Raw genomic sequence first — 144,179 nt, 5'->3', positions numbered from 1 at the left:
CAGCAGGGCACATGATGTCACATTACATGGCTGCTTATGGGAGCATTTCAAGTGCTCGCGTGTTGCATTCAGTTAGGAGGTTCATGTTTTAGCAGTTGCTGCTGCCGTTGCCGCTGCCGCTGCCGCTACCGCTGCCGCCGTATGGCATTTGACTAATTGCATTGGGGCTCGCAATTAAATGCAATTGCCACACCCCGCCTTACACACACACACACACGCACACAGATACATCGACCACAGCGCCTCAGCATGTTGCCACATTGCGTGTCTCGCAGCAAACCTCCAGAGAGATGACCCCTATGATAGAGTGGAGAGCTTTATAGACAGCGTTTGTCATTTGACTCAATTGCAAATTGAAATAATGACCAACTGCAGCTGGCGGCAAATGTGAAACTAAGCAAATTTGCTTAACCTAAGTGCCCAGCGTAATCCCAAGCGCTTAATATCCGATCCACATAACATTTGGGCATCAGTTACATTTTATACACCTTTTTTGTCTGAACTGTCTGATTGCTGCATGATCTGTGCATAGATGAAGCATGAAAGTAGTCAATGTATCATGAGGATAAGTCTTACAAATTTGAGCTGAGCTAACTTGATGCGATGATCTATGAAGAGATAAGACTAACGCACAAATTATAGTGAGTATAAATCCTACTCGCTTGTGCTGAACAAAGTTGTAATAAAATATGTAATGCGTCTTTTTTCTTGTTATTATTTTTAGCTAGACATAAGACTTTCATCAGCATTGTAATAAATTTATCATGCGGATAAATCTTATGCTTTATGTCACTTTATCTATTATATTGCTTAACATGCAGATAATAACTAATAAGCATGAGAATAAATTTAGCTAGGTTTAAGCAGAGTTATTATTATGCGACTTGCAATGTAGACAAATATATTTACCATGAGGATAAATTAGTGAGCTTCGCTATACTTGTCAGCTAAGACAAAAATAATTGCAGTAATGGCTTAGACGTTAAAGAATTAAGTAATTGCAGTAAATTTATCTTGAGGATACAAGCAATTAGTCTATTTCACAAGATCTAATGTTAAATTGTTGTTTGCTTTTCAGTCTAATTGCTTTCGCTAAGCAAAGAGTCTTTTGTGCTTTTGTACTCTTTCGCTGTTAAGTGCATGTTAATAATGGCTTAGTAATGCCAAATCTGTTAAATCGCTGTCGGACAAAGCACAATATGCACTTTTATTGAAGCAAAACTCTTCACTTTCAGCGCGCTTGACAAAGGACCCGCGCGCTCTAAGGCATTCAACTTGCAACACAAACTTGGAAAAGGTATATACTATAGTCTGTATATATATATATATATATAAGCTGGAGGGTCACTTCCTGCCCCAGTTCAGCGTGCAACTTGGGGGCTTCGTTGAAGCGCTCTTAAATGGTTTTTCAATTGCATTTGGCTGCAGTTGGCCGTTGGCAAGTTGTAAGAGCCGCAACTTGACATTCGGACACGAAACTTGATGGCAAATAAAGTGAAATAAGTATTACGCTTAAGGTGAGCAAAGCTAGAAGAAATCGGCGAGCAGCATATAGCCAACATCTATATAGACATAGGCATTTTCGTATTTTCGAATTTATGTTTCATTTATTGGCGTCTGGCAACGTGTTTCCAATAAATTTACGTTGCATGACAAAGAAAGGCCGTCGCCGTGAATACTTTTCAAATATACACACGCACACACACACACACACAAAACACACACACATATATTTATATATATATACGCTTTCATAATTTCAACATTTTCAATGGCAATCATAAATTCTATCAATAGATGCGACCGCCGCGATTCTCGTGCGTCATGGCTAGCCGTCAACTTGTTGCATGTCCCGAGAATTTTTTAATTAACTTGAGGCCGCTAATTTCTGTTAAACATATATACAACTAGCTAAATTCTTGATAGACACACATGTATATATACACATATATATATATATATATATTGAAGTTTATGGCTTTGGAAAAAGCAATTGACAAGCCAAATGCTCCGCCAATGAAAACACATCGAAAAACCACACACAGAAACACGCCAGTTGATAGATTTACGATCCATTTGTATTTCATTCGCCACTTACATATATACTCTTTCTTCTCACTCACAATTGAGCCAAACGAACATTTGGTAGTTTAAAAAGTAATAAACTCTCCAACGGCTTTACGACTATTTTTGAGTAAAAGGTTCGCACATAAAATTCACCTAATTTATGTGCGTGGAAGCTGAATCTTTGGCAAGAATTTGAATTGCTAGAGCAAAACGAAAAGAAGGAGTATGTACGAGTTTACGATACCCTCTCAACAGTTTGAGATATGAGAGTGCACGACTTCACCTTTGGCAGAACTTAGAATTACTCAAATAAAACAAAAGGAATGAGAGTAGAGAATATACGACTTTCAAAGTTCTGTCTGTCTTTGGGACGATTTTGAACTGTTAGAAAAGGAATATAGATATGGGTGTCTACGACTTGATGATACCCTGTAAACAGTTTTGCATATGTCTAACAAGACTTAACAATGATTTGAAGTACACTAGCCGACTAAGAGCTTCTTCTATATAGCACTCGAACAAGGCTAAATCGATCTATAATATATACCCCTGCTTGGGTCTGCCAGGCCACCTTCCGTCTGTTAGCCACTTTTTCTCACATTATAGCCTTAATTCCCATTTGCAATGGTTTCCGGCTATCAAAGTAGTTGGAAATGTTTTCTAGCTGCTAACTTTGCTAGTTCTTTGTGAAACTTTTGAATGTTTGCTTGATTTAGATTTACGCATTTAGTCAACTCGTAAGCATTTGAGACGCATTCAACGGGTTTGTCAGTCATCGGGCATTTAGCTTACCAGTTGACTCTGTGTTTGCTGCGTACGCCCCATGTGCTTAATAGCATTTGCTATTGTGGCAGAGAAATGCAATTAAAAAACATTTGCACCACAATTTGATTTAGGTTTTGGGCACAACAAACAAAAAGGACAATTAAAAATTCCATAGAATTTTCTCTGCTGCACAATTTGTGTTATCCTCTTGACATCCTTTGCAGCTGGTAGCTGGTAGCTGCTAGCCGTTAGCACCTTCAGCTGGCACATTGACTTGCTAATTGCTGCAGAGGCGAGTGCCGGATGCGGATGCAGGGGTCAGTTGAGTGAGACACAGCAGCAATTGTTGCTGTCGGGTGGCTTCAGTTCGAGTTCTGTGCAAATGAAATTGTTGTGTAAGCTGCCGAACAAGCTCAATTGTCAATAGCTAAATATATATATACGTATCATTTGTGTAGGCAACATTTGAATCAGAAATAAGCTTAACGAACAGAGCCTTGGGCGCTCATAAAATAGAAGACAGATTCAATATGCCCAAATCCGTAACGGGCTAAAGGAATGGGCAACGGCAATGGCAATGGCACTGGGAGTGGGAGTGGGATATTGATATTGCCTTGGCTTGAGCTTAACGTCAGGTCAGATCCTTATGAAATTTATCCAACTGTTGCGGCATAAATTGCCAAGGCAATGCGACGTCCTCTGTGTCGCTTTGTTATGTAAGCAAAAAAAGGAAAGCGCTGTCTATAGCTTCGGCGAGGACAATATATGTTCTAGGAACTCATCCATATACACATTCATTCATCCCCGCATTCATTGCGTATATATCTCTCGAAACTCAGCTACAAAAGCCCCGTGCACAAAGCCCGGCGCTTACACTGAACGAAATTAATGTGAATGAAAGTAAAGTTCAGAAATTATCTGACTGTGCCCACAACTTGAATCCCTCATTCAAAAACAACTTTTCCTTTAAAACTTTCTTTAAAAGTTCTTAAATTCCATAAGCAAAACTTTTTTCAGTGTATTCAAATAAATGTAAAGCAGTTGATTCTATTTAATATTCTTTTTATACTACTTCAGCGCGATTAGAAAGCTATTTGTGGCCCAGGCAATATAATAGATAATAGATAATAGATAATAGATAATAGATAATAGTATAGATATAGATGATAATATGAAATAGAATGTAGAATAGATAATAATCTGCTAATAGCTCTAGATAATAGATATAGATAGCTTCTATGCTAGATATCTTAGATATAGATACTAATAATAGATTAGATAATAGATAATAGATAATAGATAATAGATAATAGATAATAGATAATAGATAATAGATAATAGATAATAGATAATAGATAATAGATAATAGATAATAGATAATAGATAATAGATAATAGATAATAGATAATAGATAATAGATAATAGAATAGATAATAGATAATAGATAATAGATAATAGATAATAGATAATAGATAATAGATAATAGATAATAGATAATAGATAATAGATAATAGATAATCGATCCTGAATAATAGATCATAGATCTAGATCCTAGCTAAATAGCTTCGTCTCTCCTCGTCCTAGCTCCTCGCTCTCGCTCCTCTATCGCTCCTCGCTCTATCTCGATCTGTCCTCGATTCTTACTATCACGCTTCCTCTCTCCTGTCCTAGATCCTGCTATGTCCTCGCTCCTCGCTAATAGATCATCGCTCCTAATCTAGATATAGATAATAGATCATAGATAATAGATAATCCATAATGGATATTAGATAATGGATGAAGTCCTTCTTCAATGGGGACGAACCCTTTCACAAAGTTTCCCTCGATGTAATTGATTAATTCTATTGCGATAATTTTATTTGGCATTTTATTAGCCATGAGACGAGTGCATCGTCCCCTCTCTGCCGGTTGGCCACTATTCCCACCAGCTTATTGGCAATTAAATTAATGCCAATTTAGCTAACACACACCAGCTCACAGGAACAGCTAATTGACTGCATATGTGTGTGCGTAAAAGACACATGCGACAGCCATGGAAATATGCACCGCACAATGCTCAACGTAATTGGCTTCCTTGCTGCAGGTAAGTGAACAAAAGCTGTTTGTATTCACACCTGGCTTAGACAAATCCTACAAACTCTATAGTTATTCCTGGCTCCTGTTCATTTCTTGCTGGCTTCAAGCTAGCAAAATGAAATGATTCAACCAAAAACGTAAGATTGCTCATGTGGGGAGTGTCTGACTAGTAAATACCCTGAATAGAATTGTTGAATATCTTCGCATTTTGGACAAACTTTTTTGTACAAATTTTTGGTTCGTGTTATAAACAAAGTTTAGAGTTATCTCAAATCCGAAATATCCAATCTGCATATTTATCTCAGACATCTACACAGTGAATTTGAGAACTTCAACTTTTATAGTATGCACGGATTTGTCTAGATCGTACCAGTTCATCGTCGTGCTCTGCCAGGCCTTCATCTGCCTGTTACGTGCATTTGCAGGAAACCATTTTAAATGGGTTCATGAATTATTTCAGCTAAGTTAGATACACAAGCTTTTATCTATTTATCTACCTTTCTATCTGAAATATCAACAAAGTCTTTTCGTAAAGAATCAACTTGCAGACAGATTGGCATATCAGCTCAAGTCTTAATACTAATCAAGCATTTAGATATATATAGTATTCTGGGTAACCATATCTGCATCTAAACAGCTCAGGCCTTTTGATGTGCCCTTCAACGACAACAATAAACTCCTTAAATATGCAATTTCTTCTGAAATTGAAAACATTTTAAAATATCGTGGCTCACTTAATCACTTAAGTCACCTTGCCACACCCCTCGCCGCCCCTTGCTACGGCTGTTGAGTGCAAATATTTTTGGCTTCTGGTGAAACACTTATGGTTTTACACAATTTTGCGCTGGATTATATTAAATTGCTGTCGGCCTGGATACCTGAAGGCTCGTGTAGGCTGCCTTTAACTTTGATATCCGATCCATCTTTATTATCGCTCATTAGGCAGCGGGCAACGGGCAGCGGGCAGCGAGCGGGGGGTAAGGTCAGGCGATGTGACACTTCAAATGACGCACAAAGCTAAAAGCCAGTTGACAAAGGACTAAACCAAGATTCTTCACACACTTAAGTGTGCGTGTGTATGCCTTTTCATATAAGCAGTTATTTCTTACGCATTTGCCATTCACTCTTTGCTTTCCGCTTCATTTGCGTTACAAACACCTTGCCGCACTTTTGGCTCGACACGTTTTTGCTTTTGCTGCAAAACGTAGAGCTTCGCTGTGCCTTTTTTTTAGAACTCACCCACGGCCATGGCCAGAACGACGCCTACACACGGCTAAGAGATTTGAGCGCTTGCTCATGGTAAGTTGAGTTGGCGTCTAAATGAAATCGCCCGGCGGCTGCAGCTGTCGCCCATTTTCGGCACAATGACAACATTGAAATTTGGAAAAATCATTTTTCCCAGCGCTTGCTGGCTGTGAAGGATGCGCAGGAGCACGACAAGATGCCAGCACACCCACCCCCGCACACTTACACACACACAGACAGACACTTTTTTTACTTGGCACTCGAGGCGCCTGCTAAGCGCCTAATGACGCTTATTTGGCCACAGTTTCACCTGCCCACGGAAATATGAAAATATGGAGCTGCCACGCCCATCGCCAGCATCCACTTTAGGTATTAGTTTGTCAGTAACCAGCAAAAAAGAAATTGCTTGAAATTAATTTGCATGCTGGCGCACAGACGCCGGCATAAAAAGAGAAGACCTCATTAAATGCTCTGCCAAATTAGGGTAAGACGCATCTTGTCATTGGTTTAACACCTGTCTGAAATGACAGTCAACCGGAGCAAAGTCTGAACCGAAATCAGGTATCGAAATCTCGAACCACAAATCTGAAGCATCGAATGGACACACAGTAATAAAACTTTGATTCCATGTCTTGGCTTAAGCCCGGAAGCAGATCGTTAAAATCAGTCGGCTCAAAGCCTGAACTGAAATCTTACAGCACAATCTCGAACCAAAATGTGAAAACTGAAACATCGAATGGTAACTAAGCCTTATTCATTTGAACAGCGAATCAAAGCATTGATACAAAGAGTAGCAAAACCTGAACCTGAACCTGAAGCGCAATTCGATGACCTTGAGATAAACCCATTTTAACTTAAAAATTGATTTAGTGTCAGGCAGATTTAAGACTCAATCACAAGCCAAAACTTTGAGATTGAGATTGAGCAATAAATGCTTACCAAATACCTAAACAAATTCTTCTCAGTTAATAAGCCTAGAAAGAGCATTCGAATGTTGAGAGTGTTTTCATGTTTCTGGCGTTTTCAATTTCATATTTTAATTTATATTTTTGGAGCTTCCTTGGAAGCCAAATTATGCATAGCAACTAAAGCGAACAATGGCAAAATGCTTTAATCCTATTGACGTTTAATCAAGCCCGCGAAAGGAAAAGGTGGAAAAGCAGGAAAGCGGAAAAGTTGGAAAGCAGGAAAAGCGGGCAACCGGAAAACCGAGGCAGACAAAAGCCGCGCGTCGGCAATTACAAAACATTTTGCATTTTACTGTTGAATTTTCAATTGGCTCTGCTATGAATTTCCATTTTGTCGCCCGTTGCTTACCTGTAACCTGTAACCTGTAACCTGTTGCCCTACACAGCCGAGCGCCCGCTCTCTCTTCCTCTCTGTCTCGCACGGAAATGCCACAATAAGCAGCAGAAGTAAATCAAAGCAAAAACAGAGACAACAACTGACACTGCCACTGACAGAGAGAGAGAGAGAGAGAGAGAGAGAGAGAGAGAGAGAGAGAGAGGGAGGGAAAGGAAAGAAATTTGTGAGGAAAGGCATCAGGCAGGCGAAGCAGAATTATTTAAAGCGCTTAATAAATAATCACATTTGCATTTTCACTTGTTGATTTTGGCCAGGACCTGGGCCAAGTGCCACCGAGTTGTTTTTTGGCTTACTGATTTGCCAGCATTTTTGCTGACTTAGACAGCACACGCACACACACACGCACAACTGAATCCTTGAAATGTGCGCGCTCAGCAGAGGCTGGCACCAGACATCGACATCAACATCGAAATTAGCCTTAGAACTTTGCATCGCCCCTCGCAGACGGCCCGGCCCGACCATGCCAAATGCACTCAACGTTTTGTGCGTTGTCATTGAAAGCTAAATAAATTGAAATTAGACGTTGTCAGCACAAAAGCCAAAAGTGGCGAAAGCCAACCAAGTTGGCAACAGCAATGGGCATGGCCCTGGCCCTGGCCCTGGTCCTGGTCCTGGTTCTGGTTCTGGTCCTGGCCCTTTCTCTCTGTCTCTCTCTCTCTCTCGCACACTTTTGGCACGAAGCACTTGCAAACATTGCCGGCGCATCCAGCGTGGGCGTGGCATGTGCGTGGCTAACAACATGGCTTATACCCTGCAGCCTATTGATAAATGGACAAAACACAATGTTTTTCATTATAGTTGTTCAGTAATGAATCAAATCTCCTTTTAGAATCTTTGAAAGGCTATCGAAATTCATATTGAAACCCATAGCTACATCTCCTCTTCGCACTCATAATGCATTTGATCTAATGACGTTCGTCTATCTTTGTAGCTATCCATACGTCTGCTTATCCTTTTATCTATCTAGTTATCTATCAGGCTATCCGTCTAACTATCTTTCCGTCTGGATGGATCCATCAATAGTCAGTTCGATCTATAAACATTCGTTCATCTTTGTATCCTTTATATATCTATATAGCTATTCACCAATATCTGCATATAAAATATCCTTACCTTTCTATCTATTTAGCTATCTTTATATACATATCGATTGTTAGCTTGAGCTACAGAAGAACGACTATGCTCATATCTATCTAGATGCCTGTTTCTAGTCTAGTCATCTGTCTGTCTGTCTAACTGTCTGTTAGTCTATCCATCTACTCTTCTGTTAAGGTTTATCTCTTATTTATTTCTTCCATTAAAAACGACTGCTCAATGCTGCATAACAGCTCAAGTTATCGATATTTATCGATACGCACTTTTTAATAAACTACTAAACCACTTGTCGCTTTCTACAGGGTATCCGCTAGTAGTTCACTCCCGTCTAGATCCTACTTATTTGCGGTTCATGTGCATGTTGTTGTTGCTGTTGCTTTTGCTTTCGCTTTTGCTGTCACAGCAACTTGGCCTGCATGACTAGTTGGTCCAATAACTTTGTTATCCAAACTCGCCAGCGGCAACGAAACACTCACATTTCACGCTCTCAGTACGCGTGGGCGGGTGTGTGAGTGTAGAAGTTGAAACACTTCACCTGCATGCAGTTTCTGTGTTGCGCTCTTAACTGTCTGCACATTTTGTCAGATGCAAAATGGACGGCAGCATTAATTACACAACGGACACCGAACAGGAGCCAGACACAGCATGTTGAATGCAAAGAGCGCTCGATAGCACTTCGAATTGTAAATGTAAATGCGACAAACATGCGAAACTCCAAATAGAAATTGCGACTGCCAATAAATTGAATGAAATTCGAGAGCATTTGAATATGAATAGCCCAAAAAAAAACCAAGTGTTTGCCAAAACACTTACAGCTGAACATGTGTATGAGAAATGGGCAAACAGCATTTGCTTTAAGTGAGAATTCGATAGCAATAGAGCAAACTTCTGCTATACCAAGCACAGCAATCCGCTTATTTCAATTATTGAGAATCGAGCAGAAGTGCGTACATAATACAAATGTATTACAGCAAATGTTTATGTGTATATACATACATGCATATATAGATTTTCATACATTCATACATTCATACATTCATACATTCATACATTCATACATTCATACATTCATACATTCATACATTCATACATTCATACATTCATACATTCATACATTCATACATTCATACATTCATACATTCATACATTCATACATTCATACATATACATTCATACATTCATACATTCATACATTCATACATTCATACATTCATACATTCATACATTCATACATTCATACATTCATACATGCATACATTCATACATTCATACATTCATACATTCATACATTCATACATTCATACATTCATACATTCATACATTCATACATTCATACATCATACATTCCATTCATACATTCATACATTCATACATTCATACATTCATACATTCATACATTCATACATTCATACATTCATACATTCATACATTCATACATTCATACATTCATACATTCATACATTCATACATTCATACATTCATACATTCATACATTCATACATTCATACATTCATACATTCATACATTCATACATTCATACATTCATACATTCATACATTCATACATTCATACATTCATACATTCATACATTCATACATTCATACATTCATACATTCATACATTCATACATTCATACATTCATACATTCATACATTCATACATTCATACATTCATACATTCATACATTCATACATTCATACATTCATACATTCATACATTCATACATTCATACATTCATACATTCATACATTCATACATTCATACATTCATACATTCATACATTCATACATTCATACATTCATACATTCATACATTCATACATTCATACATTCATACATTCATACATTCATACATTCATACATTCATACATTCATACATTCATACATTCATACATTCATTCATTCATATATTTATACATATGGACCGCCATTAATTTGCTCAGTATCGATATTTATCGATTTTAAAATAAATTACTTTTAAGGATAAATCGAAAGTGATTAACACGCACGCATCTCATTTGCTTTCCAACTGACATGCTATATAAATGATGTTAATTAACAGCTGTTAAATAATACATCCCTGGCTGCTGTTAAAGACAGCTTAATTAGTGTGAAAGATGGCTGGGCTAATGTGAAAGCCATTAAAATATTATTAAGCCAAGTGTAAGTGAAAAGCTTTGCGCACAGATAAATAGATATCGATACTTGGACACATTTATACATAGATAGACGGCATGTAATCAATCAAAGTTTGGCAATCTAACTGTTGAGCCTGTTGGCAATTGCCTGACCCACAGCGCCAACCAATTAGCCAAGCCAAGTCGTGGCGAAAAACTTTTGCCAAAAGTAAAGGTAAAAGTTTGCTTTACACCCAAATAGTTAACAATAAACGTGAGCCATGGCCCAATTGTTGTCAGAGTACGGATGGTGTGTGTGCGTTGGTATACGATGATCACGCTGCAGAGTCTGCTAATTGATACGCATACGCCGTCTGTGACGCTGTCCACATACAGAGAATTCCAGTTGGCAACTGCTAGAATTAAGTTATATGGCCATAAGCGCATTAAATTGCGGCCAACAAGGAACGTTGGCTGCGTCGCCGCCAACAGCTGGGCGGCAACACCTGTAGCATAAATTTCACATCCTCCATTACACAACATCTGGCCCACTGTATCGTTGCCTCGCTCTCACTCTCACTGGCTCTCTACCTCTCTCCCTCCCACCCTCTCTCACGTGCTCTCCTGCTTTAACTGTCTCTGTTGCTCTTTCGCTCAGCTTATGCAAGTTTGTTTGTCCGTAGATTTATGCTGAATTTGCGCAGCAACATTTTTGGCACACCACACCATGCCACGTCATGCCACGCCAAGCCACGCCACGCCCCCCAGCGCCTCCTCATAACCAGCGTCATCAATTCGGCAAGCAAAAGCCAAACATTAAATCACTTTAAATGCCAGCCCAAGCCTGGACAAATAGCACCAAGCAGCGCCTTCTGGCCAACAACTGCGGTCTGCGTGGTGCTAAGAACTTCCCAAGCAACAACAAGTACCAGAAACACCCTGTGCTGGCGCCCTGTCTCCCTCTATATCTGTGTGTGTGTGTGTGTCCTACGCTTGGCTTGTGGGTCGTATACGCTACGTTTTCATAATAATAATCAGCTTCTGCAACTTCTGGACACGACTTTAATACCCTGTAACAATTGCAATGTGAAAATCTTTATTGAAAGCAACAACTTTTCTTTTTGCCTAACAACTTTGTCAAACAACTTTTTTTTGCTAACTACAACTTGACCCCTTATGGCACAATAGACTGCCATAAATAGGATATAATTTGAATAAACTTCGAGCGACTTAAAAGTCATAGAATAACTCTGAAAAGCTAATAAATATTGATCATATTTATGTACATATTCCATATATAATTATGTAATTGTATAAAAATTAAATATTGATCTCGTTTCACGAGCTCGATCTAAAGCTTGTATATACCTAACTCTCATGCGCCCTAAACCTTAACTTATACGAGTGGAAGTTTTAAACACGTGAAGCGAGCCAACATAGATCATATATGGTATTTATATATAAATATATAAGTTAACACATAACATTTAATATAGGGTATTTCATAAGTTTATAATCAACCCTCGCTATCGCGTGTTTCGTAAGTTAAGAAATAGCCCTCGCAATTGCGACACTGCATACTTTGTATCAGCGCGCTATAACTGCAATGGTCAGCGGCGGTAACCAGATACTTTTGTTTACTGCAAGAGTTTCCGTTATTGCCTAAGATTGCTGAGTCGGCTTGCCGACCATGACATTGTGGTGTGATGCGAGTTTTGGCTTAGCTTAAGTGAAATATTCTATGTAGCTAAAAATCAGTTTTGTATTGAGGTTTGAAGAATAAACCCGCACTACTCCGGCACACCGCCGTAATCAAATTGTTATATTTCTGATCATTGCTGAGCCACAAGGCCAGTTAATAGAAAAGGGGGTGAAGTCAAACCCTCCAACATAATCATCATAAGAAGATTATAATTACCCGATCAACGCTGGACCTGCCACCGACGCCTAGCTCATCGCTGGACCAGCAACTTATTGATTAAGACTATAAATACCCGATCAACGCTGGACCTACCACCGACGCCTAGTTCATCGCTGGACCAGCAACATATTAATTGGCGCCCAACGTAAAAAAAAAAAAAAAAAAAAAAAAAAAAAAAAAAAAAAAAAAAAAAAATTTTTTTTTTTTTGGAATTTAAATCATGTAAGTGGATACTCCAGCCAACATTTTTTTTCAAACACAAAATTTCTTAAATTTACTTTATAAAAAATTTGTTAGTACTAGTGAGTATTTCGTATTGCAACAGATTAGATTATAATAATCAGAACCAAGTTTCTGAAATACGTGAGAGTGGCTGCTCTGAGAATTTAGGCTGATAAAAATACTTAGTGTTACTTTCTATGTGTCTAATTCGACCCATCTTTTGACGGCCCGTTTAATTTTTCGCGGCCACTGGCCTGCGCATGCCACGGTTCAGCCAAACAAGGACAACCTAAGATGACTCTTGTTTTTTTTTATTTTTAAGCCACTAGGCAAACTTGTATAAGTTAGATATAGTTTTTCAATTTACTTTTAGCCACTTGGCATAGTTTTTATTAAACATTTTTTGTGGCGGGTACACCTGATGCCAGGGATTTAGAGCAGACTAGATTTACTGAAAGGCAGCTAGTAAATGCCAACAATAGACAGATAGAAATAAACACTAGAGTTCAAGACCAGCTTAACCAGTTGACATTCACTGTCAATAAGATTCTCAAGATAGCCAAAAACTCACAAGTTGACACTAGCCATTTATTCGAGACACTATTGTCTAGAAATAGAATGCTGGTAATGGAGTTGCAAAATTTAATGCTTGCTATTACTCTTGCAAAGGCTAACATTGTTAGCCCAAACATTTTGGACCACTCAGATTTGAAATCAATTTGGCTAGAGGAACCCACCAACACTCCCATAGGAGATCTTATGTCCGTTGCGTCCGTAAAAGTCCTTCAATCCATTAACACTATACATTTTATAATTAAATTCCCAAAGATTAAACAAGCTTGCAGAAAAATTACGATTTATCCTGTCATTCACAAGAATTTCATATTGCGATTGCCTGACAACGTCATAGCCGAATGCGATGGAAAAACCCACACACTGCAGAGTTGCACCGCTTCACCTGGAGCCACCTTTTGTCGTCTGGCATTAGAGAGTTCATGTGCCAAAGAGCTCCATGCAGGTGGCACGGCACACTGTGAAATCCAGCCGAGCAACCTGGAAATAATCACCCACGTAGATGATGGAATCATCATTCTTAACGACGGGTCCGCAAGGATCCAGGTGGATAACGGCACTGAAATCCAAGTACACGGCACGCATCTCATTACGTTCGGGGACCGAGTCGCGATCAACGGGACTCTGTTTTACAACCACAACAACGTACGCAATAGAGTCCCGGGCATTGCCAACTCTCCCTTGCTGAACATCACTGCCAGCCAAGATGTCCTCAGCCTCCCTTATCTTCATCGTTTAAATGAACGTAATTTGGAGGAGATACAGCAATTCAAGAAAGACGCCGGAACTGATCAAGCTTATCGTGTGGCATTCATCATTGGAGCTATATGCTGTGCTTTAATCTGCATTGGCTTCACCCTTTGGCGGTTCATCGACGCAAGGAAGTCTGCGAAGCAATTACGAGAAGTCGTCGCCGGAATTGGGTCGGCCGAGGGCGGCCTTACACTTGAAGGGGGAGTAGTTAACACATAACATTTAATATAGGGTATTTCATAAGTTTATAATCAACCCTCGCTATCGCGTGTTTCGTAAGTTAAGAAATAGCCCTCGCAATTGCGACACTGCATACTTTGTATCAGCGCGCTATAACTGCAATGGTCAGCGGCGGTAACCAGATACTTTTGTTTACTGCAAGAGTTTCCGTTATTGCCTAAGATTGCTGAGTCGGCTTGCCGACCATGACATTGTGGTGTGATGCGAGTTTTGGCTTAGCTTAAGTGAAATATTCTATGTAGCTAAAAATCAGTTTTGTATTGAGGTTTGAAGAATAAACCCGCACTACTCCGGCACACCGCCGTAATCAAATTGTTATATTTCTGATCATTGCTGAGCCACAAGGCCAGTTAATAGAAAAGGGGGTGAAGTCAAACCCTCCAACATAATCATCATAAGAAGATTATAATTACCCGATCAACGCTGGACCTGCCACCGACGCCTAGCTCATCGCTGGACCAGCAACTTATTGATTAAGACTATAAATACCCGATCAACGCTGGACCTACCACCGACGCCTAGTTCATCGCTGGACCAGCAACATATTAATTTATATACTATATAAGCTATTCTGTAAAGCCATACATTTTAGCAAAAATAAAATCAAATTATTGAATATGACTTTACTTTTTTTCTTGAGCTATTTCTATATGTTGTGTATTTATCATACTTTCTTAACTCACATATATCTTAAGACTTAACGACTTATAAGTTCTATAGATCACATATAGTATATATATTTGTATATGTTATTTCATCTACAAAGCCGTATAATATATACAAATTAAAGCAAGACTTTCATTCTCGACTTCCCAATCTATATACAAACATATAAGTTGCATATATCTTATAGCTATGTATCCAAGAAACAATCCTAAGCTTCGCCCAGAAGTCAGATCAGTTATATTTATGTATAAGTATATATGAGATTATATAGATTATATAAAGCTATACATGTATACATAAATATATATATATATATATATATATATATATATATAATGTCAACATCTCAACTTATTACACATTTCAACATTTTACAGGGTATTCAAAGCATTGGCACACTTGACTTTCGCGCTTTAAGTTCTTTGCATTTGAGGATGGGCAAAGCATTTTCAAAATTTTCACGCGTTCTTCGCACACACACACGCACACACGCACACACACTGTTGTCTCTGTCTTGCACGCTTGTATGCAAATAATTGCTGAGTGCTGCTCCATTCAGTCGGCTTATAATTGTTGTTGTTGTTGTTGTTGTTGGTTGTTGCTGCTGCTGCCTGTTGGCTGTTGATGTTTGTATAGGCTGTCCGGCGTTCTCAACGTAATAAGCCAAGACAGGCAACACTTGGGCAGCAGCGTGGATTGTGGCTGAGGTGGGTGCCTGAGGTTGGTGGGTGTGGCTGTGGCAGGGGCAGATAGAGCAGTACGCGCGTGCTTGTTTATGCTACCGAGTGGGGGGAGGCGGCGGTAATTTAAACAATGAACTGCCATGCCCATTAATATTACTTTAGGCCACTCGCAAACTTTGACTTTACGTTGTTGCCCCCGTTTTTGTTGTTGGTCTTTTGTCGCCGCACGAGACGTGCAGCACGTGTTAAAGCCCAGATTCTGAATACCTTATCACAATTTACAATTATCTGCTGCTGCTGCCAGAAGAATTCTGGCTGATGATTTGTTGTGCATTTTAATTAATAAGAATTCATTGAAGCCAGAAAAAAAAACATAAATCTTTTTGTCCAGGAATTTCGACTAAAATTACCAAAAACAATAAATTAAACTTTAATAAATTGTTTTCGCCTTCAATTTGCACACCATTTTATGCATCATTTGTTAAACAAATGAAGGTAAGATTTTCTAAGCAAAGTAATAGTAGTAACAATAATAATAATAATAATAATAACGCTCATTAGACCCTCCACTAAAGGGTTGGCCAAGACCTTAATCTCAATTCTGACAACTTGTTTTTCTCATTTTTATTTGTGATTTTTTTTTTTTGGCTGTGAAACGGAAAACCAGGCCAAGCAGCGAAGCCAAATAGTGCAAAGCAAATGTTTTATATTAGGTGGCAGCTGCTGCCGCTACTGGCTGGCAGGGGGCGCCACTAATGAGGCCCTTGGGGAACATATTAAACTTGAAGGGGCAACAGCAACAACTCGTAAACACAACAACAAACTAAATAAAACAGACAGAGCGTGGGAGAGAGAGAGAGAGAGAGGGAGGGGGATAGAGGGTGAGACAGAGACGAGCATAAGCGTAAAATCGAGTATTTCACAGATTTGCCAGCTCACATATGTTGTTGTCGTTGTTGTTGTTGCTATTGCTGTTGTTGTTGTCGTTAGCGTTTGTTGTCGCCCGCCTGGCATCTCTAATGCAAAACGGCAACTTTTCCGGTGCCAAACAACGCAACAACTTTTTAATTTAAGGCATAACAAGAAAGCAGGCAGCCAAAGAAAGAGGCAAAATAATGAAATAAAAGCGAGAAAAAAAGCAGAAGGAGAAGCAAGCATCGAGAGAGGACAAATCAGGGCGACCCCCAAAAACAAACTTTGCCACGCATTCAACTCAACTGACTCACGAAATTAAAGCAATAATAACTTTGTTGAAACAAAAAAAATGGAGCAAGAATCCAAGACGAGCATAAACGATGGCTTAATGCTCGTTCAGAGTGCAAGAGAAACCGGAAAGTGTTGAGGGAACAACTTATAGAGATTTAACGATCTCGGTATCGGTATGGCCACTCTTAACGTTCAAAACATAACGGTCTAATGCCCGTTCAGAGTGAAATGAAGACCTGAAGCTAGTTCAAGAAATTTTCATAGAGATTTATCGATTTATCGTTCTAAGATCTTTATAAATTTAAGCAACGTACGGTCACACTTGCTTTGAAAATATAAAAATTGGCTGCCTAATGCTCGTTTACAGTTAACAAATTGCCTTAAGCAAGTTAAGAGAACAGTTTATAGAGCCTCATCAAGTTATCGATCTATCGGCTTAAATACGGCACAAATACGGACACTGAATCGAAATATCTAAAAATAGTTTTATATACCATGAAGAGTATGAACCAATCCACTCGCTTTTACCTCAAGCGCAGTGTATTTAGAAAAAGTTAAGGAACATCTTTCTCTGCTTTTTGCTCTTCTCAGTTCTCATGAGTTTGCCTGCCAGCTGTAAGTTAAAACTTCTCTGTTTCCGAGCTATGTTCGTATGGAACAGTTACGAAATTCAAAAAAAAAAAATTAAAAGAAAAATGTGAAAAGCTCATAAATCGCAATGGAACAGGCTGAAACAAAAGTGTAAATCTAGCTAACATGCAAAGGAAGAAGTTGTTAATAGAGTAGGTAAGATTTGGGCTAAAGTTAAGGTGTATGTATGTACACACATACATACATACGTGTGTATGTACTTGATGATATTTCATAGAATTTAATAACAACTTTGAGTTTGCATTTTGCACCTCTCTTTAAGAGTTTGCTGTACTTCATGTTATTATTATAACAACAACAAAAACCGCAAGAACAGCTATTTTGATAGTTCCCATAATTAAGTTTTGTCTGAAGATATTCCATCTCAATTATAGTTAAGTACTTCTACGACTACAACTAGTTGCAATCAAATGTAATCAGAACAAATATTATTAGCTCAAAGAGGAGTAGCAGAAGAAGAAGTGGACGACATGCAGAAACGTGTTTGTCGTCAGGTAACGCAGTTGATTACAATTAATGGCGGCAATTTGTTGTTGCTGCGCTTTATATGCGATTGTTATTAGTGGGGAGGATAATATCTGTTGTATGGATAGCTTGTGGAGGTGTGGACCCTGTGTTACTGCTCAAGACAAAACTGCCGAACAACAACAACCACAACAACAACGACAAAATGCTTTTGGCGAAAGGCAACAAAGACGCAGAGCGGCATAAAAAAGGCAAAAGGAAAGCCAAACCAAGCCAAGCCGAAAGAACGAAAGTGGAAAGCAAAACGACAATGACTGGCAAAGGCATCGTAAAACGCGGCCATAAAGTAAGCGAAGGAAAAAAAACGAGAAAAAAAGTAAAGAAATGAAGAAGCGCACAGGAAAAGATGCCGGGCTGCTTATGTGTGTGATAGTGTGTATGTGTGTAAAAAAGTGGGTGGCTTGTAACCGGCCGAGCACGACTTTTAGCTTATTTGAGTAGTAGCGGAATTCTGCACAAAATGCGCTCCATTCAAAAGAAATTACTCAAACTTTGCGCTCAAGTTCTGAAGAGAGTGAAATAGTGGCAGAGGGAGAGAGTAAGTGCCGCTGAGTTACAGTTACAGCTGCTTGGGTTCACGTGCCAGCTGAGAGTCTAACTCAAGTAATAGCTGTATTTGCTCTACTCCCAACTTCCTGCCAAAACAGTGGTCTAAAACATCGAATCTTAAGCTACAAAATGTTCAAGTTTTTGTTAAATAATAATTATCAATCGTTTACAAGTCTTATATAACATAATTCCATAAAAAACATTTTCTTTAAATACCCAACTTATTACAGATGAGGCTTAGAAAATATTATGTCTTAAATTTAAAGTGTATATATTTGTGTCTAAATTGTTGCACGGTTTTCTATTTTTAAACACTTTTAACGATAAAATTTAATTTATATCCAATTTAATTATTTTTATCATGAATTTAGAAAAATATTCAAACAAAAAGAAAATGTTCTTGCATATTTGAATGTGGCTGTGGTTTGCTTTCATGAATATCGATCGTTTGCAATTAATGAAGTATTATGAGTTTTTCACCACTGTAACTGCTCCTTAGAGCAGTCAAAGACTTGACTCAACACTCTCTTGCACGAGCTCTCACAGGCTAAATTTCTGCCTCTCTCTCTCTGTACATAAATATATTTCTGCTCAACGCAGGCGCATTGCCTGCATTGTCAGGCAGCAGCAACAACAATAAAATTCAATAAAATGTTTGCCGACAGTTTTTTTTGTTACTGCGTTTGCTTGCTGGAAAGCGTATATAGATGTTGTTGTAGTTGTTGCTCAATGGGCAGCAGCAGCAGCTGCCGGCCCCTGTGCGTATGCAATGAAATTGTTGTTGTTTGCCGCTCTAGTGGCGAAAAAAGAAAGAAACAACAAAATAGAAGAGAAGTGTAGCAAAGAATGGCAGCTCGAAACCGTTAATAGCTGCCACGCTGCTGTTTTCGGCTTCGAGCTGCTGTTGTTTTTGGTATAATGGTGTAACGGTGTAATCGTGTAACGGTGTAACTGTGTATACAAGGAGGTCACTTACCTTTTGCTATTAGGAGCCGCTCTTAGCTTCTTCGTTGCTTGTTGATGTTGTTGCTGCACTGCTTCATTATCATTATCATTGTCATCAGCAGCAGCATCTGCTTCATTATGATCTTCAACAACAAATATTACTGTTGTCGTCGTTGTTGTTATTTTTGCGCTTCATAAATTTTTGCACACCGCTTTTTATTCAAATATATACGCTTTTTTATAAATTTTATTTTATTTTATTTTTTATTATTTTTTGAAATGTTAATAATTATTATTTGCAGCTTTTCGCATTTTGTATTTTATTAGCATTTCATAATTTCGCCCGCTCGTAATTTAAAACAGCGTTTTCTATTTTCTTTTTCTTTTCACACACTCGACAAAAACAAAAAAAAACAACAAATTTATGCAAAACACTGAAAAAAAAAATACAGCAACAACTGTCAGTTGCCCAGCATTTATATATGCTTAAATGCGTTTATTGTGGATATATTTAATTTTGATTTAAAATTTTTGCTGAATTTTTGTTTTTAAACTTTTTCTGCAGCCAAGGCAACAAAACAATGTTAGCCGCACATGGCCTAGGACGACGCTGCGGTTGCCTGCACTGATTTTCAGAGCGGATGCTTTGAAGCCGCTGCCGCTGTCGCTGTCGCAGCCGTTGTCTCTGCTGGTATTGGTGCTGGTGGTACTGCTGCTAGCGCTGTAAGACGTTTCGTTTTGTTGTTTATTTTGCCCGCCGCTGCTGCTGCTGTTCTGCTGCTGCTGCGTGCTGCTGTAACTGGAGCTGTAACTGTGTGAAGCGCTGTGGCTGCGGCTTTAACTGTTGTTTTCATTGTAGTTGTAGTTGTTGGTGCGCTCAATTTGTTCTCTTTGCGCTTTTGCCTGCTTGGCTTGGCTTGGCTTGACGGCAAGCGACGTCATCAACACACCGCTAACTGGCGCAGGCGCCGCAGCAAACACAACTCAAACTCAACCCAAATGGACTCAATTCCAGACGAACTCAACTCAAATCGTTGAGTTTAACTCAAAGCTTTAACTCACCTCGGCCGTTGTTTATCAGCTACCGTAACTGCTGCTGTTGCTGCTGCTGCTGCTGTTGCTGCGGCGGTTCCCGCTTTAACCGCTTATCGCATTGATTTCTGATAACTTTTTACGTTTATCTTCTTCTTCTTTTATTTTTTTAACCACGCACACAGTAAAAAAAAAGTAAAAAATGACAATATAAATATATGTATATTATATATTTTTTTCAATCAGCGTTCACTTAGCGTAATTTATGTGCTCTTATCAGCCACTGACTAGGCCACACACACCCACACACACATACACACACTATGTGTATCTATACACATAGACGCTAACAGTCGATAATTTGGCTGGAAATCGTTAATCGCAATCAAAATCAATTAGTGATCGCGCGCGTTTTTAATATTTCTATAGCTTGAAAATCTTTGGGAAGCGGGTATGCGAATGGGAGGGGTGTTGAGCTAGGGCAGGAGGCGCACTGAGCAAATGTAAGCTGCGATCGTTTGCTGAAGCAGCGCTGAAGCGTTACGCGACGGCAAATTGGTCTGAATTAGCCACTGGTGTGGTCTCTGGTCTGGTGTGGTCCGGCCCGCACGAATTGGAAACTGAATTGGAAATAGAAAACCCATTGAGACAACTGAATCAGAATCACAAGCAGACACAGCATATATACATATATATATATATATATATATATATATATATATATATATATATATATATACATATATATATGTATATATATGCGTGTGTGTGCATGAATGTGTTCTTTATATGAACATGTGCTGCGCGCACACACGGACGCGATTTTAATCACACACGCAAAATAATAAAATTGAAATGAAAAACAGAGCCGAACCGAACCGAACTGAACCGAACCAAACCGAGCCGAGCGCAATGCAATAGCGAAACACGCAGAGCCAAAAACGTCGAGCGTCGTCGCATCACACTGAAATGATCAACGGTTCGCTTGCGTTACAGAATTCAAATTCGAGTTCGGTTAGGTTAACAGCTGAATGCGCTGCAATCGAATTGTGTATGGACCAAAGATAGAATAATACATTTATAAAAAAGTCTATATAAATATTTATAGATTTTATTAAGAGTATTTATTTATTTCTTGTTGATATGAGAATCTGACTTGTTGAAGGCGAAGAATTAATGAGTGGAATCCCAGATATACTATATTATATAACGTAAAAAGAAAAAGTATTAAGTAAATCAACTCACAATAATCGTAATACTATTAAAACACATAATAAAAATAATAATAATAATAAAAAATATATGAAATCAGATTAATGTAATATTTTTAAATGTATAGCAACATTTTGGCACTATACTCAAAAACTAATATATTTTAACATTATATATATTAATATTGATTACAAACAAAAAAATATAGCTGCACTATGAAGCGCAGCGCATACACTTGCATATGAATTGTTTGATACAATTGAGATACCCTACTAAATTACATTCGCATAATGATGTTATTGGAGCTGCAAACTTGCTCTTCCATGCCCTCTTTCCCTCTCTCTGATTCGCTCTTTCTTCCACACTCTCTGCTCTTTCCACTATTTCACCCTTGTTGCTGGGCAGATGCCGCCGCGCTCAATTGCGATCAATCTGTTGCTCGCGTTGTTGTTGATCACGCTCCGATATTGAGTGCAATTATATGTCTCAGTGTATGCATGTGTGTATGTGTGTGTGTGTGCTGCCTTTTAGGCAGTGGCACGGAGCGATCATCAACATTCTTTTTGGAATAGGCAAAGCAAAATTGATCGATGCTCGCTAATGTCGTTGTTGCTGTTGCTATTTGTTATTATTATAATTACAATTAAAGTGAAGCGACTGCGACGTTGTCACAGCAACAACAACAATCACAGCTCTGACGTCGACAGTAATGGCACCAAAATCAAACAAAAACAAACAAACTAACCGCACGAACCGAACGAACCGTTTCGCCCGCTCGCCCGGTGGTCGATCCAATCGCAATGTGGAAGACAACTGCGTCGCCGTCGAAACTCAACTGCGAACTATAACTGCGATAACGACGTCGACATATGTAGCTGGTGCTGCTGCTGCTGCTGCGCTGCCATTACCTCTGCCGCTGCTATTGCCATCCCCGTTAACGATTTTCGCTCTGCGCGCATTTGGCGAAATGGACGCCAGCGTCCGCCTGTGTCGTCATTAGCGACAGCAACGTGAGCGTCGACGTCGCGACGCCGACTTCATTTGTTTGCTTGGCTTGTTCTTGTTGCTGTTGGCCGTTGTGGGCTGTCGGCATTTGTCGGTTTGTCTGGTTGGAGTCTTATCAGAGCGCAGCCAAACAACGCAAAGTTTTGCGGTTCTGATAACGTGATGGCCGTCCCCCCAGCTATTAGAACGAACAGCAATAAGACCTGTACGACTGCCCCAGTCGATCATGTTAACACAGCTATCGGTGATCGACTATCGATTGATGTGGCAATATGACCGAATGATAGGTCCCAGTACTCCATGCTGCTTATCGCTTATCGGCTAACGATTATTGACTATCGACTGCTGGCTGCTTACTTTGAAATGGCTATCGATTATCGATTATCGACTATACATCATTGACTAATTACTATAAACTATCGACTATTGGCTATTGAGTGTTAAGTTTAAGCTATCGACTATTGTCCTTTAACTATCAAGTAATCGACTGGCTATCAACTATGATCTAAGGACTATTGACCATCGAATATCGAATATTGACTATCGACTGTCAACTATTGACTTTTAATTATTCGCTATCGGAGTGAGAAAGACAGAGAGTGAGGGATATAAACAAATAGAATGAGAGAGAACGTGAGAGACAGAGTGGGAGAGCGAGAGAGAGAGAGAGACAGGGACAAAGAAAGAGAGCGAGAGAGAAAAAGAGCAAGAGAGAGAGATAGAGACAGAGTGAAAATGCAATAGAGAGAGTGCATGTGAGTAACAGAGAAAAAGACAGAAAGAATCGAATGTAGAAAAATAGAGCGACAGACAGAACATTAATATGAACATAATTACATTGTGATCTAATGCAAGAGCGAGACAGACAGCTAATGCGCTTCCCTTATGGGCGTAGCTCTCTTGTTGCAGTTTTATTTGATCTTTCGCAAATATGAAAAGTTTTCCTGAATGCGATTCTTTGATTTGCAATGGAATTTGTCGCTATAAACAGGTGAAGAGGGAGAGAGAGAGAGGGGGGAGGGGAGGCAGGGGCAGACACATGTGGGGCATATTTTTGTTGATATATGCACTCAATTTTCACTGGTTGTTGTTGTTGTGAGCTAAATGCGTCAATTAAATAAAAAATATACAGAAAGCGCGCAGCTAGAAAGCAGAGAGAAATGTTGACAGCCAAATACAGATGCAGAAACAGATACAGATAGAGATACATACATATGCACACCCACACCTGCGTGTCACTGTGTGCGTGTGTGTGTGTATAGAAATTATTAATAAATTATGATTTTGGATGACACTATAAATCGCACGAATCTACAGGCAAATAGCTAAGTGTGTGTGTGTGTTGGGGTTTGTGATGCTAATCAACAGCGCGTTGAGCGATTTAAAACAACAACAACAACAACAACAACAGCAACAAACACAAGTTAAGCCATTGAAACGATCTAACAAATTCAATATGAGGCACTCAAATCTATCTATGCATCTATAGAATCATTGCCATCTATGTATAGCCAATGTCCGTGTATGCACATACAAATGTGCGTGTGTGTGCGTGTGCGTGTGCTTGTGCGTGTGTTATAAGTAACCCATCTGTATAAAGCGCAAGTGTTGTGCGCTATTTTTGAAATCTTTAATTTAATTTATTCCTCTTTGTTTTTTTTTGTTTTGTTTTTTTTTTTTTTTTTAATTTTTATTAGCTTCTTTAATGACATTTCGCTGGTTTTGGCAGCCATTTGCCACACTGTGCCCCGCCACCCAAGCCCAATCGAAGCCAACGCAGCCAATATATATCCACCATCGAGCACTCTACAAAGTCCATCAGTGGCTGCTTGTCCGGCCTGTTACGTGGGCTCATTAAGAATTTTTAGTTTTTAATTGACAAACGAATGCGAGAAAATAAATTAATAAATAAATTGAAAGCAAAAACAACAACTTAAGAAATTGCCAGCGAATAGATTTGATATATATATATATATATTTATTTTCGATATTAGAATCTTTGAAATGCGCCAAAAAGATGTCAGGGGCTAGAAATTGGAATGCTAAAGCAATGTTGACAGCGAGTCCAACTATTAACGGATCCAAATCTGTGTGTGTGTGTGTGCGTGTGTGCCGTGCAAATTGTTGGCCAAGAAAATATCAAGGTGATACGATAGCTGAAAGCTCTACATGAAAGTTACATCAAGCGATATTAGCAGGCTCATCAGATAACTAAATATGCTCATAACTCATCACTCATTACTCATTATGCACTGCGAATGACGATTGGTCCACACAAATTGGAGCGTTGAAGTTGGGTTTACTTAGATACGCGTTATTACTGAGCATATTTATTACTCGTTGTTCATGACTCATTGCTCATTACTAATTACTCATTACTCATTGCTCATTACTCATTGCTCATTACTCATTACTCATTGCTCATAACTCATTACTCATTACTCATTACTCATTACTCATTACTCATTACTCATTACTTATTACTCATTACTCATTATTCATTACTCATTATTCCTCACTCATTTATCATTACTCATTATTATCATTTACAGAAAATATTTAGAACATAGACTTAAGTGTTATATTATTGGGTATACCCAGTGAAAAATGGAGTATAAGCATATATATTAAGTATACGTATTGGCATACCCAACATCAATAATCTATACTCAAGAAATATAAATGAAGTAAACTAGTTGAAGTATTCAATAGGAGTCACTCAATTTTTGTCAATTTTTAATAACTATAAAATTATGGAGTACATAATACCTATAGTACATAATACTTAATCCGCAAGGAGTTCGAGTTGTACTAGCGAGGCCATACTGTACCCATATCGAGTAAGCTACATTAGATGCCTTCCGGTTTTCGAAGAGTTTTCATATGTTTTTGAGGAAATATCAAGTCCCAACTCAACTGAAGTATTACATCCATTTTGATTAATCAAAGTTGTCAAATTTTGATGGGTTTATTAGATAATTACATATGTACGCAAGCCATGCAAATGAACTAAATAAACTAGCTGAAATAAAGTTATCTAGTTTTTGTGGCTCATTTTCCGGTCGCTCATAAACATGTTCAAGGGCAACTCGGGCCTCGTCACGGCACGATTTATAAGTCATCCGATCGTTAGCTTTATTTGTCGATTTAATTTAATTTAATTTATGCTTCCCACTTTGCTCAAATATTTTTTATAGATATATATATATATATATATATATATATATATATATATATATATATATATATATAGTATATTCTAAATATATATAAATATAATATATATACATCTAATTTTTTTTTTGACAACGTGCAGACTTTTATTAGCACCACGCTGTCAAATGAACGAATCTTGTTTATTTGCGCATGGAAAATAAATAATCAAAATATGCCAAGAACATATGAAGTCTTGGCTAACTGAGAACGGAAAGCCAAGAAAGCGAGAAAGAGCAGCTCGTTCAGTCGTGCGAGGCGCAACAGTTAGTCTATGCAGACCTGGTAGCTGCTAGCGACTGTCGCCCCGCCTACCTCCTGTTTCACTGACTAAGTCAAGGGCAACGTAAGCGGCCAAAGTCCAGCTGTGCTGCGGGTTAAAGGGTTTAAGCTGCTGCTGCCGCTGCTATTTCGCCGCTACAAACCACAAAAGCTTAACTCTCAATCTGCTCGGTTGGTGTGTGTGTGTGTGTGTGTGCTTGGAGCCTTGTTACCTACATTTGATTTGGCTAATATTTAATGGCTGTTGCTTGTTTTTATGCACATTACTTATTTGTAGTAGCGAACACACGCACGTTCAGTGGGCACGGGGCCACAACAATGCGGCGATAATATAACGGTAAACATGTAAACAGTACGACGCGTCACTTACAATACGAAACGAAATGGAAGTGGAACCGAAACCGTAACTGAAACCCAAACCGAGCAACGTACGCGCAGCAAGCGCTTAAATGTTTACCGTTGTCGCTGCTTCTGCTGCTGTTGCTGCTATTGCTGCTGACGACGCGCCATACGATTCGTCCTGCCCGACGACGTGCGTGCTAATAAAACGCCGACGTTGTCGAGGCGGTCAGGTTGCGGCTGCCAGCGCTGTCTGCTGCCGCGGCTGCTGCTCGCTTTTAAGCGAGCCCCTAGCAATTGAGTCAGATCTCAAGCGAATTGAGTCCACTCGATTTAGTTGAGTTAAGTTGAGTTGAGTTTTACTATGGCCATTGAGTTTCACTCGCTAACCGAGTGCCACTCAACAGCATGTTTATTGTGCTCTCTTCATGTACACGCACACAGGCACACGCACGCACATGCATTCGCATACTCGTACACACACATATACACGCAACCCTGGCTAGCGGTCAATTACAGTAGGTTTGCGGCTTATTCACTATTTGCATGGAATTGTTTTGTCGGTGGAGCTCTGCGACTTCGCCTCCTCAAAGAAGAGCTTGAGCATATCGGGCCTCAGCAGCTGATCGCCATCTAAACGCTCCGAGTTGTTCCAGCGCAAGAGCGCGGGTATAACGGTAAGATTGTAGGGCGACAAGCGAAATTTATTAGCTGGTGATTTATCCTTCCAGGCGGCTCGGTTGCCCACGTCAACCGTATAGATCAACGAATTTGGATGGGAATATTCGCGAAATGCCGTCTCCACCGCATCCTCAACTATAGAGACGAATTGTATTTAATTCGCGTGCAAATCTGTAAGATGTGAACACACTCACCCGCCACACAGTCAGGACACCAGCTACGACCCTTGCTGTCCTTCTCACCAAAGAAATACATATAGATGAGACAGTTGTTCTTGGCGTGCACTTTCAGTGCATCCTCCAGTTGCTCGTAGCCCGTTATTGGCACGTATTGTGGCATCCTATTGCTTGGTGCGGCTCCGCTCAATTGCTTGTTGGTTAACTTACTTACTGATTGTACGATAAGATTTCTTTGTTTCTGATAAGCTTTATACCTGGCTGCTTTTACAGCCACCAAATAGGTCTAATTTACCAGCGACAGCAACAACAAAAACAAAGGGGCACTTAGACTTGCCGGCAATTTATTATTTTCAGTTGTGCGGTCACACATACATACTAGCCTTATATTGGTATTTTTTGTTTTGGAGTTAACTGGTGCGTTATTGTGCATTTAATACTGTATATAAGCCTCTTCACAATAGTTGGCAATGTGCATTGTGCAAGGCATTGCGCGGCAATTTGAAAAAAAAATTTTTTGAAATTATTTTCGAAAATTTTTTGTGACACATATAAGCGAATGTGATAAGATAAGATTGGTTGTATATGTAAATATGTATATGTGTTTAAGTTTGAGCAGATGGTTGACTTTTTGTTTGTTTGCCTTTTCTTTTAAGTAGACGTTTTAGGCATAGTTTTATATAGTTATATATATATATATATTTAAGTACATATATATTCCATATACATAACGCGCAATTCTTTTTTTTATAGTATTAACTGTTCTTTTCAGTTCTGCAATTGATTTTGGTTTACTCGTTCGCCTTTCCATGCGCTTCTCTAGACCAATTCGAACGGTTTAAGCATGGCATTGCTTTACCGACAGCTAACTCTCGTTCAGTGTTTGTTTCTCTTTCGCACTGCCATAGCCAACGCCTTTCTATGCGCTTCTGTGTGACCTTGCGCTGCTTATAAGATTTCGTCTTCAATGAAAGCCGAAGCTTTTCTAGAGTTTCCAAGATTCTGGGTATTGTGCAACGCATAGCGAAACGCAGCTTTCGATCGCCCTGACCCAAAATCGCAGCTGCTAAACTTGAACTTCACAGAGCTCGAGCGCAAAAAGTGCAGACGTCGTCAACTCCATTCCCATAAAATGCGAGAGCCAACAATCAGCAGTAAACAGAACTCAACGGCGTTCCAAAGATGGGTGAGTACATCGCGCATGGAATGGATTTACCCAGTTTGCAGCTGACAAATTTCTTTTGCAGCGAGCAATCAGGGTTTGAGGTCGATGCTGCTGCTGGCGGCGCTGATGATTTTGGTGGCGCAGCAGCTGGTGGCAGCCAGCAAGATAGCCTACAAGAAGCCGTTGCATGGCAAGCTGAGCCACTTCAAGGATCGTCGCTTCAGGCCGCGCACGACGAGCAGCCCCGCGGTGAGCAGCACGGAGCCGGCCGATTGGCCAGCGCCCGTCGAGTTCATCATCAATAGCAGCACACCCAAGGCGTTGCCGAAAGAGGAACTGGTCGAGAGCAGCACCAGCAGCAGCTGCACCAGTACTCCCACTCTGGAGCAACAACGGCAGGAGGAACTGGAGGAGCTGCAGCTGGAGCCGGAAATGGGTGTGGAAGCGGACAGCAGCTCGACGACCACCACGCCCAGCAGCATGGACAACACGTTGGCTTCACCGCCCACGCCGGCTGTAGTGGAACAGCAGCAGCAGCCAGTGCCCTGCACCTGTGGCGTCTTTCTCACATCGCAAATCAAGAACGGATTGCCCGAGACGCCGCTCATACACAACGAAATGGATCGCATGTATCCATGCAATGCCATTGGACGCAAGCAATGTCAGACCAAATGCCTCGAGGCGGTGAGTTGCAACAACAAAGCATAGTCAAGCTATCGCCATCTCTCTCTCTCTCTCTCTTTCTATCTCACTCGCCGTGTAGATCGTGCAGCATTTGCCGAATTCGGCGAACATTGTTTGCGCCACACTAGGTCACAATTGCCACAAGGAGCGCGCCTATCTGTTCATCAAGAACTGCCAGAATGTGTGGGTCAACACGAATCTGCAGGCTGGTCGCGAATATTGTTGTAAAGAGGGGCTGCCCTATCGCTGTCCTTTGCTTGGCTAAGCTGACGCAGGCCACAAAATACTGTATTTAACCAATAATCTACCGCTGTGAACAATAAAGTCTTAAATAATGCAATCAAAAAACGCCAGTATGGCATTTTTAAAAAATACTTTTTATGATAGTTGATGGCACTTGGTATTTCAAGTTGTTGTCCATTTTTAGTGCATTGCTGTCAGTACTAAACGATATTCTGGTATATCAAATTGTCTGGCAATTTTTCGCTTCAAAACGTTTTAGTAGCATTTAATAATTTTTAATACCTTATTAACGTAAGATTATTCCATTAAAAATATGTGGCATAGTGCGAACGCAAAAAAAGCTCCGATAGATATTGTCGAAATTGCTATCGATAGATTTAAGCGTTTGGTTTTTATTTAAATTACAGTAGGCAAACTAAATTTAAACTTTTATAATTTTATCTTGTTTTCCAAAGTATGCTTGGAAAAAATGTTGTTGATTTTTCAGTTAAGTTTTTTTATAGCCAGTTCAGATTTAATTCTGGCAGTGAATACAACAAAAAAAATTCTTTCGAAAAGCACTGCTGTCCAATATTTTAATATATATAATTTATAATTTTTTTTTTTGTCTAAAATTCGTGTTATTTGCCAATTTGATACAAATGAGTTATAAATATATTCGAATATACTTTTGGATTGTTTTAATACTATCGCTAGTGCTCTTAGTGCGTAGTTTTATACTGTCATTATTCCGCCGAGGTGGTCACACTAAGCCAAACAGATTAGATTTTTGCTAAGGTGAGTTGCACTAAATGTTTTTCTAGTTAATTGTTGATTGTTTTTTTTTAGCAACTATTCGCAAGATGGTTTGCGTTCCATGCTTTATCATCCCATTGCTGTTATACATCTGGCACAAGTTCGTGCAGCCGATTCTACTGCGCTACTGGAATCCATGGGAGAAGAAGGATGCCGAGGGTAACGTAGTCAAGGCCGGGCCAGAGTTTCCGTTCGAGTGCAAAGGTGGAGTCTGCCCATTTGTGCCCGGCGGCAAGAAGGAGCTGCAGGCTGACGGGGATCGAGCTAGGGCTGGAGCCGCTGCAGCGGCTACTGCTGCTACTACTGCAACTGAACAATCATCGTCGAAACCCGAATCCGAATCCGAATCCAAGAAGATCATTTAAATTGTTTCATTTTTCTTTTGTCTTCCTGCTTTTTGCTTTGCTTGCTTTCGTGTGTGTGTGTGTGTGCGTGCGTACGCGCGCCCATTCAAAGCTAACATATGATTACACTGGTGGCACATATAGTAAGCACAGTGTGAATTCCAAATAATATACTTCAGACACTCGCACACAAAAGTAACTGTTCAAGATACACATTCACGTATATAAATATATATATATATATATATATATATATATGTAATAGACATATGCATGTATCTAATAAACACAAACTAAACCAAATAAGAAATGGAATAAGTAGATATAAAGATTGATTTGTTTAGGCTCTAAGCGTTTGGTATTTGACTATGCTTCGATAACATATATATTGCATATTTTAAGATATTTAGTTATATACTTTCTCATAAGCTAATGCACAGATTAAACAATAAAAGCAAATCGAATGATTGTCTGTTGAGCTCTACGAGTTAATATTTGGATCTGTATGCGAGGTACGTTGGAAGGCAGATGATCCAGTTCGAATGTGCACTCTGACCCAAATTATTGAAGATGGTATAAATTGCTAAGCTATTGCCAGACCAAGTTATATATATATATATATCTTTGTCAGATTTTCAGGTTCGATTGTTCTGTATCCACTTTTATTAAGCAACGATAGCAAGGCCCAACTGGATCTCATTTGAAGAACCTTCAGGCTTTATGATCAGAAGATTTTACACTTGCTCAGCTCTAACCAGTTGGGAATCCTAAGCTAACAACTTTAGATATCATTGGATGAGCACTTGGTTATCAAGTTGCTGTCAGCTTAGTCCGTGGGACGTGTTCAAACGTAAAGCTAAAATGGGTTTCAGAGAGCAGAGTCAACAACATATCATCTGCCCTGGCTGAGCTGTTGGGCCAAGCGTCACAGACTACAAGTAAAGTTAAGCATGAATAGATGTGCGTCTTCAGTGCTTTTATTTACTGCTCAAACGTAGCGATGCTTCCTGCTTTCATGGAGCTCTGAAGTCAGGGCTACTGCGTCACCACACTGCTTCGCAAATTTGATAGTCTCTTGAGTTCTCCTTTATGCGATACTTTTCGAACGCACCTCGTATGTTATGCTTAGCCGAAGCTCCTCCAACACTTCATATTTTCGAGTTATTAAAACAGTTTCTTGAATTTTGTTTTTAAAATAATTATTTTATATTTATTATGTCAAAAAAATTAGCATTTGCATTTCGGCAACGTGCATTTTGCGTGTTTCGTTCGCTGTTTTAAGTTAGGACAACAAAAAATTGTACAATTTACACATTAAGATTAAGAAAAAATAGCGCAGCAAAACTAAAAAAAAAAACAAAAAAAAAAAATACAAATAAAAATTAAGATGAAAATGTGATGAAAAAAAGACAAATTAATTGTTGCATATTTTTGGAAAATATTTGAATATTTCAATATTTCACGCGCTGCTCGCTAAAATTTTTATTCAATTTTATTTTCTTGCCTAAAGCCTAATTATATAAAAAAAAAACTTGGCGCATTTTATAGTTTATCATCATATATATATATGTATATATATTAGTGTATATATATATATATATATATATATAGTTATTGTAGGGGAAAAATCTTGTAATTTGTTGCGTCGTCAACTTAATTGAAACAATTATGAGAATCTTTTTACAATTTAAACTTAAGATTAGGATTTATATGTAGAGCTACATAGAAAATATGTGTGATTAAAAAAAAATAAAATATATATATATATATATATATATATATATATATATGTATATATATATATGCGTGTGTTATAGGCTTTCGTTCGATATAACTAACAATTTTGTTTATATAAGCACTTCAGTTGCGACAAAAGATTTTTGCCTTTGTTTTAAAACTTAATGATTAAACGTAGTCGAGGCTAAAAACTATTAAACTATTCATTATATTATGTCTTTTTTTTCGTTTTCATTTTGTTTTGTTGTTGTTGTTGTTGTTGCTGTTTGTCTCAATGCTTAAAAGCGTTGGCCGCTTATACAAATACAAATTACAAAATACAAAATACAAATTACAAATTACAAAATACAATTTAATAATGCATAAAAAATAATTTGCGCTAATTTAAATTGTTTACTGGAAGCAGCGACGTTTGCAAATAAATATTTCATATATATCAAAATATATATGAATATATATATATAAATATATATATGTATATTTATGATGTTAACTTCAATTCTATTTCGACATATCAAAAAAATGTTTATAAAACTTTTGCAAACTTTGCTTAGATGCTAAATTTCTAAATTATATATATACATATATATATATATGTATATGTGTAAATATAATTATATTTATATCTGTCACACATACATACATATATATATATATATTTATGCAATATATGATTTCAACGCGCACTGTACAACAAACATTAAAGTTAAACATTTAAATTACTACAATAATAATTATGTTTTTTTTTTTTTTGTTTTCTGTTTCATTTCTGTTTTAAATTAAAGCTTAGGTTCTAAGTTGAAAAAAAAATAAGGTGAGGAGCAGGTGCTGTGGTTGAGTTCTCGTTTCTTTTGCATTTGCTTTTGCTTTTGCTTTAGCTGGTTTGCGGAAGGAGTTGAAGAAGTCAATTGGGTCGCTCGCTGCGGCCCGGCGCCTGGCGCACTTTGAGTGGCCACACCTTCGTCCGTTCGCCTGCTAGCGGCGCTGGGGTCAAATGTAAATGGCCTCGGAGCCCTTGTTGGCCTGATGGCCGCCGGAGATGTAGAGATTGTTGGCCGCCGGCGACTGTACGCCTTCGGACCAATCCGAATTGCTGCGCGGCGACGACGACGACCAATGGCCGGGCGACTCGGGCGACGGTGTCGGATAGCTATCGAGCGTCTGCACCAGATGCTGCGGCGTATGTCCGCCCGAATGCTGGCTCGGCGGCGTTAGGTACTGATAGAAGGCCTGATTGTGCTGCGACGATGGCGACAACATGTTGGTCGACGGCGACGAGCCCGACATAGAACTTTGTATCGAAGGCGGATTCATTTGACCCGAGTGAAATGAGTCTGTGAAGTGAAAGTGTGAGTGCATGGATTCATGGCGAGCTGAGCTAGAGCTGCACTTACCCGGAGATCCACAAAATCCATTCAAGTCCAAACCGGCTGAACCGAACTCAAGGCCTCCAAGAGCTTGTTGCTGCTGCTGTTGCTGTTGCTGCTGCTGCTGCTGCTGTTGTTGCTGCTGCTGCTGTTGTTGCTGCTGCTGCTGCTGTTGCTGCTGCTGCTGTTGTTGTTGCTGCTGCTGCTGCTGTTGTTGCTGCTGTTGTTGTTGCTGCTGCTGTTGCTGCTGCTGCTGCATTTGCGGGGACAACGTTTGCATTATTGCACTGCTTTTAGCATTGTTGGAGGACTGAGGCGCCAGCATGATGCCCATATCGCTGCCCGTGGGCGAAATGATGCCCAAGCTGACGGGCGAGCCGTTGCCGTTGCCATTGCCGCCGCCCAGCAAGCTGTTCAGATTGCTGCCGAATTGCTTCTGCTGCGTGGCATGCCGCATCGCCTGTATGTGCGTCGGCGATGTGGGCAAGCTAGGCCGTGACTTGGCCGGCGAGGGTGAGCCTGCAAAAGGGTGAATAGAGAATTGCATTTCGTACCAAAAAGAATCCTTTGATTGTTCACTTACCCAGGTAGGCGTGCGGCGACAGTGCCAGGCTGCTCTGCACCGAGTGCGGCGGCGACTGATTCGAATAGGGCGGACTGAGACCCTGCTCGTGGCCGCCGTTGGGCAAACCGTTGCCCAGGCCGCAGAGCGTATTGGTGCTGCGTCCGCCGCTCAGGCCCAACGCCTGGCTGTTCAGCAGTTCCTGCTGAAATGGCGAGCCCATCGAGTAGCCATACGTGTCCAGCTTGATCATGTCCAGACTGTTCGCTGGCAGCGATTGCATCGACTGGGCATTCTGAAAGAGAGTTTAGATTAGAGATTCGATTTCTGTGGCATTTGTAGAGAGGCTGAGGCTCACCTTGATGCAGTCCTCATAGCTCGGCGGCTGTTTGGCGCCGTTGTTGTTGTTGTTGTTGGGCGGCGCTGCCATGGCATTCGAGTACATGGAGCTGGTGTCGTACGGGCTGGGCAGATTCACCAATTGCCCGTTGACATTGCCGTTGGCTGTTGCTGCCGCTGCCGACAGCGGCGGCGAGTCCAGATCTGTGCAATTGTTGCTGTTGCTGTTGTTGTTGTTGTTGTTGTTGTTGGCTGCCTGCGTCAGCAGCTGGGCAGCATTCAGAGCACCGTTCATGGCCTTTTTTGAGGCAGCGCTGTTGCCATTGTTGCCGTTGTTGTTGTTGTTGCTGGCCTTTTTTGAGCTCGCCTTGCGTCGCAAGCTGCCCATATTGGCAACAGCACCGGCGCCAGCCGACGCATCCAGCGCATTGTCGGAGCCATTGCCTTCGATTAGCTTGGCCTTCTTGGCCGCCTTCTGCTTGGCCGCCTGGCTGCTCTGCTTGCCGGCCGCACCGCCGGCCGCGATCACCGTCGGCTGCGTGATCAGCTGCGGCTGCTGGCCCGGCGGCGGCGAGCCGATCATCGCCTGCGGCGTCATGCTGATCATTTGTGGCGAGCGTGGCACATGCTCGTCCAGCAGCCGGACAATATCGTGATGCAGTCGCTCGCTGGCCACGTCGCGGGGCAGACGATCCATGTGATCGGTGATCTCGCGATTGGCGAAATTGTCGAGCAGCGCCTTGCATGCCTCGTAGCTGCCCTCACGTGCGGCCAGAAACAGCGGCGTCTCGTCCTTGTCATCCTGGGCATCCCGATTGGCGTGATGCATGAGCAGAATGTTAACGGCTTCGGTATTGTTGACGGCAGCGGCCCAGTGCAGCGCCGTCTTGCCCGAATTGTCGGCGGCATTGATGTCCGCATCGGCCGTTATCAGATCCTCGACCATGCCCTCGATGGCCAGGCGGGCGGCCAAAATCAGTGGCGTGGTGCCGTCATGCATGCGTGCATTCAAATTGGTGGCGCGATTGCGCAGCAGTATCTGAAAGACGCCCATCGCATCGGCGGCAACAGCTGCATGCAACGGCGTCCGTCCGGTATTGTCCTGGCAGTTGGCATCGGCGCCAGCATCGAGCAGACGCTTGGCCGCATCGGCACGCGCATAGCGCGCCGCCAAGTGCAGCGACGTCTCGCCCGTCTTGTCCATGGTGGCATTCAGTTCGGCGCCCTGCGCCAACAGATCGGAGATCACCTGAGCCGTGCTATCCTCGTTGTTCTCGATGTCCTCGCCGCTGTCCATGCCGCCGCCGCGCACAGCCGCTATCATTAGCGGCGTCAACCCGCAGGGACCGCGCGCATCGACGTCGTGCTTGTTGCCATCCTGATGTGCCGGCGGCGTCATTATCGCACGCACGTCCGCCACATCGAGATGCGCCTGCGACCAGACACGCGGATCGGGATCTTCGTATTCGCTGGTCATCGTATGATCGCTGGCATAGCCAACGCTAGTTAGGCCCGCCACACTGCCGCCGCCCAGACCGCCCAGGCCGCCCAAGCCGGCCAGCCCGCCGCTGTTCATCTGATCGCCGCGCTGTCGCTTCGGCTGCGGCATGTCCGATTCGTCGTCCGACCAATGGCTGCCGCTGCCAGCGACGCCGCCCAGCTGATGCGCTTGCGCCTGATTGAGCCCCACTTGCTTATTCAGATTGCGCATCTCCTGGCCATGGGGATCGCGACGTCGTCGTGACATTACAGCAGCGGCCGGAGCACGGAAGCCCTCCGGGAACCATGTAACGCCATGCGCACGCTTCCGCTGCGTGCCCAGCAGCATGCCGAAGAAGGCCAGCACGATCACCACGAGAACAATGCCCATGATCACAAATTTGACATTGGCCGGAGATTCGGGTCCCTCGCTCTCGCCGGGACTCTTCACGCCGCGCACACTATAGATGGGATAGCGATTGTTGAACGTATGCTTGGCCGCATAGGCGCCCAGGAATTCGGCCGCCTCGTGGGCCCGATTGAAGCATTCCGTGCACTTGCGATTGTCGATCTCCAGATAGATCTGTATGCCCGTCTGGCCGTTGCGCTGCGTGTAGAGAATCTTGTGCTTTCGCCCGAATTCCGTGTCCTGTATGTCGGGCATGCTGGAGGCGCCCTTCCAGCTGAATATCATGTCGTTGCCCAGTGCATCCTTCTTCACGCGCACCGTCGTCCGCAGGATGTGGCTCATCTCGCGCAGAAATTGCGGCTGCTCCTTGGCGAACTGTTGCATATCCATCAGCATTATGACGGACATGGCGCCCTCGGCCAGCTGCGACGATTGCTCCGATTTCTCACAGTCCAGCCCGTCCCAGCTGCACTCGGCATTGTTGCAGCCGTAATCGCACTTGCCATCGCCGTAGTGCTTCTGGCAGTAGACATCGTAGATGGCCGCACAGCGCTTCAGCTTCTGTTCGCAGTCGCGTCCGTCGTAGAGGCAGGCGGCATTGTTGCAGTCCTCGTTGCACTGGCCGTCCATGAAGACGCGCCAGCATTCCGGCGCCGTGCAATTGGCCCACGGATTGATGCCGAGCGAACAGTCGTTGCCATCGAAGTTGCAGGCGTACGTATTGCATTCCGTGTCGCAGACGCCGTTGCTCTGCTTCTCCGGACAGCCGCGCTTCTCGCACATCGCCCGCTGCTGTTCGAGGTCGGCGGCATAGATGCCGGCGGCGCCGCTGCTGCCGCTGCCGGAGCTAATCGAGCCGGAGTTGCCGCCCGACCAGCCAGCATAGCTGGCATCGTAGATCTCACAGCGTTTGCCCGTCCACTTGCTCGGGCAGAGGCAATCGTAGTCGCCCAGGAGATTGTCGCAGGCAGCGCCCTGCAGGCACGGACTCGACTGGCACTCGTCCAGCGTATCGATCTCGCAGTGCTGGCCGGCTGTGCCGCGACTGCACTCGCAGCGATAGCCGCCGGCGTCCTCGATGATGCAGTTGCCGGCCCGGCACGGATTCGAGTCACAGTCCTGGCCGCTGAACTCACAGTTCTTGCCGTAGTAGCCGTCGGCACAGACGCAGTGGTGGCCGCTCTGCTTGGTGCTGCAGACGCCGCCATTCTGGCACGGCGACTGGGCACAGAAGTTGACCTTGTGCTCGCAATGGCGACCCATGTGGCCGGGCCGGCAATTGCAGTGATAGTTGTTCACCAGCTGGACACAGTCCAGGGTGCCGGCATTGGAGCAGGGATTGCTGAGGCATTCGTTGATGTCGCCCTCGCAGCGGGCGCCCACAAAGCCGGGCGGGCAGGAGCACTCGAAGCCGCCGACACGATCGATGCAGCTGCCGTTGTTGTGGCAAGCCCCGGGCACACAATCATCCTGATTGAGCTCACAAATGATGCCCAGCGTGCCGGGCGGGCAGCTGCAGCTGAAGCCGTGCACCAGATCGTGACAGGTGCCGCCATTCTGGCAAGGATTCGGTGCACAATCATCGATGTTCAGCTCACAGTTCTGGCCCTGGAAGCCCTGGCGACAATTGCACTCGTAGGCGCCGACCAGATCCCGACAGCTGCCGCCATTCTGGCAGGGCTGCGAGGCGCACTCATCGATGTCCTGCTGGCAGTAGCTGCCCGCATAGCCCTGGCTGCAGTAGCAGACATGGCTGTTGCCGTGATTCTTGCAGGTGCCGTTGTTGCACAGCTGTTTCACGCTCAATCCCTTGCGCTGTGCGGCATCCTGGCAGCTGATCATCTGCACATCGCACAGCTTGCCCGTCCAGCCGGCGGCGCACTTGCAATTGAATTGATGCTTCAGCTGGCTGCAGCTAGCCCCGTTCTCGCACGGCGACTGGGCGCACCAGTCGACAAAGTCCGAGCACTGTTTGCCAGTGAAGCCGCTGGGGCAATGGCAGGTGTACTCATCCCGCTGTTCGTGGCACGTGCCGCCATTGAGGCAGGGCGCCGAGTCGCATTTGTTTAGCTTGTACTGACAGTTGGCTCCACTGTAGTCGGCCAGGCAGCTGCAGTTGTAGCCATTGATGCCGTCGACACAGCTGCCGCCGTTCAGGCAGGAGCTTTCCGTGCAGTCCTCGTCGTTCGTCTGGCAATTGATGCCGCTAAAGCCCAGCGGGCAGGTGCACGTATAACTGTTCACATACTGGCGGCACGTGGCGCCATTCTGGCAGGGCATGCTCAGGCACTCGTTGATGTCCGTCTCGCAGTGCTTGCCATCGAAGCCATCCACGCATAGGCAGGAGTAGTCGCCAATGCCGTCCAGACAGGTGCCGCCATTCTGGCAGGGAAACGAGGCGCAGTCGTCCGTATTGATGGCACAATCCCTGCCCTCATAGCCCTTGGTGCACAGGCAGCGATACGAGCCGGGCACATTCAGGCAGCTGGCGCCGTTGCGACACGGCGAGCTGAACGCGCACTCATCGATGTCCTCGTCACAGTAGCGTCCCGTATAGCCCAGCTTGCACGTGCAGGAGAAGTCAAGGAAATTGGGACTGGGCGTGCACTTGGCCTCGTTGCGACAACGATTGCTGGCACACGGATCCAGTTGACTCTCGCAGTTGAGGCCCGTGTAGGGCACCTTGCAGACGCACTTGTAGCCGTTCACCTTGTCGATGCAGGTGCCGCCGTTGGCGCACGGATTACTCAGGCAATCGTCGATGTTCGTCTCGCACTTGTGGCCCGTATAGCCGGGCATGCACTGGCAGCTGAAGGCGTTCAGCTTGTCGAAACAGCTGCCGCCGTGCTGGCACGGATTGCTGGCGCACTCATCGATGTCCTGTTCGCAGCGCTTGCCCGTGTAGCCCGGCGGGCAGTGGCAGATGAACTCATTGATGCCGTCCTCGCAGCGGCCGTCGTTCACGCACGGACTGGACGCACACTCGTCGACATCGCTCAGACAGCGGGCGTCGTAGAAGCCGCGCGGACACTCGCACTTGTAGCCATTGACCAGATCCATGCAGACGCCGTTGTTGGCACAGGGATTGCTGGCGCACTCGTCCACATTCAGTTCACAGTGCTGGCCGGTGAAGCCGGGCACACAGCTGCAGCTGTACGAGTTGATGCCGTCGATGCAGCTGGCGCCATTGTTGCACGGATTGCTGTGGCACTCGTTCACATTGATCTCGCAGTTCTTGCCGCTGGTGCCGGGCAGACAGTGGCACAGATAGCTGCCCACACGGTCCACGCAATGGCCACCGAATTGGCAAGGATTCGATTCGCATTCGTTGATCTGTTTCTGGCATAGATAGCCGGTAAAGCCCGGATCACAGAGGCACTTGAAGCTATTGTCGCCGTCGATGCACTTGCCCCGATGGCAGGGACTCGAGTCGCAGTCATTGATGTTGATCTCGCAGCTGGTGCCGGTGTAGCCCGGCGGACACTCGCAGCTGTAGCCGGCGATGCAGTCGTGACAGATGCCATTATTCCGGCACGGCTGCGACTGGCAATCGTCGATGTTGATCTGACAGCGGGCGCCCGTAAAGCCAAGCGCACAGCTACACTTAAACCCGTTGATCTTGTCGTGGCAGATGCCGTCGTTCAGGCAAGGACTCGACTGGCACTCGTCGATATCAATTTCGCACTGGGTGCCCGTGAATCCTGGCATGCAAACGCAACGGAACGTGCCCGGATCGTCCAGGCAGCTGCCCTCGTTCTGGCACGGATGCGATTCGCATTCGTTGATGTTCGTCTCGCAGCGCGGCCCGGTGAATCCTTGGGAGCAGTTGCACATGAACGAGCCCGGCGTATTCACACAGATGCCATTGTGTTCGCACGGCGATCCCTGGTCGCATTCATCAATATCCTCGGAGCAGTCGACGCCCTTGTAGCCGGTCGCACAGGAGCACGCGTAGGAGCCATTGATCGGACTCGTGTCGCAAATGGCATCGGCATGACACGGATTCGAGGTGCAGGCATCGTCCAGGTGGCACAGCAGACCCGTCTTGCCCGGCGTGCAGCGACAGTAGAAGCTGCCAACGCCATCGATACAGGTGGCGCCATCAAAGCAGGCCGCTTGCACACAATCGTCGATGTTCTCGCTGCAATCGCTGCCCGCCCAGCCGTTCACGCAGATGCAACTGTAGGTGCCGTGGGTGTTCGTACAGGTGGCGCCGTTCTGGCAGACAGACGGACGCAGCGCACACTCGTCCACGTCCACGTCACAGTAGCGACCCGTAAAGTTTGGCGGGCAATTGCAGCGATAGTCATTGATGCCATCCACACAGGTGCCGCCATTCTGGCAAAGATTTCCGGGACAATCGTCAATGTTCTGATCACAGTTCTTGCCCTCGAAGCCTGCAAATGAAGGGAATGCGCATTGAGAATTAGTTTCGTTGAAAAAAAAAACCGATGAATCCGTTAAAACTTTATAGCATATATAGTTAGGTTAACAGTAAAATAAAGTTAAGTTAAGCTGATTTTAGCTTGAATATATCCCAATGATATAACTCTATACCCTATGGCTATATGTGTATTGGTATGCACACACATACATCAGCTCAAAATTGTAAATAAAATCATAAATTTTTTAAAGCCCAACAAAATCTTTACTGTTTAGTGAAAACTCTTTTATTGGGCCAAGCTAGTAATTATGGCAAAAGAGAAAAGTGCATAAAGCGAAGCAGCAAGACAAAGGCAAAAACAATAACAAAATTAATCATAAATCTTCTAAATTGTTTTTGAATTTGATTTGAACAACGAAAATACCAACAGTTTGATTGGCTCGCTAAACGGTCACACTGCAAGCGAACATGTGTACAGATATCTATGTATCAATGTGTGTGTGTGTGCGCATGCAAGTGTGTGCATATGCATGGCTGGTATTTGTGTATGTGTTCAATGAAGTGCATAAACAGATTTATGGACAACAACACAGCAGCATCATAAAATGCTTCAATAAACGAAAACGTTTACAACAACAACAACGACTAGCCAGGGCATGAACAAAAAGTGGTTGCCAGGCAATGCGAAGAAGGCGCACAAAGCGCAGACAACGCTTAAAATATGTCCATACGTCTATACGTATGTACATAATGTATGTATGTATGTATGTATTGGCTCGGCAGCGTATGCAGCTGTGTTGCACATGTTTTAGCAGCCAGATGGAGTCTCGGCAAGAATGAGGGAGGGTGCCGAAGCGATGAGAGCGTTGAGAGCAGACACAGGTAAGTCGAGAACAACAGCCGGCGCTCTGTCGCTCTCTCAAGCTACTCATTTCGCTCTCGCACTACGGCTGCGCACACTCTTAGCTATGTTGCGCCTGCGGCGTTATACATACATACACACACCACATTCATACAAACATATTAAAAGACGGCAACAACAACAACAACAGCCAAGCCGAAAGAAAAAACTGCGCGCCGCTGCGCATGCGAAGCGAATGAGCAAACAAAATGTAAAGAAATAAAACTGACGCTCGCATGCGCATACATACATAAATGTATGTACCTATGTATGCGTGTGTGTGTATATGTGTATATGTGTACAACACGTCTTTGGTTGTTCTTTCCCACGGTCTCATATCTGGCCAGGTAGCTATCTGAATGCGCGCCAAGCAAACGAGCGCAACGAGCGTCGTCCACGAGCGCGCTCGTTCGCTCGCTTCACCATCCACATACACAAACAGAACCAAAAACAACAACAACAATGCATAAATGCTGCTTATGTTGTGCGCTAGCTATGTCTACAGCTATAGCTTCGGCTCTCGTTTGGGCAGTCGGCACTCGGCACGCCTCGTCGCTCGGCTCGATCGAGTTTTCTACTACTTTTATGCTGTATGCATGTGTGTGTGTTTGTATGTTTAGCTACGCTTCGGACTTCGACTTTGTACATTGCGCTTTACTTTGTGCTTCATTCGAGGAATTAAATCGCACTTTGTTGTTCCCCTTACATCCTCTACCAAACCATACATGCTCTCGCTCTCTGTCTGCTGAGTATGCGTGTGTGTGTCTGTGTGTGTGTGTGTATGTATGTGTTTGTACATGTTCGTTTGTGTGTGCCTGCAATGGAAGCTTCGCGCGCTCTTTGTGACTGGCTCTCGGCTGCTCGCCCACAGCTTTTTTTAATGGCTTTTCTTGCTTGGTCGGTTTCGCTTCGTTTTGGTCTTAAAAGAAGGGCCCAAAACACACACATATGCATAAGTAACTATGAGTATGTGTGTGTACGCTTGGAGCTTGCTATCCCAGCCCAGTTGTTGTCATAGCTTGTTGTTGTTTTTGCTGCCGCTGGGCTGATCGATTTTGTTGTTGCTGTGCACAGTTAATTTTTTTCACTTCATCTTTTTTGTGGGCATTTTTTCTTTTATTATTATTATGATTATGTGTGTGTGTGTATTTAGTTGGGGGACTGCAACTTGTTGCTTGGGACTGGGATGGAGACTGGAGAGTGGCATTTTCAATGCATACTTTTAAAATTAAACCAAGGCAGGGCAGCAGCAGCAACAACAACAACGTGCATCTGCTGATCTGTTGCACACATGTTTCATGTTCGCGCTTCACGCCACACAACACAACAATCGACGTTACCCAGTCACTTAGTGGCACTTTGAACTCTAGACATCAGCAGCAGCCGCAGCACAAGCAGCTGCTCCAGTGACTATCAAACCACGAGCAAATTGAATGAAACGTTGCAAGCTGAAAGACAAACTGCACGCTAAAATTATGCAGCCCACCCTCTCATTTGCTATGCCAGTGTGTGTGTGTAGCCATTTAAGTCAATTGGTTGCAACAATTTGCATGAGTTGTTGGTCCGTTGGGTCAATCGACGACCTGTGACAAAAACTAAAAGTCTGGCAACAATGTTGCCAAGCAATTAATGCAAACATAAAAGGTCTGTTCCGAATTCCGCGCAATATTTAAATGTTGCCCATATTCATTTAGAAAGTTCATGTCATTAACTTTGGTGGGAACATCTGAAAATGGAACAGATGAGATTTCAACTAACGGAATACGTTGCCCCTGCTTATTATCGATAAAAGCAAAACTTTTGCCAAATCTGCAAAAAATTAATATTGGCCTCAAATGGACTGGAATTGGAACAGACACACCGATTGGTGGGAATTTGCAACAAATTTATCAAGCTTAGCTAAATGTTGTCTTGGATACGAATTGGAATTAAAGTACACTCAAAACACAGCTGAAACAAGTGGTAATGGAACATATGCTTTATGACCTAAAGCAATTGCGTTGAGCATTCGTTGAGCACTTGATATACTTGCATACTTTGATTGGCATCGATTAATGGTTATCGTTTTTACTAGGTAATGGAACATCGGCTTTCTGAGTTCAGTAAATTGCGGAACTTTTGATTAGTTGCTAATCTTAACACTTCCCATTGATGTTGTTATCGATATTTACTGCATATTTGAATCGGCATCGATTACTGCCTATTGTCTGCATGTGAAAACACTTGGTAATGGAACATTCGCTCTTTGATCTCAAGGAATTTCTAATGGGCATTTGATCATAATCGATTAATGCCACGATTGTTATCGACAAATTCATTTCTGTGCAAGCTTCTTCTGAGTCATGACTCGCCACGAGCCAAATAGTGGCCCAGGTTTTGAAGCGCCGCTGCCTCTGCCTCTGCCTCTGCCTCCTCTGCTGCTGCTGCTGCTGCTGCCCACGCGAAGTCAAACTCGTTTGCTAGCTGCTTGACTCGTAGCCAAGTGCCACCGACAGTCCCCCCTGAAATTGTCCATCCAGTTGGCTCGCTGGCTTATTATTCATCATTCATTCAGCTCCGGCAACTTTTACCCAAAGAAAAAAGAAAGAAAAAACAAAAGCACATCCCATTTGGGCAGCTCCTGCTCCATGCTCTCCATCTCTCTCTCTCTCTCTCTCTCTCTTTGGCCGTTGCATTTTGTGCATGACCTCCTTAGGGCGTAACTGTGCTTAAGCAGCTCTGTCCAGCAGCTATCTATCCTCCATGGTCCATTGGCGTTGACTGAGCCGTGCCTGATTTATTTGTAATTTACTTGGCTGGGGCAGAGCAAATTAAGCCAGGCGCTCGATTTTGATGCCTTTGACTGACTCGACGCGACTCGTTTCACGAGCGCAGTTAGGGAGCCGCTGGGAGAGGGAGGCAGCTGGGCTGGGAACAAACAAGTTGCTAGCCAGCCCGTTTTTTGCATTTTGCATAATGAGTGCAATGCGCCGCCCTCCGCTCCTTGCAACAACAACAACGGCGACCACAAAATTCCCATTGGCATCTCCCGCGCTGCCTCAACGTGATGTCCACAGGGCGATTCGTGTCGTGTTGTTGTTGTTGTTGCTGCTGCTGCTCTGACTGGTTTGCTATACTTTTGCTGCTGATGTTGTTGTTGCAGTTGCTGTTGTAATTTGTGTTGCTCAACATTGGCACAAAAGGCGTTATAACATTTCCATTGCATTATTGCATTTTTCCTTCTTTTACTTTTTTTTTTTTTGGTATTTTATGTCTGCAACTCGAAATTCCTTGTTGCTGCTGCTGCTGCTGCTGCTGTTGTTGTTGTTATTGGCTCAGCGTTGTTTTGTCACACTTTCACACGCTCAGCTCATTAGAATTTTTGATTGGGCGCAATTAATATATATAGATATATATGTATATATATGCTATGAGCTTATAGAGGCCACTCCCACCAACTCTGTCCGTCGTACGTCGTCCATTGCAGTCTGCGTCCATTCGCACTACACTACACTACACAACAATGCAATTCATTTTAATTGAAGTGAATTAAATGAAAATTGCATACACACACATAAATACACACAGACACACACACACACACACGCCAATATGCCTTCATAAATATGTAAAATGTAAATGTTGGCAATTTACATGTCTAAATTGAATGCGCGACAATTGACTCAGTTCACGAGTTGTGTGCGAAAAAAAAAAATGTTGAATTTGACATTCGGTTTAACCATTGACACTTGCTGTTAAAGTGAATGCAACGAGCATAGCACACATATATATCGTTAAGTCTAAGAAAAACGCCAAATTGTTGTGATTGCTTAGAAAAAATTAGGAACAATTGAAAATGAAACAAGTTAAATGCGCATGGAATGAATTGAAATGAAATTCAATGGCAAAGCAGTATCACAAAATATATATACTTATATATATAAATCGATAAGTTGAACAAATTTGACAATGCCTAGCTGGCCTAGGAACAATGGAATGGAAAGCATATTTAATATTTAATGTATAACAGTATAACATATAACAATAACATGAAATATGCAAGTTTTGATATACATTTATCGATATGTGGACGATATGGAAGTTGGAATGAATGGAATAAATGTTTCTGGGTTAACAAAAGTCATGAGGAAACGTCTGAGTATGAAACATAAACATGAAACGCAACAAAATGATGTGAAGTGATACATAACAGAGCTATATTATAGAACCAGTATGACAGATATGCCATAGAGAAAGTCTAGCTTCGTAGTATCACTGTTTCTAGAAGATGTCCTACGAAACTAAAGAAAATATTAAAAAAAAATATAATTTTGAATACTTTTTTCTGAAATAGACATACAATATTGTAGATCATATATATATATATATATATATATATATATACTCCGATATACTCTTGCTTGATTAAGCTCAATTTAAGCTGTGATTAAATAAGACGAAACGTTTTATATTTAACTAATTAATATCAACCAAAGTTAGTGATATGATACAGTTAGCTGATCTAACTAGTTCTCTAATACACATAGAGCTATAGTAAGATTGTTTAAGTTGTGATCTGTCCTCTATTTGATCTAATTTTCGTAAGTCAGAAACATCTGCTAAGTTACACGAATTGCTTGACTATATATTATTATTATTATTATTATAATTATTACTGCTATCAAAGTGTTGCACTTACCACGTGGACATTTGCAGTCATAGGTGAGTCCGTTGGCGCGACATGTGCCGCCGTTTTGACAGGGTGAGGGTGAGCAGGGCTTGTACTTCGTGTCGCAATCCTTGCCAGTGTAGCCAGCCGGGCACATGCATCTGGAAAGTGGATAGAAGCAGAGGAGTAGAAATGTTAGATTAATGGACCAATGGCAGCAATTAACGGCAGGCTGCTGCATGGCCTTCCAAACTTCTTAGCCAGTTGCAATGTGCAACGTGCAGCGTGAAACGTGCAACTTCCGTTTGTGTCTCTAGTTGTATTGTGAACATGGCATGCGCCTCGTCCAGCTGCTGAGCTCTCTTAGTCTCTCTCTCTCTCTCTCTGCAAGATCTCGCTCTCTGTGTCCCTCTCTCTCTCTCTCTCTCTTGGACGCTCTCTTCGTTTGGCTTTAACCGGTTCTTTGGGGCTGGGTACACACAGGGCCACAACAATAAAAAGCCAATATGTACAACAATGTTGGTAGCTAGTTTTTATGTACACAAAATCTGTTTTTCCTCTTTTATTATTTCTTGTAATGCTGCTTCAAGTCCGGCTCTATGTACATTGATTTTGGGCCTAATTCGTTAAATTGTTTATGCTTTAAATTATATATATATATATATATATGTATATATAGTATAACTACACATGTATATATATATATATACATTATATAAATGATATTTAAGTGCAGCGTTTCTTGAGAACTCGGACTGGTTCTACTTGTGGCCCCGTAAAAGGTAGCTGGCCCCAACCCACCTCCCGTTTGTTCCCTTGCTTTGCTGCTTCTGAAGATGGCCGCTAATTAAGGCTATTAAGCGCATTTAATTAAATTAAACAATTAAAAGGCACAAACGCTTAAATAGGCAACGGGCCTCGAGTGCCGCGCTTACACTTTGGGGACCTGTGCGACTGGCCAATGAACCAGGCAGTACCCGCTGGCCGCTGCCCACTCTTCTCCTCTTTTGGCTAAGCTGCCATTCCATGCGCACTACCCAAATGCCCACTTTCAGCTCTCTTCCATCCCCGTCCATCCGTCCGTCCGTCCCTTTGGCTGACCAAATTACACATCGTAAATTGCTTCACCTTCGCTTTGGGCAAAACTAACGAACAAAATTCAAAATTGATTTTTGATTGACATGTGAAACTCAGCGGGCCAATGGCCCAAGGCGTTGATGATGCTGACTGAGGATCGCTGAATTGCTGGATCACTGAATCAGTCTTGCCGTAGAGACCCACCGCAACGATCGCTGGATCATTAACTGAGTAGCGAGTGCACTCATAGCGTGAGTGATACTACTTTTTGGCTAGCAATACAAAATTGGTAACAGCTTCTGAGTATACTCATTCAAATTCATTCATTTATATTCATGACTATATTCAGCTTTTATTTAACTGTTTATGCACTTTGAAAATCAATAGATATGAGCTATTCATTTCATATTCATGCATTCATGAATGCACTCACTCGTTATTCATGAATTCATTCACTTCTTTGAATATGCGAATTTTAAGAGATCTTTTTCTTCAAAATATCTTACACTTTATATTCACTTGATTGCTATTCATGAATGCACTCACTTTCTTTATTATTATATATATTCAAATATTCATGAGTGCACTCACTTATTATTCATAAATACACTCATTTCTTGAGTGCACTTATACTGATATGGAAATGCCAATATATGAATACATTGCACACATTCAAAAAGGAAACACTCACTTGACATTCATGAATACATTCATGTGTCACATAAATCAATATTCGTTTGCCTGTCCATTGTGAATGATGAACAACGAATCGAATGTTATTCGAAGATTTGGCTTGTTTGCATAACTAAATCCATTCAAATTGACAGCTTTAGATATTATTAGATGGCTTATACGTTCGTAATTGGCTGGCTATTCATATTCATACGCTTAGGCATGACTAAGCTTGCGCCCGTATCATATATCGCTGGCCACTAAATTAACCATTTTATTTAGCTCGATAAAGAAATAGAAAATTATCATAACGCCTGATTTAAGCAATATAAACAATATAAAAACGGCAAGCCAATGCGAATATTATGCGAAACGATTCGAACCGATCGATCGATTGATCGAGCTACCAACGGTGGCTGCCGGGCAAAACCAGACTTAAGTGAGCCGTTGACAAAAAGGAATCAATATCCAACTTCTCGCCTAGCGAATGTGCACTGTAGTCATCGATAAACTGAAAAGGCGCAATGTTTGTCCCACAAATTGTCAATTAGCCATCGAGCCTTAGACATAAGCTTATGCTAATTATCAGCCAAAATCGAGTCTTATTATTATTCAACAAATGCCAAAAGGGAAAACACAGTAAAAACATATGTTAACATCGCACTTTTCAGCTCGATTGAGTTTCTATATCAAGTCTCATACACTGTTTTCCTTGCAATATGAGTGGTATATTGGCTAGCGGGTTATATGCCAAATGCCAGTGGAAAGGAGTGAGAGAGAGAGAGAGGTTAGACAGAGATAGGGATAGTTATAGGGATGCATATAAAATAGAAGGAACATGAGAAAATGCCACGGCAACTCAAATCCTTTAAGAAACTTTTATAATTCGTGATCTGTGACGATCTTATTACATATCATTATCATTGCTTCTATATCTTTGAACTGCTACTATCCTTAGCTTTGGATTTATGGATTTATTAAAAATTCAATTTGTATTTTCAATTTTACATTTAAGAAACTTCTACAATTTAGATTTGAGCTTAAGAAATTTCACAATATTTAAATTGCTAAACACTTTTTATCGATCTATTATCGAATATTTACACTGCTCTAAAATTCGGAAGGACTCAGGTTCGACCCAAGCTGCTTTAGATTCGTTTGACATCTATGGGCAACTTAACTATTGGCATAGAGTATCTAGCAGTCGCCATTTGTTGAGCCATCAAGCTACTTGATTTAGTTGAACAAAGGCTGCCTCCCGCTGCCGGCCTAAGCGTTCGTTTAGCTTTGGGCCAGGGTATCTCGAATTAAAAATGCAAATGCTGCCAATGAATTAATTTACATGTCGAACAGACCAGTTAAGCGCGCTGCGAAACAAAGCGCCGGAAATTTCGGTTTCCATTGACTCGATTTGAATGCAACATCTCCCCATGTGTGTGGCTGTCTCTGAGTGTGTGTCTGATTTAATTCAATAGTTTTTGTATATTTTAATTAGAGTGGAAACTTGGACCAATTGGCAATTTGTTGTTCAGTGTTGCTTCTTCTTCACATCTTTTTGTTGCCAAAAATCAATAAACTATTTTAATCGCTTCGGCATGCTAATGCGCAACAGCAGCAGCAGGAACAGAAGATGAGTCGGCCGAGCAGACTTGAATTCGATTTTATAAATTATTAGTTTTAAATTGTCATTAATTTGGCGCACAGCCACAAACGGCTTTTCGATAAATTAGATAAATATGCAAATGCGACGATTTGTTTGCTTTGATATACATCGAAATCCGCTTTATGGCCCTGCCCCATACCATCTCTCCCGACTCTACAATCGGAACGTGTCTGATCTTTTGTCGAACAAGCAGCCAAATTTGCACTTGTCATGCGCTGAGTTATGATCGAAATATATCAGTGACTGACTAACTGTGAGTGATGCTCAAGCGGAGCTTTCTAGATCTGGCTAGGGGTTCATATGTGTATGGGGAAAGAAAGAGACAGAGAGAGAGACAGACAGACAAAGCCCAAGACCATTGCATGATCAGCCAATCTTCTCAAATCAATCATACGATCATGATCAGCATATGATCTCCATGTAATCTGATTAATATGATCTCAAGACTATACAGAGAGAGAGAGAGAGAGGTAGACTCTTCATCCGCTTCTAACTTGACAGCTTCATAGGTGCATAAACAAAGCCGCTCAATCGTCAGCTCAAAAGGATCTTCTAAGCAGATAGTTGCTCCATGAACTTGTAGCTCTAACTATAGATCCAATAATGATAGTTCTATACTTTGGTTTACTTACTGATAGGAGCCATGCGTGTTGACACAGGTGCCACCATATTGGCAAGGATTCGATTGGCACTCCTCCACGTCCTCGGAGCAGGTGTGACCCGTAAAGCCAGGCGGACAATTACAGCTGAATCTGCTGCTGCCGGCCAGTGCGGAACAGGTGCCGCCATTGCGACAGGGTGAACTAGCGCACAGATTCTGCGTCTGACAGTGATCGCCTAGAGAAAGAGCGAGAGCGAAAGAGGAAATTGTGATAGCGAGTTAGGATTAAGCGCGTCTGATTGATTGCGCCTGATGAAGTGGGCTCGAGGTGGCAACTTACCCGTATAGCCATTTGCACAGATGCAGCTGTACTGCCGCAACGTCTTCAGCTGGCAGGTGCCGCCATTGAAGCAGTGCGCCTCATCGCAGGCATTCGCCACTGCAATCTCGCATAGCGACTCCTCAAAGCCGAGCGGACAGAGGCACGAGATGCCAGGCCGGCCGTTCCGAAAGGCCACCTGACAGGTGCCGCCATTCTGGCAGCGTCCGTGGCCAGTCAGGCAGGGATTCCGATGTTCACAGTAGTCGCCAACGTAGCGTGTATCGCAACTGCAAAAGATGCAAGAAAACAGATATAGATAAGTCGACCTGTATGTGTGTGTGTGTGTGTGTGTGTGCGATTGGCAATCTGCTGATGCATTCAAATACATTTGATATAGTTTATGGACCTGCTCTAGAGCGGACGCTGCAGCAGATTTGCGTTCATCGATAAGCGGCCAAAGTGTTAAAGCAGCTGACAAACTGACAAAGTTGCCTCATTTCCGCCAGCCAAAGCAAAGCCATTTACCAATTGCTTTCACAGCCAACAGTTAGTTACACAGACACTAAAATCTATGCACTTCATTTATGACTATATTTGCATTGATATTCAATTGAATTTCTCAATCATCTACGGCTAGGAATATGAATTGCAAAGCAGCTTTAGCTGTTAGTTGATTCCATTTATCGATCAAGCATTAATCGATAAGATTTGGGGGAGTGCAAATAATATGGAAGTGAATCAAATTTCATTTGTATGGATTCTACTTTAAAATTGTAATGCAGCTATAAACGAGTTTATTTAAAGCTTGCCAAATATCTGAGCTATACTTAAAGAAATTACAAAGTGAATATCTTTTAAGCATTGCAAACAATGCTTCAGCTGAGTCTCTAATCTGTATTATCCACAAATTCAAACCAATATCGATAAAGCTAACCAAGAGTTGGGAAAATGAACTGCATTAAACGAACAATTTAATTCTGCATATCACTCAGCTTTTGACCGAGACATGGCTCGCGTTCTTAAGCTTTTGCTCATGTTCAAGACAAAAGCTGGCTGCTATGTGAGCTGAAATAGAATGCTTAATGCATGCTTGAGAAATGTTGGTCAAGCAAACAGCTGCAGCATAAAACAAATAAACAAAAATGCGCGTATTTAAGTATGCACAATATGAGCTGACTGCAACAACAACAAGCAACAAACACCAACAACAACAACAACAAATTAGCAAAGTAATTGCAGGCAGCGAATGCAACAGCGAAGCGCACTTCGCTTGCCAATGACGATGTTGATGATGATGACGTGAATGACGTGGCGGCTGCTGATGATGATTAGGCTGCAGTTGCAGCTAAAGTCGAACGACAACTTGCACATTGTTGTTTTCCCTTGAGAAAACAATTTTTTTTTTTCATGTACGGTAATTTGTGCGCGATCTTGATTGCATATTAAATTTTCATCGAAGCCAAAGTCAAAGCCAGCAATGAGAAAATTACACGCATTGCAGCAGCAGCAGCAGCAGCAGCAACAAGAAGTGAAGAAAGAAGAAGCTGCAGCAGCGGCAGCAGCTAAAAGTTGTGGCAGCCAATGAATAATCATTAAGGCAACTGCTGCATTTGGCCAATGGCCAAAGTGGGGAGAGAACTGGCCGCTGGATTGAGAACGGCTTTTCTTACCGTTACAAGTGTGTGAAAATGCTTTAGATTTAGCATTAATTTGTATCACACGTTAGCCTCACAAAGTGCCCAGCCTAGTGTGTGCGTGTGTGTGTGTGTGTCGATTGTTGATCTTAATCGATGCTGTGCGAGAAAATTAAATGGCGGTAGGCAAAACAGTTGGCAGCAACATGTTGTTGTTGGCCTGAGAAATCGATGTTTGGCTGCTGCTGCTGCTGCTGCAATTGTGGAAGCCGAAACAGGCCTCTCGGCCAGCAGCCGATGCTGCTGATAAGACTTGCCTTCCATTCAAATGAGGTGTCAGGCGCTGCTGCTGCTGTTTTTTTTTTTCATATGAAATTAATGTAATATAAATTATACACGAGCCAGTTGAGTTGAGCTGTGGCCGCAGCTTTGGCTTGGAGGTTTAGTTGCTGCCCAGTTTGCTAACTTGTTTCGTGTTGTTTTTGCTGGCGTTTTCAAATGAACAGACAACAACAACAGCAACAATAGCCGCAGCAACGGCAACGAAAAAAGTTAAGGAGAAAAACACCAAATACAAAAGGAAAGAAAAATAAATGAAAACGTGACTCGCATTGGCAAATAAAACCAAAGTATCCAGGGTGTGTTTAGGCCAGCTGCTAGCGATGTGCGCGTGACAGTGGCGTGAGTCACGTTCATGGCACATAGTTGGGCGTGGTGGGATCGCAGCGCGGCGATGTGGTGAATTTCATTTCGAGTTGCCCAATAGGTAAATTCAATTGTTTGCAAGCTTTTTACACGTGTGGTGAGATTGTTGACTGTGGTGAGTTTTGTCACAGTGTGGTGAGTTTCAACGAAAGTTGTTCAAAATCATTCGAAATTATGTTCTTCGCAATTTTCGTGTGTGGTGAATTTGGTTGCATTTCTAATAAGCTAACGGTCACGTTCCCATCAAATCATCAGACATCACGATCTATATGAGATCCCACTGCCAGCCGATAAAAGAATTGTTGGCCTTGTGTGAGAAAAATAAAAGAAAAAAATATATATCTATATATTTGGCATGCTCAGTCTCAATCGCTGTCGTTGCTGGCGATTTCAATTTGCGGCCGTCGTCGACAGGCGCAAGAGACAAAGAGAGAGAGAGAGAGAGAGAAATGTTCATAATCATAACTTTATAAAGCTTCAGTTAGAGTTTGAGCTTCTCACGAGCGTAACCGCAGCAGCAGCAGCATCAACTAGAGGCTATCGAATGTGCAGCGGTTAATGTTGGTATCCACAACCAGAGGATGATTTAATGTCTTTGCCCGATGATCAGTCATCTGTGCTCTGGTCGGTCGGCTGTCTTGGTCTATTTGGTTTATGGTCTATGGCTTCAACTGTTGCCGCTGCTGCAGCTGCAGATCTACAAGTACAACGCCTAGTTAGCTGCTGGTTAACTGAGTTGGCTGGCTTAGTTGTTTGTAATGCGCCCTGGGTATCTAATTTCTGCAGAGCAATGCAATTCACACGCTCGCCGCTCGCTAGACAGTTGTCTGAATGTATTCTGCTGAGCTAACACATATCAAGATCGACAAACGACAATGTATGTAGTAAATATGCTGAGGCGCCTGGGGGACACTGCAAGGGGAGCTAGATATAGATAGAGAGGGAGAGAGAGAGGAGAGCAAGGAAGAGCAGTGCCAAAAAATGCTTATCGCCCAGTTAACATCGCTGTCAATGTCTTCAGCCAAGTTGCAATTAAAGGCTCGGCGAGGCTCGGCTTGGCGCGGCTCGGTTTGGCTGGCTGCCTGCCTGCCTGGTTGACAAAAGCGCCCAATTAAAGCATAATTTTCCTTTTTATTTGGCAAAAAGCAATCATGTTGATGCTGCTGCTGCTGCTGCTGCTGCTGTTGCTGCTACTGCTGCCATGCACCCATGATATTGATCTTTGTTTGCAAACTTGAGCAGCCACTCGGCTACGCTTCGCTTGATGAGCTGCAGCAGTTGATGCTGCTGCTGCTGCTGCTGCTGCTGCTGTTGTTGTTGTTGTTGTTCTCCTTGTGCGTGCCTTGTGTATTCGATCAGTCGAACTCTGTCGCTGTTTCTGTCTCTGAGTCAGTTGCATTCACAGCATGCCCAACATGGCAACGTCATTCATTCCATGCAACAGTTCCAATCGGACAAAGATCATTCCCTATGCTAATTAGTTGCTTGACCCAAACAATGTTGCTAATTTAGTTGACGTTCGACTTGATTATCAGCGAGACACATAACAGCCACTGACACCAAGGGATCAGAACAGTTGCGCACTCTGTTGTCTGAGCTGGGCTTCAGTCGCGATAACCTTCTTTCCCATCAAATGTGCGTCAATCAAAACTGTAATTACAGACTGTCAACAGAGCGTGTACAGATCAAAGTAATTCATGTAGCCTGTAAGCTGGGAATCACCTAGAAAAGTCATATCGCTAAAACGTTCAATCAGACAATTGAACTGTGATCATGTGCCGTAATGCATTGAGAGTACGTCTACTCTTAGTACTGTATGACTAAATAGCATAAAAGTCCATTTTGCCATTGCTGAGAATCACCTAGAGAGGCTTAATTGAAAAGCAATTAGCAATTTAAGCCATAGTGAGTGCGCATAATCGATATAATGAAAGTGGTATGTAAGTAAATTTTTGTTAGCTGAGAATCACATAGAGAGGCACGGATCGTGTTGTATTCCTCAGCATAATAACTGTCTATCAATAGCTCTACTAACTAACTCGAGCATTTCGAACATTTGACCTCTTGACAATTTGCATGTTAACAATCTAATCTGGTTTCGTAGATCCATCTGAACGTTCTGTCAGCTCAGTGCTGATAGCCTTCAATGTCAAAGCTTCGCTTTTTATGGCCAAAAAGAAAAGTATACACATACATGCATATACATTTATGTAGATATGCGAGCTGGTTATGTCCCACAGGTTAAGCAGAAAGAACATAAACCAAAGACACGAGCAACAGTAGAAGAAGAACAGCACAGACAAACGACAGTAAAACGTTGAGCAAAAGTTCTAAGATGCTTTTTGTTGTTGTTGTTGTTGTTGTCGTTCAGCTGTTTAATGTTGTTCTGGTTTTTTCCGTTTTTTTTTTAGGCAAACAGCGCACACTTCTCACATTACCAACATGCCATGGCGGCTGTGCATGTTTTTCACGTGAAAAGCCAACAATGCCAGGGCACCAAAAAACTGGGCAGGTGCAACATGCACAGACAGTGAGACCAATAGACGAACAGCAAGAACTGCCGAGTTGCCGACTCTTTGTTGTTGTTCGTACTATGTCAATGTGCCATTCTGAGTCACTGTCCCTTCAAATATATATATTTCTAGCTCTACTCTCTGTCTCTAGCTCTTTCACCAACTCTATTCACCTCTGCATTTCGCCCCAGGCATTTATGTATTTGTTTAGCAGCTGAGCCTCGGGCTCAAAACTCTAGCTCAAACTCGGCTATAACTTTTCAGCTTTGGGCAGAGACGGACCCGTTTTTCTGCTTCTTCTGCCTCCTCTTCGTCTTGCTGTTGTTTCTTGTGTTTTGTTATGTTTCACGAAATGCGTGACCCCAGCGTGGCTGAGCAACAAATTTTACACCAAAAATTTCTTTCCGCTTTTAGCTGTCTATCCATCTAGTCATCCATCTAATGCTTGGGTTTTGTTTGCTGCGCATGCGCAGGTAACCAGACAAAGAAAAACAACAACAACAGCAACGACAACAAGAAAAATGCATATTTTACGAGCAACGAGTTCGTCACATATTTTACAGGTAACCAGCAGCGACGACGACTTCGCTCCAATCATTACAATTGTCAACATCTGTGTGTTGCGCAACATTGCTGCCAGCCAATTTAGCTGTCAAATATTTAACATCTAGTTAACTTATGATTTCGCTTACTGCAAGAACTTTTGGCAAAAACTTATGTTAAGTATGAGAGGCAAACTGCTTGTTAAATTTGACAGTCACTGCTAAACTCTCTATCTCTCATTGATTACCAGAGATTTCATAAGAAATGAAATTTGCTAATAGATTACTTATATAATTGCATGTTAATCTATTTTGAGACTAATTAGTTATAGAGATAGAAGAAGAAGAAGTGGCACATGAATCACTATTGTTGTCGCATAGCCCACAGCGCAGTGACTGCAACATGGCATGGGAATTATGGCAGCTGTCAACATTGGCTCATATCTGCGTTATGACATGGCCTAAAACAATGCTAGATTTACGTAATGCCATACGACGACGCCTCATATAGAGGCATAATTAAAAATGTTGCCGTTGCCGTTGGCGTTGCAAGTTCGTCGTGAGAATTCGCAAAATACGTTAATTGAGTTTCAATAAAATGTTTTAATTTGACGAGCGAAACGCAATGCAACGAAATTAAATGAAATCAAATCAGGCAGCTTGTGAAATGAAATATAAAAAGGGAAGGCAAAGCCAAAGGTAAGGCAAAAATGAGCCAGGCCAAAGGAATTTTGTACGCCAACGCCTTGGCTGCAAGACATAAAAAGGGCGCGCAAAATGAAGAGCAAAAAAGCTTGAGTATTGGTCATTCCTCTTTAGCTGTGTGCGTGTGTGTAGCAACAATTTATAGCCATCGCTGCTGCTGCTGCTGCTGTATAAGGTAAGAATGTAAAATGCAAGCGGAATGCACAATAAATATTCGCTACGCTCTGTCAGGGGAACTGGGAACTAACTGGAGCTGAGCTGGGTAGGAGCTGCTGATTTGTTATAGCAGCAGCAGCAGCAGCAGCAACAACACTAAAAAGCCATCAAAGCAGGTTGCAAACAAGTTTGACTTGCGGCTAACTGAAGCTGCGGCCCTGCTGATAAAAATCGAAGGATGCGCCAGCCAGAGCCAGATGCAGCGACAAAATGGCCGCCAGCTGACGCTCTCTAAATGTGTCATCATCAGCAGCAGCAGCAGCATCTCTGCTAACTGTAACTATAACATAAAAAGCTGCTGCTTCTGCTGCCTGTTTGGCTTAAGAGATTAGCGCGGCATTTGCTTTTGACTTTTGTTGCTTGGGCATTTTCATTGTCATTTCCTTTGTCCAGCCATGTTAGAAATACCCACACACACACACACACATATGGGCATGCTGCTGCTGCTGTCGTGCTTAATGATGAGTTAATTAAAGTAATTGCACGGAGAGCTTGAAAATTTTTCACTTTTTATTGTTTGGAGGGCAACAGCAGGTAGGGTAAAGCTAAGCTAACGGGCAAGGCGTGGCGTGGCGGGGCTGGGGCTGGGGCAGGCCTAAGAAGAACAAGCAGAAGCAGTAGAAGAAGACGTAGCACAGGTAAGCCAACAGCAGCAGCACACAAAAGGCAAAGGAAAGCCAAAAAGAACATTTCAAGTGCAAAGCGTGTGAGCCGAGAGTTGAAATAAAAACTAAAGTTGTTGTTGTTGTTGTTGTTGTTCTGCTGCTGCTGCTGTTCGTCTGGCCGTGTGGGGAAATGGAATTAAATGGAAATATATAAGCATGGGCATTAAGCACACACACACACACATGACTGCTCTATCTTACTCTCTCGGTCTCTGGCATGAAACAATGAACTGAGCTGCACAATACAAAACGAAAGACTTAAGCAACGAACTTGCCCCAGGCAACTCGGTGTCTGGCTGTGTTTAAGATTCTTTGCGCCTTGCTTTATTTCTGCTTTATTTCGGGTCAGCAATTCAGTGACTTTACAACGTGAACTGTCACTGCATAAGCGTCACTTGATAAGCCCTTTTCCATGGCCAACATGCAACATATCACCTCAGCCCACACTTAGTTATGATGAAAGCATAAATATAATCAAATTCATACATATAATAGGCAATAGCTATAGATTTAAAGCTTTTGCCATGCCTTTAAGAGACATGCGATACTTGGCAAATTAATAGCAGAAACTTAGTTCTTACATTTGCAACTACTACCAACTGTGGTAGACAGAGCCTTAGCCGTTTTCTCGCGCATAGCATCAATAGTGTTTCTAAAGATAGACGGATGAAGGAACGGACATATGTGCAGGCGGGCGGACAGAAGCCAAATACTCTTTTCACTTTGTGATAAACCCAATTTCTGACTAGATTACACTAGTTTATACGCTCGATCTTCAACTATATGCGCGTATGCTTAAGATTCTTTCGTGCGCAACTACAGCTTGTCTTCATATAGACAACAAAACACCATGAGAACAAGCAAGCCACAGTCAAAGCCCAAGCATTTCTTTATAAACAAATGAAAAAGCTATTGAAATACAAGTCGAAAGATTAGTACAACATAAACATGTATATATATATATATATAGACATCTTTGCATAACTCTTGCAAACAAATTTCTTTTGCCAAATATTTGTGGAGATAATGTGGCGAGAGATGAGTCAGCGGCAGGCCCATCATCACGCAGCAATATCTCAGATTTTTTATTTCTATTTTTTTCTTTTCTTTTCTTTTTTTTTGATGCTGTATTTTATTTATCTTGTTTTTTGGGTGATTGTTGATCGTTTGCACTTCAAAGCGAAATTTTCAATTTGCCGCATTCGCGGTCCAAGACTGTTGCTTCTATCTATATATTTCATCTTCATTCTCTGTGTGTGTGTGGTGGGAGCTGCTCATTAACATGTCATAAACCGCATGCCAAAAAAAAAAGCAGAAAATAATGCTTGGCTTAACAATAAAAATCGAGAAATAATAGAGGAAACAATTGTTAGAGCAGCTTTTATCAATTAAACAGTGGAAACAGAAGAAGACGACGAAAAGAACAGTTAAAAAATGAAACAATTTTTTAGTTATTTGTATAAATCAAAGACATTGTTCGGCCTTAGCTCTCACTCAAGTGCATAATTGTGCGAAGGTGGGCGATGTAAGCAGCCCAAAATGGACATTTGACATGGCATGGAATAGATATATATATATAGATAGAAGTCAGTTGAGAGACTAGCTAGCTGGCTGGCTGACTGGCAAGCCAATCACAGCTGAATCGCTGACATAAACGACTGCGCGATCTGCAAACGTCACGTCGTGTCCTGCACAGGCCATCAACTCGAGCAATCAAGTCAATTAAACAAACAACCGCAGAGTACACAGACTTTCGGTCGCTGAGCTGGGACGAAATTTGGCTTAGTTTGGCTGGCTGGCTGGCAGGCAGATTGGCCTGCTGATCGTATCAAGCTGATCGGTAAACGGCAAAACTTAAACACAGTTTGCTAAACAAAACAAAACGAACAAAAAAAACCTCGTGAAATTTTCAAATTTGCAAAATAATCATTGAGCTCTGCACCAATTCGAAATCAAGACAAAATGCGGTAATGTGTGTCCCGACGAGGCCCAAGCTGCAGTCATGATTTAGTAGATGCTAAAGATCAAATACCCTTTAGGGCATACGGCCGATGCGAACTGTCAGAGTTTTAGCTATGCGATTGCTCAAATTGTCGTTGGCCAACTGCAGCTGATGCAATAGGAGGCAATAAAACGATAATGCCCACTGTAAGGGTATTAAATGCTGGCAGACATACGCGCAATCCTCTAATAGCTCAAGCCTTGGCTGCTGCCTAAAAGCAAACAGTTACTGTAACCGACTCAATGGCTGCTGGCAAAGTTCAAGCGATGTTATCGCACATTGGGACAGAGCAAGAGAATGCGCTCGCTATATATATATAGAGAGAGAGAGAGAAAGAGAGAGAGTAGCCAGATCACTTACATATGTAAAGACTGCAATGGAGCAGTCTCTACTGCCCGATCGTGCCGTTGATGATGATCAGAGACATAGCCAGAGCCAGAGTCAGAGTCAGAGTCAGAGTCAGCGACTAAGAAGCCAAATATACTGCCACATGGCTTGATCATCAGCAGCGATCGTCGCGTCGTCGATTCAGACCAGAGAAAATGTCGTAAAACCAACGACAACAGCAGCAGTAGCGGCTGCGGCTGCCGCAGCCGCAGCAGCAAAGGCAGCCAAAACGCGGTCGCATTTTTAGGCTAAAAGCTTAAGCGCTTTTATGTAATTGCCTGCTAAAGATAGTGATAGCGAAATAGTCAGCCAAACAGAGAGATACGTGGCATAGAAGAGGCACAAGTTACAGTGGCTACCGTTGATCACTCACGATCATTCATGAAAGAGCCGAGAAAAGCGAACATGTCTCATGCATATGCATGTGGACAGCCTAGGAAAACTCTGTGGAGATAAGGCTTAGAGATCAGTTTTTTGACTAAGTCAAGTCAGTTAAAACAATACTTGACCCACTGCGCGCCTGATTACTTTAACAACTCAACAGCAATAAAAACGCTTAGCTACCGAACGATCACCAAAATAGATATAGATATGTATGTGGGCCAATAAGTTAATTAAATGGCTAGAAATTGTATATACAGTCACTCCGATAAAGATCAGCCCTAACGATCAACTTGAGAATATAGCCGAGAGCAAAGATCAGTTCCAAAAGAAGAGAGAAAGAGAGAGAGAGAGAGAAATAAAATACATGAGTTTCTCAAGAGCTCAATGAAAGCGCCCTCAATCGTGCGATAGATCATACAAAGATCACTGATCACTGAACACTGATCATGACATAAAACCGAAGCTGCTGCAAGCGCGAGGGCAAGCGAGGGGCAGAGGCGTTCGTGAGTGTGGGGCCAACTGCTTGGCAATGCAATCGATGTTCAAACGATCTCGCCCCGGTTTCGAGTACAATGCACGCCCCGAGTTTTTTTTCTTCCCCTCCATTTTTTTTCTTTTAATTATGCCATGTTCGCAGACTCGTAAAATTTTGACAGACTCTGTCGAAAAAGAAATCAAAAAACCAAAAAACCAAAAACATAAAAAAAGCCAAGTTTTCGCCGCGTCTGCGACTCGCAGCCATATCATAACTCAGCTCGAGTTATGCGTTGAGTACGTGCCATTCGCGTTTGAGCCGCATTCGCCTGTGATTTATTGCAGAAGCAGAGCACAAAAACCGAAAACAGTAAAGAGCAAAGGAAATGCAGTGCCACAAAAGAGTGACAAACGAGAAATGTTGCAACAACAGCAACGTGCAAGGAGTGAAAATTCTCTCAAACGAACACATAATATCGAAAAAGTGGACAAAGGCACGAAGCCGCGTCGCATCGAATCTTTATAGATTTAGAGAGACAAACAAGTGATTCGTGTGGCTTGTGTGCGGGCGCCTTGCCTTTGTCTGTCAGCAAGGGGAAATTGAATTTCAGCTCAGTCGCTATCCTTTTTCATACTGCGGTTCTCAGTTCTTTTATATAATTTTGTTCTTTGGCCCATTGTCTAGACGACGAGTTTCCAGCGAATTGAAGCTCATTTCTTTTTCGCTCTTTTGCTTCAGGCCAACAAATGTCAATTCGCATTGATGGAAGCCGCAATTTCAATTCCAATTCCAATTCCAATTTCAATTTGTTTAGCGCGTGTGTCCTTGGCATAGCTAGCCGTCGATCTCGGCCAATTGATTGACATATGCAAATTGCAGGCCAACAGAAATAAAGAACCAGCAGAAGAAGAAGAAGAAGAGGCAAACTTATGCTAATAACCGAGCAAATCAATTCAAGTTCATGGCAACAAATTTGACAGCCCTGCCCCTGCTGCTGCTGCATAAATTATCATAAATCAAGCAGATCTCGATCGGCATTCGCCGTTGTAAGCTGGGCCTAATTAACGAATGCTTCCTTCCGCTCAAATGAACATGTTTTTTTTTTTTGTGTTTTGTGTCTTTTTTACTTACGCGCAGTAGGATTTGCCGTTGGTCTGTGTGATGCATGTGCCGCCATTCTTGCAGCCCAATGTGCTGCAGGAAATCGACAAAGACAGTCCGGTTTCTGTAAAGAAGATAGAAAGAGAGGTTGGTCAAAGAATTGCTTTTCAAATTAATCATAGATTAAGCTATATGTTCGACTCAAACTGTTAATAGATTAAAAATTTAATTTCCTGTTGACTTCGAATATTTCATAGAATTACAATGAAAGCATTTATTCTATATACGAATTAAACTGTTTCTAATGCAAGAAGATTTGAGTTTCATATACATTCATTGAGAGAGTGAGACTGAGAGCGAGAGAGGGAGTGAGTGAGTGAGTGAGTGAGATATTGAGTTGAATAGCAAATGCCGGCAAAGTCAAAGTTGCTGACGAACTATCAAGAAATCGCAACAGCAACAACAACGCCAACAACAGCAAGAAGACAACAATAAATAAGGTTCAGTGCACTTGAAACCGTAGAGGGGGCAGCCCCTTGTGCAATTTGCTGCTTTCAGCAATAAAGAAGAAGAAGCAGAAGCAAAAGCAGACGCAGACGCAGAAGCAGCAAGACACAGCTGAAAATATGCTTATTTTTCATTGTAAAAATGGCACACAAATTAAACAAACGTGCCGCACGCCAAAGCGCCCCAATGTTTGCTAATTGGGCGTGTGGCGATTTCCTGCTAGCGAGCAAAAGGGGGCGACAGCCAGCAGTGAGTGGGGAGGGCAGGTTTGTTGGCTAGGTTGGACAGGCAGACAAGAGGCGACAATAAGTTTTGATTGCCCCCGCAGCACAATAAATAAATAGCTTTGTCTTCGCAACGAGCTGGCAAAAGAAATATATCATAAACCCAAGCACTCGACACCCCTCACGCCTGGTCGATAAATATATACATACATATATATGCTATATAGTTGTGCATAGTCAAGCAAATATATTTTTTGTTCAATGAGCGAGCTTTGTTCGCCGCTTGGCATACGAAATGCAACACGAAATTGTCGCGAATACGTAAACATAAATTTCGCATTTGAATGATCGATGGGACAGACAAAAAAAAACCAAAAAGCAGGCAAAATACAAAACCCGGCATAAATCTTAGCCCAGCGAAATTTCAAGCCTGAGTCATACGCGGCGTATGCATTATATTGCGACACAGCCATAGCCATAGCCACAGCATGCTTCGCAGCAACATGTTGCTATACATTGTTGCTTGTCTTAATTTTTTGCAACATTTTTGTCGCCAGCTGCGCTCCAGTGCCAAATGTCTGCACATGCATGCCGCTCGCTGTCTCTGTCTGTGTGTGTGTGTAAACTAATTGACCTCAATTAGTGCAGCAAAAAAATTATAAAAAAAAAACAGAACAAAAATAAAAGCAGACCACAAAATGTTTTATGCGCATTGTTAAGGTGCGGTTCTTGGGAGAGAAATATTATTTGCATGATTATCTTGTGGATACAAGAACTCGATGAAAATATAATAAATAACAATATACACACACACGTACAAATATATATATATATTTATTTATTTATTGTGAATTTCATATTTATCATTGCTATTATGAAGAATTTCATATGTGTTATCACCTTATGAAGCTTGACTTTTTCTTAAGGAACTCGAAATTTGTCGGAACTGAACACATTGCAAATGGCATTTCAGGCCTTTGGGAAAGTGAAGAAGGAAGCGTCACAGACGATATGGAGTATATATATTCTCGACTGAGTAGATATAGCCCTGTATGCTTACATTTTTTTTTCAATTTCATTTCATGAACAGAATTGACATTTTGATTTGATTTGATTTGATTTTTTTAAGCAATTCTCAAATGCCTTAAAATGTGCAGACATTGCCGGCTCCTGCCAGGCATCTTCTAGTCAGGCGCTTCCAACATAGAGCGCACTTACTTCTATATATATTCTACTTATATGGCTTAAGGCTATGTAGTTTGTGTGTGGGCGTGGCTAGCTTAGCTTGACTTGGCTTGGCTTTAATCTATTAACAGGCCAAGCGGCCATTCAACGCTCCATCGATAGAGCGTGAAGCGCTTTTCGTACACATTTTGTTTTCGCTTCTTCTTCTTCTTTTTATTGCGTGTGATTTACCGCACAATGAAAAGCGCTGAGCAAATCTGTTGGCTGCGCACTTGTTTGGAGCCGTTTAGTCGGCCGCTTGGCGATGCAGGCAAGTGTAACGTGTCGAATGCCTGCCCACACACGCGCCCTCACACCCAGCGAGCGTTGGCTTAGACAAATGAGTTGTTAATTGCGCTTCATAACTGGGCTTAAATTGTGCCATAATTGGCGCCGGCAGGCATATAATGTTGCACTTACAGCCTGATCTGCAATGCTCTCCTCTATCAAAGTTTAGCGCTCGTTGACTGCAAAGTTCCCCTTGAAATAGTTGTGGCACCTCGAACGAATATTCTGCAGTCGTTGCCACCCGACTGCAACATTCATGCTGATTATCACTGTCTTTCAGCATGCAGTAAAGTCGCAGCGCTGATTGTCAGCTGACTGATAAACCCTGAGGTACAGACAAATGTCACTGGCCGTTATAAATGGCGCTTATCGAATTTAAATTTTTCGCCGCTTTTGCTGCTGCTGCTGCTGCCACACACACACAGGCACACACATACATGCACGCCAAGCAAACAGCAAACAAAAGCCACCCAAAAACGCTATCAGCATAATAAGCAACAGCAACAACAGAGCCAGCAACAACAACAGCCGCAAAACTGAAACTAAAACAAAGGCAAAAAAAAAAAAAAACAACCCAAACACAACAACAGCTTCGACAGCGACAAGTAAAATAGCAACAAAAACGGCAACAACAAAAACAACAATAAACATAAAAGCAACAACAAACAACCTAAAAACAAAACCACGGCCAAAAATTTCTCACGCTTTTCTCTAGCGTGCAAAGGCGCGCACTATATAAACATATATATAGATATATATATATACATATATATGATATAGACATACACATGCATATCTATATACATATATACAATAAATATGTATATAAATATATATATATATATATATATTTATATACAAATAAAACTATCAACAAAAAACCGCAGCCAAAGTCGTAAAATAACAATTTATTTATAACAAAAAGAAAGAGCAGCATAAAACTGTAAACTGTAAATTGAAGCCCACCAAAAGTGTGGCAACAGCAAAGAGCAGTAAGAGAGAGGCGAGAGAGGGAGCTAACAATGAACAATCAATAAATGCAGCTAAATAAAACCTTAAGCAAAATATTTGATGTTTTTAATTTCTTTCAATTCGAACTCAATTGGCATTTTTAGTCAAATACAGGATATCTAGAGAGTCTATGCAACCAGTGGCAGATAAAACTGTAGCTTATAAAATGCATTTAACTCATAAAACCAGCAGAGTTTGGCAAGACAATGCAAAAAGTGTAGACTTCAGCTGCAAAGTCTTATCACAGCAAGAAATGCAATATGCAAGCAAGTGTGTGTGTGTGTGTGTGTGTGTGTGCTATTTACGAGCAAAACGTGCCTCCTCGTGTGGCATGATGTGTTTATAATCTAAAAGCTTTAATCGTTTATATGGCAAACGCGTCATAAATTCTACTACCGAAACTTCGATACGCTTAAGTTCTCAGGCTTTATCTAAATATGAAAAATATAAAAAAAAGCATATATATATATATACATATATATATATGTGTTCGCATATCAAGCTCAGCTCTATGCAATGTTTGGAAATCTTAAATTGAATTTCGCCATAAAACGCAACAACTAAAGGAATTTCAACATCTAAGGAATTCAAACGTCTTAAAGTGTTTTTTTTTTTTTTGTGGCTATGCCTAGGCTTAACTTGAAGTGTTAAACTAACAAATTTTAATACTATATCTAAATTCATATAAAAATGTCACACTTGAAATAGCATTTAGCAGTTTCAGCTGATCGTTAGCAATTTAAGATCAGTCTTTGACATACATAGAGAAGCATATCAAGTATTTAGGTCTAGACATATTTCATTAAATGAATGATCTTCACAGTTGGGTCGACTTTTGATCAAGTCAATGATCATTTTATTGCAATTTATGGAACAATCTCTTTTGTTTATCAATGCAAACTGTGCTTCAAGCAGCGATCGGTCAGCTTTGATTGCCTGCCAAGTAATTTGCATTGTTGATAAAAGTTCAGATGGCAATTACGACGCAAATACTGCAGCTGCTGTGCTCACTCTGCCCTCTCACTCTAGCTCTCTCTTCTCTTCTATATCTTTGCTGCACTGGATTCTGTCAAGTTGGAGGCGACGCCAATAAGCTCTTCAACTGTTCACAGACGGCGACGGCGTCTCACAAGTGCTTGACAAATTGTTGCGGGGGCGCCGATGCGTGAGGGAGTGGAGGAGAAGGGACGGGCTGGGAGGGGCTTCGAAGAGAGGTTGCTTGCCACAACAATGAAAAGCTAAATAAAAATAAATAGTCGCCCCATAAATAATGTGTAATAGCAAATAGAAAACGAACAGCAACAGCAACAGCAGCACGCAAGCCATACGGCGTGCAGAGGCGTCCAACAACGTGAAACGTTGTAATAACAGCGACGAGAAGCAGCAACAGCAGCGGCAGAGGGGCGGGGCAGAGGTTGACTGCCGCATCGGTGGCAACAAAATGCGGAAAGATTGTAAAGTGTTAATGAAAAAGTAGCTCCAAGTGGCTGCGCAGCATAGAAAACTCGTAAAGCGAACAGCTAAACAACAAGACCAAGCGACGAGTGTGGGAACCGAACCGAACGAACCTCAAAGAGCAAACGACTCAGCATTACGACGCGACGGTTCAGTTCGGTTCGGTTCGGGTTTTTCTCTATCCATATATATTTATAAAAATACTCTTACATCGGTCTCTATGGCTTTAGCAAAGTCTATTCATTAAACTTCTGCAGTTTATATATATATATTATATGAATGAATGTCAAAAACATGAATACAGAGAGAGATACAGATATATGATAATATAGTAAAGGAGATACAGATGCAGACACAGATGATTATTGGCAGATAGAAATAGAGTTACTCTATTGTATCTGTATATATATCTACATCTCTATCTCGATCTGTATCTGTATCTGTATCTTTATATCTATCAATATCTGTATCTCTAGCTCTATCTGTATCTGTATATCTATCTCTATCTTAACTTCTATCCTAAACTCTAGCTATATCTATATATTTGCATTTACATTTATCTATATCAATATTTATCTCATATTTATACAGCTAACAAAAACATTTTTTGTTGCATCTATGATAAGAAATCGATAATTTTTCTATTGTTGGGCTAGAGTATTTGTTTAGCGGTTTCCCATGGTTAAATAATTTTCTTTTATTTTTCTTTTTCTTCCAATTTTTGGGCTACATGTCGCAGCGTACAGAATGAAATTCTTGCGGTCTCAGTCCGTCCGTCCGTCGGTCGATCAGTCTGCCGACTACAATTGTAAAGTTTTGCTGACGCGTCGCAACGTCTTCAGCTCTGATAGATTAATGGGCCACAGTCAAACCGCTTGAGGCGCAGATAACAAAGCCGCCCAAGACGCTACGAATGCAACTCGAACAGCCTTCTCTATCTTCCCACCTCCTCACTCTCCCTCTCTCGCTCGCCCAGTTGGTAATCATTCGTCTGGTTTACTATCTGTCAGTTGGCATAGCAGTAATTGGATCATCGCCGGGTTAAGTTGGTTTGGCTTGGGTTCGGCTGTTGCTGCGGAGGATGTTGTGGTTTTTGTGGTCAGCCTGACCTTCTTCTTCTTTTTCTGTTCATTTTTATGATTTTTGCTACATTATGATTAGAATATTGTACTTGAACAATGGCTGCACAAATTCATAGAACTTTGACTTTAGACTTCCAAAGCCGCAGGAATATTTTATGGTATATTTATTATTATTATTATAGATTTTTTTAAATTAATTTTTTGTTCATATTTTCTATAGATTTTAACATTCTTTACTCTTATATGTACAATTTTACTTTTTATAAATTTTCTTTTAATAAAAAAAAACTTGAATGTTGTTTACATTTTATTTACTTCCAACTGTTTATGCATTCCTTATAAAGACGCATAATTGTTCTATGCGCTCCTTCAATAAATTAGAAGTTTATGCATTTTCTTTCATTGAAGAATCATTTGACACACACGCATGTGGTGTGCGTGTGTGTAATTGCCAGACCTACCCTAAGCACCCTCACCGAATGCTACATAATTGAGCGCATGATAACCACAATAACAACAACAACAACAACAACAACAAGAGAAGAAAAAATGTGCCAGCTGCAAAGTAAGTTGATAAGCTGTGCGATAGAATTTGGATTGGTAATTGAAGTGCACTTGAAACCATATTGCGACACTTGGCGCTGCAGCAGAGACATCCAGGATCCACCCCCGACCCTCAGGCAGCAACCCCTAGTGTAGGATAGCGAGTGGAAGAAGTGGAATGGGGCAAAGCAATGGCAATGTGACGGCAACGTGGGAACAAAACAAGACCAAAAACAGACAGAGAGAGAGCGAGAGAGAGGAGAGAGGGCGAGCAGAGGAAGACACCCTCATGCGAGCTCGTTCAAATGCGCGCCAAAGACAACGCAGTTGTAAATGGCTGCGCAGTCGCAGACGCACAAGCAGACAGAGAGAAAAGGAAAGGGAGTGAGAGAGAGAGGGAGAAGGAGAAGGAGAAGGAGAGAGTCACTCACACAAACACAAAGGGTTGAAGTTTAAAATCTATATTAATAAATGTGGCATATGAGCGATATTCTGCTCTCTCTCCCTCTCACTCTCTCTCTATCACACACGCTGACTTTCTCGCTCTGGCATTGTCGCTGTGTGTACTTTAAATAAAGTGAAGCATTTAACACTTCCGGCAAGCAGCAACAAGAACAACCAGAAAGCTACATCGTGTGAATGTTTAGTTTAGTTTCGTCTTCTCTTTAATGTAAACAAAATAGGGTATCCTCGAGTTGTGCCCGAATGTATGTATGTGTAGAGTAACGGCTCTCATATGTACACATATATATATAAATTTATATATATATGCTGATCTAGACATATTTTGCATATCTTAAGCAATCTTAAGTCGATATTAATCGATAACAAATAGATTCATTTAAGGTCAAAATACAGGGTATTTGCCAGCTTTGTATTTCTCTATATATGCCCATGGGCTTAGAGTCTTGGCATTACTCTGACTTTATCCATGATTTTAGTTTGTGTTTGTCTACATGTGGCATTGCTAATTGTTGAAACCAGATTTTGTGGTCAAAAGTTGGCAACGCTGTGGCGCCACCTGTTGTAGGCAACACAAAGGAGAGAGAGAAAGCTGTAGAGTGTGAGTAAAGTTTATCAGCAGTTAGCCAAGTGATCGTAGGGCCGCTGTTAGCTGCTGTTAACGTTCAATATGCAAATATATAGACTACACACACACACACACACACACACACTGACTAACAGTTTGAATTCCATAAATGGAACTGTGTGCTGAGCAGCTGGCATTTTGAATGCATTCTGGTAAGTCGCCTGGGCCGTTAACCAAATGAATTCACAAGATACACTTAATGATCGCCATCGATGATATTTAAGAGTAAGTGAGAGAGAGAGAGAGAGAGGGAGAGGGAGAGAGGCTAAGCGATTGTTCAATGATCGTTAGCGTTTGCATTAATTAGTTGCGATCTACCCTAAATGAAGTGTTTCAACTCAATATCAAGTGATCATTAAGAGAAACAGATAGCTGGCTATATGCATATATATATATATATATATATATATATATTTATATGAATGATAGTCGATCTAATGCATAGCGGTCTATATAGATGAAATATTTTCTTCTTGTAACAAAGAATTCTTTGATAAAGTAAAGATCCCTCGATCTTGCTCTTCAGCTCCTCGTCTCTTTCTCACTCTCTCTCTCTCTCTCTGTATTAAAACATCTCAAATGCATTTTTTTTTTCAACTCTCGACATTTTATCTATGGCTTTGCTGATCTTAAGGCTGCTGATCTACTTATGGAATGCCAACAGTTGTACAAATGGACAGATAAATATGTTAAGAAGAGTCAAGTCAAGTCAACTCAAGTCAAGACGACGCCTCGACTCGATTTCAGTTTCAGCGTGAGAGACACCAAGTGGCAGATATGGCTGGAAGCATTAAGAGTTCTTGCTAGGCAATATGCGTTGCATTTCGATCAGTTGTTCAAGTGTATATAATGATGATTGTCATTGCACACTCACACACAACTCGAGAGACATAGACAGAGAGAGAGCGCGCTGACTGTGTGCCTTTGCCGCATTTTGTTGTAAGTTACGAAGCTTAGAAAGAATTTCTATGTCCAGCTCTGAATAAGTCGTAGCTGGCAGAAAGGGATAGCCATTCAGCCTGTCTGTCTGACTGTGTGTGTGTGTGTGTGTGTGTGTGTGGTGTGGACATGTTTGTCTCGCTCTAACATCGCGTGCAACGCAGACTCGAAGACACTTTGGGTAATATCTATAAAAATTGTTGAGCTGCGAGGCAAGAGCCGAGTTTTGTGGCCCGTTCGTTCTCGAGGTTGTCAGCCTTTTTGGACCCAAGCCGGGCCCAGGCCAGGCCAGGCCAGGCCATCAAGTGGTTAAGAAGAATAAGACACACAAAGCAGAAAAGAGAAACCAGAAAACTGAAAACAGAAAACAGAATAGCAGACCCAAAGACGAGGAAGAAACAGCTAAAAACTCGTTCGGTCAGTGCGTACGGCAGGCAGTATAAATATGAGAATGTATCTGTGTGTGTGTATACGATGGTGTGTGTGTGCTGCGCCCTGGCCATAAAGAAAACTCATTAAATAAGCAGCAAGTCAGGCAAGAGAAGAAGTAGAAGACGCAAGTCGTTGTTGGCCAACTCGTAGCAAGGCGAAAAGTTAAGTTCAAGTGAGGAGCATAGGGAAGCGGCTTGGCGGCAGCGGGGCGGGAGTGTAGAGGGGGGCGCACTAATTCGAGTGGTCATCATTAAAAGTCAATAAACAGTCGGACTGCAACTGCTTTGGTTTGGCCTAATCGTTGATTTTTGTCCAGATTTAATTACGCTTTAAGCCCAGAGCAGAGCCAAGCGCAACTGGCCAACTGCCCGCCTGTCCGTCTGTGGCTGCTTTCATAATTAGTTTAAGCCAAATTGAGCTGGCCAACAACATGATGCAGCCTGAACTGATCAAATGATCAACCACTGATGCCAAACATTCAACCATTTGAGGCATTTTCCCAGCAGCCGCCTTGGAAAGTTGCTCTCTGCCAGCTCTTCTATGGCCAAGGCAACTTTAACTTTGGCTTCAACTTTGATGCTGATGCTGATGCTGATGCTTGCTGCTGCGGCGACTGCTGTTTGCTTTTGTTGATGATGGGAACAATGACAGCAAGAGTCATGTTTATGCAATGTCCAATATGTCCAATCGAGTCTTCAACTTTAAGACCATGGCCGATGGGAAAGCCACAGCGACATAACTCTATAGACCTCTGCCACTCTTTCCCTCTGGCTCTCTCTCACACTCTCTTTCCCTGTCTGTGATTTCCGGAGCGCCGCCTAATTCTACCTGACTGTGAAAAAGCACTTATCATCGTCTTGCAAACAACATCTTTGCGATAATTCGTATCAGAATCAACTTCAATTTGCATATTATTCCAATCTCTAGATTTCTATAATGTTTTCTATATATTCTCTTCGTTTTTCTATATATTCCTTCCTTTTTTCATTTTTTCCAGGACATTTTTTATGCCTTTTCTGTGATAAGTTCTTAGCGAATGACAAAATTTATATATGAGAACGTTTTATATAATAATCGAAAGATATAGATATATTTTTATTGATATATTTACATTTCTTTAACTCATTTTTTATGCCATTAAATCTGTGGCTAACCGTGCACATACCCAACTGAGGAACACAGTATTAAATTTGGCAGTTTTTCTTGCTATGTTTCTCAAGCTGCCCTGGAGCCTCGCCTCTCTGCCTCTGTCTCTCTAAAAACAGGAACTGCTTTGCAGCCTCAACGACAACAACATATTGTTGATGATCATCTCCCTCTCTCTCTTAAGTTGGTATCAAGTAACAGGAGCATTATAATCAATATGCAAGCGGGCCTTTTAAACGGGTTTTGCTTTGCTTACCCTTGCCGTGAGCAAGGGCTAAACGCCTCGAGGGCAACCAGAGTTCCTTTGTGTAGGGTATCTATCGGGCATATACGTGCCATTTATAACTGAGTCGTTCAGGTTTTTACATTATTTTATATAGGGTATTCACAATTCTACAACACCATTTCGGCCTTTGCTTTTCAGCCAACTGCTGCACTTTACACATTTTTTTTTGGCCACATCTCGTATCTGCTTTCTGCTCTCTGCTGCTGCTGCTTCTTCTTCTGCTGGTTGTTGTGCTTCCTCTTTAACGCGTATTTATTTCAGATTTAACGCATCGAAGAATTAGCTGATTTTTTCGTGTCTTCTCCTTTTTTTATGCATTACTTATTTTAATGAAGTCTTAAGTTACCGATCGCTTAAGTGCTGAGAAAGTTGGCCAAAAGGCGGCGTCGCTTAATTAATAAATGTGACAGCAAATGGCCGATAAGTGCTCGAACCATATATATCATATATATGTATATATATATACGATTGATGTCTGCCCGTTCACGACTTTCACACAGGTGAACATTACCTGTCCATCTCTGTCGCTGTTTTATCTCTCCAAACGACTTCAATTCGTGCCGCCTCATTGTGAGAATCCTTTGGGCCGTCTGCACAAAATACTTTAAAACAACTTTGATTTCTGGGTCAAATACGGATCTAAAGCTCTAGCATATAATATTACTCTATATATACAGTTACAATTTACAGTTCAAAAGGACGAACAGACTTATATGACTATATCGACTCAAGAATGTATAAATTTTTGGTGTCTGCCACGCCTACTTCTGACTTTTACATACATTTTCACAAACTCATTGAAGCCCCAAATTCACATTTTCAATTAGTTCAATGCTTGCAAAAGCCTCAAGCAATGATCTAAATGTGTTGAATTCTACAATTTCCTTATTTATTTTTTAATAATTTTGTTTTTCATTTATTTTCTTAAGAACATAATTTTTTTTATTATTTAGTCTCTATATTTGATTTCTTTTTGATTTTGTATACTTTTTAATAACTTTTTATTTTAAATATTTCATTTTTTTATATTTAATTTTAAAATAACAGTTTATTATTTTATATATTTAATTTTTTTTTTAATATTTAATTTCACACTGCATTAAACTAACTGTAATTTAGTAACAATTATACAATTTTTCAAGATATTTCAATATTCTAACAGACGTCTGTCAGTTGTCATTTATGTTGCATATGTTTTCTCTAGCTTAATATTTTATAATCTAATTTTTTAAATAACCAACTTGACAACTCTGGTAATTAAAGTCAGATCTCATTTGGTTCAGTTTCATGTTTGCTTCCTAGACTCGTTTCCTTTATGGCTCATGCACAGCTGCACGCCTCCAGGCCCCTGCCTCATAGCCCCTGATGTTGATATAGACAAATACTTTTACATTTTGCATATTGACTGGCGCGCTCCATTAGGGTCCATTAAATGCCAGCGACAAATTAGCAGCAAAAAAAACGAGGTTGGCATCAAAAAAAGTTACAGCTCAACTTTCCCATACACACACAGGCACACACACACACACACACATTCATATACATATTTATAAATATATTGACATTTAAGCGCAACATTTTTATAATTTACGCCCCTGGCACTGCACCACGCCCACTCTTAGATAGGTGTGGGGACATCGCTTGCAGCTGACTGACGCTGAGCCTCCCCCGCACACCCCGCCACCCCTTAGTTTTGGAGCTTGCTGCTGCTGCTGTAACGGTTTTTGTCATGCAGCAGCAACCACCAAAAGAAAGAAGCAGCAGAAGAAGAGGAAAACTGAAAAAAATTAAGCGACAGCTGCTGTCAGCCAGGCAAAAAGCAGGGACTCGACGGGAGTGCTGCAACCCCTAAGCATATTGCACGCAGGCGCAGGCGCGTCCTTTTTGCTCTTTGCGCACAGATCAAATTACGGCTAAGGCAGACAGAAAGAGAGAGAGAGACCGGGAGAGCGAGCGAGCAAGAGACATGTATTGTGTAGCTCAGTCTACCTAGGCTGCAAACAAGTTCTCGAGATATTCTCTGCTCTGCTTCTTCTTTTTGGTTGTATTTCGTTTCAATGTCGCGTTCGCTTAGCCCAGCTCTTGCTGTGTGTCTATGCCCCATGCTGCATGAGTATTTCCTGTCAGCCATCCTTTGCTATACCTCTCTCTCTCTCTCTTGATCGCTCTCTCTCTCTCTGCGTTTATCCTGTGCGCACCCTAAATACAATTTCTTGACTCGAAATTATTGCAAGTCACGCACACGCAGAGGCCGTTAGATCTTGTCCTTAATTATCCACAGGCAGGCAGACTGCAATTTATACATATGTATATAGCCCATATATATATATATTTATATATTTAGTTATTTACCATTAATAGAAATTTTGAAAAAACTAAAACTTAACTTTTATGAAATTTATAAATTTAATATAACACATATAACATATATATCACATATATAATATTCTCATAATTTTTATTTGTTATTTTGTTAAAATTCAATACTAATCAAGAACAAATTCTCTCTTAACTGAAAACTAGTTTTATATAGTTCTTAGTATTATTCAAATTTTAGATTTTATTATTTTATTATGTGTAATTCTGTTAATTCTGTAATTCATTAGCTAATTCTGGATTAAGTTTCTATAAAGTCTTATATATGTTTTCAATGCGCCTTCAAATTTGCCTTATAATATCTTCTTTCCTGTTGTTTCTAGTTAACATTTCAAATAGATACGTCTTGTAACTATTTATATAAGGTATGTTCATCTATTTACCGAAGATAGTATGTGCAGAGTGAACGTCAAAGATCAGTTGAGCACATTAATCGGCATTCATAAGAGACTTGGCCTAGGGTAAATATTAAAAAAAGCTGATTATACGATAGGAGTTCATTTCCCATGTATTCCAACGGGGTTCCACGTTTATTTCACCTTTTTTTTGTAATTCCCGGAAAGCTGAAATGCGTAAAGGCAATGAGAGTACCGAAAGGTACAACTACACCTACACCTAAGTACACACACACATCCAAAATGGAGACGAGTGTTGACACAATGATTAGACAAGAGCCGAGCCCCAGCGGCTTATATGCAAATATTGTATTTTCTTTTTGGCTTGCATGATGTCTGCAATGCGCTACACACAAGAGTCAAGTCTTCCTCTTTCTTCTCTTCTCTCCTCTTCTCTTCTCTTTTTTTTTGCCTATGTCTGACTGTGTTTAAATAGTGCTATACAAAACTTTGACAAGTGAGCCTAATTATGATGGGAGGCCCAAGACGAGCCACAGGAAGTTGACATAAGTTGAAATATGCGAAGTGAGCGTTGGTATAACAGTGTCCACTGGCATACACATAGTACATACGTACATAAGCATGCATATGAAACGAAATGGAATCAAAACGAAACGAAAGGCTGTGCGACTGTGCCATAGCATATAAGAAGTTAAAGGTGCGCAGCAGGCACAAAAAATCTGAACGCGAGAGCAAGCTGAAAAAGAGAGAGAGCGATTGAGAGCGGGAGAGGGTATTGTCAAAGAGCACGACCACCTGTCCGAACTGGCAGGCAGACACAGGAGCGAGCAGCGTACAGCGAGGTCAAAAAGGAACACAAAGAGAGGCAAATAGAAAGGGAAACGAAACAGAATACGAAAATGCAGACTTAATCAAAATGCATGCAAAAATAATGTTTTTTTTATTCTCCGTTTTTTTTTTGTTTTTCACACTTACCCGTCGCTTGGGCACTGCTGAAAGTAGCTAGCGCCAGCAGCGGCAGCAGCAGCGCGACGCCCGCTAGCATTTCGTTAATCCAAATTCTGTGTGCGCGACAGCGACGTCTGCTGCGCTGCAACTGCATTGTAATCCAGTTTAAGATTTGCGTTTTATGCTTTTCAGTTTTTTCGCTTCTTTTTTTGTTTGCTTGCTTGTGTTGTTGTTGTTATTATTGCTGCTGTATGTGTAGTAATTTTATTTAGTGTGCAGTTTGTTGTCTCACTTTGACTTTTGGTTTTTTTTGCTCAAATTTATTTTTGTGTTTCTGCTGCTTGTTGTTTTTCCTTTTCTTCTTCTTGTTTTATTTTATGTTATGTATTTTGCAGCCAGGAGAGTAGAACAATTAAGTGCCGCGCGTTGCCGTTTGTTGTATGCAGCGACGCCGACGTCGACGCTGCCAGCGGCGACATTTCCACGCGCAACCGCAACAAACTTTAAATTCAACTGCGACGATAATCAAAGAGACGAAGACAAAGAAGCTTAAGGCGATGACAAAACGCTATGCTTCCTTTCTCGCACACACACACAAGCACGCACGTACACGGACACACACACAAACAGACGTAAGGGAGTCGCGTTGTGGTTTCTGTGCTTTTTTGTGCTTATTTTCCTTTTACTTGATTTATTTGTTTGCACTAACACGGACACCAGGCACAGAGACCAAGTGGAAAAAATAACAAAAAAAAGAATATGGTATATATTTTGACAACGATAGCGATAACGATTTCCGACACCGATACCGATCCCGATAGCGATTTCTATTTTATGCGCCGCAATTGCATGCTGCAATTTTTGCATGCAGCGGCATTAAACGCCATATTGTTGTTGCCTCTCCGAATTGCTCTCGTTGTTGTTGTTGTTGCTGCCGATGTTGTTGTTTTCGTTTCGTTTCTTTAGCCTGCGCTGTGAGTTTAATTTACGTCGCCTTTACACTTCCCACAGACAGTCACACGCACGCACACAAATACACAATTGAGAGGAGGCACTCAAAAAAAAATAAAATAGCATTAAATTGAAATCCCATGCAATTGCAATTTCCAACTGCTACAGACTGTCCGCCTCGATATCCGTTTCGTTTCACGACTCGCAACACTTTGAGCCGCGCTCACGAGCGTCGCTTGTCTGAACCCCCAAAAAAGACAACGACAGCCGGTTCTCTCTCGCGCTCTCACTTACGCTCATGCGCTCGCTCTCACTTTGAAACAGGCCACAGTGAGCCGAGATCACAGCAATGCGAGCAAGGCCCAGCGAACAACCATATAAAGAGCGAACAATTGAGAGTGGCTTGCACACTCGCCTATGTCAGTTATCATAAGTTAGTTGGTGCCTTAAGTAGAGGCAATTCTTATGCATAATCTGCAGCATGTGGCATCAAATTAATAATTATAAATGACTTACAATAATTTATATATATATTATTATTTTTATTATATCTAGCAAGTAAAATCGAATCATATCATATTGTAACGACAGACAGAACGAACTAAGATCTTGCTCGAATATTGCTAGTGCTCCTTGAGAGGGCGAGAGCGAGTTAGTGAGAGAGTGACAATATTTGCGCTCACTTAACTGTGCTGGCGCTCTCAGCAACTGCGCCTGCGTTGCTGGGCTAGCTTGCATTCTTGTTGTTGGCTGTGTCGTTATTTCTTTCCATTTTCAAAATGGCTGCAAACGAAATGAAATACTTGTTTTTTCTTTATTGCCGCGAGACGCGCGGCGCTCTGCCAGCCGTTGCGCACAGTCAGGTTGTCCGCTGTAATCGATAAAAGTCGATAGCAGGCTGCGTCCTGCTTGGCAAAAGTGAAACCGTTCTATGTTTACACGAAATAGCGCTAAGGTCAGCTGAAAATTGCGTCTTTTTCTTTAAATCGCAATAAGAATCAAATGAGATGGAGCACAAACAGTAAAATGTGTAGGCTCAGCACCAACGACTTGTGTATACCCTGTTTCTGAAAGTCCGAAACTCCACGATTTTAAAATTGCCACATTTTGTGTGTTTTTTTTTTTTTGGTTTCATTTAGATTTTTATTTCAACTAATTTGAGTTTTTTTTTTGACTTAGTTTTAATTGAATTAATTTCCATATTACACGAAATTTCACACTTTGCTTAGTTCTTCTTCGGCGTCTATATTTTGCTGCTTCATCTTACTCATCTTCTTCTTCTTCATGCGTATGCATTTCACATATAATGAATAATTATCATATTTACTTGGCTTAATAGGATTTTTTCGTTTTCATTTTTTTAATGTAATTTGCTTTGTTTGTTTTTTTTTTTTGCATTTAATTGAACATTTAATTGAATCGCTTTGACAATTTACCCAAAAAGTTTCGTTTCATTTGAATGCGCTTTATTTACTATTTCTATTTTTTTTTTCATTTTTATTTTTATTTTTATGACTTTCGTATGAACTCACATAAAAGCTCTGCAAACAGCATTAAAGAACTAAAGAAATAAAAAAATTGATTTAAAACATTATAAACAAAAGAAGGAAATTGAATTTAAAGCGATTTTCGTATATGGAAATATATATATATATATATATATATATAAATTAAAAAAAAAATTAATTTATATATATATCTTTAATTATATAGCGTTGGCTTTTCAAGAACTCCAACAAATTTCACAAGGAATCATAAGGCAGCATTTCGTTCAAAAAAAAAATTATTTTTCCATTTTTTTGTTGCTTATTTTGCTGTATGCTTTTTTATTTGGTTGTTTTCTTTATATTATAATATTTATATTTCTTCATTTTTTTGGTAGATCTCTCAAATATGTTTTACAAATTTTGCTAAGCTTTTTTTTAAAATTGTTTTTTTTTTTCTCTTAAAATTATTTATTTCTTACTATGCAGATAAAAAAAAAAAAAAACTTTGCAGTGTACTACACGTTCATTTCGATATCGATATCGATAAGTATTTTTGCCTCGTTTAAAGATATTCGTTATTCGCGTTATCCTAGTTAGTTAATTTAAGTTAAGCGTTCAACCAGCTGGCTTACTCACACACACATGCGCTATATATACGAGCAATATACACATAACATATATATATATATGTATATTTATAATAAGTTTAAAATGTAGACTTAATTCAAGTTGGTTTCACATTGATGCTGTGTCCTCCAGCAACCCGATCAAGCTGACCACAGTCAAGTGGCATGTGGTACAGTGGCTCACAGCGTAGGTCGGACAGCGACTTTCGCACGATATGAAAAACATTTGTGCAGGACAAGTGTGACTATATAGACATACATATGTATATATATATATATGTGCTCATATATACATATATTTTAGCATATTTTAGACACATTCTATTATTATCTTTAATAAATATGTAAATATTATAAAAACAAATCATAATCGAATGTGCCACAAAACAATTTTCATGATATAAGCATAAGTTGAAAAACAATTTTAGATCACAAGGAATGTTGCCTTAGTTCCATGCTCGTTACTCTGCATTGGGTTCTGGTTTTGTGTTTTGAAGAACTAAAAATATATTTTTTAATATGACTAAAATTGTTTTTGTTATTATATATTTTTGTATATCTTCCGATTTGCCTTTTGCTTTGAGAACATTTGTGAAAATTAAGAGCATTTTTTTGCGAGCTGTGAACCACTGTACGCACACTGTATTGACAGCGTGGGTGGCTCCAACAGTTATGGAAAATATATATATATATATTTAAAAATTGTAATTTAATTTCAATTGTGTATCAATGTGAATTGTTTGCTAGTTTCTGACTGTGTTCGTTCGAAACTAGTTCATTAAAAATTCGTCAGCCACTTGATCGGATTTGTCTGTTTTCTGTTTGCTTTTTGTCCTATAAAGCTATACTAGTTCTTTAGTTTTTTTTGCAGTTGTTTTTTTTTTATTTTTATTTTAACTTTTGTAAGTCTAAAATGTAATAGATTTTGGCTTAGAAAGTGTTTTGCTGCGTTTTACTTGGAACTAACTACAGGCTTTATGTACTCATTTTTTTTTGTTTTTTTTTTTTATTTTTGCTTGTTTTTTTTTCTTCTTATTTTTGTGAAAAGTTTTTTCTCTGGTTTATTTTTAAAATGAACTTTGAAAGTTTTACTTTTGTTTTCGATACGTTTCGTTAATTGATATATATAGATATATATATATATATATATATATATATACATATATATATATATATATATATATGTATATATGTATATATATATATATTTTTTTTTTCATCTGATTTATCAGTTTCAGCGCTCAAATACAATAACAAACTTAGCTTAAAATTTGCACTAGATATACATATATATATATATAAAGACATATATACATATATACTATATATATATATATATATTTGCCTTGACTCATTGACTTTTTTGTTTTTTTTTTTTTTTTATTTTCTTTTCGTTTCGTCGAGTTTCCATAAAATAATTAACGCTATAAATCACAATACGGTTTTAAATATATGTATGAATGTATATATATATATATATATATATATATAGATGTGTATGTATATGTATATGTATATGTATAATCGAAATCTTTTCGAAAAAAAAAATCTTCGCTTAGGTTTCTAGGTTCTCAATCGCGATCAGTCGTTCGACCTGTAAAGACGTGAATTCGAACAGCCTTCGCTTAAGCTCTACTGCTGCAGAGTTCTAAAAATAGAACTTTGCGGTGCATTCTTCAACGCAACAGCAACAAAAACCGCACACGCAGCGTTTTCTTATCGCTTGCTTCCGCGTAACTCAATTGCTTTAATTGCAATTTACGAAATTTCGTCGCTTGGCGCGAGTGCGCCTGCACTCAAAAGCACAATCCGCGATGACATCTAATGTCAATAACCTCGCTACAGCTGTAAAGGTAAATGCAGAAATGCAAGCCCAGCTTAACGTTGTGATGGCAAATAGGCAAGCCTCCATCATGCCAATAAACTCAAAAATAGATATCGCCTCCGTGCAAGGCATCACTAACAACAAAAACACGAAACGTAAACAGCCAAATTCACCAAAAACCATCAAGAAAAGGCTCATCTTCGACGAACCAAGCACCAGCAATGCAGCATTAATATCAGAAAATCGATTTTCACTGCTCGTAGAAGAAGATGAAGACTACAGCGAATCACCTGTAGCTCCAGAAGCCCCAGTATTGACCGACCAGCAAACTACTCCGAAACCTCGTCCGCCCCCCATATGGTGTCCAAACATCAAGTCTGTGGCCCTACTTCAACAGATAATAGATAAAGTAATTGATGCTAAATCATACGTAATTAAGCCAAAGAAGAATAACATAGGTGTATTAACCCAATGCAGTGAGGACTATCGCAGAGTTATAGACCACTTTACTAAGCTGGAATTGGAGTTCCACTGCTACCAGCTTAAGGAGGACAAACCATATAGAGTCGTGTTCAAAGGGCTTCACTCCAGCACTGATACAACACTAATTAAAAAGGAATTGGAAACCAAAGGCCACACAATTACAAATGTGCACAACCCACTGAGCCGTATGGACAAAACACCGCTAAATATATTTTTTGTTGACGTGGCTCAGGCCCCCAACAACAAAGAAATTTTGGACATTCGAGTTGTCTGCAGGCAACGCTGCACAGTGGAACTGCCAAGAAGATACAACGACCTGACACAATGCCATCGCTGTCAAGAATTTGGACACACACAACGCTACTGCCACAAAGCTCCCAGATGTGTGCGTTGCGCCGGGAAACACGCATCCAAAGACTGCACCCGCGAAAAGGACCAGGCACCAACTTGTGTGCACTGTGAGTTACAGCACCCAGCCAACTATAAGGGCTGCCAAGTATACAAGCGGTTGCGCAAATTGCAATCCCCAGCACAAAAAAGGAGTCCCACACAAACACCGTCTACGGGTCCGAGTACTGCTTCCGAAATTACAAGGCCCCGGAGCATTACCCAAGCCACGAGCTTTGCAACGCCTATTAGTGGTGTTTCTTACGCACAGGCCGCTAGAGGTGGACCGTCAAATAAGAATACCACAAGTGACACTTTGTTCACTGAAATGCTTCAGCAACAACAACGTCAGTTTGACGCAATTAATGCCGAGCTCAAAGCGATGCGAGAAGTACAATCCCAACAAGCAACCATGCTAAACAGTTTAATGGCCATCATAACCAAGCTTGCCTACAAATAATGGCTTTACGTGTGGGTATCTGGAACGCCAATGGCCTGAGAAACAAGACTCAGGAACTGGCTGCGTTTCTCTCACAAGAAAACATAGATATAATGTTAATAACAGAAACTCATGAGTGCCCCACTACACAAATTTTCGGATACGAACACTATCAGGCTCATGGTGAAGGAGCAAACTGCTTTGGTGGATCCTCAATCCTCATACGAGCAACAATACCGCATACACCTTTACTGCCAATTTGCAACGCAACAATGCAGGTCTCAGCCATCACCCTGCCTACGTCTATTGGAGCGATCGAAGTTGCGTCAATTTATCTTCCGCCAAACACTGGTCTGTGTGATCATCACATGGAACAGGTTCTAGGCCAAAGGTTGAATAAGACCCTCATCGGCGGCGACTGGAATGGATGGCACCCATTTTGGGGAAGCAATAGTGCGAATCGTCGCGGAGAAGTCATATTTGAGGCGATTCAAAACTTACAATTCAGCATATTGGCGACTGGAGCCCCCACCCGTTACCCAATTAATGGACACAGGCCCTCGGCAATCGACTTCGCTGTCTACAAAGGCATCTGTGACCGGCAATTGACCATTGAAGAATCCTTGGACCTATCCTCTGACCACCTGCCACTAATAGTCACAATCCACGCGCAGCCACAGCCCTTGCCCATTAGGAAACAACTACTGCCAGCAGGATCAGATTTAGGAGTCTTTAGGCGCGAGCTCCATTACTCTTTGCACATAGAAATGGAACTTAACACTCCTGAAGACGTGGACTACGCAGCAAACAAACTGCAGGAAGAAATAGTCAAAGCTGCGCACCAAGCCGCCCCACCATCTTGCCAAACAAGACAACAGTCTCCGTACAACATCCCCCTCACCTTGGAGGCCCAACACCTACTAATACACAAAAGATGGGCCAGGAGACGCTGGTTAAGATTACGCACGCCTGATGCCAAATCCATGTACAACGAAGCCACGAGGCATCTTAAAGCTGCTCTCGCCCTGCTTCAAAAGAGGTGTATCAGCGATGCGCTGGTACGAGCTGAATCGCCCACTGACGCAGAGTTTCAATTATGGAAATTTACAAGAAAGCTCAAACGGCAGCCAATACGACGTCATCCCATTCGGAGCATTTCTGGTTCCTGGCACATTGGAGACGAAGCTCAAGCTGAGGCTTTTGCAAACCACCTTCAAGACCAATTCACGCCGGTGATTACCGCAGAGGCCTCAGAAATCGAAGCAACAGAAGACATCGTTCTCTCGCCCCTCCCAGCTGAAGACCAGATAACTGGATGTACAAAAGAAGAGGTTCTTGAACACATCAGAAGAGTGAAGGCAAAAAAATCCCCTGGATATGATCTAATAAACGGCAGAGTCCTTAGAGCACTGCCTGACTCCACCATAGACTACATAACTATGGTGTACAACGCCATGCTCCGCATCCGGCACTTTCCAGCCTGCTGGAAGCGCGCCGTGATTGTGATGATTCCTAAGCCTGGCAAACCCGTGGGAGAAATTGAGTCGTACAGACCAATTAGCCTGTTGCCAGTACTCTCCAAAATATTCGAAAGAATATTTCTGGAACGAGTACTGACACATCTGGGACGCCAGGAGGCCATTCCAAACCATCAGTTTGGCTTCAGGAGACAGCATGGAACACCGGAACAGGTTCACAGAGTTGTGCACCATATCCTTGGAGCCTTTGAAGAAAAGATGTACTGCTCTGCCGTCTTTTTAGACATCAAACAGGCGTTTGATCGAGTTTGGCACCTGGGACTGCTGCAGAAAGTGAGGACCACCCTTCCAGCCCCATTTTTCGCGTTGCTATCCTCATACCTTATTGGAAGAACCTTCCAAGTGTCAAGGGGGCAAACAGTATCCTTGACTAGACCAATTATGGCTGGAGTACCACAGGGTAGTGTTCTAGGCCCAACACTTTATACTTTATTCACAGGAGATATGCCAACTCCCGAGCCAAATATAGGAAGTACAGATGCAGTACTCATAGCGACCTATGCAGATGACACCGCCATCTTATCACGTCACGTATCTGCGCAAGAAGCTTCAGACTCACTACAAAAATATCTGGACTCTTTCGGACGCTGGGCAAAACGGTGGTGTATCACCATTAATGCACAAAAGTCTGTACATACTACCTTCGCCACTAGAAGAGGAGATTGCCCAAGCGTTGCATTGGGGCCCACTATTCCCAAAGCCTCAAAAGTAAAGTACCTTGGTATCACTCTTGACAGAAGGCTGACTTTTAAAGCGCACATAAGTCAAGTAACCTCAAAATGCAAAAGCAAGCTAAAAACCCTCGACTGGATGCTGAGAGCTTCAAGCAAGTTGTCTTACAGCAGCAAGGCCGCCATCTACAAGGCAATAGTTGTCCCAACCTTCGTATATGGTATCTCTCTATGGGGCTCCTCGGCGAAGACTACAAGGAACAAAATTCAGACCCTGCAGAATAAAGCACTACGCAGATGGACTGGAGCCAGCTGGTTTGTAAGAAACTCAGTCTTACATAGGGATTTAGCAATTCCCACAGTTGCTGAACTCATTGGGCGACACAGTTCAAGATACGCGGACAGACTTGCAGCGCATCCTAACCATCTCGCAAGCAACCTGGCTATAAACAACAATAGGCGAAGACTGAAGAGATTGCATCCTCTAGACAATATTAGAACTAATTAAGATAGTAGCTACAAGTGCAGAATAATTGGCATATCTGCCCTCCCATTAGTTAAGGTTTAGAGCTAAATGCGCTATAGAGTCTAAGACAATAAGCTGCAACAAAATAAAGAAATAAAAACGAAAAAAAAAAAAAAAAAAAAAAAAAAAAAAAAAAGGTTTCTAGGTTCTAGAGTCTAGACAATACGAGTACGAATACGAATTGAATAAATATGCGTGACACTCTATTTGTAAGCTTCGGCTGTGGTTTTTAGATTTCGGTTCCAGTTCCGGTTCCAGTTCCGACTCCAGTTCCGGTTCCAGCTTAGTTTACGACATCAATTAATGTTGCGCCTATTGATCTTAGTCAAATTTTTAGCTCCGTTGCCAGTTCCAGTTCCGATTTAATTTCCAGCATCAGTTCCGAGTCCAGCTTCAGTTTGTGTTTGCAGTTTAAGATCAGGTTCCAGCTTAGATTCCGGTTCTTGATCCGTTTCTATGTCCAGCTCCAGTTCCAGTTCCAGTTCCGATTCCAGTATCAGTTCCGCTTCCAGCTCTGGTTGCGGTACCAACTACGGATCCGGTTCTAGCTCCGGCTCCGGCTCCAGCTCCGATTCCAGTTCCGGCTCCACTACCGGCTCGTCGCGCCACCAGGTGCTTAGACATGCGTGGCCAGCGGCCCCTTCTGCGTGACGCCCTTGCCATTGGTGGGCAGTATGAACTGCCCGGAGGGACTTTGTGCGTTCTGCATTACGCCGGCGGCCACACCCACACCGACGCCCAGTGTGCCGCATAGCGAGGGCTGTGTGAGAGGCGTGGCCGCCAGCGTATTGCTGCTGGCCGTCAAATTGGAGCTGCTGCCGCTCACGCTGCCCGGCCCGCCGCCAGTCGCGCCGGCCGCGGCGCCAATGCTGCCAGCTGCGCCATAGCCGATGCCGATGCCGATGCCGATGCCGCTGCCAAAGTGCTTCAGGCCGCCGTTGCTATTGGCATGCCGAGCGGCATGGTAGGGCGGTGGGGCGGGCGTGGCCGCCGGATTGGCGGTGCTCGGCGGTGGCAGCGGTGGCAATATCGATGAGTTTGTTCGCAAATAGGGATTGCCATAGATGGCGCTGAAGCGACTGTCGATGCCGTTCTGCAGCAGCGGTTGGCCTGCACAGCGGGAGAGAGAGAGAGAGGGAGAGAGAGAGGGAGAGGGAGAGCGAGGTTAGTCATATATAAAGTAGATCATTTAGTGCTGTTCCTCTACAAGTTCTTAATAAAAGTCAGTTTAGTTCACTACAATTTCAATCAATTCAGTTCAAATGAACTAGTTCAGTGTTCGCTCACACAAAAATAAGTTCTATGTGGAATTCTCATGAATTATGTTTACTTTTGGCTTTTATTGTGAGTCACTGAGTGCTAATGAACCAGTTCACTATTGAACTAGTTCATTGTTTGAAACCAGTTTGGCTCTTAAACTGTTTTTGCATTAGCTTTAGGTCAGCTATGGTTCGTTTTTAGCAGAATTCGTTCAATGAACTACGCCTTTGAACTAGTTCTTGACTAAATAAGTTCATTTAGTTGAACCAGTTTGGCTTCACATAAGTTCAACTTATACATTTTTGACATTGCTACATGTTTCAGGTATTTATTTTGCTTTTCTTAGCTATTCACTGAGTGAACTACTCATTTGAACTAGTTCTTATGCACAGCAGTTGATCATTTATATTTGGTTGGCTTTCTTGAATCGTTTTTCATGTCAGTTGTTAATTTTCAGCGTGGTTCATTCAATGAACCACTCTTCGGAACTAGTTCATACCACAAAAAGTTCATACAGCGAAATCAATTGGACTTGAAATTGATTTTTGCATAGGTTTTAAGCAGCATTTTTGTATTGAGCTTAATTGAACCACTGCTTTGAACTACCGCATGGAACTCACGTAACTAGTTCTTATATAAGTCTGTTCATAGGACAAGAAGTAAAGCAAACTCGTTCGCTCCACCTCTGGAGCAGCTTAGGGCAATCTAGTTTGAGTTGAAGCGCACTCTACGCAGTGAACTAGTTCCAATGAACTTACCCAGAAAGCCGTTAGCCTGGGACGTCTGTGGCTGCTGCTGCTGCTGCTGGTGGTGCTGGTGCTGATGGTGGTGCAGCTCGTGGCGCTGGTTGCGCGGCAAACTGGCGCCGCTGCCGATGGGCGCTGGCACGCCACCAGCGGATGTGGCAGCCGCATTGGCCGCATAGTGTGGCAAAGTGGCCGAGTTGATGCCACCCGTCGCGCCGCCCTTCGCCTTGCCACTGTCGGCGGGCGGACTGTAGTCGAGGGCATACTCAAAGTTGGGCGCATAGCCGTTGCTGGCGGTCTCCTTGTAGGCCTGCTCCTGGCTCTGGCTCTGGTTCGGGTTCGGGCTCTGGCTCTGGTTCGGGTTCTGGTTCTTGAAGTTCTTGACGTGACACTGGCGACTGTAGCGATGGCCGTAGTCGCCCGAGAAGCGCTCGTCGAACTTAACTGGCCCGGCCAGCGGCACGCCCAGCGTGGCGCCCTTCATCTGCACGTCCGGCATCGGGGTCTGGGTGAGATTGATGGCCAGCGGCTCGTTGCCCGCCTCGGAGTACTCCACGTCGTAGGCCTTGGCGCGCAGCTCGCTCTTCAGCTCGTTCAGCTTGTCGCCGCCGCGCGATGCCTCCGGTATGACGTCGGCCGGCATCGGCTTCTTGCGGCTGCGTCGCTTCCGGCAAACGATCATCATGACGATGATCGAGACGATCACCAGGACGAGCGCCATCGGGCCAATCAGCACCAGCGATATGGAGAGGCTGTCCTGCTCGGGCACCAGGTTGATCACCAGCGAATCCCCGCCGTACGAATTGATCACCGTGCAATTGTATTTGCCGTAGTGCGTGAAGCGGCTCTCCTTGATGATCAGCGCTGCGCGGACGCCCTCCTGCAGGTGATGCTCCTCGAATATGTAGATGTCGGGATCGGCGCTGCTCATGTTGATCACTTTGCCCTCGAACGACCAGAGTATGTGCTCCGCCTTCGGTATGCTGAAGGCCAAGCAATCGATCTTCGTCCGGCTGCCGACGGCGCCGTATTGCACCTTGTGCGAGGTGATGATCGGCGCGCGCTTCACATAGACCGTCGCCTCGGCCCCGATTTCCGGGAAGCCATTGACGACAGCCTTGCAGAAATAGCGGCCAGCCGTCTCGCTGCTCACCTTTAGCTTTAGCTCCGGCGCCCGGCCCACGATCTGAATTAAGATGGACAAACGGTCTGAGTGAGCAAGGAAGTCCCAGACTTTGGCCAGCTGCAGGCTTACCTGATCCGAGTTCTCATTGATCCATTCGATTTCGGGCGTCGGATTGCCCACCACCTCGCAGCGCATGGTCACCGTGGCGCCCAGATCCGCCTCCTTGCTGACCGGGCGCTGGCGAAAGACGGGTCCAACTGTGTGTGAAGAATGGACAGATTAGATTAGTTGCTCCCTCCGCGAGTCTCAAGCTCTACTTACAGCTGATGTCCAGCGTCTCGCTCTCCTCGCTCTTGCCCACCGCATTGACCACCTCGCACTTGACTATGGCATCGTGGTATTTGCGCGTTACGTTGTGTATGATCTGGATCAAAAGAACAAGCAGTTCACTTAGACTAGTTCGTTTATGCATGAGACTTCTCCTTCTACATCTTTTCCTTCCTTTTAATGCTCTTCTTGAGCTCTCTCTCTCTCTCTTTATCTTTATCTCTGACTCTCGCGCTCTCCTCGATTTCTGTCTCTCTCTTTCTCTCTCTCTCTGCTTGACTCTTTCTCTATGTCTCCCTCTATGTCTCTCTCCATCTCTCTCTCTGTCTCTCTCTCTGTTTCTCACTTTCTCTCTCTCTCTTTGTCTCTCTCTCCATATCTCTCTCTCTCTGCCTGCCTCTCTCTCTCTGCCTGCCTCTCTCTCTCTCTTTCTCTCGCACTTTCTCTCTCTCTCTCTCTCTCTCTCTCTCTTTGTCTCTCTCTCCATCTCTCTCTCTCTGCCTGCCTCTCTCGTCTCTTTCTCTCGCACTTTCTCTCTATCTCTCTCTCTCTCGCTTTGTCTCTCTCTCATCGCTCTTCGCTCTGCCTGCCTTCTCTTTATCTGTCTCTCTCTCTGTCTCCCTCTCTCTCTGCCTATCTCTCTTCCCCCCTCGCTCTCTCTTCTCTCTCTCTCTTCTCTCTCTCTCTCTCTTCTCTCTCTCCCTATCTCTCCCCCATTCATTTTCTGTCTCTCATTTTCTCTTGCTCTCTTATCTCTCTCTTTGTATCCATCACTTAAGATCTCTCTTTCTCTCCTCTTTCTCTCCTCTTTCTCTCCTCTTTCTCTTCCTCTTTCACTTCTCTCCTCTCTCTCTTTCATTTCTTTCCTCTCGTCCTCTTCCTCTCGCCTTCTCCATCTTTCTTCTCCTTTCTCTCACGCTTTCCCCTTCTTTCCCTCTCCCCCTCCCCCTCCCCCTACCCCTCCCCCTACTCCTCCCCCTTCCCCTACCACTCACCATTTTTGTCGTAAAGTCACCCGGCATTAGCTCATCGTTGATGAACCAACGATAGCTGACCTCAGGAGGATTCGCATCCGCCTGGCAGCTGAGTATGACCTCGGCGCCCTCGGGTATGCGTCCGGCCGCCAGGGCGCCGCCCACCACCGAGACGGACACCTTTGGCGCGTACTTCACCTCGAGCAGCACCTTGGCCGAGCGATAGGTGCGATCGGCGGTGTTTTGCGCCTGGCAGGTGATCGTCGTGTTGTGGTATTTCTTCTTGGGCGCCAGCTTGAGCACCGACTTGGTGGTGACGCGGCGCGAGTCGGCCAGCGGCTCGAAGAAGCTCTCGGCCGTCAGGACGTTGCCGAGGCCATCGATCCAGGTGATTTCGGCCGCTGGCTTGCCGCCCACCGAGACGCACTCCAGTTCGATTTCGCGGTCCTCCGTGGTGACCAGGTAGTCGCCCTGCAGTATTTTGGGCGCCTCGGGCGGCACCAGCACCGTTAGATTGGCGAAACGCGAACGTATGCCCTGTTCGCCCTGTGGCCCGGGCCCCACCTGGCACTGGTATTTGGCGTCGTCGTCCAGCATCAGCGGGTAGATGTCCAGCGAGAAGTCGCCCTCCTCATCGCTGCCCACCATCGAGTAGCGCTCGAAGCCGCTCAGATTGCGATGCTGGCCCAGGCCGAAGTCGTCCTTGGTCCACTGCAGCGCGCCCACTTTCTGCATCACGCGGCACGGCAGCGTGACACGAGAGCCGACGACGGCGGTCTGATCCTGCGGCTCCATGGCGAAATGTTGTCCGCCATCGCCGTGTCCTTTGATCTTGCTGCCGCTGCCGTTGCCGCTGTTGTCGTCGCTGGCAGCGCTGTTGGCAGAGCTGCTGGCGTCGCCATAGTGTGAATTCTGATTGGATTTGTTCTTCTTGGATTTGGCCAAAATGCCGCCTGGCAGCACGAACAGCAGCAGCAGCAGCGCCAGCTGCTGGCGTCTGCCACGATTCATCTTCATTCTACACGTGGCAAGTTGTTTCAGCCATAGACGTGCTGCAAAACATTCAAAAATAAAACAAAAACAAAAATGTTAATTTCAAAAACTGTTTTAATTATTTTAGTGTTTGTCTTGGCTAAGTTTGGATGAGCACTGCTTGCTGTTATATAAGTATCGATAAGCAAAAATGTTTAGCTAGTGCACACACCATAAGCAAACAGCCCTCAGCTGTTATACTGGCAAACTGTTGAAGTACACAAACAATACACTAGAGCGAGCAGTGTATAACTGATATACATGCTACACTGCTTGCAAGTAGTTGTCGCCCAAAGCAGTGCATACAGATCATTTCTTCGTTCATTTTATGCGCCGTTAATTTTTCTCTTTACACTCGCCTTTATTATACAGTTTGTCATTCTCTTAATTAATTAACTGCCAGCAAATGCAATTTGTTGCGCTACATATTTAATTGTGCAGCTGGCAGCAAAACGTTGAACGAATTTAAGCCACATAACATGGATTATTCATTAACAACTGCTGCTGCAGCAGCAGCAGCAGCTGCATTGCATATTTTAAGGCGACAGCTTTGTGGGTCAAGTTTAACCAAATAGAAGTGAGAGAGAAAAAGCGTGAAAATTGTGAAAAGCAGCGGCAAACACTGGCGACAGCACGACAAAACCAACAAGATAAAAAAAATTCAGCTAAAAAATCACTGCACAAGGTTTAGCTTCGCACAGCAGTGCGAGTGTCCGTCTGTGTGTGTGTGTCTGTGTATGAGAGTCCGTGCGTGTGCTGTGTGTGTTTGTTAGGCAAGCAATCAACTGCAGGCTGGCACAACTATAACCCGTAAATGTGACTGTAACGGTAAATGCTGGCCCTCGCCGAGCTGCAACTATGAAATTGAAACATATTCGGGCGCGCGCACTTGTTGTTGCTGCTGTTGTTGCAGTTTTTGTTTCACTTCTTCTACTTGTTGTTGTAACAAATGCGCTCGCACGTAGGCCGCGCGATTTTGTGTGCATCCTTCCCCTACCACTCAGACACACATACACCACCATACTATACAAGCATATTCGCACACAGATAGAGACATGCATGCAGGTTCTCATCAACACTTGTGTGGGCAGCAGGTGGCGCTGCTGCGCCTACTCATATTCACACACTCCCTGTGTGGTTTGACCTTGGCATTTGTGTTATTTATTTTTATTTTTATACTTTAGAGCTGTGAATAAGTTGGGTGGGTACAGTGGTTTTGTGCAAACGAACGTAGCAGGGCAGAGAGCAGCAAAACAGAAAAAGAAACGAATAAATAATTTATTCTTTAATAGCAAGACGGATAAATTTTCCTAATAAAATATTAATGCAGCGTTAAATGATTAAACGCAACAAAAGTTCGGATTTAGCAAAGCTTTTTTTAGGGGTACTGAAAATCGGGCACACCCTACTAAATCAATCTCCCTTTGTAGTATTCAAATGCTCAAATTGACAGCAGCAACAAAGCGCTTGCTGATATATAAGGGAATGCGCAAAGATAACGGTTTCCTTTCGTCGTCTGCTTCGATCGTGTTGAAGCTCAGGCTTTGCCGCTAGCATAGCAAGCGATAAAAAGAGACAACACCATGAGCTAACCAGCAGCTAAGCAGAAAGAAGTACATCTACAAAGCACAAGTTCAGCACGTCAAAAAGCGTGTGACGTCACATTATGCGCAAACAATGAGCTTGCATTTGAAACCGTATTGACAGTTCTTATATTAATTTGTATACAAATATTTGGGGTTCACAAAACATGAATGTCGAATATGTTGCCTACTCAACTGAGTCGTTTAGTCATTTATTAAACATAATATAGACTCAAATGGCAGGTTACGGTTACGTCCCATCTAAAGGTTAATTATTGCTTGAGTAAATAGTTTAACACTCACTCACATACAATATTGATGTAATCAAATGGTTTTTTGAGTTGTGGTGCACTCGAAGTGGTTGTTTTCTTATGACGTCACAGCAATATGTGAACAAAGTTCATGTTGAGCGTTGCAAAACTTGGTTGCCGTCTTTTCGCATCATTTTTCATAGTTGCTTCGCACTCGCACACCATATGTTGCTGTTGCCATACCGTTGTTGCTGCTGGTGTTAACTGTCTCGTCTAACGGTAATGCTAACGATTCCATCAAGTTAGCGCCTTCTGCCTTCAGGAGACGCGTCAGAAACGCGCTGCAAACGCGTTGACCAGCGTGCAAGAGTGAAGAGTTTGCTGCCTCTCGCTCTAGCGCACATAACTGAACTGCTCGCTCGCTCGGTAGCCCGCCGGCAATCAACTTTACACAGTTTTGGCCCTTGCTTTATTTCATTTTCGTTGTGCGCTTCGCACGTTTTTAGTTTGATTTTTTCGTTGCTTTGTTTTTTTTTTTTTGCTACTCTTTTTCTCTTGCGATTTTGTTCGCTTTGCTTATGTTTACCTGCGCCATGATTTACGGCGTTTGCACTGTGCCATGTGTGTGAGGGTGTGTATGCCTGTGTGTGTGCGTGCTGGCGAGTCTGGGTCGCAGCTCGTGTACCTTATGATGGTTAGCTAGTGGTCGCCATTAGACCAGCCCAGCCCAGGACAAGCCCTCCACTCTCTCTTTGTCTCTGTCTCTCTCTTGTCCTTCTTCTATCCACTCTGGGCAATATGCTCGTTTAAATTATTTAAAATTATAATACAATTTTTATGAGCATTAAAAGCCTTGGCAGCCTCCCCAGCCTCCTCCCTCCGCGCAGCAGAGAGTCATAGCCAGAACCAGAGCCAGCGCCAGAGCCAGAGCCATAGCCTGTCTGGCCAAAGTGTTTTGACCATTTCTTTTATATGTATTTATTTTTTTTCTCATATTTTTATATGCTAGTGTATTTATTTAGTAGTTTTGTTTTGCTCTCTATCTTTTTCACGATGTTTTGGCTGCTTTTAGTGGCTCTTTAGGTCCTCTGTGTGGCGAAAACTTCTACAGCAGGAAATGACTCGACATGATTTTATGCACACACATAACTTTTCGTTTGTTTCTTTTTTTTTGTTCTTTTTTTTTTGTGTGTTGGTCTTTCGGCTAGTTAACTGAACCAACAGTAGTAACCAGGGCTGCCTCAATGGCTCAATGGGTTTCCTTTGCTATTTCCATTTTCAGAGTTCAGTTAACTTCTCTCTCTCTCTCTTTCTCTGTTTCCCTCTGTTCCGAATTAAAGTTCCTGTTGCGTGCGGCGGACTTCATCTGGAATTGCCTTTTAATAGCTGTCCTTTATCTATTCTCTTTTTCGACCATAATAATATAAAAGTTGCCTGCGACCAGATAGCGCTTGCATTTTCCTCGACCAAAAACAAAAACCAGAAAATTTCCCATTTAGTGGAATTTAGTTTGGCAACTGAATCGATTCGAGTGAATCAATTGAATGTTTGCAAACTTGAATAGATGCTAACTTTATACCTTTTTCTATACACATTTACAATTTACTGTTATAGCTGTGTATTTTAGTCTGTATATACTGACTACCTTACATATTAAAGATCAGCTTTACTTAAACACTGAATGCCTTGGGCAAATGGGCAAATAGGCAAATAAGAAATCAATTGTAGATATTAGATATAAGATAAGTAAATATAATGGTGATATAATAGTGCTCTAGTCGGAATATACTCTGAACCCTGAGCAGTGCTGATATTTCAATCATTCTGAGCTTCTTTTTTACACATGTGCACACACATACACATTTAAGCTTTTGCTCTGCTTACCGCGTAGCGACTGCGCTTGGGCTGCACTAGGACTGTGCTTGAATTGCGCTTGGACTACGTAGCGGCTGCGATGGGGCTGTGCTTGAACTGCGCTTGGACTGAGCTTGAGTTGTGCTTGTGCTGTTGATTGGGCTGCGCTTGGACTGAGCTTGGGCTTATGTAGTGACTGCGCTTGAGCTGCAAGTGAGCTGTGCTTGTGCTGTCATTGGGCTGCGCTTGGGTTGCGCTTCGGCTGCGCTTCGGCTGCGCTTCGGCTGCGCTTCGGCTGCGCTTCGGCTGCGCTTCGGCTGCGCTTCGGCTGCGCTGCGGCTGCGCTTCGGCTGCGCTTGGGCTGCGCTTGGGCTGCGCTTGGGCTGCGCTTCGGCTGCGCTTGGGCTGCGCTTGAGCTTACGTAGCGACGGCGTTTGGGCTGTGCTTGGGCTTATGCAGCGACTGCGCTTGGGCTTTTCTATGGGAAGTTACATACAGCTTTACCGTTATTTGGCATTGGATGAAGACACGCGCTTTAGGTCTCTTTTGCATAGCTGCAGCCATATAATTCTCAAATTGTTATAGCTTGGCAGGCCAAAGGTCGAGGTCAACAAGATATGATATGTATATACATACATATATGATATATCCAGATATATGTATACATATACATACACCTAAGTTACACAATCTTCGATAATTGAGTTTGGGCCACAAATTTCGCTGGCGTTTGGCATGTGAAGTGTGTTGAAGCGAATTGAATCACACGAGTCTCGGTTGGCTATGATTACATTAGCGTTTGACATGTCGGCATACAGTTGCAGGACCTCGCACACACACACGCGCGGATACACACGCATATATTGAGCGCGCAGGACCTTTTAGCCGAGTTGAGTCCTGCAGCTTATAATATGCAGGATTTTCTTATTAATATTCAATTAAAAGGCCATGCGGTGCTCTGGAAGGCAGCCTTCAGCTCCAGCTCCAGCTCCAGCGCCAGCGCCAGCTTCAGCTACTCCACTGGCCGCCCACAAATGTTTCTGGGCACTGGGCGTGGCTGCAGCCTCTTACCCACTGCTGTTGCCGCTGCTGCTAATTTCACTGGCTGATGAATTTATTGAGTTAGGCCCAACAAAAAAGAAACAATGAAGCGCCGCACGCCCAACATCTTGTCAGCGTCATGTGGCAGGCGCTGCTAATTTATGACCAAGGCAACAACAGCCAACAGCCAACAGCAACAACAACTACATGATTTTGTTAAATTTGATTAGAATTTCTTGGGCTGAAGAGAACATTTAATGGGGCGTTTATGCGATTTTCTAATTGTTTATTCAGTGCAACAAGCAAACACACACACACACACACACACACATACTCACAGAGGCACACATTGTTTGGGCGTTGCTTGAGGCGTTCCGGCTGGGCGTGGCAGCATCTTTTGTCGCTTCAGCATGCTGCGGTTGTGCCTTCAACTTTGTTGTAAACTTCCGCTGCCAAAGGATAATAAACATATGACAAGCAGCGGGCAGACGGGCTAGAGGCCCCCAGCAGAGAGGCACGCACACACACACACACACACACACACACACACACACACATGTATTTATTTGTTTGTGTGTCATTAGCGTTTTTCGTGCCATGTGTTTCAGTTTGCCTTTGCGGCAGCATTTTCCGCACGTGCGTTGCCACACCAACAACAGCAACAACAACAACAACAACAATAGCATCGGGCACCTACCGACAACAACAATTGTTGACAATGTCTGCAATTACAATAAACAAAGCAAAACGCAGCTAACGCTAACGGCTCTTCCGCTGCCTCGACAACATTTTGTCCGGCAACACGGGGCATGCAGCATGTGGCATGTGGCAAGGTGCCAGGCAAATGGAAAAACGCAAATCCAGCGCAAACATTGTCAATTTGAAAAGAAACTTTACACATTGCAATCAATCAAAGAGCGGCATGATAAGTAAGTACAGGGTAGCTATTAGTCGTGCTTTGCAGTTTGTGTTGCAAATCAAGGTACTAAGTGTGATTAGGTCTATCATTTTAGCAAGTCTAACAAAGTCAAATGCAATTTTCTTTGCCTAAGCATTACATACAGGGTATACATAGTCGAGCAATGTCCTTTTTTTTAAAGTAATATATTTAAAATTATTTTTGAAATTATAGGGTATTTACAAGTCGATTTGCCAGAAGATGAATTAAAAATATAACCAATAAAAGCTATTGAAAATATAAGAAATATGCCGAAAGGAAAACAAATCCAGGGTATTTAGCGCAGAAAGAAGTAAAAAACTTAATCAAATTCTAGTTGAAATCAATTTGTAGTCTTTTTGGAATCTATTTACCCTGGAATTTGGGGCTTGAGCTACTCTATATTGGAGCGTTATCGTGTTAACTAGATCACAATGGTTATTAGCTCACCTAAAGCCGATTCTTATCGGTGCATTAACAAACGTAAACCTTGCACCTAGACGCCATCTAGCGCAAATATTTATTATACGCTCGCACTTTGGGTCAGCTAAGGCCATAAGCTTAGCGACTGCTTGTTGTTGTTGCTGTTATACGCCGCTGCTGACGTCGCTGCTGGCGCCGCCGCTAGCTGCGTCGTCGACGGCAGCTTGCTTTATTGTTATAGAGCAAACAATTTCATGTCATCCGCAATTAGGTAGAGTTTGGTCGCCTCGGCGCAGGGCGAAACGCAGCGGCTTCAGGCTTACGCTCGGTTATCGATTTAATTGCGCGCTGGCATAGCGGAGCGCCAGCTGCTAAGTCAAGGTGGGCTCTGGCGTGTGGGCATGGCAGAAGGCGTGGGCGAAGGCAACGTCATATGCATGAAAAAAAAACATACACAGGCAATAGCCACAGCAGAGGCACATGCATGGAAGCAAAGACACGCAAAATACTCACAAAGGATTCACAGCAAGATTCGCAAAACATTCAAGGCTAGATTCACAGAAGATTCACAAAACATTCACAATAAGACTCACAATACATTCACAAAACATTCACAACATTCATAATAGATTTACGCATACTCCTGCTGTTAGCTACAAATCATTCCCTGAATACTCATAACATTCATAAAATATTCAGAAAACATTGACGAGATATTCGCATAATATTCACAAGCGATTCATGTATTATTCACAAGATTTTTACAGGATACTTGCCAAACACTCATTAAATACTAACGAGCTATTCATGAAACATTCACAAAACATTCACAAAGCACTCGAATGACATTCACAAAGCATTCATATACTATATATGAATTCACAAAATACTCTCAAGTCTTTCATATATTATATATACATTCATATATATTCATTATTCATCAAACTTAAACAAATATTAAAAAACCAACTTTATTCATTGAATCATTAAATATTCGCAAAGCACTCAAAAGATATTCGCAAAGCACTCAAAAGACATTCACACAGCATTCACAAAGCATTGCCAAGACACCCACAAAGTACAAATAGATTATTCATAAGCAGAGATTTATTCATTCATAAGACATTCACAAAATAATTAACTTTCAAAACATTCACGAATAAAAAATCTGTTTCAATTTCAAATTTAATTTTGATTTTTCGTTTCTTTTGAATTCGCTTATGAGAAATTTGATTCGTTTATTATTCAATCGCAGAACTGTTTCTCTCAGTGCATTTATGAATTAATTATTATAGCGACTCAGTGCACACATATTTGCCAAAACAATTATTTAATTAAATTTGAATTCCATTTCGAATTTCTGTTGCGTGCTTTCAGGCATTCAAATTTTATTCGCTTTTTCTTCGCTCTTTATTGCGCTCAAAGTTATGAATGCAACTGGTGAGCTGCAAAGGAATGCACATATTCACATACTGCCTGCTGTGTGCCTTAACTGCAAATTATGGCATTAACTGATCGGCGTAAAGTGAAGTGGGCGGGGCGGGAGGCAGGCGGGAGACTTTAAGCTTGGCTTTTGAGACTCTAGCCAATTGGTGTGAATTGTTAGAATGAAAGAGAGAAAGGAGAGGCAGGAAAGAGAGGAGAGAAGAGAAGAAAGGGAAGAGAGAGAGAGAGAGGAGACAGGAGGGAGAGATAGAGTAGGACTTATTTCCAGAGTAGAAGCCTCAGAGGTAGAATATAGGGAGAGATAAGGGAGAAGAAAGAGTTAGTAAAGAGGACAGAGAGATGGAGAGAGTTGGATAAAGAAGAAGAGAGGCAGAGAGAAAGATGTAGAGAGGAATAGGATAGAGAGTGGGAAAGTAGACAGAGAGGAGCAAGAGTAAAAGAGAAGGAGAGCAAGTGGGGTACAGAGCAACAAATTTCTAGAGAAGAACTCCAAGAGATGGAGATTAAGGAAGAGAGGGAGAGGGAGACAAAAAACATATACACACACACAGACAACACACACACAACCACACACCCACTCACACCCACACTCATAGAATCCTTCTCATATGCAGATCTTGACGCAGCTCTCAACATGTCTTTGCTGTGCAGCCTACTTTGCCTATAGAAATGTTTATAAATTATATTTTTGTGAAGCACTTTGAATATTTTGTGATTCGTTCGGTTGCTTGGACTGGATGCATTTGAATTTTCATGAATTTGCGTATGACTCGATGCGATGCGATTCGATTCGATTCGATTCGATTCGATTGCTTTTGGTTGGTTATGATTCATTGATTGATGAATTGATTCAATTCAAAAATATCGCTGATTTATTAACTATGCTCACGCTCACAGGCATGTATGAGTGTGTGTGTGTGTGTGTGTATGTATGTGCAGTGCGTTTTGCTCGTTTGTATTCATTTCTGCGTGAATGATTCATTCAACGTCGACTGCGCGCCCTCATTCATGGCCGTATCTGCTATAGCAACTGCTGCTCACCCGCTCCCACTCTCTCTCTCTCGGTGTAAGGGTTGTGTTTAAAAAAGAAATTGTTTATTATGCAGCGAGCACAGGCACAGCAGCGCGGCAGCTCCTTCACATGTGTTGGGTCTCACATGCAGCTGCAGGGGCTGGGGGGAGCGTGGGGCGTGAGCGGCGGCGGCGGCAGGGAATAAAAAACGAAGCTAAAGGCGAGTGTACACATGTACGCCTCCGCCTGCGCCTCGTCGCCTTGGAGGCCAACGTCGCGTCCTGCTGCTAGGCAGATGGCGCCTTGTTGCACATGAATAGACACGCACACACACACACACACACACGCACACACACACACATGCTTACTCCACATAACTTCAGCTCTTAGCCTTGCCTTTGGCTAAACATGTTGTAACTGAGACGCAGCTAAAACTTAGCTGCGCAGCCAGTGCAACGTTTAGGAATACCATAGAAAAGGGACTCACGGCATATCAAGTGCAACGTTTACGAATGCGCAGCAAGCAAAAGCTCGACTCTTGAAATGCTTCAAATAAAATTTATGTTCGCCTGATTTTGTTGTTGTTGTTGCTGAGTTTGTATGACTCTATCTCTTGCCCAGTTGTTGTTGTTGACTGGTTAAAAGCAACAGAAAATTGCATTAAATTAAATAAAGACCCATATTAGGCATGCCTTTACAGCGAAGGTGTGCGCCCAGCTCCTAAACTAGCCTGCATATGTGCGCGCTTCCTCGCCCTCTGCCTTCCCCTCTCTCTCTCTGTGTGTGTGTGTGTGGATCAATAACGGGCACAAAGTTACCAGCTAAGCTACAACAACAACAACTGGCACAACACTGTTGTACAAAAGGGTTATACGTCTCGTCTATGGCAAAACGTTTACCAAGTCCATTTACTGCCATTTGAGCTGGGGAGTTCGAGGCGTTGCAGCTGGCAGCTGGGGGTTGCTGGTTGGCGGTTGGCGGTTGGCGGTTGGGGGGTTGGGGCTTGGCAGTTTGAAGGCAGCTTTCAGCTTAGTTAGGTGCTACGGAAAGCATTTCTAATGCATGCAATGTTGTTGTGGCTGTTATTGCAGTTAAGTCAATTTAGCAACAACAACAACAACAACGAAAAAACGAATACTGCATAACAATAATAATGACAACAGCAACAGCAGCAGCAGCAACAACAACAACAAGCAGCAACAATAATAATAATAAATGCAAACATTGTGCACTAAATGGTGCTTAAATTTTACTTCATGTTCTGCTGCTGCTTATTCGTCTTCTGCTACTGCTGCTGCTGCTTCCTTTACCGTTGTTTATCTCTGTGCGATTTGCTAGGCTTGAACAGCAGTTGAGCTGCAATGGGAAATTCAAGAGTTTCGAGCAGAAATCTAAAGCCTAATTAGCCTTATCACAATTATATATCTAAATAAGTCTCATATATATATATATATATAAAATATATATATGTTACAAATCTGAAGAAATCAAAGTCATTTAAGCATAGATGCAATGATAGCTGAACAGCTATGGGCATATAGAAGAATTAGCATATTACATGCTATTATTAAATAATATATATTAGATAATACTGTAATAGACATTAGATTTCAGATAATATTGTACTACTACAATATTAGATGACTTCATTTCAGACATTAATCTAGCTTCCTAGTGCATAATATATCAGATAATACTTCGTCTATTCTCTTAAACATTATATCTATCATTCTTCTACATAATATGTGAGATTGTATTAGAATTCTTTTCATCTATTCTAACTATCTTTCTGTTAGCTAATATATGAGTTAATATTGCCAAGTTTTCAATCAATCAATATATAAAAAATTGTAGTAAATCTTATCTTAATGCTTTCATATCTTATGCGTCTATTTTAAGCATATATCTATTAGATAATATGTTAGATAATAGATAGATAGGGTCACTGATCGATAATATATGCCATATAATATTAGATATACAAGACATGATAAATTGTAAGGCTTAAATAAGGCAATCGATCGATATCGATAGTGTCATCTCTAACAAATATATCGTGCAGACAAAAATCCAGTTTTCTGTACTAAAATATGATAATAATCTAAAAATATATACTAATTCTATACACAGTATAAACTTCCTTTGTATAGCGTTCGATCAACAATCCATTTGCTAGTGATGGCACTTTCGATAGTTTGGCTCAAAACTGAAATGGGCCAATCGATTTTCATGGTGCTTCGCACAGTCTTGGATCTAGTTTGATAAGTTTTCTATCGCTGCTGGCTGTGCATAGAGCTTTTCCTAGTAGCTATAAATCGAGCCGCCCCACGGCTATGGAGCGTGTCTGCCTGGTGCGCCTGCTAGCCTATCCGTTATCCCTTTGTCTCCTTCGCATGCTATGGCAACCGCGAGAGCTTCCATCGATTTGCCCGCTTTTCAAGTGCACAATTTTCTTTTATCTTTGCTTTTGCGCTGTCCCGTTTTTTCTTTCATTCTTTGCTGATTTTTTGTTGTTGTTTTTTGGTTTCTTTTTTTTTTTGCATATCGCAACGCGACATTTGCATAAGCTCGCATGGAGCCATGTAGCGACAGCAAGCGGCTTCGACCCCACCTAAAAGTTGCCGCTATGCCCAAGCTACATCCATCTATATTTCCCAACCGATATGCGATGTATATATATATATATACATATATATATATATATGTCTATATATATAGACGAGTACATGCCTCTGCACTTTATTATTTACTGCATTTCCAATAACATCGTCGTCGTCGTCGTCGTCCTAGTTGTTGTTGTCCTTGCCGTCGAGCGGCGTCCACTCATGCGCAAGGACAAAATGCATTTAAATTGATTGAAGGCGCGCGCCAAAGATAACTAATCAATAAATTATTGAAATATTATGCGAATCGCCTTTGCAGGCGGACAACTTTTTATCAAACAGCACATTAAATGCCAAACCAAGTGAAAATTGAATGTGGCAAGAGGCGCTGCAGTGGGCGTGGCAGATTGCCTCGAGTGCAGTTAATAGCATTTGGCAAGCGGCGCAAAGAGAATATTCAGAAGTTAATAAAAATATATGGATTTTAATATTATATTTAATAATTGAGAGAGAGAGAGAGAGAGAGGCGGGGAGAAAGAGAGAGAGAGGAAGAAAGAGTGAGCGACAGGGAGAGAGCTCAGTTATTGATCCCATAAAACCGTATATTGATGATATATATATATATAAATATATAAACATTAATCGATTATACATATTTATCGATTATACATGTAGAATATATATTAAAATATATGCATATATCGATTATAGTTATCGCTGATATATTTTTTTTATATATATTGACTATATTTATCTATTATACATATTATCGATTACTTGCATATCGATTATATACATTTATTGACATTCTTTATGAATTTTATATATCTTATATGTGTATATCAGCTAAAAATATCGATGATATATTTAGATTACATAGACCGATTATGTGTATATCGATTATATGTATATATTTATTATATATTTATCGGTTATATATATAGATTATTATGATATAAATATATAAATAGATTATGTATATCCTCATGACATTCCTAAACATAAACATATAATAAATAAATAAAATAAATAAATAAAAATAAATAATAATAAACAACATAATAAAAATATCGATTTTCAGCGATAATGAGGCGATTGTCATACTGATCTAGAACATATATTCATTTATGCTGCCACTGCTTGGTCTCAAACTTAAGCTCTACCTGGCACACACTCCCCGAGCTCTTAACAATTCTCAAATATGTTAGTTGTGCCGTTAAGTTCCGACTTAATGCGCGACCCTTCGGCTTTCATATCAATTGTACCGTGGGGCAAAGCCAAAATCTGAGCGAGCGACTGATGTGAAAGGCGACCGAAAATATTCTAATTGCTCAAAAGGATTTCATATGAGCAAACCTATATATATATATATATATATATATATATATATATATATATATATATATAAATATGTGTATGTGTGCGTCTGTGTATGTCTCTTATGTATGTTTGAAGTTAGCTGGTTTTTAAGACCGTAACCCTAACATTGTGGCAGCTGCCACTTTGCCACAAGACACAATCAGTGGCACGCTACGCCCGCGTATTGCCTCAATGGCCGCACATGTGACCAGAGTACATAAAAACAATGCACTGGCGACACGCGACCAAGCGCTAAGGACCCGGGACTACAAGCAACAAGAAAGGGCCAAGGGCCAAGGGCTGCGCTGGCTAGGCCCGCGGGAGGGGGGTTGCTTTGTTACTGAACCGCTAAGTTCTAACGGAAACTTTCAGCGACCGCAGCGACCACGTAGCCACAGCCAGGCAGAGCCGCCAACTAAACATTACGCATACGCCCGGTTGGCCGCACAATTGCCTCTGTCTGTGTGTGTGTGTGTGTGTGTATTATGTGGCTAAATGGCCGGGGACTCTACTTAGGTACCGATATGCTGGAGGGTGTTGGTACGCCAGTGTCCTGCGGTAAGCATATATAGCGACAGGCAGCAGGCCGCAGCAGCAGCAGCAGCAGCTGGCAGCTCTCTCACAAAAGCGAGCACGACCTTTTCACGAATTCATTGTCAAGCGGGTAGCACAGAGAGAGATAGAGAGAGATGGCTGTAGACTGGACTATGACAAGTCCCGTCGACCTTCTGCCCAGCTCCCTCTGTTATGTGAGTGTGTGGGCGGGAGACTCCACCGTCGACTGTCGACTGTCAGGCACTTCAAATGGTTTTTTGAAACGACGAAGCGTTTATTAAAACTAATTAAAATGTTTAAAACATTTATAGAACAAACGCAAGACGTCAAGTGCCAAACAATGGGCCAGGCCGTCAAGTTCCAACCAAAATCAGGCTCGTGTCGCGGCCCACACCACGCGCTAAGCTCACCGCCTGCTGTGCCAGCACCGTTCGTTCTGGCCGTAACTTAATTGCGACAATTAAGTTGGCAACAATCATTTTCCAACTTGGCCAGCGAAAGTTTTTAACGTTCGAAATAAAAAATTAAATAAAAAACAAAAAAAAAAAACAACTAAACGAAATTGAAAAAAAAGAGAGCAGAAAAAATTAAACAACGCTGGCGTGTGATGATGGAAAATGTAATTTTCTCTTTGCCTTTTCCTTTAAATGACTACGAAAATGCATAAATAAATAAAGACGGCGACGGCGACGGCGATACGGAGGAGACAGAAGTCGAGGCTTGTGGCCATGCATTATGCATAAGCAGCTAACTAAAACTGGACCAGTGTTGGTAAATGCTTAATTATTAGACAGAGAGTGGGAGAGAGAGCGAGAGCCGGCAGAAGTACATTCTATGGCTCTCATAATTTGCATTCGTAATGCAAGTGATTCTTTGTTCGATTGTTATAGTATTGGATAATGCAGTGTTGGCAAACACCGGGCATATATGCCGAGCTGAACAATAGCTTTAAGCATTTTCATTGAATGTCTTTATGTCCTCAAACTAATTATGCTCTGTCTATGCACGCTATGTGGTGGTTAGAGATTTTCAGTGTTGGTAAATATCTAACGGTAATGGTAACGGTATGCTAACGATAATCTCATAATTCAAGTGATCGTTTATTCGATTCTCTGATATAACATTGAATAATCTATATACCTTTCATAGTCCATATACTCTATATACTCTATATACTCTATATACTCTATATACTCTATATACTCTATATACTCTATATACTCTATATACTCTATATACTCTATATACTCTGTATACTCTATATACTCTATATACTCTATATACTCTATATACTCTATATACTCATATACTCTATATACTCTATATACTCTATATACTCTATATACTCTACTATATATGAACAGTGTTGGTAAATGCCAAATGACGCAGTTGATAAAATTCTTTCTAGCTGTCATAAATTAGCTTAGCCATTTTCAGTGTTGGTAAATACCAAATAAGCTTATCTTTGAAGACATCAACGAAACTTTGGTTTTCGGAAAATAGATTTGTTCAATTGCTGGCCACAACTAAATTCCAATTGAAGGAAGCCTTAAAGAGCTGCTTATACAACATATATATACATATATATATGTATATATGTATATATATATATATATATGAACAGTGTTGGTATATATATATATATATATATATATGTATATATATATATATATATATATATATATATAAAGTGCTTAAAATGTATTTTGTGGCACAATATGAAATCTTTTCAGATATGAGCGCTTCGCTGGCACGAAGTGCCAAATAAATAAATAATGAAAAATGTCGATAAAAACAAAATAAAAAAAAAAAAAAAACAAAACGAAAACAGAGGAGAAAATAAAAATATACAGCCTCGCCAAACATACAATCGCAATGCCTTGGCTGGTCGTGGCTAACGTTAAGGGGCAGCACTACTACGCCAGGAAAAGCTTGGCGCAATCGCCATTTTGTTGTCAACGCGTCGGCCGCGAAAGGAAGACGATTTGCAGCCATTTGTCATGTTGGGCCGGAAGTGCTGCCGAAATGTATATATATATATAAATTGTATATATATATATATATATATATATATATATATATATATATATATAAATGCTGTAATCGCGTTTGTTGTTGGCCAGAGTTGGTTTGGTTTGGGGGTTTGGGGCTTGGTGTTAAAATATATAAGCAGTAAATAAGCTTAAAAGCCGTAAGCAAGCAGAGGCTGCTGCTGCTGCTGCTGCTGATGCTGCTGGGCCAGCTGGCAATTTATGCGTCTTGATTCTTCACACATGCAGGATTTCAGTTGCCAGTTGCCAGTTGCCAGTTGCCCTAGCTTCGCACCGCCATCGACCCACACAACTTCTGAGCGGCGTTGAAAATTGTAAAAATAAAAAAAAAAAAAAAAAAAAAACTTTTGTATTGCTCGCTGTAAATTTCGTTTAAAAGGCGCGCGCCAAAACTTCTGGCGGCCTCGATAGACTTCTCGGGTTTATGGGTTGCCTCTTTGTTTCTACGCTTTGCTTTATTTATATTTTCGCTCTCGGGTTGTTGTTGTTGCGCTGCTGCTTCTTTCATCCACTTGGCGTGTGTTTTGTTTTGTTTCCAGCAATTTATTCAAATTGAGTTTGCGACTGCAGCCATAACTCAAAGCGAGTCCCGAAACACACAACAGCAGCAGCAGCAGCAGCAACAAACACTTGCTACGCTGAAATATTTGCGCGTTATACAGCACTGGACGCGGCGCAAGCAGGTGTTGATGGCTCCATTTTGATGGCCAGCAGCCGGAAGCCGCAGAAGTGCGTGAGTCATAAAAATAAACCACCAACAAAAAAAAGACTTATCCACACACACGCACACACACAGGCAGAGCCAAGCAAAACAAGTTGAATTATGCGATTTTGGCAGTCAATCGTAATGCGAATTGAGCGGAAAAGCAAGCAAGTTAGATAAAGCGAGTAAGAAGGAAGCAGAAAGGCACAGCAGCCGCAATTGTAAACAGAGAGAGATGGAGAGCGAGAGAGAAAGAGAGAGAGCGAGCGAGTGTTAATGTAGTTTGTGAACTTTTGTCAGTTCAGGAGAAGAAAAAAAAACTTTGGTGGGAAAGCGTTTGATACGGATCTCGCAGAATAAAAAGCCGAAAAAAAACTTGGAAAGACAAGACGAAAAACCCATTAAAACAATATTACTTTAATAATAATATGCGGAAATAGTCGAGGCAAATGAGAAGTTGTCAATGCAAATTTTGAGGCATTAAAACAGTGTTTGGGTGTTAAAATTGGATAAGTTATTTAGAGATATATACATCTATGCTTAAGCTCGCTTCTCGCTTTCTGTCTTGCTGCTTGCTTCTTTCTGCTTTACTTTTCATTTGTCATTGAGTTTCTCGCTTCTTCACTGCTTTCTTGCTCTAGCGACTTAACTATTTGCTTCTCGCTTCTTGTTTCTTCTTTCACGTCATAAGCTTGCTTCTCTCTCGTCTCTTTTTTATGCTTCTTTCGTTTGCCTTTCACTTGCTTCTTTCTTTTTTTCTCTCATTTTATTTTCTTTCTTCATGCTTTTCGCGCTTCTCTCTAAGGATTTTTCTTCTAATTTTTGCCTTCTTCCATTATCTTGCCCTTGAACTTCTCTTATGCTTCATTTTTTTTCTGTTTATCTATTTATTTATCGTAAGCTTTTGCTCATTCAACTTATTGCTTCTTTCTCCTCCTCTCTCTTGTTATCGCTCTCTAGCTCCCCCTCTCTCTCTTTCCCTTCATCTTCTCTCTCTCTCTCTCTCTCTCTCTCTCTCTTGCCCTTTTCTGCTTCCTACATGCTTCTCCCTTCCTTCTCTAACAGCCCTTGAAGGCGCTTTGCCCACTGTCTGAAGCTTCCCTCTGGTTGCTGGAGCTCGTCGCGCCTAAGACGGCAGCTTCTGCCACGAACCTGGGCACACTTACAACGTATATAAGACAAGCATGTGGCTTACAATATAACTTTATGTATATATGTTTGGGCCCTACTATATGCTTTAGCCTTCACATGCATTTTGGCCAAAAACTTCAATGTGTCATTAGGGCTGAGCAGACGCTTGATGCGGCCACTTGCCACTTGCCACATGCCACTAGCTAGTTGCCACTTGCTGCTAGCTGCGGGCACGTCTTAGCTGCATGTGTCTGATGTATGCCACGCCCCAGCTGGCGCATTTTTTGGGCACATCACGTGCTCGACGAAGTCCGGGCGCTTGCTGGCTAGCCCCAGCTGCCTGTGGCCATAAAACGTGGTCCGGGGCCACTGAACAAAGCACAACTTTTAAACGTATCAATGCGATTTATGCAGCGACAAAATGTAACGGCACACACACACACACACACACACACACTCGCACATGGCGCGATAAAAAAAGAGAAGACTAAAGCGTGAAGGAAAATGCAAAATAAATTGGCAGCTACCTTTGGCTGCCAGTCCGCAGATTCTTCAGCGTTTGCTGTTGCATGCCGCTGGGCAATGGACACCAAGTGGGAAACAAAAGTGCACGATTGACAGAAGTTCAATATACTCTAGAAAAGTGAAGCTGCGGCTGAAGGAAGTGAACAGAGTGAAGCTTGCCTATGACTGAAGTGCCATTTGAAGCTTATCTAAATTGGGTCTGTTGGCTCTCAGTGCTGGGCTGGGATAGTGGGAGCTTTTGATAGTTGTTTCCAGCAGCGCACTTGTTGCTTCCATCTGCGACTTAGGCAAACCTTTGCTGAAGAAATCTTCAAGCCTCCTCTAGCTCCTTCATCATATACCTCAGTTTCTTTCAAAATAAAGCTGAAGAAAGAAACTTTCAAGCCTCGTCTAGCTCCTTCATCATATACCTCAGTTTCTTTCAAAATAAAGCTGAAGAAAGAAACTTTCAAGCCTCGTCTAGGTCCTTCATCATATACCTCAGTTTCTCTCAAAGTAAAGATAGAGAAAGAAACCTTCAAACCTTCTCTAGCTGCCTCTCCATATACCTCAGTTTCTTTCAAAATAAAGCTGAAGAAAAAACTTTCAAGCCTCGTCTAGCTCCTTCATCATATACCTCAGTTTCTCTCAAAGTAAAGAAAGAGAAAGAAACCTTCAAGCCTCCTCTAGCTCCTTCATCATATCCCTCAGTTTCTTTCAAAGTAAAGAAAGAGAAAGAAACCTTCAAGCCTTCTGTAGCTGACACTCCATATACCTCGGTTTCTTTGAAAATAAAGCTGAAGAAAGAAACTTTCAAACCTCCTCTAGCTGCTTCATCATATACCTCAGTTTCTTTAAAAATAAAGATGAAGAAAGAAACCTTCAAGCCTCCTCTAGCTGCTTCATCATATCCCTCAGTTTCTTTCAAAGTAAAGAAAGAGAAAGAAACCTTCAAGCCTTCTGTAGCTGACACTCCATATACCTCAGTTTCTTTCAAAATAAAGCTGAAGAAAAAACTTTCAAGCCTCGTCTAGCTCCTTCATCATATACCTCAGTTTCTCTCAAAGTAAAGATAGAGAAAGAAACCTTCAAGCCTTCTCTAGCTGCCTCTGCATATCTTTCAGTGCCTGCCACACACTACTACCCGCTAGCACATATCAGAAATGTACAGGGTATGCGTAAATTGGAATAATCCGCAGGCAGCAAGGTAAGGAAAATCTGCAAAAGTAACCGCTTGGCTTTTGTCTCAGTGTCGCAGCCACAAAGAGCAGCGAAAGGACGAAAAAAATGCCTGGCATGACATCGACAACGACAACGACAACGACAACAACAACAAGGCTAAAGCTGCAAGAGATGGAGAGAGTAGCTTCGCCCTGGCAGACGTCGATGGCCAGGCCCATTAATCAATGGCAGACGCACTTCACTCGGCCACATTTTTTGGTCTATTTTGGTAGCTGGAGACGTTGGCCGACTGCCTGACTGCCAGACTGTCTGAGTGTCGTGGCGGGCCGCACAGCTGTCGGGCAGAAAGTGTTGTATCAAGTCAATAGGTTAAACGCAGTCGGCCACGCCTACAGCGCCATCGCACGCGCAATTAGCGAGCATTTGGCGAGCATCTTGTTGGCATTTTGAATAATTATGACAATTGAAAAGTTTCTGCCACGGGACGAGGCAGACCTATAATGAGCTTAGCTGATTGGCACCACCCCCAGCAGCAGCAGCAGCAGCAACAACAACAACAACAACAGCAAGGCATGTGTCAACAGTAAATTGCTTAATTAGCAGACGCATTGGAGGGGAAAAGTGTTGAAAATGTCTCGCAGGAAAATGAGAAAATCAATGAAAAGACGTTCGAAATGGAAATCAATTTAAAAATAAGAAAACAAAATTTGATTAATTTTAAGATTTTTAGAGCTCAATGAACTTGGGTGTACCAATATAATTATATACATATATATATATTTATATATATTTATATATATATATATAAGTCTTAGTCTTGTTTAGGTCACCAAAGCTACAGCTAAATCATCTGACAGATCTCTGAGATAAGTCTTATGCTATATGAAGTATTATATATGCGAGGCTAGTTCAAAATTCCGCATATAATCTCGATGCGGACTAGGACTTATGGCTATTAAAGGCATTCGAACAGGCTTAGTGGACGAAGTGAAGAATCGGCATCACACAAAATTCTTCAGAATAGTTTTTAAAACTTATATATACATATGTATAAAACTTAGCCTATCTAAAACTCTATAGATATATTCAGAGCTGTTCATAAAAATAGTAGTGCAAAAGTTAAAGCGAAGAAAAAGAAAATTTTCCGCTGGAAAATAAGAAGTTGACTATTTTTAGTTCACAAAATAATGCAATGTAATATATATAATATATATCTTAACATGCATTTCAAGTTGTGTTTATCGATCAATTTTATTTGCAACATGCAACAGTCGCACTACTATTTTTATGAACAAAATAAACATAATTTTCCATAGTTCAAGTTTTAATTTTTATAAAATGTTCAGTTTTATATGTTAATTGGTTGTTGTGTCTTAATCGATTGCCGTTAGTTGATTAACTGTAACTGCGTCTGTTTGACAATTTGCCTTTGAAATTTTGCTGGCCCTGAGGACTCGCTGATTGTTTCTACTGTCAACTGGCTGAGACTGTGACAGTTCAGCTTTAACAGCTGTACCTAGTAAAGAGCTCTGTATGTATGTGTGTGGGTGTGTGTGTGGGTGTATGTGCGTGTGTGTTGGTCCCTCGCGCTAGTCCTTGGCTGGCGTGTTATCGCTGCTGTATGGCTGACGTGTCGCTGACAACTAATTAGTTTTGTTGCTGTTGTGTTTCGGCTTTTGTTTGGTTTAAACGAGCGTTGAAACTGCTCGACGCGATTTACACGTGCAAAATCGGCTTAATAATTGATGCGAATGTTTTGCTTCGCTTTGCTTTGTTTCGTTTGGCCAAAAGCAATAAATACGTACAATATATGTGTAGCTGGAAACCGGAAACCACAGAGCCAACAAAATGGCCAAGAAGACTGTGCGTGTCTGTTTGTCTCTCTCTGTCTATATGTGTGTGTGTGTGTGTGTGCAGGGGTATTTTTTGGGGTCATTTGCCGCAATCAATTTCGATTTAGTTGCTGCCACAGTTTTGCTATGCACCACTGTTCGATTATTATCGCTCAGCTGGCGCTACAGCAACATGAGAGTGAGTGGGTTACATACACATACATATACAATATGTAACAATACAAAGAGCGAGAGATAGCGGGCGAGCGGTTGAGCTCCTGGTGTTTTGCCCGCCCAAAAGTCGCACGCCCACTTAATTAAATGCCCAGGCTAATTCGTACTTAACCTTGAGCGAGAACAAGCTGAACAGACAGACAGACAGACAGACAGACAGACAACAACAAAAGAAAAAACAAAAACTGTACTAAGCACCTGCTACATTCTATGTCTCGGCCTCTGCCTCTGTCTTTGCCCCTGTCTTTGCCTTTGCCTTTGCCTGTGTCTTTGCCTTTGCCTCTGCCTCTGTCTCTGCCTTAGTCTCTGTCTCTGTCTCTGTCTCTGCCTCTGCCTGTACCTCTGCCTCTGTCTCTGCCACTACCATCCAAGCTGACCTGCATTTGGTGAAGATAAGCCGCACTCTGCGCAGAGCTAACGGGACAAAGGCAAAGGCAAAGAACACAAAATGAATGCCGTAGTTTTGCTTATGCTGCTGTAGCTGCTTCTTCTTCTTCTTTAACTTGTGCTTCCTCTATGCATGTCATTGGTTTGCTCACACATACACACATACACGTCCAAGCGCACGCTTGCAAGCGTGAGAACAAGAGAGGCAGAGAGAGTGAGCAAGGGTATTACACCATGTGTACATTTGCTGCACTTGTTGTTCTTGCTGTTGCTTGCGTTTACTATTTTTTTTTTTGCTTTGGCTTGGCATTTTTCCACTCAATAGAACGGAATGGCATAGGCTTTGAATGCCTCTGCTGCTGCTTTGGTCTGATTTGTTTTTGCTGCTGTTGTTTTTGCTTTCGCTTCTCCTTCTTACTCTTCTTCTTATTACTTGTGGTTTGCTGCGCAAAGTTTTCACATTTTCACCTGGAATTTTTGCAACTTTCAATTAGGAAAGCATTAAACCAGAAAGTGCCACCCCCTCCCCCCACTTTCTAAGCAGAAAAAAATAAATAAAAATATGGTGGGAGGCGTCCAAGCAGTGTGAGTGGAATGTTCTTGAAAGGCCGTGCCATAAGCACACACAAAAAACCTGCAACCTAAAGCAATGTGCAACAACAAATATGCCAAGCTGATGACTTGGAATGGATTTTTTTTTGCTTTTTCGTTCCGATTTGACAGTCATCCGCCTTAAGGTTCGCCTCATGGCCGACGCCGACGGTTTTCATAAAATCGCATTTAATGCTCTCGCCTTCTATTAGTTGCTGCCATCAGCTGGGCGTGGCACTTTAATTAAAATTCCACTCACACTGCATTTGACTCGTAATAATAGATATAATTTGCTATTATAAAGGCGGCCAGCTCGATGGCCAGGGGCTGCGGCAGGAGACGGCGTTACGTCTGAATATCGGCCATACAGAACATACATATAGAGTAGATATATACATATATAAACTGGAAATATTTACCCTTTCTCTTAGCAATAGTCTTCTGCAGCACAACTGTACCCATTTAACTATATATTAAATTTGATGTTAAACATGTTAACAATTGCAAATACCTTCGGGACTTGTGGCTCGTTATGTCTGTATATAGATTATATCCCTATCCATGTATATATATATATATATATATCTATTTATAGAATACACTTCTGTAGCTCACCTGCAATGAAAGAGAGAAATGAAATCGTCAATTAAAATCAATGTTTATCGATGTAACGGTATTTTCGTTGCCAAAAAACAGAATCGACTAAATTCCAAATAATAGCCAAAGCAATAGACAATCCAACAATTGCAACAGCAAAAACATAGCATGAATTAATAGAACAAAAAAAATGGGAAAAAGAAGGAAAATTGTACTGCAATTGCCGTTGTCAATTGTGAAAACACAAAATGAAAATGAAATGAAATGAAAATAAATATGAAGAGCATGAAATGCAGCTGAATAGATACCCTGTAAATCTACAGAGAGATAGAGATAGAGATAGAGATAGAGATAGAGATAGAGATAGAGATAGAGATAGAGATGAGATAGAATAGAGATAGAGATAGAGATAGAGATAGAGCTAGAGGATCGAGATATAGATAGAGATAGAGATAGAGTAGAGATAGAGATAGAGATAGAGATAGAGATAGAGATAGAGATAGCGATAGAGATAGAGATAGCGATCGAGCTAGAGATGAGATAGAGCTGCGCTAGCGTGCATAGAGTGCGCTCGCAGTCGGCTAGCGCTCGAGTAGAGCTAGGCTCGCGCTGCTCGGCTCGCCTAGCGTGGTAGCCGCGCTAGAGATAGCGCTCGCGCTCGCGCTCGCGCTAGCGCTGAGATCGCGCTCGCGCTCCGCTCGCGATCGCGCTCGCGCTAGAGCTCGCGTCCGAGCTAGCGCTCCGCTAGGTAGAGATAGAGATAGAGATAGAGATAGAGATAGAGATAGAGATAGAGATAGAGATAGAGATAGAGATAGAGATAGAGATAGAGATAGAGATAGAGATAGAGATAGAGATAGAGATAGAGATAGAGATAGAGATAGAGATAGAGATAGAGATAGAGATAGAGATAGAGATAGAGATAGAGATAGAGATAGAGATAGAGATAGAGATAGAGATAGAGATAGAGATAGAGATAGAGATAGAGATAGAGATAGAGATAGAGATAGAGATAGAGACGCGCTCGCGCTCGCGCTCGCGCTCGCGCTCGCGCTCGCGCTCGAGCTAGCGCTAGCGCTAGAGATAGAGATAGAGATAGAGATTGAGATAGAGATAGAGATAGAGATAGAAATAGATTCGTTGCAATACGCTCTAACTGCCCTTCTATGCGATTTTCATTAATGTTTGCTTATCAAGAGGGAGATAGAAACTCAAAGACACTTGCTTAGTTCAACACAACTCTTTGCCACTCATTCAACTTGCTTTCATTAATCACAGGGTATATGGACTATAAAAGTAATCAAAATAATGCAAAAAGTGCAAAGTTAGCGGAATTTTTCTGCTGCTGCTGCTGCTGCTGTTGTATTTTAGATAGAAATTATGGTAAGCAAAGTGCACAGTTAGAGCACAGCAAAGTGTTGCAGCAGGCGGCAGCAGGAGGCGTGCGAAAATGTGTAAAGTGTGAAATGATTTGCACAATTCCAATTATATAACACACGTTCCAGCAAATTACGGTCTATTTGCTGGCCGGTCGATGGGGGCGCTGGGGCGATAAGGCGATGGGGTCGTCCATGTGGCTGTGTGTGAAACGGGAATAATTAGAGTTGGGAGTGGGGAGGTTAATAGACGGTAATAAGCTCAATATGATCTATATTTTAGTGGGTGAAGAGAGAGAGAGAGAGAGAGAGAGGAAATGAGAAGAATCGAGGAGGAAAAGTGGAAACAAAAAGTGATAGAGAGGGATCCAGAGACAGAGAGAGATAGAGATAGAGAGAGAGAGAGAGCGAGAGAGATAGAGCGAGAGAGAGAGAGAGATATATATAAAGATATAGATAGACCGAATGATAGAATAAAAAGGAGAGAAAGCGAGAAAGAGTTGAGAGGGATAAAAACCATACAGAAAAGAGCAGTAAGAGAGAGAGAGAGAAAGAAAGAGAGAGTGAACAGGTAAGAAGCAGATGATGCTATACGCTGCTTAAGAAAGTGGGATAGACGCTAAGGCTAGAGAGAGAGAGAAAGAGAGAGAGCGAGACAGATGCATAGTCAGATTTGAATCTAGTTTGCCGCAGCTGCGAATGTTTTGGCCAAGTTATCGCTCCCGCGCTCGCTTGCTCTTGTGTTGCTGGCTTTTGACAATGTTGTTTCCAAATTGAAATTGAAAATAAACGATTGCTAAAATGTTGCTGCATAATGAATGCAGCTGACAGCCGCATCGATGCGCTCGCATTTTGTATACGTTTCCAATGGCGTTTACAGACGCCAAATGAAGCAGGCATTGAGTGTGAATATAACATGACTGCATTTCATTTATATACACAAAAATATATATATATATATATATATATGTTAACGGTAATTAGATATAGCATTTAGTTATACTATCATTGGAGATTTGTTCAATTGGCTGAGCAAAACGAATGCGTTTGCTTCGATTTAATATGCATTTGCTATTCATATCACAGTTTGGCATCGTTTTAATGTCATGTAAGTGATTTAAATGCATTTCTAAATGCACTAATCCCCAGCACATTAACAGCTAGCAGAGTGCGTAAGGGAGCGGGGGAGAGTGGGACAGAGAGTGGGCTTGAAATATTGCTCTGCTCGGTCGATGTAATTAATAACAAAATTTTAATCGCCTAGCGATAGCCGTGCATTACATAGGCTTGGCAGGCCTACCTCGGCCACGCCCACACCCGGCCAGCCCCCAGGCGCCACCGCCCTTGGCTAATATTATAAATGTTTGTCGCCGCCCTTAGCCATTCCGGCTGCTGATTATTATTGTTATTGTTATTAGCGCTTCGAGATTTATGTGCGAAAACAAAAACAAAAAAAAAATCAAAAAAAAAAAAGGAAAAAGAAAATAAGAAAATTATGTTTTCTTCTGCTGCTGCTGCTGCTGCTGCTCGCTTGTTGTTGCTCCATAAATTTGACTGAAATTGAGCATAATTTTTCATTTAAGTGGAAATTAATATTATACGCCCAGTGAACCACGCCCAGCTAATTATGTCACGTCGTCTATCAGTGCGAAACAGAGAGAGAGAGAGAGAGAGCGAGAAGGGGGCGAAAGTAGGCAATGAAATATATTTGTGATGAATATAAATGCCAAAGCAAACGGCCGTTGGCCAACAGCGCCAAGTTTTCGCCACAAAAATGAATTATTAATTTTGATGAGCGCATTTAAGCGCCATTTTCCTAATAGACAACGTCCGTCCAATCCGCCGGCTCAGTCATTTTTATAGAAAATATTTTGATTCACATTTATTTAGCTAAGTCTTTGTGCATATCAAATATATTTGTTTCTCTTCTGGTGCATAAAACTGTTTGCTGATTGTTTGATTGATTTATTGACTGACTGATTGACCAATTATATCAAACTGTTACAGCCACACTTCAAACTCAATTGCCGCAGTTATTAAATTGGATTTTATTGGTTTTTATTTGCACATTTTATTGTTGTTCTTTGTTTATATATTTGGTTTTAGTTACAGTTACAGGTAGTTACAGGTAGTTACCGCATTGCTAATTGGGCTAATCAGTCGACTGATTGACTGGCTAAAGATATGCCCAACTGCCAATATACCCAACCCAGCTCAGTCTTAATAACTTGACTCAATTTATTTGGTCTTCCAGCTGTTCAATCTATTTGATTGATTGACTGATTGAGTGCTGCAGATTGACTTGAAGGTGTAACAACATTTTTGGGAAAAATGGAAAGAGCAAAATATGATAGTAAAATATAATCAAAAATAAATATGATAATATATACTAAAACAAAAATAATTAATAAAAAAGTAAAATAAATAAGATAAAAATAAAAAATGTAATAATAATTTATACAATCAGAACATAACAAAATATTAAAAAATTATACAAAAATATATAATTAAAATAAATAAAACATAATTAAAAAATATATTAAATAAAATATATATTAAAAAATATATTAAAAATTATATTAATAAATAAAAAATGATATAAGTAAATAATATGATAAGTAAATATTATAAAATAAATAAATAGAAAAAAAATAATATGAAAATAAATAAATAAAATAATAATACAAAAATAAATATAAGAGTGAAAAACAATGTAAAATTAAAAAAAAATAATATAATAAGAAACAAATTTTATAAAAATATATATATATATAATTAAAAATATATATAATTAACATAATATAAATTTAAAAAATAATACTTATATAATAAATAATAAAATACAATAGAAATGAAAATTTCATTTACATTTGCAAAAATCTTGCAAAATTTATATTTTTCTCTTTTCTCCCGCCCTCTCTCTCTCTTTCTCTCTTCGAATTCTCAACTAGTTCCAGTTTAACAAGGCTTAGCAAGGCGCAGTTGTGCTTGCAGCTGAGTCTTGTGGACATTGCTTGGAAATAAATAGAAGTAAATGAAGATCTCAAATCTGAAATTTACATTTGTTTATGCATTTTGCAAAACTTGTGGGCATAGCTTGTTTGTTTTTCGGCATTTGCCGTTGCCTTATCAAAATTTCCTCTTCTTTTATTTTTAATTTTCCTTGACCAAAACATGTTTCTCGTTTGATCAAATTTGAGGCTATTTATTTTGTGTGCGTTCGCGTGCTGAATACACTTTAGACATCTGTACTTTGGCTGCTGCTGCTGGCATTAACTTAGCGGCCCCCAACACACACACACACACACACACACACACTAGTACGCAGTGGCGCTGTCCAGAGTAGCTAGCAAAGTAATTTTATGTATCTGTGGCTCATTAATAATTGAGACCATGGGAAGGAAATCAAAATTGTTTGTGGTACTATGACCACCCCCTTCTGCCCCTCGCCATGCCCCTGCCTTAGCTGTTAAGGCTGATAAGGCGGCGGCGTGCCGTAGTCGTTAGTTTTGTTGTCGCTGCGGCTGTCGTGTTGTCGCCCAGAGAATTCTGACCAGGCACGCAAATACGTTGCGTATACGCAATATTTCAGCAGCCAAAGTAATGCACAAGGCACGCACGAGCTGCCAGCCAAAGCGGGCAGGGCATGAAGTTGTTGTGTGTGTGTGTGTAAGTCAAAATGTTTGTTGTCTGTTCTTGCCGCTGCCAGTGCTATCTAGGATCTCTATGTGGCTGTGTTAGCTCGCTGGATTCAATGAATTTTTCACAGAGCTGCAGCTGAACGCACTGAAGATGCTGCTGTGTGCGTGTTGGCCTGGGCATGCCCAAATAGCCTAACAAATGTATGCAGCACGCAATACGTTGCTCGATGTGTTAGATGCGTGTTCGAGGGCGGCAGCAGCAGCAACACCACCACCACCACCACCATCAGTCGAGCACTGCCAAAAAAGTAGCCAAACGGCAGAGGAAGTTATGATTGTTTCACGAGCTGACAAATAGAGCAACATGCTCCGGCTATCTCATCCTCATGCACACTATCACGCCCTCGCTCCCCCCCCCCCCCTCTCTCTCTCTCTCTCCCTTTCTCCCTGTCTCGAGGGGCAACAAAAGTAGCCAGGCGGCTGGCACATGCTTTTTGGATTGCTCGACAAATTTATGCGCCTCCGTTGGCTGCGCTGGCAACGGAACGGAATGGAACGGAATGGGCAATGGGGCAACGGCTCCGGTTAGCTCTTTTCTGTTTGTTTGCATGCAAAACTATGCATGTGTGGAAGTGTGTGTGTAAGTATGTGTGCCTGTGTGTGTGTGTGTGTTGCTTGGCTGCCTCGCTGGCTTTTATCAAACCTTTAAGGGCAGTGTTCTGCATGTCTCTCCCTCTCTCACTCTCCTTGTCTGTCCGTGTGTGTGTAGTGTAGCATAGCTAAAAACCTGCTATATATAGCTGTGCAGCTGTGCGTGTGTCTGTGTGCGTGCATTATTCGCTTTGCAACTGGCAGAGGCCGAGCCTAAAAGCAGGCAATGAAATTTTCATGCTCGCTCAATTTTTGCAGTTGACAGTTTAGCAAAGCGTAGAAGAAGCGGCAGAGGAAGAGAAAAGCTAAACACAAGCAATAAAACATTGCCAGTGAATAGCTATGAATGAATTAGAACAATTTTATTTACAGTAACAAAATAAGCAACAAATTGCCAAAGCCAAAACGCATCAAAGATACCTGAAGATAAATGAAAACTTCATTTTTTTCTCTCTCTCTCTGCTCAGTTGGAAGCAGCGGCATTGATGCTTGGCGAATTGGAAATCAACAATTTATTAAATCAAATTCTTATATTTCTACATTGTACACAAATATTATAGAATAATAGAATTCGAAATGGAAACTGCATTGAAATGCAGCCGAAAATCAACGAAATGTGAATGGAAATTGAAAGAAAAAAATGGTTTAAAAAGTTTGTTGGACTTTAAAAGTTGACTTGGAAAATGCCTTAAGGCAGCTTTTTCCTCAATTTGGAAAATGTTTTGAAAGATGTTTTAAGGAACTTTTACTTGAGTTAGAAAATGTTTAAAGTATGTTTTCCTCGACTTCGAACATGTTTGAAACATGTTTTTTCTTGACTTAGAGAAAGTTTTTAAAGGTGTTTTCCTGTTATAAAATGATTAAAAGCTGTATTCTTGGATTTAGAAAATGTTTCAAAGAAGCTTTTCCTTGACTTGTTGTTGTTGAATATGTTTTACCTGAGTAAGAAAATACTAAAAGGCTGTTTTCCTTGGTTTAGATAATTTAGAATATGTTCACAGAATGCTTTTTTTTGACTAAACGGAAAACATTTTCCTAAGTCAATTGCCCAACGCTTATAATTTATTATTGAGTTATTAAACAATTAAATAAATTGAAAGAACTACAAATTTCCGCTAATCCTTAGCTTTTATAATTTTTTTTTATATATAAGAAAAATTGTTGAATAAAATAAATATATATAAAATAAAATTATTTCATATATATACAAGCTCTGATGCTTCCTTCCCGCATCACTTTTTTGGTTTTAGATTATTAATAATATTTCCATGGAAGAAGCCAGCAAAAAAGGTTCGAATAAGTATTATCTGCTTTTGACAGTTGCTGTCAGTCCTCTGTACAGTGCCAGACAATGAGCACACATACATACATAAGTGTACATATATATGTATGCATAAATATATACACGTGTACATACATATGTTAACTGTCTGATCTGTCGTGTGCTGGGTTTATAAATGTTACGAATACGGCAAATGAAACAAAAACAAAACTGTCAAAGCTTTGAAGTTGGATTCGTTTGGCTTTTACTTATGCGCCCACACGCGTACACACACACACACACACACACACACAAGCAGTGCAAACAAGCAACAGTGTTGAGCATTTGGTATTTAACTTGAAGCTTTGCAACCAACGCAGCAAACGCCTTGCCCTTAACTTCTCTCTCTTCCACTCTGTCTCTCTCTCTCTACGTCTCTCTCCCCACGCTTGTGTGCACTGCCCAACGGCAGCGCTAGCGAAGTGCTTTAATTACCCACGAAAGCTTGCGATTGTACTGTAAATATTTTAAAGCTTTAAGAAGGCTTCGCACTGTGTTCTCTGTTCTGTTTGAGTGCGCGCGTGTGTGTGTTTGTGTTTGTGTGTTTGCGCTTTGCCGGCCATTCGGCTGGCAATTGTTGCGCCAGCAATGAAAGTAACAGCAACAACAATGCGAAGGCGTAATACGTAACGTAAGCAGCGGGCAGAGCGTCGCGCAGAGCCGCCGGCAGCGTAAAAGGCAAGCAGAGCGCAAAATGAACGAAAAAAAAAAAAGAAAACAAAAAACATGTAAAAGAAAAAAAATGGCGCACGCATTTTAAAATTTTAATGCGACGCTGCCAACGGCAACAGCGCGATGCCAGCTGCGCCGCGACGTCGCGGCCGGCGTTACGCTGACTAAGCAGCGACGGCAGCTGGAGACGCGCGTCAATAATACGAAATACGGCATGTGGTATGTGCGCCGCGCTGTCCGTCGATGCAAGGGATCCTTGCTATTCGCTATTCTGTAGTCGCTTCCCGCTTCCCGCTTCCCGTTTCGCGTTTCTCACTCCACGCTGCGCGCTCAGAAGCCAAAAAATTACGAACGCGACATGGAACGCTGATAAAAACGACAATTGATGGGCGTACGTGGGCGCATTGGGGCGTGGGCAATTGCTGAGTTATGTTTATGACAAATGCGAGCGCATCAGAGGAATTGGGCGTATGATGTTTCCGCCAATACGCCCACTTGTCGCCTCCAACCCACTTGGCACATTGGCTACATCACGCTGTTCGCAAAGCATCAAAAGTTCTATGAAAATTTATGGGAAACCTGTTTCATTGGTATACAGTTATTGTCATTGTCATTGTCATTGTCATTGTCAGACTATTGTAGAGTATTCGTGAGTGCGACTTCTTTAGCTTCGCTGATCTTTGCCTTTGATTCTCTCTCATTCATATTCAATTTTTTTTATTGTTGTCGCCTTTTGCTTTGCCACGCGTTACGTGTCCTGGTTGGCTAATCAGCAGCTCCCGCCGCCGTCTGCCAGGCCGTCGCCCAGACAATAAAAATACAGCGCGAACAGAAGAAGACGCACAAGTGCCAGTGGAAGAAGCAGCTGAGACAGCGAAATTTGTTATTGTTACAATGCGAGCTGTGGGCGGCGTTCGATTGTCAATCACATGCAATTTAAATAAATTGAGTGTTTTATGGGGTTTTCAATTTGATGCGTTGCTGCTGGCCCTCGACGCTCGTGTCAGCATGCATATTAATCATGCAGCAGCGTGGCAGCTGGGCAAATATTTGGCTGCGGCACAAGTCGTCGCTTGCCGCTTGCCGCTTGCCGCTTGCCACTTGTCAGTTGCCACGCGCCACGCAAGCCACGCTCGCCAATCGCTAAAATTGCATTCGACGCTGATGAGCCGCCCAAAAATAATCAGCCGTCATTTTGCATAATGCATGCCACGGCCACGCGTTAGGTGGCAGCCGTTGTCCTGCAGCCAGCTATCCCCGTCGCTCGTTCGGGGCGTGGCAATTGCCGTGTGGCCGACTATGGAATTAATGCGTTCGCATTAAATTCAATTTCGGGGCAGCGCCACGCATTTTATGCACTGCCAAAACACACAGAAACAGTCCGACAGAGAGAGAGCGAAAGAGATGTGAGAGAGATGGATGAAAATCAAAGTTAAAATCGGGCCGCATTTCGCATTCAATTGCTGAGCAGCAAATGGCTTTAAGCCATTTATGGAATGGCCAATGCGGCTCAAACGTATAATAGCGCGCGTTGCCATTTAGACAAAAGAGTGTTGCCACTTGTCAGACGGCGCCGATACGGCAACAGTGTTGAGCACTGTCTAAAAGTAGCCAACAGTGTTGAGCAACGACGCCTTAGCTTTGCTGGAATGTTAATCTATAAGTCTCTCAAACAAGTTGAGCCAAAGCGAATGAAGTGTCTGCAAGCAGAGCTGTTGAATGCTCATATTAACAGTGTTGGGTAATGCTGCAAAACTTAGCACATGTTTGAGTTGAACTTTGATGAATGTTGATTTAAATTACTTGAAACTGCTTGAACTGAAAGCTGCTGACTTGCTTCATAGTAGAACTGTATAGTGTTCAACAGTTGAACAGTGTTGAGCAACGCCGCAAACTAAGCTTATGTTGGAGCTATAATTGAATTGATGTCTATTGATATATCACTTTAGCTACTTCCACTAAAAATCTTAACTAAATATTGTATTAACTACAGCTAACAGTGATGAACAGCGAGCTGTAATTGAAGACATTTAACATTAAGTCGCCTGGCAAATATGTCAACTCTATTAGCACAAGCAAGCGGCACTTGACAGTGTTGAGTAACTGCTTGAACTTGGCTAAGCTTTCATATTTGGAACTGGTTAATTGCTAGACTTGACTTGGCTATGCTGGCACTTGTGCCTGCGAGCAAAATGGAGCCAAGCAGCTGCTTTTTCGTTAACCAACACTGGCTAAGAGCCATGCCACTTTGCAAGTGGCACATATCTAATTTATGCTGCCTGCCACAGGGCAACGTTTATGGTTTGTTGTTGAAAATGTAATCGAGTCTGAAGCAAGGTAACTAAAAACTACCGAGCTCTGTGTGTGTGTGTGTGTGTGTGGCAGTGTTGTACAGTGTCACATTAACTCGTTTAAAACGCAACGAGCGTGCAGCGTGAAAATTGCAGCTGCTGAGCACGCGTTGCCACGTGGCGCTGGGCCGGGTTGAAGCAGAGGCAGAGGCAGGGCTCCTGGGCTTGGGCTCTCGGGTCTGAGTTCGTGCCGGAATAACGGCTGTTGGCTTGGATAACAAGGACAATGAGCGTTAAGCGTGTCGCGTACCAACAACAATTGTCACAATTGTTAAATATTTATAATAATAGAGTTTTTATTGCCATAGCCATGTAAAATATTAAGCGCGCTTATGCGACAGCACAAACTGGACGCCAGCTGAAGGCGGCGAGCCGTTAACAATGGCGCATTTCCGCTTGTTCCAGTTGCTGCCACTGCCACTGCCACTGCCGCTGCTTATTACAGCATCATGCATTCGACGCCACACAGTGGCCACTGCCACGCCCAGCATGCAACTAATTGAAAAAATATTTATTTGCTTAAAAGCGTTGCCATTTTTACTCTTTATTCCCTTATTTTTCTACATTTTTTTCTTTCTATTTTATTATTTTTCTTTGTGTTTATTGTTATTTATTTGAATAAGTTTTTTTGTAGTTGTTAAGCGAGCACGTTTAGTGAATGGAGTATATGGGTTTGGCGCAGTGTCCGTACTACTGTCTGTTCGTCTGTCCGTCCGACTGTCCGTTTACCTGTCTGTACGACTGTTCGCCGTCCGCATGTCCCTCTGCCATCCAGTACGCTCCGCTATCCGTCTGTCCAACTGGTCGCCTGTTCGTGCGTCCGCCTGTCCGTCCGTCCGACCGTCCACCTGTCCGTCCGGATCATCGTCCGTCAGCCTGTTCATTCTTCTGTCCGTTCGTCATCCTGTCTATTCCTCATCCTGTGCGTTCATCTTCCGTCCTTCCGTCCGTCCGTCCGACCGTCATTCCGTCATCCCGTCCGTCCGCTTATGTCATGCTTATAAGCCACTATGGCAGCTAGAGGCTAAAGAAATTTGGAACATATACCGCAATACGCCCAATGAAGGCGTGGCAACTCTAGCTTGCACAGCTAGAAAGGACTTGATTGCTGCAATGACTGATCTTAAGTCAGATGTGCACGCATCTTGGGTGCGTTGACGGACAAATCGAAATCTTACAAAGTTTTGCAGCTGCAGCCACAAACTGACTGCAGACTGCGTCTTGAGATATAGCTAGGCGCTAAGTCGTATCTCAAGAGGAATTCGGCGAGTATCTGGCAGTCGATAGCACCCGCTGGCAATCAACTTTTTACTCTGCACTTCAAATTGTATTTGGATTTTAATTATTTTTGTTGCGTCGGCCGCAACAATACAAACAACACAAGCAACAATAATAATAATAATGCAACTACACGCATGTCAGCATTGTTGTTGTTGTTGTTGTTGTTGTTATGAATTGAGTGTTACGCCCCCGCAACAAAATTAATTTGGTTGTCGCTTGATAAACATAAAACTTTGCTGTCTGCTGCTCGCTCAGGCAACTGTTAAGAGTCGATTGGCTTGCTGTAGGTTCAGCATAGATAAATATATATATATGTATATATGTGGACTAGATGAATCAGGTATGTATATATATATATATATATATATATCATATAATTATGTCCAACTCTTTATCTTTATCTCTTTTACAATTTGTATCGCTTTGAACATCGTTTATGCTCGCCATGAGCGAGCATTATGCAGTCGTTAAGCCCTCGTTGCTCGTCGTTGTTCTTTTCCGCTTCTGTTGTCGCTTGTTTCAATAAGCATTTTCAACATATTTGATGTGTGCAAAAGCATATTCTGTGGCCACACAGCAAAGGGCAACAACAACAACAACAACAACAACAAGAACAAGAACAGCTGTTGCAGCTAGCTATGCGCAAAGTCATGCAGAAGTTGGCAAAGGCTTTACAACACACAACACACACATGAACAACATGAACTAAGCTTAGTTACTTCCAAAAATATAAATTTATATTCCATAGTTTTATAATCTACAATACAAAACTGAGATTTTAGCAAAGTTCTGTTCAAGTCTCTGAAAGCCAGCTCGACTGGCAAATACCCTAAGTTATACATAACTCAATATATAAACGCAGTCGACTCTGACGACTAAATGTGATGATGACTCCTGCTTTTAAAGCTCAAATATCAAATCGATTTTTATCGATTTCAAAGAAATAAAAACACAAAATTATCGATAGTACAAAACAGAACAAGAAACAAAGACATCATGAAATATATATACAAGTCTTGGGGTCTTGAGGCCATGAAGATCGCTGCGCTTATGCATGCCTCGGACTGACGGAGGCGCAAACGGACGGACACGCAGCTGATGAGCAGTGAGATGAAAGCACTTAGAGACGCCTGGACAGGCAAACGAACAGGCGAACAGATTCAAGGATAAGCAGACGCAAGGAAGGGGCAACGAACGGAGACGGACGGACATGGCAAAGAAACAAGCTGGGAAATAGACGAACGGACAGAGAGACAAACAAACATGGAGAGCGAGATGAAAGGACGTATGAACAGTCAGACGAAAGACAGACGGACAGACAGACAGAAGAGCCAAGACATAAACAGAGAGAAGTAAGGCCAGGGAAAGAGACGAACTGAGAAATGGACAAACAAAAGGGAGACAAGGGGCAAGCAGAAGCACGGACAGGCAGCAGGACAGCTGGACAAACAGACAGACGCAGAGTCAGGCAGGCAGGCAGACAGACTCCACCTGATATAGCTGCTGATCAAGCACCTATAAGCGTAGCTGCACTTGTCGTATAGCTGCCCCGTCGCCTGTTACGTGCACTTAACCCAAGCACATATACCCCGAATAGCAACTTTAAATGGGTTCAGAGTACATAACAAAAAGGGAGAAAAGAAATGGGAAAAGGGAAGCAAAACATCACAAAGTCCTCTGCTAATTGCGAGTGTGTATGAATTTATAAACAACTACTAAAAGCCACAAACTAACAACGCAAACATACGAAAAAATAAAAACTAAAATAAAATGAAATACGCCCCCCTCTTGAACACACAAACACACACACACACACACCCACACACCCACACACGCGGACGTGTTGACCCACTTTTCAGGCAGCCAAAAATAAATGCCAAAAAGAATTGATGCAAAATTCAAATAATAATTTTATGGCATATTTAAGTGTTTGCATAAATTGTTAACTTTTTTTTATAATTTTTAGTTTTTAGTTACTTTGCGGTCGTGTTTTTTCGAATTTATCGATATTTATCGGGCATTAAGCTTCGGTTTAGCTTATATTCTGCTTTGCTTTTTGATTTTGTTTTCAATTTGAGATTTTGAATAGTTCTTCAAGGCCTTTTTCTAACCAAGCTTGATAGTTTTCTTGCGTTTTATATCGATATATATCGATTAATCTACAAACCAGCAAAATCCACATACTCAAAGTGCTACATATAATTGTCAGCTCGCCTGTTGCTGTCTGTTATGAATCAATCGGTGCTTTACAGAAACGCAATATATATGAAACTATCGATTAATCGATTAACCATTGTATATTGCTGAAGCATTAGAAATAGCTACAGAGAATTTTGACTATAGTGTCAAGCGCAGCCAATTCACACTTTTGGCTGGATTTGACCATTTTTTAAAAAATCGATAATTATCGATTACCAATTTGCTGCGTATTCAAGCAATATTAAGCAATAAAAACGCGGCCAATAACGCAAACTAAGCGCGCGCACATTTGTAACAGCTATGGGTGTGTGTGAGTGTGTGTGCTTGTGTGTGTGTGTGTGTGTGTGTGTGTGTATGTGGGTTTGGTAATGTTAAGCACAAAAGGTTCAACTGTCTGTAAACGCTTAAATTGATTTAAAATCAAGCTTAGCCCGGACCACAAGAGCTCGCAAAAGAGTAAACATAGAAATGCGAGCAGAAGAAAAGAATGAATGAGTGAATAAATGAATGAATGAGTGAGTGAATGAATGAATGAGTGAATGAATGAATACAACGTGCATGGCAGACGAAACTGTCTGACAATTGGCAAATTTGATGTCTTTCAATGCCTGAGCACATGGCCAACTAATTTGCCAGCAGACAAGAGAAGAAGATGAGAGCGAGAGAGTGAGAGAGAGAGTGAGAGAGATAGAGAGAGAGCTAAAGCGAACTGTTTTCAGTTCCATGGCTGCTTGTTATAATTTTAATCAAACTTAAAACAAATTTCCCAAATAGTTTGGCGCTAGCTCGCTGTCAGACACTCTCATCGCCTCTCGCTCTCGCTTTCGCCCTGTTTCCCTATTGCCGTCTCGCTCGCTCGCTCGCCTAGTTGCTTTAGCTGTGTGCAAAAGTTTTTAAGCTGTGGCCTCGCAAAACTTTTTTGACTCAATGAGCTCAAAAATCTCTTTTTAATACTTAAGCATAACTAAATTAACATGCCTAAGTGTGTGTGCGTGTGTGCATGTGTGTGCATGTGTGTGTGGCATTTAACAAATTCTTGTTGTTTTTTGGCAAAAATTTAATTTGCTTAACGTTGTAAAACCAAATTTCCCGCTTTTTTGATGGCTTAGCCGCGGCGACTCTGATGGCCGGGTGGGCGTGGCTGGCTGCGGCTTAGTTAAGCTGTGTGCACATGCAATTTGATTTGCGGCTCACACACACACACACACACACACACACAGTCACACACGCTCGTCAAACTGTGTGCGCCAAAAAGTATGCAGCACTTTTTGATAAGCCAATTAAAGTGCTGCCTGTGCCGAGGCGAGCGGTTGGCTGCTTTGGCTGTGACTAATTACACAGCCCAGCAGCAGCAGCACCAGCAGAGTTTGCCATTTATTAAGATAAAGTAATAAGTAATAAAATATGAAAGCTCTGGCATAGATAACTATTTGCAAGGGAAATGTGTTTGAAGCGCTTGAAAACTGTCAAGATGCAGAGCAAAAACTGCGATGGATCGACACTCAGCAGCGAGAAAGCAGCGCTCAGACATTGGCAACTAACGACCTTCTATGCGATTCTCATAGTGTGGCGAAACTGCAAAGGAAGAAGCACTAAGGAGGTAGAGAGTGGGAGAGGAGGGAGATAATTGGGGATAATAAGAGAAAGAGAGGAGAGAGAGAGTATGAGAAAATGAGAGTGGAAGACAGACAGAGAGAGAGGGAGCAAGATTTTCGCTGATAAAGAGAGAAAGAAGCAGAATAAGAGATAGAAACTGAGAGAAAAAGTTTAAGAGACAAAGAAGGGGGAAAGAGATAGTGCGAGAGTGAGAGAGTGAGAGAGAGAGTAAATAAGTAAAATAGTATTAAATGCGTGTAAAGAGACACCTAAATAGAGAGCAATAGCGAGAGAGAGTGGGATAGAGAGAGAGAGAGAGAGAGAAAGAGACGGCAGCAGGCAGCTGCCTAGCCACACAACATCTCCCCTTTCTCTGGTCAATCGTTTCCATTTGTCTTCGTACAAATGATCTAATAGCTCGGATCTGTTTGCTGACCGACATTAACGATTTTATTTGTTTGTGTTGATTTTGTTGCTGTTCCATTTGCTCGTGTGCCTGTGCCTGTGTGTGTGTGTGTGCGTTCTTTTTCTTCGTGAGTTTTTGTTTAGTTTCGTGCTGTTCGCATCAAATGAAATGATTTGCCATAATGTGCGCAAAATAAAACATGAGCCGGGCCAAAAGAAAGGAAAAATGGAGTCGCTGCCCGCATCAAACGTGGCCCGAGCTACGCCGTATCTATGACTATCTAACAAGTGTGTGTGTGTGTGTGTAGGTATGCGTGTGTGTGTGGCACGTTTATTTGTATTAGACATGACCGCAAAATGAATGTGGCAAGTCCGTCAAGCCCAGCGACTGCGGGCCCACAGGGCGTGGGGGTGGGCGCTTCGTTGAGAACGTTCACTGATAGCGGCTGCAGCTCAGCTCAGCTCGGCTCGGCTCGTCCGTTGGCCAAAGCGAAAGCAAATAAACGCTTTCGGGCGCAACATAAAAATTTTATATGCAAATGAAGGCAAGAGCAAAAAAAAATAAAAAATAAAAAGCGAAAATAAAAATAAAAATAAAAATAAAAAATAAAGAAAAAAAGATAAATAAAAACGAAAAACCAAAAAAACAACAACATAAAAAAGTCAACAAATATTTTGCTCAATTTCTGTTGTGGATTTCTCTGCTCTGCTCTGCTCTGCTCTTCCTCTTGCTCTTTGTTGTTGCTTTTTCTGTTTGCTTCCTTGGCTGCGGCACTCAGGTGAAATGGCCAAGCGGTCGCCGCGCTGAGCCGCAGCGAGAGTTGCCTGCGCTCAAGCGAAACAGGGGCAAGGGGGCGGCCGGTCGTACGGCGTGTCCGGAGTCTGTGTCCTTTAGCCCAGGATGTGAACGAAAATTTGGTATTCGTGACTGCGACTGCAAATGCGACGCTCAGCCCGTGACTGGGCCTATGAATTGAATTATTAAGTAGTGTGTGTGCCAGCGTGTGTGTGTGTGGGAGGGGGGGGAGTGGCAGTAGGCGTAACACATTGAGCAGGTCATTCGAATGCGCGGCACAAAGAAAAGCAGACGATGCTATATGACCGAAAGGAAGTGGCCGCAGGGGGGAGTTCAAGTGGCAGCAGTTGCTAGTGGGTGGTTGGTGTGTCAGTTCATAGGTCACACATCAATGCGCAGCGCTTCAAAATTTGACTGTCCTCAGCAGCTCCATTCAAGGCGAAAACAATGCGCGAATGGCTTGACTGAAGAAGCAACAACAACAACAACAACAACAACAATTAGAGCCACCTCGTCTGAGTGCAAGTGCAAAGCGAACTTCAAAGCAACATAAACGCTGGCGTTTTGCACGCGACTTTAAACGCTGGAAACTATCAAAACATATAGAAACAATGTTGGGCTCCAAATATCCTAGCTTTAGAAACCTTTTCAAATAAAGAATGCAAAAAAATTTAGTTTCTCTCACTTGTTCGGGGAGCAAACCTTAAATTCGTGGCAATGAAGCTTGCGGCTAAAAAAACAGTGAAATACAAGCGAGGCGGGTAAGAACGACTAACGAATACTCTGCCCACTGTGTCGAGCTGCTGCTGAAAATATTTTGAGGCCTTTTTCATAGCATAAAAAAAGCATAAGTGAAAGCATAAGTGCTGGTTGACGCATTGTAAAGTTTATCGAAGCTTGTTTTCAATGAGTGATCGATAAATTATCGACAATATAGTGTAAGCTTGAACAGCGTCTAGCGTAGAGGTATTTGCATTTAAATATTAAAGTCTCCAGCTGTTGTAAAATTATCGATAGTTATCGAAAAGTTATCGATAAAAAATATGAACATTCACTGAGTCCATTATAGAGATGTATACATTTGAAAATTGAAGCATACAGCTGTTGTAAAATGATCGATAGTTATCGAAAAGTTATCGATAAAAAATATGAGCCTTTACTGCATCCAGTATACTAAAAATTTACATATATACATTAGAAAATGTAAGCTTCCAACTGTTGTAAAATTACCGATAGTTATCGAAGACTTATCGAAATAAATGACAAACTTGACATAGAGGAGTATACATATCAAATTTGCAGTCAAGGCTGTATCGATTCGGCTCGTCGAGCTGATCAACTACATGTGACATATATAATTTATGGGGTCTATCACGCCCCCAACTGTCCCTGTTACACAAAATTACACAAAGTCATTATAGCCAGAATAATCATTTGCAATGCTTTTTGAACTAAGGCTAAGCTATTTATATATATATATGTATATGTATATGTATAAATAAATATATATGTATATATATATATATATATATATATATATATATATATATATATATAAATGTATTGAAATAGCTTAGCCTCTGTATATATCTATCTATATCTTTGTATGTATGCATATATATGCCCATATTGAATCGATATCTCTGACCTTTCATTTTATTTGCTGTCCACTTAACTCTTGTGGTGTCTTTCGCCTGTTCTACAAATGTGATTAGCGCAGGGGCTCAACGAAGTTTATATCAGATTTGGTTTCAGCTGTTTCATTAGCAGCTAATTGCAGTCAACGAAAGTTCTTTCCTATACAAACGATTAAGTGTGGGTGTGTGCGTGTGTGTTTAGATGTGTGTGCATATTCCCATTTCCATCTATCAAATGCATAAACACTTAGCATAATAATCAATCAAAAGGACTTGGACACCACAGCCAAGAAAGTAACCAAAAGTTTGCGACTGTGTGTGTGTATTTCATAAGCACAAATACACACACACACTCACACACATGTCAAGTTGTGTGTTATAATTTTGCATTCCCAACTGATTTGCCACACACACTCACACACACATCCTACCCCACACACACACGCATGTGTATTTACACTCCTTTTGCTGCTTGACACCTGCTTTGCCCAACTAGCTAAGTGTGGGCGCTACACAGCAAAACTCATTTGTTATTGTTGCAGCTCTCAGCGGGCATTTTTCTTAAACACTTTAACTTCTCTTTGGGGCATATACGCTTGGGCAGCTCCACATGCAACCGCTGCGGAAAGCTTGAGAAGTCATGTATAGGCATAATTGAAGATGTTTCTTCAACTTCGCGGATAATTCAGATTAATATATTTGCCTACTACTGAAGCTTGACCTATTCACACTAGAAGCTATTTTTATTCTATTTTCTTTTTATTTATTTTTTAACATTTATTATTTTGTATGTAACTTTATTTTATATTTTTTTGTATTCATTTTTTTTATATATAAATAATTTTAAGCTTTTTTTAGTAGTATTTGATTTGAGTCTTTTCTGTTTTTTTTTTTCAATAATTTAGGGTATTCTGTAGTCGTTCAAGCGCAGTTAATTAATATTTTGCTCTTTAATATTTTTGTTTTGAAATTGACATGAAATTTTAATGGGATAATTTTATTTTTTTACTGACTTCGTCTCTCTCTCACTCTCTCTTTTCTACATAGCTGCTTCCTTTCTCTGTCTGCCGCTGTTTTTTTTTTGTGCTTGGCTTTGTGCTTTTTTAGATTAGAAAAGTTTGTCGTCGTGTTGTTGTTTCGCTTTGCTTGGCTTCACATTGTTTATATGGCCAACGCGCCTATGCAGCAGCAAAACTTGCTGAAGAGCAACCGACCTATGCCACAATATACATGCATATATATATATATATATATATATATATATATAAATATATATATATATATAAATACATATATATATAAATATATATATATATATAAATATATATACAGTTAGTGACATATAGGCGCTATATACAGTAGCGAAAGTTTTGGTCAGCCTGCAACGAGGGACTTTGTCTACTTCAGCTGCAACTTTAAAAAACTATGCGTCGGGCTGCTGGGCAGTGGGCGTGGCAGCACTCTTATAGCATACACTATAGTCCTTAAATATATATATGTATACCTTTAAGTATAACTCAAGATTTGCGACTTTAGCGTTTGCAACTTTTTGCACTCAAGTGCGCAGCTTAGAACTGAAATTTGAGTTTGCGGCAAATTATTTGCTTAGTGCATCGAATAGTTAGTTGGCCAGGCTAAAGAGGGAGCAAGAGAAAGAGGGAGGCAGCGGGATAGAACCAGAATTAGAGCTAACTTGCTCAAATACTTAAATAGGTTGAACTCATGAATTTGCTGCCATTTAAATATAAACTGAAATATAAAGTTAAAAACATAAAATTATAATAATAATAATAATAATAATACTATTGCTTTAACTAATTTATATCCCTAATCTACGAATATTTGAATTAGTATAAAATGTTCCCACTAAATTGTCAACACGAACAGTTTGCCCAAAATTTAAGAAATAGACATTTTAAGACAGACAAGCAACCAAACTGCCCTTCCACTTTCATGCTCTGCTTTTGAGGCTGGCCCACAACTAAAGCAATGCTTACCTAGCTATAAGGGAAAGGCGTAGGGCAGGAGTGGTGAGGTAGGTAGAGAAGTTCTGGCATCAAGTGTAGCTGGCTTTACAATCAACTGCCAGCTGCCTGGCATTTTCTATTTCAGCTCTCGTTTTTATTTTTATATTCAACTCTCTTTTGGCTAGGCACTGGCTATCGCTGTTTCGCTCGCACTTGTCTAACTCACTTGTTTAGCTCTTTGTCGCTGCTTTAATGCGCCTTTTGCTCAGGCTCGCACCGTTAGTTAGCATTGCATTGTGTTGTGTCCGCCATTTTTCCCATTCCTTTTTTTCAATTTTAGCACAATGCACATGCCATCCCGCTCGCTCGTTCGCCATGTCTGCATGTTTGCTGTTTTCGTTGAGTTGGCGCGGCGCGACGCGGCTCGTCTGCTTTGACAAAAGTTTTTTGCGCTAGTTTCTTGCCTTTTATTTGCTTCACACGCGGCGCCTTTAGTTTGTGCTTTTCTACTTACGCCCGAATACCAAATAAAAAAACAGCAAGAAAACAAAAATCAAACAAAAAATATTAAAACATGCCAATATTTCTTATGACAAGCCATAGATACCCTGGTAAAGATAAACAAAATTTATGAATATACAGTTAACTTACGGCCGTTGCAACTACATCTAATGTCGACCACAAGTGTCGTGATATATATTTCTGATTTGACAGACAGCTGAAAGTCAATTTAATTTTCGCTTCACATCCCTGCGTGACACGCTGCCTGTCAAAACGAAAATAGCCTACGCGAGGCGTAGAGCAAGTGAGCGTCAGAGACAAAGGGAGCGTGAGCGAGAGAGCAGAGAGGTAAAGGACAGACGAGCGAAAAGTAGGTAAAAAAAAAATAAAAACTTTTTGGCCACCTACATTTTGCTGTTCGCATTTCGTTTTGATGTTATTGTTGTTGCTGCTTTTTGGCCAATTTCCGGTAATTCAGTTTTATGCAGGAACTTTTTGCGTTTGTATTTTTATATAAATAAATATGCTGCCAACGGCAAATGGCGATGCTCAGCGCCCGACAGATCGCAAGGAGTCCAAGGTCAGCTATAGCACACATACAGGCTACTCTCTCTCTCTCTCTCTCTCTCTCGCTCACGCTCATTGTGTATATGTGTGTGTGAGTGTGGCGCACTTTAAATCGTTGAGGCTATGGCAAAAGTTTTGCCATTCGCGCTGCTTGGCCAAATATAGCAACAAATGATGAGCGTTATTTATGCTTTGCTTGTCTGTCTCTCTCACTCTCTTCCTTTTCCTTTGTATGTGTGTATGTGTGTGTGTGTGTGTGCTAGCTTCTTGTTGGGCACTTGGTTTATGTGGCTCCATAATTGACTTTGATAATTTTCACTCATTGTTGCCTTAGTTACCCTGCTACAAAAACATCAACTGACAGTCGAACGCAACAGATTCAAATTCTCTGTTAATTTGATTAGAAAAGTTTTTTGGCGCGTTCACATTATTATTATTGTTATCATCATTATTGGCATTATTATTATGATTATTGGACTCGGAGCGCGTTCCACATTACAGCGTTCCCCTACGGCTGTTTACAGTATTTAATTAAGCGCATTGCGTTTCGTTTGCAGTTCATTTGCTGCAGTTTCACAAGCACTGGGCAATTGAAAAGCCACTGGAATATTGAATTGGCTGACACTAAGCCACGCTTTTGGCTGCACTTCTGCTGTTTGGCATGAATTGAGCATAGTTGATTAACATCTACAGTTTTAGAGCCACAACAGGTTTTCTATGCACTGCTGCAGCTTTGCAGGCAACTGTTTTAGACTTAAAGTTGCAGAGCCATTGTCGATCACAGCGAGCACTGCTTAAGCCATACAGTTTTATATGAATTGGCCAGGCAATTGCAGTTTGAGCCGCACTTTGGGTTGAGCTTGAGAATCTGACCAATCTGGCCATTTGGCTTAAGTCTTAGTTTAAGGAAATTTTGAAAGTTATTTGGAAAATATAAAAATACAAAATGCAATATATATTTATATATATATATATTTACCGTTGCCCAGTTATACAGCATTGTTAAAAAAATAGTAGTGAGAATGAGAAAATGCAAAAAGTAAAATTTAGTGATAAGCTCAATGTTTCGAAAATATTTTGAAGCGAATATTGAGATAAACTTAGTTTATTATTAATTTAATTAAAAATTAAATTAATTTCATTAAATTTAAATGTTAGGCAAACTTAAAAATTTGTGCAGAAAAATGCTAAAAGTTTGGTTGTTCATAAAAATAGTAGTGAACTGAAAAAGTAACTATTTAAGTCGAACTTTATATATTATATTTAATACATTGTTTTAGTCGAATACTTCGTATCTATATATATGTATCTGCTTCTGTGTCTGACAGCGAAGTGTTTCGCCAGTTGAAGCAGATTTTCCCCAGAATTTTTGTATTTTCTGTTTTTTTGTTGAGGTTTCGCAATTTGGCTGTGGCGCCCAGCCACGCCCACTTTGATAAGCTATCGCCGCTTTGATGTGGCTCAGAGCGCGAGCAAGACGAAGAGGCAGATGGGTTACCAGAGTGAGAGAGAGAGATCGAAAGAGAGGTAGCTAAGCACCCAGATTTTCGGCATTCAAATTAGAATCATATATAGTCCAATTTGAAGCCAATTAGCTTTCGGGTTAAAAGTTGAATGAGAAAAGAATTTCATTTGAAATAAAAGCAACGCCATAAAGAAGTATCTGAGGGAAATATCAGATATATAATATGTATGATTAAGATTCTTAGTCCAATCAGAAAATTATATAATAACAAAGAGGAATGTAGCAAATTAATAAAAGCAAAAAACCAATTTCCAATAAGACCGCGTATATAAATGCAAAAGGAACTGATACTTGGCTAAAACGAAAGGATGTTCCAATTAGGACAAATATAATTAACTCACAACTGTCCAACTGGCATTAATATCAGTTTGATCCATAAAGAAGAATATTTTTAATTGATTTAATATTAAAAAAGGGTTATAAAATTCAATTCAATAATTCCAATTAAACTCATACAGCAAATATAAATTAGAATTTAATTAAAATTATTAAATTAAATGATTAAACTTTACTAGTTGAATTTACTTAGACACAGCAAGTTGGGCACGAGTAAAATAGCTGAAATATGATATAATTCTAATAAGACATTTGACTTGCACATAACAAGAAAACAATTCGGATTGGAATTAACTTCAATACGGAAATGACACAATATTTGAATTAGAGAGAAATCTAAGATTTTAATTGGAGCCAAACACTTAATAACAAATATTGTTAATTGGAACAAATTTAGTTAAATTTCAAATGCAATTCATAACTTTCTTATACGAATTATGCACTCCAAGTGGATTTATTACATTATTTAGACAAATATTCTAATCTAGCTCAAGCCGTGCTCCAATTAGCATTGTAAATACACAAAAAACGCGTTTACTAACTGCCAGTTAATCCAATTAGATAATTGCCTGGCAACAATAGCATCCCAATTGGAATGCTGCAGAAATTAACGCCAAACGCTGCCTGAGCTGAACAATTAATTGCACACAGAGCGAGACAGACGGAGAGAGAGAGAGCGAGACAGAAAGAGTTATGGCCATATCATATCGATATGCAATTGGAATAATTCCTGTTAGAAGCGGCCGGTTAAACCTTTTGTTGGTTGGCTCAATGCAAATGTCATTAAAATTGCAAGCGTCCACTGCAAATGCGGCTTAAATGCTGGCCAATTGGCCAAGTGTACTCACACACACATGCCTGCGTGCGTGTGTGTGTGTGTGCTTGACCGCTTAAGCTAAAATTGTAGCATACTTAGCAGCGCTGCCGCGCTCGCCCCCTCTCTTTCACTCCTTCGCGCTTGTCACTTTGCACTTTAGTCTGTCTTAACTGTACATATATATAAATAACTTACCATAAAGAAAATGTCCACACTGCTGCAGCAGCCGCGAAAAGCTTTGCAGCTCAGGCACAACAAAAAAATTTGCACCCAAAAAAAAAAACTGTTTGTTGTTGTTGTTGTTGCGGCCTTGGGCCTGGCCAGCGGCTTGTGTTCGAGTTTTGTATTGAAACGGGTTTTCCTTGAAGTTATAAACTTGTTGTTGTCGCCTCAGATTTGTTGCAGGTGCAGCTTGTGTCTTGTGGACCGGTTGCACAGGAAGCTGCACGCACACACACACGCACAAGAACAAAAAATTTATATATTTTAATGTTTGTTTGCAGAAAGAAACAAACAAATTGACTGCGTTTGCACTTGGTTTATATTTATATATTTTTTAAAAATTTTTTATATTTTTGTAAAATTTTTAAAATTTTCTTACATTTTTTTATGTTTAATTTTGTAACTTTTAGTTATTTGAACCTACGACAACAGTAAAAAAAATGTGTAAAAAAAATGCTAAATGAAATTGAAGTCCTTTTAAACATATTCCATCTTTATATATATATGTATTATAGATCGCTCGATTAGTTGTCACTTAACGGTTATATTTGTGCGTTATTTATTCCGGGCGCTCGTTGTTAACAGTACACACAAACACACACACGCGCGCGCCCACATATACAGACTCAAACACACACACAGGGGGAACGATAGCAGCGATAGTGCGAGCGGGATAGAGCGATAGAGAGTGTCCGTTTGGCTTGCTGGCGCAACGACTGTTTGCTAACACGGCGGAACACGTACTAAAACTTGTTTCATGCGCTTCGCCATGTCCAACGCCAACGATGGCGGCAGCGCCAGCCGACAGCGACAGCGACAGCGATGCCAGCGTTAACAGCAGCAGCAGCAACGAATGGCACGCGCAGCGCAGCGCATTGGCATTGCAATACACCAACTGGAAAAGTGTTCCCAGCGCCAAACGCTGTGGGACGCCACAGTCGCGTGCTGCTGCTGCTACCGCTGCTGCTGCTGTCGCATTGTCGCTCTCAGTGTGTGTACTAAAAATTGTACACGAAGCATAACGATGCGACGCAGCAGGCAAACGAGCGAACTAAGGCGAACGATACGATTCCTTTTGAAATTCAGGTCGTTGTCTTCGTGGCCTCGTGCTCTTGTGCTCTCGTGCTCTCGTACACTCGTGTGCGCGCTGTCGCCGACAGCACCTTGTTTGCAGTCGCTGCAGCGTCTGTTAAGGATAACATACGCTGCTTTGGCGCTGGCGCTGGCCCTAACAGCAGCGCGACTTTATAAATATCAACAGCAACGCGGGCAGGCTTAAGTGATATTATACACAAGCATAAATTAGCTCAGCACACCCGCGTCTTTGCTCTTGATTGGTGGGCAGCAGATGCGATAGCAGCCGGAAGCAACAGAAATGACAGCAACAGCGGCTACCTTTGCCCCCACCCCCTCCTCCTCCTTTTCACTGCTGAGCAGGGGAATGGGCAGGGGAAGGTGGCCATCGATGGTCGATCGCACCTGCGAAAGTGTTATATGGGAATGGGAACAGTAAATGCAATTGGCACAGTGACTAAAAGTGAAGAAAAGAGACAGAGAGAGAGAACAGCTGACTTAAGATGAAGCTCATTAGGGTCACTTGAAAAGTTCTTCTTTGCAATAAACTGAAATTAAAAAATATCAATAACAATTAATAAAACAAAATATAGAATTCAGTTAGCTGCGATCACTTACGTAATACACATTGCTTGTTCACAGTGTGATGATGCACATCATCTGTGCTACGACAATCAGGCTACGACACCTATGATCATTCACTGCGACCCTCTCACTTAGATCAACTCAACAAGTTCCAAGAGCTTCCAGAGTTTCATTGTAATCACACTAGCTTGAGTTCCTATTGTGACTGTGACTCCCCGTGATCATTCACACTCGCAGCGAATGATCGCCGTATGTTTTTTCACTGGCCCAGTGACTGATTCACACAACGGTGACGCAGCACATGGAGAGACGCCCTCAAATCGGTTCGAGGAACGATTGACAATGCAACATGGGATCGTCATTGTTGTTGTTGTTAAATTTACTGATTGTGAATGAGGTTAAAAATTTGAATAAAATGCGCATGCAAAAATTGGCACAGAGTGCTGAGAGCGCAATGATAATAAAAAAAGAGCCAAGAATAAGAAAACGCAGCACCAAGAACGAAAGCAAACAATAACAAGAAGTAGAAGAAGAGAAAGAAGAAGAAGACGCGCACGAAGAAGAGTCAGCAGCAATAACAATAACAATAACAACGGCAAACAGTTGCCGCCTCATAATTAAAACGCTTCGAGTGGCCCAGAATGCAAGAGTAAAATGAGCTGCTCGACTTCCAGTTTGCTACATTGGAAACTCCCGTTCAGGTTTCCATGTGCAAATTGTTTTCATGCCCAAATTGTTTGAGGGCCAAACGAAATTTATGAGCAACGCCCCCTAAAAGCAACGAGGGTCGCCCATACAGATGCCCGCTCAATATGAATTGCCTTGCCAGGCGGCGTATGTATGCATGCGCATATGTGAGTGCCGATGCGGCGTTGTGACAGACAAATGTCAATAGTATCTTGGGCGCAGCAGCGATGTTCCACAATGTTCCTATTTCCCCATTCCCACACATCATTCTCCCATTCTACCATTCCCTTTGCTGTTGGCAGCAACAAGAGCTGAGCCGTAGCCGCCCATCAACGACAAATCAATGACGACGACACATGTTGGACATGCAACAACAACAACAACAAGTTGAAAGAAACTGAAACTGAGTGGCAGACGAGGCAACTGCCGCAGATTGAAATTGAGGCAGAGCAACAAGAACAACAACAAGAACAGCAACAATGAAAGCATTTAAGCATTTGGAAGCAATTACCACAGCAATGAAGCATTGAATGAATGGGAATGAATCCAGCAGAATGCACAGCACACGTGTGTGCCGTGTGTGTGTGTGTGAGTGTGTGTGAGTTGGTGTGATCAGTCCAGCGCCTTAATAGGAATTTATGTGCATTTTTCCAGGGATTGGGATTACTTACTTAGCAGCAGCCGTTGACGAACACGAAGACACAAAGACGAAGGTTGAAGCTGTCTTCGGCGGAAACACGAGACGCTTCCAATGCCAATGAGCCGAAACGATAAGCCAGCCGAGTGAGCTAGTTTCGTGTAGAGCAGTGCAATATAGAGATAGAAAGAGAGAAAGAGAGGCAACGCTTAAAAAGATTGCCGTTTGGCCGCAGTTGATGACAACGTTGCGTGGTGGCTGCTTCCGCGCGCTGTCAAAACGGAAGCGCCAAAAGCCGCCAGCGAATGTCGCTTCCAATGAAACGTGTCTCTTTTTCGACTTTTCGATCGTTCAAGATAGAGCGAGAACGGGAGTGCAGGGGTGACATGGAACTAGAGAGAGTGACAGGCAGTGAGAGTGAGATCGTCAGCGTGTGCTCTAATTGCTGTACTTTAAAAAATTTTGTGAATGCGCGCTTTGAGCTAAAACAATTTATGCTCTCTACACGCACAAATATACTAAGCAGGCATATTTTTTCAATATTAATATGTTTGACTTAAATAAAAATAATAAAAACAAAAATATTAGTTCCAAGAATATAATTTATAAATGTATTTGAATATATACAAATATATTTTATATGTAAAATGAGTTTTGATTTTGATGTAAATTAACCTAAAACTAGCTTTGTTAGTAAATAAACTTTGATCAACATATGCGCTCCTAGGGTATTACGCTGTCGATCACTTGTTGCCTATTTCAGTTTTTGGGCATATTTTACATTGGGGCGCTTCTGCTGCCGATGTTGTTGTTGTAACTTTTGTTTAGGTTCTGCCTCTTTAACGGTATTATGATTGCAGTTGTTCTCGTCTACAGATGCCGTTATTGTTGTTGTTCTTGTTGTTGCGCTGTTGACAGCTGACGCTACAAGCGCCGCTGTAGATCAGCGTGCACAGTGGCACAAAATCAATGAATAAGTGTAATCAATTACGTAACTCAATTATATATAGGTATATATTCAATTAATTATTACATATTACATTTGTAGCTGTTAAGCATGTTTATGATTGCAATGAAATTTTAGAAAAGTTATTAATTTGGAAAAGTTGGTAAGCAAGATTAAATAGGTAAAAGTTCAAATACTTTTAATGACATTTTCATTTATTTTACTTACAAAGTAATTTATGTTAGTCCACTGTACAAAATGTCAAATCCAAATTCCAAAAAAAAGAAGCAAGAGAAACAAGGCAACTAATCGGAAACGCTTTGCACTTCCGTTTTTTCTTGAGATTTTTTTCTGTTCTCAGTTCATTTTTTTCAAATAACATGTCAAATAACATTTTATGTTACCCTAACTTGGAGAAGCTTCGCTGAGCTATTGTTTGTGTAACTTCTGAGCGTAGATTTATGCATTTAGATTAGCTTTTTGTATTACAATAACGATAATTATTAAAATGAATATAAAATATACACATATGTTTATTTATTAAAAATTAATAAAACTAAAACTTGTTTATTTAATAGAAAATAAGATATATGTATGTAAATATATGATTATTTTTAAGCAATATGACTTCCTTTTAAATATGCTAATATTAAAATTTTTTTAGAATTTAAAACATTTAAAATGTTTATAAACTATTTTTTAAGTAAGCGTATTCAAGTCTCTGTTTGAGCAAACTTTTTTTCTTTTCTTCATTTTCTAAATTTTTTTTGTTTACTTCGCGCATTTCAATAGAAAATTTTCAAATATTTTAGTTCCTGTCCTTACTTTGTGTGTGTGTGTGTGTTTATGTTTTAGCGCCTTTTCTGCCACTTATGTGTGAGTGCACGCGCGCGTGTATGTATGTACTTGTATGCATATATAGATTTATATTTATATTTATACATATTTGTATTTGTATTTCCATTTGTTTCTTTGTTTTTGTTTGTTTTTTTCTTGTGTGCATAAAACGCGATTTTGCTTTTGTCGCTTTGTTGTTGTTTTTGTTTCAAATTGAGTTTCGCTGTTGATACTTTCATTTAGCCCCGGCCACAGACATACGTAACTGCCACCACACCCCCGCCCCACGCAGTGCTACGGCCGTAATGCTGATGCTACCAATTTCAGTTCCAGTTTCATTTTCGAGCTGCTTGGATAATAAGTAAATGCTGTTATTATAAATATATGAGGGTGTGTGCATGTGTGTGCATGTCTCCCTCCCTCTGTGTGTGTGTGTGTGTGTGTAAATGTTGTTGTTAAGGGACTTGATGAGCGCTTCCTTTTCCGCCAGAGCCAGGCCAATTATAAAGCTGTTCAAGCCGTTCGAGCGCAAAGCATTTGCTTTCGTAGTGCGCCAAGAAATACAGCTAAAATATCAATACAGAAAACTTTAACATCATTATCATTATCATTATCATCAGGCAACATCATTTGGTATTATTACTACTGCTGCTGCTGCTGCCGCTACTGTTGTTGTCATTGTTATTATTGTTGGAGGGGCACACGTCAATAATTGCGCTCGAAAATAAGTTAAGGAAAACACAATCAAGCTGAAGAGAGCGCGACCCGCTTCTGGCGCAGATAGACAGGCTGACAGACAGATGGACGGACGGACGGACAGGCTGTGTAGCCAAGCGAAGCTCAGCAGGAGCCCAAGGAGCTTGACTGAGTGCCCTCCAAGCTCATTCTCTTTCACTCGCTCTCTCTCCCTCACTCTCTTCGGCTTTTCCATTTGCTCGCGTTTAATGTGAAAATCATGCAATGAACCAAATTCAAACGGAAATGATTCACACTCCAGCTGCAATGCTCGCATGTACTATTCAAGTGGGGGAGTCGTCTTCATCATTATCAGCAGCAGCAGCAGCAGCAGCAGGATGATGATGATGATGATGATGATGACGACGACGCCGATGACGATTGTCGTAGAAGCATCTTTAGCCAGCAATTGAAATTGCGTTTACGTACAATTGTTACAGTAAGAATAACACCATTTGAAACAACAACAACAACAACAGTACCTACTTGAACAGTATCGACAGCGGAGTGTGAGGCCAGTGGAGGGGTTACCTACACGTCGAACAGCCCCGAACACATGTAAAAACATATTGCGAGCATTGTCAACGCAAATATTTCACTTCCTGCCTTCGATTTGCCGCCCTTCGATATACGTTTGATTTTCTGCTTATCTCTCCCTTTTTCGTTCTTCCTTTTTTTTCTTTGTATGCTTAAAGTTCAAAGTTCAAGGCTCTTCACGTTTAATTAGGCATGGACAAGGACAGGTATGGGCTGGAAGCATTTCAATTACAAATTACATTTCACAGCCCAAGAAACGAAAAGGGAGAGCGCTGCTTAAAGTGACGACTGCTGTTTGAGGTATTTACTTGAATTACCTTTCTATGCGATTTTCATGAAGTAAAAGTCATGTTTATATTGAGAGAGAGTGGGTGTGAGAGCGAGAGAGGAGAGTGGGAAGAGAGTGGGAGAGAGAGAGAATGAGATGAGCAAGTGAGAAAGAATGAGGAAAATTAAAGAGGGAGAGAGAGAATGAGATGAGAGAGCCAGAGAAAGAGAGAGAGAATGAGATGAGAGAGCAAGAGAGATACAGAGAGAGAGAGAGAGACAGAAAGAGAGAGAGAGAGAGAGAGAGAGAGAGAAAGAGAATGAGGAAGAGTGAAAGAGAGAGAATGAGGAAGAGGGAGATAGGGCGAATGGGAAAGAAAGGACAAGGAGAGAGAGAGGCCTGCATGTAGCTAACCGCCTTTCTACGCGATACTCAATATGCTAAGTTCATGTTAATAGGTCTCTCTTTCACACTACAAAACTGAAAATCGCATAGAAGAGCAATTAAGCTTTAAGCAGGCTAATGTTAGCGCATGAACATTAGAGAATAATCTTTTATAGGTATAGATATAATATAGACCTGATATGAGGCTTTATAAGACTACAATTGAATCAAAGTTAATTTAAACAAGGCTTGAAGCTAATGCTTCTCTTAAGCAGGCGCAACTGCTATGACTATTAATTACTTAAACCCAAGCTAATCTCATTAGCATTTGATGTGCAGCATCACTACTTCGGCAATAATATCCTTTCTATATATACATATATACCCTTCTGTTATATAGACTTCCAATCGATTTGTTGTCAACTCAAATTGAAAACTTTAAGCATTTTCGCATATATTCGGAATTGAGAAATTGTTGGGTTCAACTGCATTGTCAGCCCCATTGTCAGACTCTGATACATTTATAATTAATTGAAAAAGCACATTTTTCACATCTTGCGAAAGAGCTTTAATTTCATTTCGTTTCGTAGAGACTGTGAAGTGCCTCACAGCGCCTTGCAACTTGCAACTTGCGACTTGCAACTAGCAAGTTGCAAGAAATGCCATTTGCAATATTTCAATTGCATTTCAATTCATTTGAGTGTCTCAGTGCGTGTGTGGGGC

At 41.6% G+C, this 144,179-nt stretch overlaps 5 protein-coding genes across 5 annotated transcripts; 2 read left to right on the top strand and 3 right to left on the bottom strand.

The window, feature by feature from the left end:
- Positions 1–27,098: 27,098 nt before the first annotated feature.
- Positions 27,099–28,225, bottom strand: LOC111601644 (thioredoxin domain-containing protein 17). Its single transcript, XM_023318323.2, has 2 exons — positions 27,622–28,225; positions 27,099–27,562 (listed from the first exon to the last, which is right to left on the bottom strand). Exons 1-2 carry the CDS (start codon positions 27,764–27,766, stop codon positions 27,285–27,287), a joined length of 423 nt encoding a protein of 140 aa, XP_023174091.1. The 5' UTR covers positions 27,767–28,225; the 3' UTR covers positions 27,099–27,284.
- A 100-nt stretch (positions 28,226–28,325) lies between these two features.
- LOC111601623 (follicle cell protein 3C-1) lies at positions 28,326–29,784 on the top strand. Its single transcript, XM_023318292.2, has 3 exons — positions 28,326–28,789; positions 28,851–29,452; positions 29,532–29,784. Exons 1-3 carry the CDS (start codon positions 28,786–28,788, stop codon positions 29,715–29,717), a joined length of 792 nt encoding a protein of 263 aa, XP_023174060.2. The 5' UTR covers positions 28,326–28,785; the 3' UTR covers positions 29,718–29,784.
- Positions 29,785–30,310: 526 nt separating this feature from the next.
- On the top strand, positions 30,311–31,049 carry LOC111601630 (UPF0729 protein GD16342). The gene is made up of 2 exons (XM_023318297.2): positions 30,311–30,472; positions 30,524–31,049. Exon 2 carries the CDS (start codon positions 30,538–30,540, stop codon positions 30,853–30,855), a length of 318 nt encoding a protein of 105 aa, XP_023174065.2. The 5' UTR covers positions 30,311–30,472; positions 30,524–30,537; the 3' UTR covers positions 30,856–31,049.
- Positions 31,050–33,257: 2,208 nt separating this feature from the next.
- On the bottom strand, positions 33,258–77,381 carry LOC111601614 (neurogenic locus Notch protein). Its single transcript, XM_030224167.1, has 10 exons — positions 76,259–77,381; positions 62,355–62,448; positions 51,014–51,282; positions 50,705–50,909; positions 46,691–46,821; positions 34,859–41,124; positions 34,522–34,795; positions 34,108–34,457; positions 33,966–34,026; positions 33,258–33,905 (listed from the first exon to the last, which is right to left on the bottom strand). Exons 1-10 carry the CDS (start codon positions 76,383–76,385, stop codon positions 33,562–33,564), a joined length of 8,121 nt encoding a protein of 2,706 aa, XP_030080027.1. The 5' UTR covers positions 76,386–77,381; the 3' UTR covers positions 33,258–33,561.
- An 8,393-nt stretch (positions 77,382–85,774) lies between these two features.
- On the bottom strand, positions 85,775–136,837 carry LOC111601616 (irregular chiasm C-roughest protein). Its single transcript, XM_023318282.2, has 6 exons — positions 136,740–136,837; positions 89,619–90,649; positions 88,618–88,720; positions 88,426–88,553; positions 87,183–88,356; positions 85,775–86,274 (listed from the first exon to the last, which is right to left on the bottom strand). The coding sequence occupies exons 2-6, from the start codon at positions 90,612–90,614 to the stop codon at positions 85,781–85,783; spliced, it is 2,895 nt and encodes a 964-aa protein (XP_023174050.2). The 5' UTR covers positions 90,615–90,649; positions 136,740–136,837; the 3' UTR covers positions 85,775–85,780.
- Between the last annotated feature and the right edge of the window lie 7,342 nt (positions 136,838–144,179).

Source organism: Drosophila hydei, unplaced genomic scaffold (assembly GCF_003285905.1).
Source record: "Drosophila hydei strain 15085-1641.00,03,60 unplaced genomic scaffold, DhydRS2 tig00000379-arrow-arrow-pilon, whole genome shotgun sequence".
Classification (NCBI taxonomy): Eukaryota; Metazoa; Arthropoda; class Insecta; order Diptera; family Drosophilidae; genus Drosophila; species Drosophila hydei.
Note: the sequence above shows the minus strand (reverse complement) of the source record. Positions and strands in the feature narration are given on the sequence as shown.

Bases quoted from the DNA above. Each gene is read 5' to 3' on its own strand.
- LOC111601630 (XM_023318297.2), top strand. From the start codon at position 30,538: ATGGTTTGCGTTCCATGCTTTATCATCCCATTGCTGTTATACATCTGG.
- LOC111601623 (XM_023318292.2), top strand. The intron at 29,453-29,531 runs GTGAGTTGCAAC...CTCGCCGTGTAG, and splicing joins AGACCAAATGCCTCGAGGCG to ATCGTGCAGCATTTGCCGAA.
- LOC111601616 (XM_023318282.2), bottom strand. From the start codon at position 90,614: ATGAAGATGAATCGTGGCAGACGCCAGCAGCTGGCGCTGCTGCTGCTG. The intron at 88,721-89,618 runs GTGAGTGGTAGG...CTTTTGATCCAG, and splicing joins GTGACTTTACGACAAAAATG to ATCATACACAACGTAACGCG. The intron at 88,357-88,425 runs GTAAGCCTGCAG...ATCTTAATTCAG, and splicing joins TCAATGAGAACTCGGATCAG to ATCGTGGGCCGGGCGCCGGA.
- LOC111601644 (XM_023318323.2), bottom strand. From the start codon at position 27,766: ATGCCACAATACGTGCCAATAACGGGCTACGAGCAACTGGAGGATGCA. The intron at 27,563-27,621 runs GTGAGTGTGTTC...TCGTCTCTATAG, and splicing joins GTGTCCTGACTGTGTGGCGG to TTGAGGATGCGGTGGAGACG.
- LOC111601614 (XM_030224167.1), bottom strand. From the start codon at position 76,385: ATGCAGTTGCAGCGCAGCAGACGTCGCTGTCGCGCACACAGAATTTGG. The intron at 62,449-76,258 runs GTAAGTGTGAAA...TCTTCTTTACAG, and splicing joins CAGCAGTGCCCAAGCGACGG to AAACCGGACTGTCTTTGTCG. The intron at 50,910-51,013 runs GTAAGTTGCCAC...CTCTTTCTCTAG, and splicing joins CTGTGCAAATGGCTATACGG to GCGATCACTGTCAGACGCAG.